General features: G+C 40.0%; 1 protein-coding gene across 1 annotated transcript; it reads left to right on the top strand.

Moving 5' to 3' along the window:
* The first annotated feature begins 43,617 nt into the window (after nt 1-43,617).
* On the top strand, nt 43,618-143,414 carry CTDSPL (CTD small phosphatase like). Its single transcript, XM_067530388.1, has 8 exons — nt 43,618-44,104; nt 102,965-103,119; nt 112,183-112,215; nt 121,336-121,437; nt 124,645-124,701; nt 134,696-134,788; nt 136,590-136,775; nt 138,830-143,414. The coding sequence occupies exons 1-8, from the start codon at nt 44,029-44,031 to the stop codon at nt 138,953-138,955; spliced, it is 828 nt and encodes a 275-aa protein (XP_067386489.1). The 5' UTR covers nt 43,618-44,028; the 3' UTR covers nt 138,956-143,414.
* The last annotated feature ends 765 nt before the right edge of the window (nt 143,415-144,179 follow it).

The raw sequence follows: 144,179 nt of genomic DNA, 5'->3' as shown, positions 1-144,179 counted from the left end.
CCTCAAATGAGCACAGGGCAGCGTCTTCCTGTCACTTGGCAGTTCAGCAGATGTAGCCACCGCTCAGAGCAAGAAATCTGACAAGGAAAGAGAATCTTGGGTTTGGTCTACATTTGAAAGTTCTGTTGGCACAGCTACATCAGTCCAGGGCGTGAATAAACCACACCCCTAAGTGACGGAGCTGGGCCCACGTAACTCCCAGTGCAGATGCAGCTATGTCCATGGAAGAAGCTAACATCGTTCCGAAAGCTGGTGTTCCTGCAATGACAAAAACCCCTTCTGTTAGCATAGGCTGCATTTACATGACGGGGCTATGCTGGCGCAGCTCTGCTGTTAAAGGCACCATAGTGTAGACATATCCTTGATTTCCGGCCTCCAGTATGGACATAGCAACCCCCAGAATTTTTGCAGTTTAACCTTTGGTTCTAAGGTTCACTCAAGAGTAGAATCTTTTTCAAATGTTGACCCAATTTTAAAACTTTTTAAAAGGGGGAAATTTTCCTCTGTTTTTCAGCCACTCATGGAGATGGTTGAAGTTATTTGACTTTTGCAATTTCACCAAAACTTGGAAGTGGGGGATTGAGAATTGGTTTTGCGGAAATCTTTGTGAAATTCCCCCCTCCCCACAGCTGGTTTTTTAAAAATCACTTCTATTCAACAGATGAAAAAGAATACAGTGCACATTTGCTTCCATACAGACAGCTGGTCATAACCATCAGTGACAGGAATGGATGTGTAAGGAGCCCTTCACTAGAGAGTGTGCCTAGACTCACTGCCTTCCAAAAGGATTCTTTGTATGTTGATCATTGCCCTTAACTAAAAAAAGGCTCATTTTGCCTAGAGTGACTCAGAAGGGCCAAGCTGATGTTGATTCATGTCCAAGCTCTTAGATCAGGGAATGGCATATCCTCCAAGGATGTGGGCCTTAGTCTTTCTGTGCCTCAGTTCTCCAGGAGTAAATTTAATCTTCACAGCACCTAAGAGTGGGAGGCACTTAGAGTGTATGGTAATGCACCTACGAGACAGATGTTCTTTCCTGATTCAGGACCTGAATTTTTAGTCTCTTCTCAGTCAAGAGAATTTTGCCTGCATAAGTTGACAATATTGAGTCCATGCCCATTTGCTTGAGTAAGGACCTCAGGATTTCATTTGTGGATTTAATTAATTCAACTATCATCATTTGGAATTCTACTTCATGTCGTCAACCATCCCTTTTGGCTGTATGCTCTAAAGCAAGGGGGTCAAACATCCGCCGGATACAGCCCACCAACCTTTTTGGTCCAGTTCCTGGCAGCAGTGCGTGCTGCCGCGAGATTTTGCGAGAGAGTACGACGCCACGAGATCTCGCCACGACGTCGCGCACGCTGCCACGAGATCTGTGTGCTCTGGCGGCAGCACGTGGAGCTGTGCACAAGACACAGTGCTCCAAAAGTGCCTAGTATTTCAATGTGTGGTATGTATGGCCCACTTGAAGTACATTTCATTTAAATCTGGCCCACCATAGCAAATGAGTTTGACACCCCTGCTCTAAAGGCCCAGGCAAGACGACTAGGAAAGCTTTCCATAGGGTATCCGGTTTTTGGTAGCTCCTGTAAATTGTAATTGCTTCCATCCATGGGGCAGCAACCACAGCACTGCTACCAATAAAACATTGCTTAATTTTGGGGCTTAATGATGTGTAGCCTGTTTGGGTTGTTTTTTCCCTCCCATAGACAATCTGTGGGAATTTATTGGCTTTTTAAAGCTTTCTAATCCTTCAATGCAAGAAACTAATGAATTATCTATGGAAACTAGGATTTGCCACAGATGTCGCTTACACAGAAATAATGGCGCTGATCCAATAAATCACTTTAAACTCCCGAGCAGACTTAGACTGGGTCTTAACTTTAAGCCCGTGTTTAGGATTGGGATCTGTGTGCTGTTCTGAAAGAGCCTCTGTGGTCAAAGACCTTGTCTTCACGCCAAAAAAAGGTGTGTTCTTCACTAGGATTTTAACTCAAGGTAAGATGAGGCAGTTGTAGTTTTAACACGAGTCAGCAGGTCAAGTTCAAAGCTGTGTCTTCACTGCCATAAAAGGTGGTGTGTTTACAGTGCGATAGCTAACGCTTCTTAGTTACATTGCTGTAAAATCCTAGAGGAAACAAGACGCAGGCAGTTTTTACCATGATATAACTAAGGGAGGGCAACTGCAGGTGGGGAGATGCACAGTGTTGACCTCAACTAGCCACACTGCAGTAAAAACTACTAGCTTCTTATCTCACTGTAAAATCCTAGTGGACCAACTACCTTGCACTAGTTAACTTTCTGTAAAAGCACACCTTTTGCAAGCAGTGACGACCTAGGGTATGTCTACACTACACAATTATGCCATCCTAAATTATATCGACATACAGCCACTGCAGTAATTAAATCGCTTTTGCATGTCCACACTACGCTCCTTGTGTCAGCGCTGTACGTCCTCACCAGGTGTGTTTGTACCCATTTAACTGTCAGTGGGGCATTGTGGGACGGCTTCTGAAAGGCAGCAGCAGTCAATGTAAGCAATGCAGTGTCTACATTAACACGGCTTCAACCTAACTACATCAGTGTTGATTCTACACCTCCCGTGGAGATGGGGTTATTAAGTCAGTGTAATGGGCGAGTTACGTCGGCAGGGTTGACGTTTTAGTGTAGACGCTTAGAGTTCGGTAGACCTAACTCTGTAGTGTAGACCAGGTGCTAGCCAAGAACTACAGGGGAGCCTAGGATTTAACTCAACTTATTAACTCGTGTTAAAACTACAACTGCCTTGTCTTCAATAGGATTTTAACTTGAGTTAAGAACACACTTTTTCTTTTTTGTAGTGAAGACAATCCCATAGAGCAAAGGTCATCAATAGGCAGACCGTGGGCCAAATCTGGACCACCAGATGCTTTTAAACGGACCGCAAAATCTTTTTATGTGCTTATTCTTGTTATTGGTTTTGCATTATTTTCCCTGGAGTCTGGACCTTGACTATACCTTGACCAAGAAATTTGGACGTTGACAAAAAATAAATGATTACCCTGCCATCGAGGCTCAGTCTGCTGCTTTTGCACTTCTGCAAATGTAGTAGCTGTGTGAGAGGAAGTTGCTATCCTGTCAAAACACGGGTATAACCTAGAAGACCTATAACATGGGTATAACCTATAACATCCTCTTAACATATGGAGAGAGTTTCACTTTTCGTTTTACTATCCATTAGTAGTCCATATAACTATGGGGATGAGTTGCCATGCAATAACAAATGAGTGATTCTTCAACTCCATATCTAGTACACCCTGTTGAGGTGGATGCGACCTCTACATACAAACCATATCTCTAATCCTCCAACCACATGGAACGTAAGTGTGGAGATATGCTCTGCTTGCTCTACATTTAGAACTCTCCATTGACTTAGATGGGAATCCTACTTACAAAGAGGCTGGAGGGTCAGAGCTGTGATTTAGTTTCAGAGCAGGGATGTGCCAAACTATCATAAAGCACAGGACTATGGGAAGTTCATCTTGTTTCAGGGTTTCATTACAGACTTTAAATTCAGCCCTGTTTCAATAGATGGTTGATAGTTCTTCACAGATCTTTCTGTGACCCATAGCTGATGTAAGATTTCAAGCAGAGATGGTGGAAGATCTTTTCACGAAAAAAGATTGTTAAATGTTTGATGAAAAAAAGTCAACGTTTCTAATTTTTGAAAAAATTTGACCAGCTTCAGAGAGATTTGGTTGGGAAACACATGGGAATAAGGAAAAAAAAATAGTAACTTTTTTTGGTGAAAGACTGAAGGTACATCAGCCATCTCAAGCTTTCAGGTAAATCTACGTGAAACTTGGTGGTTTATAAAGCTTCAGGTTTACAGCAAAATCAGAGGCAATGCGTGGGGGTTGGGGGGTATGTGGGGGTCTCATGCCTCCCCTCCAGTTTGCTGCTTGTCTTGTACTGAGCATGCTCACAGACTGAGCATGCTCAGTAGCACTGCTGTAGCCAGCTGCCCTCACTCTGCCTCCCCACAGGGTGGTGAATCCACTCAAGCTGAAATTAAATGTGAAAATTCATGTGGATCCTGTGAATCAAAACTACCCAGTTTTGACCTGAGCCTGAAGGTGCTGAATGAATTAATCAGGACCATGTTAACCAGGGAAAGTTTCTAGAGGACACCACAGTCAGAAAGAAGCAGGAGTTTCCAGAAGAATGTTGAAAAGCACAATTAGCGTTAGGGCTCTGATCACACTTCGCACTTCTAGGGCACAATTACAAGACAAGAGTTGTCAGCCAAGGAATGGCAATCCCAGTATTTACGTGTGAACAGGGAAACAGTCATTGCAGGAGACTGACAAGTTACAGAGAAGAGGACCAAACCCTGCGCTCAGTTACACCAGGAGGCCATTTTGACTTCAAAGGGGTGAACCGGTGTAGCTGAGAGCAGACTACGGCTCAACACTCATAATGGACAGGGCACCGAACTGACGCCTAGGGTCCCTGGGGTCTATTCCCAGCTCTGCCCCTGGCCTGATGGGTGTCCTTGGGCAAGTCACTTCTCCACCCTGTGCCTCATTTTCTCCAGCTGTCAAATGGGGATAATGATACTGACCTCTTTGGTAAAATGCTTTGCGACCTGGGGGTGACAAGCCCTATGTAAGGGCTGGATGTTATCATTGTGCTGGATGTTATCATTTTCATATCTGCACTCTTTAAGCGAAGAGGCTGTGTCTAGAAGTGGCCCTGAACCAAAACTTCAGACCCAGACACTCCCAAACATTGGGGAAAGAAGATCAGGAAATTTGAACGTGGCTCTGGATTCAAAATTTGCAGCTGGGCCCAGTGGCTATAACAGACTGGTTCAAACCCTTGCATCGGAATGCGGGAAAGTTCCAAATCCAGATCTAACCTATCTCTACGTGTGTCACATGAGACTGTGGCTGTCCCTAAAATAAAGAGATTTCCTATTGAAACTTGCACACTGGAACATCACATGAATGTGTTTAGTTTTTTCCAGTATTATCGGGGGAAAATATCATCTTGGAGGCATAATTATATCTCAGGTTCTCCTTTTTTGGGGGGGGTTAAGCAATTGTTTTGTTTCATTCTTCTCCTTTTCTATTTTCAGATTACGGCGTTTGCAGAAACAGGAGGCAGGTGACAGTTAACACAAGAGAAAAGCTGTGGGTGTTTGAGCTCCTCTGACATGAACAACACTCCAGAAGAAAGCAGCCCGGATCCAGCTTCAGGATGTTCGTATCAGTGCAGGCTTTCAAGGTGTTTCATAATCTCTGATTACATTACGCACAAGGATATAGGATTCCTTAAGATGGATCGGCCACTGGTCCTGTCATGGGACTTTCAGATGTGTCAGGAGCATGAGATGGGGCTTTAAAGCCCAAACTCTCCAACAGGATCTCCTAAATTGGGAGCCTCCATGTTTTGGGTGCCCAATTCGAGCCCTCTACCTGGACCTGGTGCTTCACAGCAGCAATTCCAGTCAAATCAATGGAACCTGTGGGGGCTCAGCATTTCTGAAAACTGGACCCGCGGGGTGTCAGGTTTGGCACCCAGCACCCAAATTAGATTTATTGATCTATGACGGTTCCCTCACACCCCATCACAGTAGCTTCTGAGTACACCCACCCCGCCTGTGACAGAGTGCTGGGCAGCAACCCCTTAGCCATCCCTCTGTCACGCCAGCCCCAATTGAATGAGGTAAATTGGAGCTGGCTAGGGACACCTGCACCTGAATGGTGAAGGGGCAGCAGCTGTCTGCCTAATTAGCCAGGGCTATATACAGGCCCAAGGGACAGACAAGATGGGGAATGGAAGGGGAGTCTAGCTAGTTAGCTGAGCTATTAGAAGGTGCTGGCACTGCACACTGTAAGTAAGATACACTGGACTGCTAAACCAGAGGGTCTTGGAGTGATTTGTGACCAGGGCCCCAGCATAATTTTTTCAGGCCCAGTACAAACTTCTAACATGGGCCCCCTCCCACACACATACCACAATCCTTCATCCCATACATACAATCTCATGAGCTATCAAAAATGTTTTCCTCATGGTAATGGGGGTTGCAGCCTGGGCCTGGTAAAGTGAACTCTTTTCGCCCTCCATGTGGGGGTCCTGTTTGTGGCCATGAGGGTGGCTGAAGCAGGGGGGCTGTGGTGGAGGACCCTTACACCTCCCAACAGGAAGAGGTTATTAGTTGATTTATTTGTGGCTTTAGACTATTATTCGACAGCAGAGGCCAATACCTGATGCTTTTGAGGAAAGTTAAAGCCTTACAAAGCACACCTGACCGATTGTGCCATGCTGTCTGAGGAGAATGGATTGCTTCCCAATGTTTAAAATATGTGATCTGATTACCCTTTGAGTGCTTGGCTGTAAATCCTATTGTTGGTCATCAAATCATTCAGGCTTTTTTTTTTTTTTTTTTTAAATCCCAGCTAGAATAGTTTGACTCCTGGGCCACAGGGTGACTAGATATGCAAGGCAGTTTTTCCCTTTATTCTCAATACACCTGTGGTATCTTCTTGACAATGTGATTAACAATGCAAAAGAAGAGTAGTCTCTGCCTGTGGAACAGGCACTCAAATAGCCTGAGAGAACCTGCTTCAATACAGAAAACAATACCCAAACCTGCACACTCCTAATTGTCACCTACCACCCCACACTGGAATCCAGAGGGGGTATCATTAAATAATTACAACCCATATGTGATGGGGACCATATCTTGATGGAAATCTTTCTGAACCCCCACTTCTGGCCACCAAACAAGCTCCCTAACTCACCAAGCCCATCAACAGATGTAAACTTCCCATGACTCATGACACACCGACTCAAAGCGGCACCAGACTCTGCCAGAACAACAGATACAAAACCTGCAGACCTGTCTGCACTGCTGCAGCGATCAACAAGCCCCACAATGTCCAGTCAGATTAGCTCCCAAATTTATGATGCGTCCAAAAAAATGTTGCGAAATATATTACTATTTGAAAAGGGCCCGATCCTAATTCCAGTGAAGTAAGCGTGTCAACTTCCATCACACAGCCTCGGCTTGGGCTAGATCGTCATGACTCCATTGCCGTCAATAGAGTTATGACAATTTACCTCAGCTGGAATTCTGTCCCAAAGTTTTGCAGGCACGTAGGATGCCAGATGAAACATTGATTAGATTTTTAAATATCTTTTGGTGGTAATAATCTATGGCAGTGGTAATAGCATTGCCAACCTCAGGCCTTCAAAAATCATGGGTCAAGCCCCTGAAAGTCATCAGACTAAGACAAAAATCAGGAGATTTTAAAATATAACAAATTCGGGTTCTTATTCTTTGCCTTCTGGTTTCTGAGCCTTTAGGATGCACATTGGTGATGTTTTCAAGCTTTTCTCTAAAACTCTGAGGGCTAGAAACGTACTTTTTTTTAAAAAAAGAAAAAGCTGAGAATCTCATGCAACCTGCTCTTGATTCTAGCAGCAGAGGAGTTTAAGAAAAAAACACTAAATTTTGCAAATCTCATGGTAAAATCATAAGAAGTGGCAAAAAGAAATTGGGTGTTACTGGGGGTTACTATTCTTAATCTAACAGTGTCTCTGATGCACATCTCCTCTCACAAGACTTCATCCGACTGAAGCGAATAGACAGGCCCCCGTGATTTCAATGGGCTTTGGTTCACATCCATGCAGAATATATTTCCATTCATAAAATCCGTTGTCAAATTCATGTGCAAAAAAAAATGTAGTAAAGATCAGTGTAGCTGCCCGGGAAGATTTTTTTTTTTAACTCTAGGGACCATCCTTATAGTGATACCATAAATACTGAACTATTGCATATGGGCAAATGCCACCTGTCAAACACTCCTGATCTGGCTTGGTAACACTTGTGATTAATGTAGCGATTCCTTTCCTCCTGTTTTCTCTACAAATGGCCCATTAGGATCCAAGCAGCAGTTGAAGTAATGAACGTGAGACAGTTATGAGCTGGAATTTAAACAAACCATTAATTACCGTGATATTCCAACAGATGACGGTGCTAACAATGCTTATCATCAGAAGCTTCATCAAGGCATCTGCTCTTCCATGGAAGAAGGGATAATGATCTCAGCGAAACTGCTATGGGAAAATAATTAAAAGCCATATAACAAGATGTTTTATTAATGACACAGATTACGACATTACCCTAAGAAAAATTGGACAATCTGCTCATACGCCACAGCTTTCCACTGGGGGATTATATTTGCCTTTGTTTTTATAATAATTTATTAAGCAGCTGTCTATACCCCTGGTTTCAGCTAGTATAGGCGGAAAAATGAATAAATCTCTACCCAAAGTCATATACAGATGATCTTTTATTTATCAAAGCCAACCCGTTGAGAGCCATTTCCATGGAACAACGAGGAATATTAAAAGAACAAAGTAGGACAGGGTTGCAAAGAGCATTATCCTGGAATGTTCAGTGCATTTGACTGCATCTGACCCATAGATCTAGGGTGCTTTCCTTCCTCCTGCCCCTCCCTCCGCCCCCCAGCAAAGCAACAATAAATAAATATACCTGGAAGGGATTTACTTGTAGAAGAAACAGCAAGAAGAATTTCTCTTCACAGACAGTCGTGCAGCTTTCATTATGGGCCCGATTCTGCTCTCAATGGAGTCATTGAAGAAACTCGCAGTGATTTCAATGGGAGCAAGATCAGCCCTAAATGGAACACGTGAGGCCCAGAACATCTGTGGTGTAATCCTGTTTACATAGGTTACTGTTTACCATAATAATTATGGATTTCAGAGAATCATAGAAGATGAGGGCTGGAAGGGACCTCAGGAGGTCACCTAGTCCAACCCCCTGCTCAAAGCAGGACCAACCCCAACTAAATCATCCCAGCCAGGGCTTTGTCAAGCCACAGCTTAAAAACCTTTAAAGATGGAGATTCCACCACCTCCCTAGGTAACCCATTCCAGTGCTTCACCACCCTCCTAGTGAAAGGGTTTTTCCTAATATCCAACCTAAACCTCCCCCACTGCAACTTGAGACCATTGCTCCTAGTTCTGTCATCTACCATCACTGAGAACAGCCTAGCTCCATTCTCCCTGGAACCCCCTTTCAGGTAGTTAAAGGCTGCTATCAAATCCCCCCTCATTCTTCTCTTTTGCAGACTGAACAAGCCTAGTTCCCTTAGCCTCTCCTCATAAGTCTTGTGCTCCAGCCCCCTAATCATTTTTGTTGCCCTCCATTGGACTATCTCCAATTTGTCCACATCCTTTTTGTAGTGGGGGGCCCAAAACTGGACACAATACTCCAAATGTGGCCTCATCAGTGCCAAATAGAGGGGAATAATCACTTCCCTTGATCTGCTGACAATTAATGCAGGCCAACATGCCATTAGTCTTCTTGGCAATAAGGACACACTGTTGATTCATACCCAGCTTCTGGCCCATTGTAACCACCAGGTTCTTTTCTGCAGAACTGCTGCTTAGCCAGTTGTTCCTCAGTCTGTAGCAATCCATGGGCTTCTTCCATCCTAAATGCAGGACTCTGCACTTGTCCTTGTTGAACCTTCTCAGATTTCTTTTGGCCCAATCCTCCAATTTCTCTAGGTCACTCTGTATCCTATCCCTGCCCTCCAGTGTATCTACCACTCTGCCCAGCTTAGTGTCATCTGCAAACTTGCTGAGGATGCAATCTACCCCATCCTCCAGATCATCAATGAAGATGTTGAACAAAACCAGCCCCAGGACTGACTCTTGGGGCACTCCGCTTATTACCAGCTGCCAACTAGACATTGAGCCATTGGTCACTACCCGTTAAGCCCGATGATCTAGCCAGCTCTCTATCCAACTTCTAGTCTATGCATCCAACCCATACTTCTTTAACTTGCTGATAAGAATACTGTGGGAGACCGTATCAAAAGCTTTGCTAAATTCAAGGTATATCACATCCACTGTTTTCCCCACATCCACATAGTCAATCATCTCATCATAGAAGGCAAGGGGTTAAACCAGTGGAACTGAGAGCAGGATTTGGCTCTATGTGTCTGGTGTTTAGCTGGGGACTCGGGACTCTTGGGTCCTTGTCCTAGATCTGCATTCACCCATTGGGAGACTCTGGGTGAGTTACTCAGACTCAGTTTATCCAATTCAAAATTTTAGGCTGCAAACCCAAACCTTTCTGGCTGTGATTTTTTCAGCAAAAACTCAACATTTTCCATGGAAAGCAGACACTTCTCGGGGAACATTGTGTGTAGTCAATAACCCAGTTTTCTGTTCAAAAACAGTTTTGATGGAAATGTTTTGACTGGCCCTAATAATATTTACCTGCTATGTGAAGATTTGCTACCTGGTGTTTCTGAATGTGCTAGACAAGTGGAAAATAGTAAGAAAAATAATAAGTGGTGGTTAGTCACATATATCCTCACTGCTCTGCATTATAGTCGCTCTGCACATACCTCAAGTGTGATACAAGATCCTTGTTTTGGTCGTAGTGCTGTGCACCTCTAACATAAAGAAGAATTGCTCTGTCTTTAGAGCACTGGCTTACGGCTCAGGGAATCTGTGTTTAAGTCCCTGCTCTGCTACAAACTTCTTTCGTGACCGTGGGCAAGTCATTTAGGCCTAGATCCTCAAAGATATTTCAATGGAAGTTAGGAGCCTAAATATCTTTGATGGTCTGGGCCTCAGATCCTCATTTTACAGGTGGGGAATGTAAAATGTTTCCATTCCCTCATCATTTGTCTGTTTCAACTATAAGCACTTCAGGGCATGATCTGTCTCTTACTAAGTGTTTGTACAGCACCTAGCACAATAATAATACCTAGCTCTTATACAGTGCTTTTCATGAGTTAATCTGAAAGTGTTTTACAAAGGGAGGTAAGTATCATTATCCCTGTTTTACAATGAGGCCCTTGATTAGGGCCTCTAGGTGGACCGTAATATACGTAATATAGTGCCTTCCATCTGAAGAGGGCACTGCAATTTACAAGCAGCAATTAACAAGTCTCACAGCATACCAGTGAGTTGGGTGAGTAGGACTCTACCGTTATTAGATCGCTATCAATGGGCTTGTACCCCTGATTCAAAGCACTTAAGCCCTTGCTTCACGTTGACTCCAATGGGATTCAAGCACATGTTTAAAATCCGGGAACACTGCAAACAATATTGGTTTGATCAGGGTTTTGGAACAGGCTGAAGGTTATGTTTCCCATAACGATGAAAAGGTGGAAAGGGGTCTTAGGTGTCACCTCGCTGAGTTCCTGTGAAGTGATTATTTAATGCTGCTGGGTTTTATTGTTATTTTTATTGTTGTTATTATTTATTTATTTTGTTGTAAATTACATTAGCTCCTTACACGGGTATTTTTTTTAATATTTTGAAATTAAATAAAGTAAAGCACATGCTTAAATGCTTTGCTGAATCGGGGCCCATGTGAAGCTGAGTGCAACATGGCGCCCCCCCATTGGCATCAGCCAATCCAGCAGCTAGAGAAGGTCTTTATGCAAACTTGCCTGAAGTGCAAGAACCAGGGCCTGAGTCACCCAGCATTGAGATTAGCTCATTGTGTTCAGAGTCCAACCAATACCACAGCCCTTCTGAGATGAGACAGAAACAGCCGGATCTATGCATCTGGATCCAGCCCGGAGACACAAACTAAATACTTTGAAAGTGACACTTGCTCTCCTGGGGAGGTTGAAAGCAGTGGTTTTATAGTCAGCAAAACTCCACCGGGAAAGGAATGTTATGTTCTTTGCTTTTATCCCCTGTGACCACACTCTTGAGAAGTTACTAATAATTTAAGGCTGGATCCTGCTCCTAATGAAGACAATGAACTTTGCCATTTGGTTCTGTGGGAACAGGAGTAGGCCCATATTGTGCAGTATTCTGTGAACCTCAAACTGTTTTACAAACTCTGGGCAGATCCTCAGCTCATGTAAATCGATAGAGTGAGACCAGTTTACCCCAGCTGTGGGTCTGGTCTATTGAGAGTTAAGCTTCTGAAATGAACTCCCTTGTAAGGCAGATAACGCTTATTAGCATTTGTGATGTGCTATACAAATCCCAGGCTTCCCAAGCAGAGGGTAACGACAGCTTGTGGGCTCAATCAGCCCCATCCCATTACACCTGTGAAAGGGATCAAGCGTGGAGGGAGGTGTTAAAAAGGGGGAAACCCCAGTTCAATAAAGGCTGGGTGAGGGTGTCTCAAGCTGGTGCCTTGAAAGATGGCCTGGCTGGTGCAGAGTGTGAAGTGTTGCTGGAGTTTCCCTGGTTTGTTTCCTATAGCTAATGTATTTGCTTTCTGAACCTGGGAGACTGAGTTTGTTGATAAAGGGCTCAACAGAACAAAGGGCCCAATGTTCACATGGGGCCAGAGCCTGCTGTCAGTTACACAGTACAGAATCCATATCCCCTGGGATGTTTAGGCCCCCTTAAGACACACAGGTTGTGCTGAAGGTTGACCTGTGTGAAATGCAGGGAGGAATTTGTGGTGCTGATTTAATGACACTCTACTCACACCTGGGATTTTTAATTTAATATTAATTTTTTAATTTAACTTTTCCAGTGTTACAATAAGCATCCTCATTCTAAATCATTGGTACTTTTAAAGTGTGAAAGTCACCTGTGTCTGGGCACACCCTTTTTCAGAGCTTTCCAGTGGTGCAGATGCCTTTGGGTTAGTCCTCTGTGCAGGTCTGAATTGGACTTGTTGTGCTCTTACTGGAGCATGTCAAAACATCTTGCGAATGCTCATCAGCGAAGCTTCACAGCATCCCTGTAACACTTCCACACATTAAGAACTTCAGTGCAATTATTGCAGATTCACATTCTGCACTGTTCCCATTCAGAAACCAGTTCAAAGAATAGAAAAGCACTCCTGAAGTTTTGCCCAGAACTAAATTCATCCCCAGCATTATTGGGGGGGGGACTGAGGGGTCGAAGTTGTTCTCCTATCTGCACTTGCGAGACCTTTCCCAAGTTCGGTGATGTAGATTCTAACTTAAACCAGAAAGGATCTTCAGCATAGGGGTTCCCTCTACTCTGTATTTGTACAGGGTCTAGCATGATGGGATCTCGATCCTGTCTGGAGACAGTAGGGACTACTGTAATATAATTAATATTTAGGTAGGGGCCAGGTTTGGAGTGAATGGGATCTCTTGGGTGAATAACTGCTCACCATTGAGAGTAAAGGGGGTCATAATCTGACTCAAAGTAGCTGCTTTCATGATCATTTGAGCCAATGCTGCAGACATAGAGGTGAAATCCTGGCCCTAGCAAAGTCAGTGGGAGTTTTGCAATTGACCTCAATAAAGCCAGGATTTTGCCCAGAGATGTCCAGCGAAACTGAAGCACCCGCTCCAGAAATGCTGGGAGAAGGTTACACACCCCACCCCTTTATTCAAGCCCTTGTACAGTTCTGCAGACCGAGAGAGAAGCTAGGGCTCTGGGGCTCTCATTCTGGTACCTCTCACCCACGCTAAATCCCATATGAAGCTGGAAGAAGTGGACCTGCTTCTTCTAGATAGGTGTGGCGCATTCATCCCTGCTGTGGACAAACTGTTCACTGGTCCCTCCGCTGAAACGGCCGCAGGCAGGATTCTCAGGAACAGCCTCAACGTGACAGGCAGGATCTAAAAGAACTGGCGGGGGAAAGAGAATGGGCACATAAGGAAGTGCAGAAAATGACAGTCCAAGCTGCTGATAGCCACAGCCTGCCCTGGAGTGTCAGCTATTGGGGCAACATAGCGTCAGCCCCCATGGGAGAGTGCTCAGCAATTCCGTGTGTGTTTTTGTGACGGGGGTCGTTAGGAAACACAGCACCTCTGGATGAGTTGGCAGTAGCCGAGCTGAACTGGGGATCCCTGGATCTAAAGGCATATGCTTTTTGAACCCAGTTTCTGTAGCTTGAAGGCTGTAGCTAATTCATTAAATCACTAGAGGGAACAGCGAGCCAACTACAGGGTAAGCGTGAGTTATGGCTGGAGCAGTGATGTGTGGGGATGAAGCATCTCCAAAGGCAACAACAGATTAAGGGCTCGATTGCAACCGAACAACCTGCCCTGAGTAAGAAGTGGGGTGGAGCTGTGCTGCCCCAGAAGAAGAACAGGGAATGAGCTGAGACAATACCCACTGTGCTTTTGGTTTCCCTCTTGCTCCAGCGGGGGAAGTAATTTGCCGCTGGATTATCCCAATAGTAGGTTACTTCCCAGTCTGCATTAGCTCAGCTCTTCTGGCTGGTGTGTTGGGAGGGGTGGGTGTGAAACAAAGGATCCACCCATCCCCTGACCCCACATGCTTCCCACTCACACCGCTTGGAAGGTGGAGAGAGAAGGTCTGTGGAGGCAGCTCTGCTCCCCTTGCTGTGAGGGACCCTGGGGGCAGATACCTTCTCACTCCCCTGGATGAGCTCTCTTACCAGGGGTGCTGGGTTGTGGCAGCGCTCCCTGGTTTGAAGTGGTTTCCATCATAGACAGGGTTTATAGTTTTGTTCAATGGCTGTCAGCTCCCCCACTATAAAAACTATTCCAGCACCCCTGTCTCTTGCTCAGGCACATACAGCACAAGACAATCATGCCCTAAATTCTCCATGGACTTTGTTCTTCCGGCACAAGGAGCTCGTATTTAAACCTTACATAACACAGCAGCAAGAGACGGCTCTAAGATCCACCCTACAGCTCATTCTTGACCTCTGCAATCTGGAGCCCCCCTTCCAACATGGTGGGTGACCCCTTTAACCCAGGCAGCTGACACCCCCACGTTCTTCCTCCACAACAGCTGCCCCATGAAAAACCACAAGGACCATATCCTCGGCCGTTGCAAACTGGTCGAGCTCTATGGATCTGACCCCATCACTGTTAATAGTATACAACAGATTCATTGTTTTCTAGCAATGTCTGTGATACAAAAAGGTCTCTGCATGTCTCTGCCCATCCAGGCATCAATGCATAACATTTGAGTGGATTGTCTCAATGGATTGTTTTGCTCAAGTGCCAGTATCTGGTAGAAGCCAAACAAAATTGTAATAAATTAATCAAATTATATAGAATAAGAACAAATTCTCTATCAATTGACATAGCATATCTAGGGGTTAGAGAGAATCAGGACTCCTGGGTCCCATTCTCAGATCTGCCACTAATTCGCTGCCTGACCTGGGGCAAATCAATTAATCTGTGATTGGGATGGGGCACGACCCTCATCCCAATCAGGAGAAGGCTAACGAGCTCCTCTGGGCTCACTCTCTAGTCCCTACCAAATAGAAACACCTCCAGAGCCTGTGCCAGCAGGGGGAAGCAAGCTTTAAAAGGCAAGATGATGCTTGTTACAGAGTAATGGAGAAGGAAACAGCTGACAGGCCTCTGCTGCTCTTAAAACCTAACTGAAATCCAGACAGACCTTTGAAAGGGGGAAAGCTTTTCAAACGGCCTGAGTGTGATCACTGAGGAAGGCCTAGCCTATCACAATGTCTCATTTTCAATTGTCTGAAAAAAGAGAGAATTCTTCCCTAACTCACAGGGGTGTTGTGAGACTTGATAGTAAAGTGCTTGTGCTCTTCAGATGAAAGGTGTTCTACTTGAAAAGTCTAGTTACTGTGTGACATCCAGGGGAAGAGTGAAACCCAGTGTCATGGTGGTTGGACTGGGAGGGGGCATTTATTATATTATTTAACATCAATATGTCAAAATCATAATATTCATATGAGATGCTGTGTCAGGTACTGTTAGAAAGGCTATAATGTGCTAAGTAAGATGACGATGTTTATGTTCATGGGTTACATGTGTAATGGAAGTTATGGATATGGTTGATATATCTGTATTTCAAATTGTGCTGTGTCTGGGCTACACCCCAGACAGGATGGCTGCAGCACTAGCCTGCTTAATGGCCCATTAAGGAAATTCACAGGTGCCAGGGGCCCAGGGGGAGAAGCCAGGGATATACCTGATGAGTCACGAGGACTTACTCATGTGACTCTGGACTCCATCTTATTCCTGTAAAATTCCACAAGCAGCATGGCAAAGGCCAAAGGATATAAAAGGCAGCTGCCTGACCTCCATTTAGTCTTTGTCTTCAGTCTTCACCTACCTCTGGATCAACTCATCCACAACTAAACTGAAGCTGTGAAACAAAGGACTGAGACCCATCCAGGTACTGGATGTACACCAGAGGGACTGTACAAGCCTGAAAACTCCACTATTCTACTAGAAACCTGATATATATGGACTTTCAAATCATTTGTATGTATCTGCTTTAATCCTTTAACATTTCTCTTATTGTTAGTTCCTTTCTTTTTTTAATAAACCTTTAGTTTTAGTTACTAAAGGATTGGCTGGCAGCGTGGTATTTTGGGTAAGATCTAAACTTATGTTGATCTGGTACTGTGGCTGACCCTTTGGGGTCACGAGAAACCTTTTTGGTAAAGAGCACAGAGTTTTAAATAACTGATCTCTTTACTGGACCTAGTGGCCAACTGGGAGCCGGAGACTGAAATGCAGTAAAGGGGACTGTGTATATGTTTATTTTAGCCTCTTGATAACCAGTGTGGGGAATCAGAAGCACTGTTTGCGGCTGGTTGGGAAGTCTGACTTCAGTGTCACCCACCAGTGTTGGGAGAATCTGCTCTCCTTTTACAGGCTGCCCTGACCTTAGCATTTTCAGGTGGCTACCCTAGGCATGGAGGGGTCACACCCAGTACAAAAGGAATTTAAAGCAAAAAATGCCTTACTACCCCAGTAGTATTCTACTGAAATGAACAGGTTAAGGGGCACGCATATCACTGCCCTCTCCTAATTAGAATCAGAACTGTTCAACTGTGTGGCATACAGCCTATACAGATGTCTATTGAAGGAGATTCTCTTTATGTTCCAGTGGCAGGGCCTGTGACTTTGAAGCAGTCAGATCTCTTGTCACCACAATGTTCTAACAGGCTATGGTGTGACAATTCTGAAATTCCTCTGCAGGCTCAGGTTTGTCAAAGTATGGTATATATGCGCACATAGAGCTGATCTGCAGCTGGGGTAAGTTAGTGTAGTTCTATAGAAGTAAGTGGAGCTGTGTTGATTTACGTCAGCTGAGGCTGTGGTTTTTGTAATGTAAATTACTCTCACATGAATGAATCTTCTGGTTTACATATTTATAAATTTACCAGCTGTGAAGGGCCTTCATAAAAGCGGATTACTTCCTTTTGTGTGTAACTGATTTTACTCCTTTCCTGTCACCCAGGGAGCTAACGTGAGGTGATAGGGAGAAAGAGGATCTCTCATCAGCGACCCACTTCCAGATTCAGCTGTCTATCAGCCAATTCTCCACATCTGCACTGAAAGAGCAGCAGCAACCTCTGTGTACCACTTCTGCTATTTGTTTGCTTGAGGCCATTTCTGCCTGAGAAATAGCTAGAGCTGAGCAAGACCTCTAACTTCCATCCCACAGGGAATTCTGGTATTTCAACATCTGGTTTTGGCCCATACTGTCAGTTCAACAAAATGAAATATTCTGATATGGGTCAAACTGACTGGAAACACAATATTTCATTTTGATTTTTCCCAACCAAAAAAAAAATCAAATTGGGCAAAACAGTTGTTGTTGTTGTTTTTTTTTCCCCCCCCCCCCCCCCCCAATGGAAAAATTTGCCTTTTGTAAAACCTGCATTTTCCATTGGGAAATACCCAAGCTTGTAGCATTAGCACTAGGATGATCAATTTCATCTTCAATTTATAGCCAGCTTCACTGTCTGGGCCTCATGAAGTAGCTCACTGGGCTGCTAGTTGCAAACATGGCAGGGGAATATCTATCTCAGAGAGATGGTGGGAGCTAGGCTTCCAGGAGCCCCCTATCATAATTCTGCCACCAACTGAAAGGAAGGTTGGGGTGATTTCCTTGTCTCTTCCAGATTCCTCACTCTCTGCGGGGTCACCCAAGACTTATCACAGGTTGAGACTGAAAGTATCCCAGGAGCCCCTTACTAACACAGATGCAGTATGTCACCAGCTTAAATCATAGCACAAGATTCCTCATTAAAACTTATTTTTAAACCAGTCCTGAAACATTACTGTTAATATTAGTCTGGATCTGTCTGCCAGAATCGACACTTCTGGCATAAACTATGTAACCGTGGGTCTGATTCGCCTCTCACCTACATGGCCCTAAATCAGGAATAAATCCATTTAAGCTGACTGAGGTTTTGCTGCTGTCAAACACATGTAAATGAGAGGAGAGTCAAACCTCGTGCACCCATAATAAAGAATTTTAATGGCGCCAAGGACCAGATTTACAACCGCCCAGTACCCACAAGCGGGACCAGATTTTCATAAGCACTACAAGCAGCTTCCAGCGTGACTCTCCTGCTCAGGTTTTCAACCCAGTATGATGAGCCCTATTGAAAATCTGGACACAGTGATCCCCAGAGAGGTCTCCTGCGACTACACAACACATACACTGGCAAGAGGAGGAATTGCTGGTGTATACAATAGATCACTCTATCTGTCGGAAGGGATCTTTATCCTCCTGTCACCTCCCCTCTAATCACTGTGGATTTTATGGTGGTGATCACTCTTCTTGCATTGAGGAAATGCATCATTCCAGATTGCCAAGATGGTTTGCATCAGGCTAGGAAGTGAGTGCTTTGCACCAGGTATGTTATACAATCTGCCCAGGCGAGCGGAACACCTCATGTGTTCTTTATTTTTATGGGAAAGACTCGCATGGGCTTGCAGATCTCCTTATGGGATGACTGAAAAGTCCTTGTCACAGACTGCCTGAACATGTGTTATGGAGAGTGGGTGACACGGGTCACCTCTGGAGGCATCACTCAGGTATGCTATTGACCTGATATTACAGGAGTGTGGACATTGTTTTCCTATTATACATATCCCCGCGACAGCAGCTGTGCCTACCAGCCTATTTGTAACTGATACTGATAGATTATTATATTATATTATATATATATATAGATATATATATATATATATAGCGCCTTTCTTCCTCAAGGATCCCACAGCACTTTAAAAATTATGGACTGAATGCATCATTCCTCTTCCATGAACGGTATGGGACCAAAAAGAAGCAGGCCTCGATAGAGGAAAATGCGTGAAAAGAGGCAGACCAAGTTCCTCTGACTTCATGGAGGCTCCTTCCTGGGTCCTCTGTGCAGTCAAGGTTCTGTGACAGGGATGGGTGCAGGGGCAGAGGCAGGGCCAGCAAAGGACATCTGCTTTTCATGGAGTTCTCCTCTCAACACCATTGGGATTCCTGGACGGCTTGAGTCAGGGATGCATCCCAGTGTAGGGAGCTCAAGAGGGCACATCTGTGCAAAGCCAGGCTCTCGCAAGAGCTGGCAGAAGAGAGGAACCTGGGGTACTGCAGGGCTCTGGGCTCTGGCAGATCTCCCAAGATCTGTGTGTTTTGAGATTCAAATTCACACCACAGCGGGGAGGGAGGGGAACGCCAGCTTCCCAAGGGAAGGAGCTGTCAAACTCCACAGCCACCTCTCCGCTCAGGGGGAACAGCCTGGGTAGAGCACTTGGGTGGAAGGCAGAATGCAGAACCAAACCCCTTGTTCTACAAAATGTGCTCTGGGAGCCTTGGTGTTGAGCCCGTGGAGCCGGACATGGCCTGACATCCCCACCTCCACCCACACCACACCCCCTAATGAGAATGGTAGTCCTGTTATTTCCCACAGCGGTCAGCATGGAAGCTCTCGGGAGTGCAGCTGGATGTTCTGAGGTGTCTAGGCATTTCAAACCTGAATGAAAGAGGGAGAGGTTGGGACCGGGATGAACTTCAACCTTTTCCCAGGCACTCTTTTCATCCGGTTTTGGGGATTCTAACAAGAACCTTAGAATTACTTGCTGGCTGTAAACGGCCTCTTTAACAAATTAGAGAGACATTTATAGGCTTCCAGAATAGTAAAGTCAGTCTCACTGCGGGGAGGATTTCACATAACCATCAGCTATAGGAATAGATCGAAGAACATGCTCTTCTTCTTCTTCGGATGGCAGTGGTTCGGTTTGCAACAATCAGTTCAGAGGTCAATGTCCAGGTTTGAAATCCAGTTCATTGCATCGGGGTAAGTCGGTGAATGTCAGTGAAGCTGCCCTTAAACAAATGCTCTCACAGGACGTGATTCAGAATCAGCGACTTTCCATCAGGCCGTTAGGTCTTTGGACAAAAAAGTGGTGGTTTTTTCGGATTAGATGTGGCCAGTCTTAGACCCAGGCCCACAACGGCAATGGAGGCTGGACAGTTTTGTTTGTCTTATGCATTCCAGAGCTCATGGACATTCCACACAAGGCAGGGACTTTACCACACCTCGGATGAGTAAGGTCGCCTGCCCTTTGCTCTTTTGTCTTGTAACGCTATCTGAGGAATGCTGGATAATTACTTAGAAATGCATTTGCCTGTTACTCACACTCCTTAAGGGCAGGGTTCTTTACTCTGGTAAAGCTGGTCTCCGAAGGGCTGAAGGCCCATGTGCTTGTTCCTGAAGCTTATGAAGAGGCAGTTATTCAACACTTGTACAGTGAGCTAATGCCAGGCTGTGGTGGCACTGGCGCTCGTCGAGCAAGGGTGATGCATCGGCAGTGATCACTTGATATAATAGGAATAAGGTCACAGTAGAACGTTGTCACGTGAAGAATACTGCAGAGCACAATGCTGTCACATGGCCAATGCACCCTCCATCTTCCAACTAAATCCCTTGGCTGAAGAAGTAGATCCTTGTTCTCAGGGGTGTCATTTCAGAAAAATTCAGGGAGCGGGGGGCAAAATTGTGTCAGCATATAGAACATTCTACGTGATTATCCTGCAAAGTCAGTGGGAGCGTGGAGTGGAAGATATAACGGAGCAAATAGACCTATGCGAAGTCAGGGAAGAAAGGGTGCGCATCTGCCCCGCTTGCCCCATAGCAAATAATGCTCCTGATTATCCTGTGACACTGTATTCCATGGGCATACATTCAGTGTATATTATCCACTTAGCATGCCAAGGATTTAAGAGCACAATGCCTGTTGAAAGTGGATGGGCCTTGCGCTCCTAAATCCCTTAGGTGCTTTAGAAAATCCTTCCAAGGTTTTGCCTTTCTTTAGCGTCACATCATTATCGGGAGCAACCGTGGGAGCACTGGTGTAGAAAAGGTGCCACCAACTGCTGTCATTCCTACCACCAGGCCGTGCAGACCTGTTCTGAACAGCTGTGGGAGTGTATTATTCGTACCCTGACCTGATGGCTACCTAGTGGACACTTACAGCAGGCCTGGTGCTGGACACCGGGTCAAGTGAGGCTGCCTACAGGGAGCTGGAAGGTGGCCACTTTCACTCAGGCGCCTCACTGGCGGCGAGTTCCCGGGACTTGGCCGCCATCCACTAGATAGTAGAAAGCATTCAAGGTCGTAAACAAGATAGTTGTGTGAGCTAAGATGCTACCAGTAATATGTAAGCTGTTCCCGTGTGAAGTAGGTGAAATCATATAATAGCCAATCAGAAATTGTGTGACCATTGTATGCAAAGATGATAAAAGGGTATATAAGCTGGAGAACAAGATGGAATAAACGATTCTGCTTGCAATCATATTGGTTGTTGTGCTTTATCCGTCCCGCATCCTCTGCCATCAGCAGTGGAATCCTCCCTCGTCCTCTGCTATCAGCATTGGAACCCAACAAGCAGCTTGACGTTGCGATGGTGCTTAAGACAGCAGCGGCCAGCTGGAACCTTGTCGGTGCCTGGGGCTCCCGCCGTTGCAGCTGCATTAATGTAAGCACTGGTACAGAATTCTTCAGTGCAGACGAACCCTGAGTAGCTGGATAACACCAAGGAAGAGCCTAAAATATTTGAGCTTCAGTTTGGTTTCTAATGTATTTAGTTTACAGGAAAGGACACAACAATAGATTCCATTCATACTGTCCCTCGGCTGTAATACGCTAAATTCAGCCCTGAGGTCCTGCTGGAGTTTGGTCCAATGTGTGGTTAGAGCCCATGGTCCATTTCAAGCCCATTAAGGTGGCAAGATTGTCCGAGGGAAATCCGTCTCTTCAGAGAGGTGGCTTTCACTTCCACCCCCCCAGTGTGTCTGCTCTAAAGAGAGGCAGCAACAAATGGACATCAAAACAAAAACATTTCTTTGAAACTCTCAATGCTTCTGGGCCTGATTTTAGTCTCATACCAGAAGCTCCACTGACTTCAGCCAGGTTATTCCTGATTTAGGCCAGTGAGAGGAGAATCAGGCCCCATGGCTTGAATCGTGGCACGTACTGCTTTAAAACATCTAACATTTCTAAACCTTTAAAAGCTGTGACCTCTGAATAACATGGCTACGCTCTGCCCTTTCCCCTCTATTCTCACGGCTAAACTCTTGGCAGCTCTTGCCTGGAATTCTGTCACATCCCTGCCTCTTCCCTGCCTGTCCAGTAGTATGTTACCCCTAAAATAATCCTCCTCTCATTGGCTCTTTGGCTCCTTCTGCAACAAATTCAAACTCATTTTGTATTGGATTTCAAGCTGTATGTGGCCCTGGCCTCACTGAGCCCCAATTCAGAAAAGCATTTAAGTGCACGCTTAAATCCATCCTTAGGCAGGCCAGCACATAAGCAGTTAACACTTCAAATTAAGCATCTGCCTAAGCGCTGCTTTGTCTACTTTTTTTAATTGAAGCTCTGCATCTCAGCTTCCTCTGCTTCTGCCTTGATCTTGGTCCAGTCCTCTAGCTTTGTTGCTCCTTTTTGAAAGACCGTTAGGCCTTTATTTTAATGCAGCCACCAATTCTTGGAACAGCCGCCTGTTCCCGTGAACAAACTCCCTCAGCTCATCCACAGGTCCCTTCACCCTCCATGAACACTGAAGTCCCTCTTTGAGAGCCACTTCTGCCCTGGTGAACTTACATGACTTATATAAAAGATCGTTGTTGTCCCCTTCCTCTGCCCACTTGTCTCACTGTCTTCAGATTGTGAGGTTCTGGGGGCAGGGTCTGTCCCCACGCCAGGCACTTTTATCATCCCTGCTAATGGACTGCAGAGTAAGTGGCCTCGCTCCCCTATTCCAAATCCCTCCTCTTCCAGTGCACCCATCCCCTATGCTTCAGGGCCACCTGTTTTTTCTCTTGGGGCTGATCTCCTTCTCCCAAAGAGCAGAGAGGCTCACAGCTTGCAGCATCCATGCTGAAACTGACAAAACCCACGTGATCTTTCTTTATGATAAACCTTGTGCTTCCTTTCCCACCCCCAGAATTTTTGCCCATCACTCACTGTATTCCATCTCATTTAGGGGCCTGTCTTGTTCCCACTGCAGCCAGCTCACAATGACTTCCATGGGAGCCATGGACACCAAAACCAGACAGATGGATAAACTCTGGTCATCTAGGCTGGGATTTTTCAGAGGCACCTAAAGGATTTAGGTGCCCAACTCCTCCCAAATGCAAAGACTTCTCTGTGCATCCTAGCCATGCTGGTCCTGATCCAAGCAGCATCTCCCAATGGCATTGCTGTGCATTCTAGCACAGATGAAAGGCAGGGGATGTATGGTGCGCTATCTGCTCTTTTATTGCCTTGGAATGCGCTGCATTAACAACCCAGATCACACAGCGATAAGAAGGCGGTTGGAAATTCTGTGCAGTTTGTTATCCTGTGATGAAAATGAGCTTTGTCTGCTTATCTTCCTTTGCCAAACACAAAGGCCAAGATCAGCTCTTGAACCTCATCCTTCACACTTCCCATCTGATGCAGTCACCCATTGTAGATGATCATTACATACTGGAGCTAGCTTTTATTTCCCCTTCCAATTTGTCACTGCCTGATACACGGGTTCTGAGAGCTGGGGCCGGATTCACTGCTTGCTGCGCTGATTCAGTTTTATGCTATGGTAACCCCGTTGATTTCAAGCCTCCCTCTTATTGGTTACATTGGGATGAACCTAGGGATCATGCAGCAGTGAATCAGATCCATAAATAAGACGACTGAATATCCCCTCCCCCACCCTTAGAAATAGATCACTTCCCTTTGTCTCTTCCACTCACCCCTGTTTTACTCCGCATGCCCCCTTGTAACTCATACAGCCTCCCCAATGAACTTACCCCTTCTGTTTTATCTGTCTATCACATGACATCTGAATCCACCATGCACCCTTCCTGTCTTCCTTCCTAAACTCCTTGAACCCACTTATTTGGTAACATGTTCCAGCCAGAGGGCACAGCCCTCAATGGTAGGTGCAGATACTCAGTTCATCTCTAGATCCAAGCCCTCACGTCCCACCTACCACGCGGTCCTTGTTTTCCCATTGAATTCATACCGCACCAGCTTGTGTTCATATGCCCAGCTCCTGCTCCTATGGAAGGCAGTGGGATTTCTGTCATGGCAGCAGGCTTGAATTCTTAGGCTGAGATAAAGCCATCTAGGAGACACTTAACTGGGCATCCAAATTCCAGAGGGGCTTTGAAGACCTCCACCTTAGGCTGTGTTTTTTATTTTCCCTGTGGGAGAAGGGAACCTCGTATTCATTTGACCCAAATGGCCACATTCTGATCTCGTTTATACCAGTGTAAACATGGAAGTAACTCCACGGACTTCAGTAAATCCTTCGAACGAGTCCATTGAAGTCAACGGAGTTTCTCCAATGTATATGCGTGAAACTGAGATTAAAATTTGCCCTACACCTCGAGCACTGATGGCACTTAGCAAATAAATAATTATCATGTAAAATATGACAATAACAACTCCAGCAAATAGGGCATTGCCAACAGTTAAGAACCACTTAGTTAAAACGGGTGGCAAAAGTTCTAAGCAGCTGCGTGGTTAACTGTATGTCAAGTGGCTGTTGAGAGAATTATTGCATTTACACATAGGTCAATTATTTGCTCATAAACTTCTCTGTTTAATTTCTTGGTAGTCTACTTCCTCCATTACACATTCTTAATCATCTTCCTCCCATGTTCTCCTCCTACACTACTAATTATTCTCTCTCTCTTTACATTCACCACATATCCTTCTGTGCCATATACACAGTGAATATTAATTTCCATATAGCTGGGATTTTTAATTAAAAGAATGTTCTTTAGAAAGATATTTAACCAGCAATTAAATTTCACAAATAAGGAAAAGTCACTACACAAGAATGCCAATCAAGACACTGGGCTACAATTCAAGTGACATCAGTCATGCTTTCACTATTTGTAGGACTGGTACAAGCTATCCAGGGTCTGTGGGTTTTCTGTCTGGGACCCATGTACACACTTTATCCGTCATTTCTGAAGTAAATGCATTTGTCATCTTAGTAAGTGGTTCAATTGACCAGCATCTCAACCACTCTGGAAAGTAGCCGACAAGGGGTAGCTTGGTGCAATGTGATTCCACCAAGACAACAGAGAAAAGACCTCTTGTACTCTGTCTTCACTTAACTGTAGGAATAGGATGTGTCAGAGAGTGATAGCCCAGTGAACTACGCTAAGCAGTGAGTCTACACTCACTGCAAATTCACATCCAAATTCCAACACACAGAAGACTCACCTCTTCTTCCTTCTATAGTAGATCAACTGAGTGCCATTTGGTGTCCTGTGTGGAGGTTTCCTAAGAACCCTGTAATGAGGCGTACAGACCTTTTAAGACTTGTGAGGCTTCTGGGCAAGTACTTCCCCATTCCAGGTTTGCCACTTAAGGAAAATGTGAGGGGCAAGGGTCACTAAGGTGGTGGAAATAGCGTAAGGGAAGCAATCTAGAGTTTGACACAGTCCATGCTCTTGGGCCTGATGCTAGTATTTCATGAGTAGGTTGGGATGAAATTCCCTTTTCCCCTCTGCAATAATGGAAAAAGCATGCTCAGGACAGTTCCCACCTCTGAGATCCAGGAGAGCAGGATTGTTGGGAAACGTAGTTCCCAGGGCAGCGAGGATGCAGTTCTAGTCTGGGGCAATGCTGGGAAATAAAGGGGTAGGTAAACTCTGCCCTTCCACAAATGGAGAGAGAAGTAGGAGGAGTCGGGGCCTCTCCTGACATTTATAAACAAATGAACCCACTTTTCTTTGTTTCTTTGTCTTGTTTTACAGTGGTTTTGAGGCAGACCTCGCTGAGGAGGATCTTAATCAGCTTTCAAAGAGCGCCATGGATATTTTGTATTGTTTTGTTCAGCAGTTGAAATAAAGTCCTTGGCAGAGGAGTGGACTCTCTTCTTCTGTTTATGAGACAGAATGAAAACGCCTTTTTTTTTTGTTTGGCCTGCCATGAATGCTTAAGCTGAGATCCTGTCTGCTCTGCATGGATATTATTCTGGGCACATATTGCTTGCCACTCACCAACTCAGAAGGAGCTGCATTTACAGCAGCAAAAGATCCGTTGATATAACTGGTGAAACCACCTGGGCTCACTTGGCAGAGAGGCACTCTGGGCCTGACTTTTTGCAGAATTGCTACTACGCACCCAGACTGATCAATAAAGTAACTGGGAGCTCGGTGTTTCTGAACAGCAGGCCCTGTCCAGACTGCCATAGTCTTGAAGTCACTGGGCATTTGCTGAGTAAAGACCAAATAAAAACTGAGCAGAGACCTCAGGACTTAGCCCAGAGAGAAGGCAGAACACCCCTGTTAGTTCATCTGGCCCAGGAGTTCTTAGCCAGTGGGGTCCAGCCTATTCTTGGGTCGCCATAAGTTCTGGAGAAAGTAATACTGGCCTTGTTTCCACAGTGAGAGATAATGTGTAAAGATGGCTGTCCACTAGGAACCATGTAGGCAGTGGCGTGCCGTGGGTCTCCGGCACCTGAGGGCCATTGCTTGCATTTGTGCCCCCTCCTCACCCATGTGCCCCTGCACAGGGCAGGAGAGGTCCCTGGTTCCCACCAGATGGCACCGCCCCCCAGCTGCCCCGAGGAAGGGAGGGGCCTGTAACTCCGGTGCCACCCAATGGGTATAATGGTGGCAGAATCTGGCCCTGAGAAAGCCAGCATAGTATGAAGATAAAAAATCAGTTGATATGACGGGGTGTACCACCCCACACTGGACAGGGAAGGGTTAACTAACTGCTCTGGGCCCAAGAGGCCACACCCCCCGGCCCCTGTTGGGCATGCTCCAGGAGAGAGAAGCATTCAAAAGGGAACGGCTCAACTCAGTCTGGGCTGACTGAGGAGGAAAAGGGTTGGGTGCACCAATCTCCTGCCTGGAAGCTGCCGGCACACCAAGCTGCCGGGGTCGAGCCTCCTGGCCGTGCCGCAGGAAGCCAGCCGACTAAGTGAGCCAAAGGGATGACTTGCTGTTGCCAGTGGAGGAGCTTCTGGAGGAGAATCAGAGGGAACACAAGAGGGACCATATGTCCAACCCTGAGACAATGCTGGAGGGACTGGAATGTGAGTAGGAAGTGACCCAGGAAACACACTTGGGGATATCAGGGCCTGAACCCTGTGTCAAGGTCTACTGTTTCAAAGGGCCCGGGGTCAGAACTTGATGGAGTGGGGTGGGTCCGGGTTTCTCTAACCTTCCCTCTCTTGCTACTAGGCAACGCTACTCCTGAACTGTAGCCGCTAGGCAGAGTGGCCTTGGGACTCTTGCTAGTGGGAGACTCTACTCTGGATATTGCCACTAGACAAAGTGGCTTTTGGACGTTCACCCTGAAGCAGTATATCCCCGAGTATCACCATTAGGCAGTGCTGCCAGTCCGGAGCACTCAACCAGCCCTCGACAGCTGAATAGTTCCAGAAGAACATCCCTTGCCCTCCTTCCAAAAATATCAGTTTTGGAAAGACCCTGTCTACACTTACCTCCAAGATTCGGCAGCAAAAATCTTGCGTAACTCCCGTTGACTTCTCTGCTCCTCTTCTGCGTGCCATCTTCACTGCACTGTGCCGACGGGAACCGTGTTCCCATCGACGCAGCGCTATGTCACTTGTGAAGGTGGTCTTAATACGTCAATTTCTGAATCGACTGATCGGGTCTTCACTGACCGCTCAGTGGATCCAGAGAAATTGATCTGACGGCGGCGACTTTGCCACCGTCAGTGTAGGCATAGCCAAAGAAAAGCAAGGTCTAACGTCATCCATTTCTGCTTTTGGAAACACAATATCAGCTTTTTATTTGACACCGTACAGAATGGCAAAAGGTAAGCCTCCAACGACTGGGGGACAAGTTGGTGCTACCAGCTGCTATAATCACTTGTAGAGAAATACTTGGGGATCCTATTGCAAATAATTGACGTATGTTCCACTTTCCAGTGAATTGCGGAAGCGTTTTTCATAGTACACAGAAAAACTGATGAGGTTGGGTAAAACAGAACATAAGCCTTGCAATGTCGTGCTATTTTATTGGTGTACATCTCAGGATAGTTAATGTGCATTGATTAACCGATAGCAATATGCCTTTTTTCAGCAGTAAACAGAAAGCCACAGACCACCAAGTATATATTGTAATAATCAATGTCATGGGGTTGCCACTTTTTGTAGTGGAAAGCACTAGCTTGTACACTGTACACATGGTGTCCTGAAGACAGCAGGTAAAGTTATAAACCAAAATCCATGCTGGTGTAATAACAGTATTTGTCAAACCAAAAATCCAACAAAACCAGTGGGACAATTTGTGGAGAAAGGTACCACGCAATGGAAGTGTGGGTGCCACAATCTGATTCCAAAGAATTTCAATGAATATTTCAGACTGGATTGTTAGAGAACTATTCCTGAGCGGCTCATTTAGTTTATGGCCTGTGATTGTCATTGTCAATGTCACATGTCATTTGCAGCTCCCTGATTGGATGACTGAAACTCTACCAGGAGAACGATGAATGCCAAATTGCAAATAATGCGTTTCCCGTGCAAACTCACAAAAATTCCAGGATTTGCAAACTGGAAGCCAGTGGGCCGAGTTGTTACCAGTGAACCAGATAGCCTCCCAAGAGCAGCAGACCTTGAACTTCTGCTCTTCAGGGTGGTTGTAGTTCTCCAAATTAAAAAAGTCAGCATAACTCAAAGATAAAACAAGTTCCTTCTCTTGACCCAACGTCTTCTACAGGTGCCACTCTTTGACTGAGCTGATTGCTGCACTTTTATATTCAGGCTGTCATCTGATCCATCACATGGGAGACAGCTCGTTAGCTACAGGTGGGGGGTCTAAGCCCCACTCCCTTAAAGGGCCATTGTCCCTCCCAGAGATGCAAACACATTCACAAATAGCACTGGCCACACAAATATTTCCAAATAATGACTAACACAACCACATAAACAGCAGCAAATTGAAGCAGAGTCATTTATCTGTCAATTTATTGGCCAGTATGTTCTCTTCATTATTAACCAACTCTAGTAAAAGCTAATGCACTTAAATGGTGTACAGGTCTTGGGGTGGCCCTCTGGCCAGGGTGAATTTCACCCATAATGCTAGACAGTTAAAGTCTTTTGTGCGTAGAAATGGGAACCGAGTACATTACCCTTCTGCTATGCACTGAAGTAGGATGAATAGCAAGTGGCAAAACATTGCAAACCTTAATTGAACCAGGCCCTTGCAACACAGTCCTCCAGTTTAATTATGTGCTTTGAAGACAAGTTCCACTTGTACCTAGGGGTATACTTTCTCCTCCAGATAAGCTTAATGCAAGCAGGCAAGGAAAAATGTTTCTCTGTCGCTGACCACGGTGGAAAATATATATATATATAAATGTATATTGGCTGTCAAGACAAACAACTTGTCTTGTGTGGGGATAAAAAGTAAGCTGAAAATGTCAGGCTGCACATGTTTCCTATCACAATAGAGTGTTTCAAAGAAAATAATTTGTGGAGTGCTTTACAGATGACAGACAGGCAGGATCTGATTGGGTTGAGACACCTATATTTCATGTGTTGATCTTCCCACAGAGCTAAAGACCCAATTAATTGAATTAACATGTGATACCAACCTCACAAGCCAGCTCAACACTATCCCATTGTTTGAATGTTGGAGTTCTGACAGGACTGCATACCCATCTCTAGCTAATAAGGCCGTGATCTACTTACTTCCATTCGCAACCATATGTCTTTGTGAGCTGGAAATCTCAGCAATGACAGCCATTAAGCTGGAGGCTTGGAACAGGCTTTTGGTTGGAAAAGGCTTGTGTGTGCCTCAGATCAATGACGCCTTGCTGGGATGCGAGCTTCAAAATAAACAAGCACAGATTTCTCACTGATTGAATGCACCAGTTACTTTTGACAATTGGTACTTTGTTAAGTGCTGAGTTTATTATTTCATTACACCGCACTCGCCTGATAATAGAATACACACCAATCCTATTTTGTGTATGTTCATAATACTGGGTGAGTTCCAGTATGTTTTATCATCCCAGTGCTTATATTTGTGACCGATTAGTCATAAAATTGGAAATCATGGATCTAGTCTATCCTCTGGCTGGCAGGGCAGGATTTTCCTTACAGGACTTTTTCTGGTGCTTTGACCAGGCTAATTTCAATTGCTGCCAATGGATCGTTTCATCCCATCTGAGGAGAAGAAAGATGGAACCAGACTGGGATTCAGGAACAATGAATTTAGTTCCCATCTATGACACAAACTCCTTGTGTGACCGAGGGCAAGTCACTTAATCTCTCTGTGCCTCAAGTCACCATCTGTAAAATGGGGATATTTCCTTTCTCCCACCCTTTACCTAGTTTGCCTTTCAGGATATGGATTGCTTCCTACTATATGTTTTGTACCGCACCTAGCACAGTGGGGCCTTGATCTTAGCTGAGACCCCTAGATGCTGCTGTCATCATAATAATTAATAATAATTACACAAAGTGTTTCTTGTTATTTAATCTAAATTTTCCGAATATTTAATCTAAACTCTCCTTTTCTTAATTTCATCCCACTCCTATTTATAGGCTCCTTTGTATAGCCCTATATAATACATTTCTTTGACGTTTAGGCCCTCCAGATATTTATAGATACATATGATGGTCTTTGTTTCATAGTCAGTAAGCCAAGATCTAGCTATCTGTAATGTATAGGAAGAGAGTGTAATCCCTTTAGATAGTTGGTGAGCACAATAGTGCCAGACATTGCCAGAAACCAACCACAGGGGCAGTGGATATGTAGCCAGGCCAGGCAAGTTTGATTACATTTTGCAAATGCGGTTATATGGGAAGCCATTGTGTGACCGTATCTTACTGCTTATGTTGTGTACTGAGCAAAAGAAATAGGAGGATGGCCCTCTTCCTATCACTAGATTATCAAATTCATTGAGTTTTCCCTCAGAGTCCCAGCCCCTTCAGTCATTTTGTTGCTCCACTCAGAACTCCGCCGAATATGTCTGCATTTTTCCAGCAATCTGGTGCTGAGGAGTGTCTCTCCTATGGAAACGGATGCTACCTTGACAGTGAACCCTTCTCAGTGTGAGTGACTGAAATGCTGATGTTGTCAGGTGCCATCTTTAATGGGGTTGCTATTCTGCACCTCCCTCCCATTCCTGGTCTTCCTCTACTCTGCCTCATCACTTTTCTCTCCCCTCCCCCTTACACTCTTTTTCACCCTCCGTGCCACATCATCTAATTCACATCCACTCAGGCTGTCTCCCTTTCTTCTCACCCCCTTCCCTTCCATCCACCAGGCCTGAGTCCTCTTTTTCTACATTCTGCCCTATAAGCCCTCCCAACGTGGATACTCATGAAGCATTCATGACACTTTCCTATTCCACAAACATCCTTGCGCACAAAAGCTCCCTCACACAAATGCTCACAAAAAGGCAAATAAAAGTGGGTTACAAATACAGTCAAAGGGAATTCATTTCTTTTCATTCAAATATTTTCTTCAGTATTCATCCATCTCTAGTTGTTAGACATAGCATCATCCTTAGCCAATCAAATCACTTTATTTTTCAAAAGTCATCACATAATTAAGCAATAAGGCCTGATAGGCTGTGAATTATGCTGTAGTAATGTGCTCTCGGGTTTTGGCTTCGTGCCTAGAAAGGCACCTAAGTGCTATCTACACAATTTGAAATGAATTGCTATAGAATAATGCACTGGCTAGGATTCTCACTGCAAATCTTAATTGTTTTGATTTTATTTTTCTGATACTCAGCATGATTTTCTTCTGAGAACCACTCTTTTTAATTAGATACCTATCTACCCTGAATAATAGTTCACTCAAAAGATAGGACAAAATAATACATTAAAGAGATCTTCCATATGGTGTTTTTCTAACTCTTTTAAACGTAAAGACCAAACTTACATGAAATTATATCATCCTTGTTTGCACTGAGTTTTCCTCTATTTCACAAGTCACTTTGCTGATTTCAGTGGAATAATGCCCAAAGTAAGGTATTATGTAATGTGTGCAGAATCCACGTGAAGCCTTTATTCAGGGCCCAACCAGACTTCTACGATCCCTCTGAATGCAGATATCCTCCTTGCCACAGATTTCCCTATGCAATGTAGCAAGGGGGTTTATCCATGTGCCCTTCCCCTAGATCTCATGTGGCGTGATCCATTAGGATTGCGCATGTTTAACTTAAAAACAAAACCTTGTCATTAACAAGCCACGTGCCTGTCATCACTCTGGTTATTCTACCTCTGATCTGGTATGCAACCTCAAACTGTGCCTGCCTTTAATAACCACATGAGTAGCCCTACTTCCATGGGGCAACTCACATATGTACTTTAAGTTAGGAGGGATGTGCTTAGGTATGTTGCTGAATCCAGGCAGTGCTTAATTTGTAATGAAAGAAGTGCCGGGCCTCAAGCAATTTTTTACTTTCATAACTGACACGGCAAGCCTAGAGGTGCTGGGGCTATGAACTGCCAAGCCTAAAGGTGCTGGGGCTCAGCTCTGACAAGCCCTGGCACAAATTAAGTACTGAATCTAGATCTCTGTTTGTATTTTACATCCACTTTCCCACCCTGCATCTGTCTTTTAGATTGTAAGCACTCCTGGGCAGGGACTGCCATCCTGTATGTTTGGAAAGCACTTTGCACATTTTGGGTGCTCACCAATCTAAATCAATTACATATAAAAAAAACCTATGTTAAAAGAACATTAAGGTTGTAAAATCACACACTCAAAAGTTAGGATATGCCAGAATTAAGTTTCCTTGTGCATATGCATTATGAGATATAAGAACAGCCATATTGGGTCAGAGCAATGGTCCATCTAACCCAGTATCCTGTCTTCCAACAATGATCCATGCCAGGTGCTTCAGAGGGAATGAACAGAACATGCAGAGTTCAACTGGTCCATCCCATCATCCACTCCCAGCTTCTAGCAGCCAGAGGCTAGAGGCACCTGGAGCATGGGATTGCATCTCTGCCCATCCTGGCTAACAGCCATTGATGGACTTATCTTCCATGAACATATCTAGTTCTTTTTTTAACTCTGTTATAGTTTTGGCCTTCACAACATCCCCTGGCAAAGAGTTCCACAGCTTGACTGTGTGTTGTGTGAAGAAATACTTCCTTTTGCTTGTTTTAAACTTGCTGCCTATTCATTTCATTGGGTGACCCCTAGTTCTTGTGTTATGTGAATGAGTAAATAACATTTCCTTATTCACTTTCTCCCCACCAGTCAAAATCTTATAGACCTCTATCATATCCCCCCTTAGTCATCTATTTTCCAAGCTGAAAAGTCCCAGTCTTTTTAATCTCTCCTCATACAGAAGCTGTTCCATACCCCTGATCATTTTTGTTGCCATTCTCTGTACCTTTTCCAATTCTAATATATCTTTTTTGACATGGGGTGACCAAATCTACAAACAATATTCAAGATGTGGGCATATTATGGATTTATACAGCGGCGCTATGATATTTTCTGTGTTGTTATCTATCCCTTTGCTAATGGTTCCCAGCATTCGGTTAGCTTTTTTGACTATCACTGCACATTGAGCGGATGTTTTCAGAGAACTATCCACAATGATTCCAAGATCTTTCTTTAGTGGTAACAGCTAATTTAGAGCCCATCATACCTTTATTTAGATTATCACAAATAATTTGGGAGATAGACACTCCTATGCACAATATTATATAGCCTAGTGGAACGTGCACTAAAGTGCTGTCTTAGTACCCCTAAGTTCTAGTCTCAGTTCTTCCACTGATTGCTGTTAATATTTCTGTGCTCTTTTTATATCCCCTATGATGAGTCCAAGATCCATAACTTCAGGATAGCTATTCACAAATTTCACAGACCAATTAAAAAGAGCATGCACAGAGCGTCTTCAATTAGAGCTGGAAATACAACGCAGGTCTCCAAAGACATGCCTGCCATAGGAGCACTATACTGGTAAAGTCCTCCTAGTTTGGATCCAGTTATAATGGCAATGCTGATGCTTTTACTAGCATAGCTTTCCCATGCCCCAACCCTCCCAAGAGAAACAAACTATACAGGTAAAAGTGCAGTTTTGACCGTATAACGTGCCTACGCTGGGGGCTTTTGTCAGCATAGGTAAGTTGGTCAAGGATCAAGCTTAGTCACATCTACTGACTGACATAGCTATGCTGGCAGAAGTCTGTAGTGTAGACTTACCCTAATATAACAGAGCCACTTCTCATTCACTTTGCCACACAGTCGTTCGAAAGGAACATGTTAAATTAGGAGTTTGTGTGAAGCTATGTCTACACTACAAGTGGTACAGAGGCAGCACTGCAGCTATGCTGTTGTAGCGCTATAGTGTAGATGCTTCCTCCATTGATGGCAGGGGTTTTTCCATTGATGTAATTAATCCACCACTCCAAGAGGCTATAGTTAGGTCAACAGAAGAATTCTTCCGTCAGCTTCACTGTGTTTCCAGTAAGGGTTAGGTAGACCTAACCATGAAGTTTAGGGGTGAGATTTTTCACAGCCCTGGGCAACACTGCTAGGTCAATCTAATGTTTAAATGTAGAACAGGCCCTCATCTAGCTTCTAGAGAGTGACACAGAGCCAACCTGCCGTACAGCTAGTCTACACTTAAAACTTACAGTGGCACAGCTGTATCGGTACAACTGTGCTGCTGTAAGAGTGTTTGTGTATCCGTGTTATGTCGGCGGGAGAGAGCTCTACCACCCACATAATAAAATCACCTAAACGAGTGGCAGTAGCTATGTCAGCGGGGGGCATCTCCAGCTGACATAGCGCTGTCCACACAAGAACTTATGCTGGCAAAACTTATGTTGCTCAGTGGGGTGTTTTGTTTTTTTTCACAACCCTGAGCAACCAAACATTTTGCCAGCATAAGTGCTATTGTAGACAAGGCCTTAGTGTGAGGCCTGGTCTACACTTAAAAATCAGATTGACCTAGCAATGTCTGCCCAGGGCTGTGAAAAGTTTCACCCCCTGAGCATTTTAGTTAGGTCAACCTAAAGCCCAGGGCAGGTGTAGCTAGGTTGATGGTAGAAGTTTTCCAATGATTTAGCTACTGTCTCTCCTAGAGGTGGATTAACTACATCAATGGAAAAACCCATTCCCCATCCAAACCCATCCAAACCCATCCATTGGTGTCGGAAACCTTTACAGTGCTGTAGCTGTGTCATTGTAGAAACTGTAGTATAGCCATGGCCTTCATATAGAGACTTATGACTTTGCTATTACATTAATGATACCTAGCTCTTATATAGTGCTTTTCAGAGATCTTTTGTAGTTGAATTGGTAGATGCTCATACTCTCACATCCAGGGTCCCATTTCAGGTCCCACAAATGACCCAAAGGGGTGTTTTTACATTGCTCTGCGGTCTGTAATCACAAGATCACAAATCTGCTCTCAGAGCTGGGAATAGAAACCAAGAATCCTGATGCCCAGTATTCTTCTGCTATCCTGAAAATAGTCTTGTAATCCACTGGCAATGTGTGTGTTGGGTCTCCCTAATCCCCAGAAGGTAGCAGCACGCTTTCACCTATCAGTTACTCCTACAGCTGAAGCGGAAAAGATCTGTGCTGAAGATTGTAAGTTCACACCCTGCTGATGAACCATGGTGTGTGTGTGAAAACACATAGGTATGAAAGTTACTGTAACAATCCTAGAGTAACTGTTGGAATTATTTTATATTGCTAAATATTGTATTTGGATGTTTGTGCTAACATTTGATTTACTGTTGCATTTTTATTATTCATATTGAGTTTCTGGGAGCTGTTCGTTTAAGAATAAGGTGTTGCAGACTTAATATGTGTTTGAACACCACAGCACTGTGCAGGAGATTTTGCCTGGGTGGCAAAAAAGTAGGAGACCCTGCCTATGTAGGCACCAAAAGGGTCAGAACTTGATTTAGTAATCTAATATTTCCGCAAAGCAGCCTCATTTTCTAAGGTGTAACATTAGTACTTACGAGGGACTAGATGCCTTAGACTAATAAGCTATAGAGCCTTTCACCTGTAAATAACCAATCTGAATCCACCCTAACTCAGCAAGCATTAAAAATTGTTCTCATGTAATATATATATGAGATGAATCTGAGTCCCAGATCACAAACTCCTTGACAAACTTTATACTACTTAGTCCCTGCCCTGAGGAGCTTACAATCTCTTATTATGTGTTTGTACAGTGCCTGACACAATGGGACCCCAATCTTGGTTAGGTCCTCTAGTGAGACCTCCTACAGCAGAGGCTAAAGTTGCCTTACTCACTTAAAAAAAAAATTGAGAACCATAAAATGTAGTCACATGACAAATAGGGGGGCTAAATCTCAGGAACCCCTTGCTCAAATGACCCTCAAATTTGGACCACTAACCTTACACTAGACTTCCATGAGGCACAGTGATTTTCAAGAGAATCCAAGTAAATGTGTGGTTTTCAGAGAACATAGACAAATCTGCTGTTAAACAGTAAGCTAGTCTCAATCTTAACTATAATGGTGCTACTGCTCCACTACAATAAATTAGGAAGAGTTGGTAACACTGTAATTGTCACATAAAGATTGGGAGTGAGCAGGGAGAGCTCAAAAGTCAGAGGCCTGACCAAAAACATGATGTAATCTCCTTTTAAAAAAATAAATAGCACGTTATTTGGGCCAATTTCATGATTTTGGGAGGTCAAACTAACAATTTTTTAATTTGGGGGGTCAGCATTACTGTGAAAACTTTCAAAATAACTCAGCCTGAGGCAGACAACAGGCATGGAAAATTTCAAATGGTTGAAGTTTGATCAAGTTATAAGCAACTGAAAACAGGGTCTTCGAATGGAAAGCGTTAAGCAGTCTAGCTGCCTGCTCTGCCTTTAATAGTAAGTAAAGATGCCCATAATTTTTATGCTTTTAGGTACCTTTTTAAGCTTTCAGAAGTATAACAATCTGAGACCCTTAGAGGGATTGTATTCTTTTTGTTTTGTTGTTTTGTTCTGTTTTTTTGGTTGGGTCCCCTCCTCGCCTCATTTCCCATTTTCCTCTGACTATGACATAGAAGCAAAGGACTGGTCTACACTACAGAGTTTTGTCAACCAACGTCAGCTTTTGTCAACAAAATGGTGGTGGTGTACACACAGCAATTCCCCCCTCCGCCAGCCCAACTCCCCTGTTTTTTTGTTAAAATAAAAGCACCTTGACAAGAGACATAGAGTTTTTTTCGTCGAACTTTTATCGGCAAAGCGTCAGTGTAGACACCACGCTTGGTTATGTCGCAGTAAACAGCCTCCAGGAAGTGTCCCACAATGCCCATCCTGATGGCTCTGGCCATCAGTTTGAACTCTGCTGTCCTGTGGCCATCCATCCCTCCCCTTTTAAAGTCCTGGGAATTTTTGAGATTCGACTTCCTGCTTGGTCAGCGTAGAGAGCTCCAATCGCATCTTTCCAGCGGACCATGGCAGCTAGAACACCAAATGTGAACGTGCTTCCGTGACACGAGTGCTGTGTAGACATGCACAAGCGCTGTAACTACAGCACTTTTTGATCACCACTGTAACTTGCATTGACAACACTTTATAGTGTGGACAAGCCTAAGATAGTGTAGTCAAAGCACAGAATGTTTGGAACTCACTTCCACTCAGTAAAATTGGAAGTGATAAAATACAGCCTGGTTTAAAATGTCCTGATTCTTGTATGTACATATATTTCAAAGGAGAATTATACTCTGTTTTGCTTTGGTGAGAACAGGGCCCCAATAGACTTCCATTAAGATGTTTTCTTGTCATAATCTCTTGTATGGTATCAGAATGAGGTTTTCAAGCAGTTGCATTGAAATGACAAATTCATCTCACCAAGATCACATTAACACTATGGAAGCATCATAAAATAAGGACTCTGTATCTGTATTGACGCTGTTTCACTACTATAATCTGCCATTGTAATGGCACTATTTAGGAAACAATGAATGAATTGCAACAAGATAATTAAGGGATAATCTCTGTTGCTTTGAAGTATACAAAGCAATAAACAGCTGCTGTAACTGATTAATAGCTGAAGTGAAGTTGAGACATTTAATCAATCTATCAAGCCATTTACTGTAAGAATATAGTAGTTTACATAAACTTTACAGTATTTATCTTAATGTGATAAGCTTCTGTATTTTCCTTTCCTTACAATATAGTACCATGGGAACTTAATCCTTCTCTCCTGGAAGTCAAGTGTAAAATTTCCCTAGTGGGTGCAGGATGGGGCCCTCATTCAGCTGATATCAGCAAAAGTAAATGCTTCCTTTTAAATATAGAACACTTTGCCACAAAACAAGTTTTTTCCCACTAGAAAACATCCCATGGAATTGAAAGGGGACATGACTGAGAGTTAGAAATAAGAGCTGCTTGTGCCAGTGACTTGATCTATGATCTTGAGCAAATTACCTTGCTTCTCTGTGCCTCAGTCTTCCTATCTGTAAAATCGAGATAGTACTATCCACCTACCATAACAGGCTGTCTTGAGACTTAATGATTGTAAAGCTCAGGAGATCCTTGGGTAAAAGGTGCTATGTACATTTAAAAGTATTTTAAAAGTAAAGTTGGAAACCCAAATGTATTGCCCCCGATTCTGTTACACAGTCCTGAACTAAGCACAGGAATGGGGAAGGGACTGGAGGATGTGAGGGCAGTGGGCAAAGGCAACTTTAAATGCTTCCCTAATTGTGAGGCTGTCTGCCCTGCCTCCAGTGTAATGAAGAGCAGCTTTAAGGCTGCTCAAAGTCACATTCTACTTCCCATGGGCCCCTAAAAATAGCCAAAGCACATGTACTTTCTCCATCTCTCTGTCTGCCACTCACACATCTCCTCTCCACATGTTATCCCAAAGGCAGGCAGCATAGGGTGACTCAAGCAGATCTGTGATGATAGGGGAACCCTGTTACATTGAGGGTATTCTTCCAGGGCCATTTCTGCCCCCTTTACCTCATTCCAGTAAGAGATTCCAGCATTTCATCCATGATGCTGTGGAAGTTCCTTTCCTGATCCCAGATACAATTACTTCAAGGACTGGTATCAAATAAAGATAAATAAGTAAACAAATTAGCTTTGGTTTGGAGCTTTCCAGCACCAACACCACGCCCTCCTTCCCCAACACCCTATAAATGGATCCAGGTGAATCTCTGATTTACTTGCCAAATTTCAGCACATCACCTTAAATGGACAAGATCTTTATTTCTCCATAGATTTGCCTATGGGAGAAATATTTCTCCAGCTGAAATGTATAGGTGATATCCTCCTGGTGTCTATTGTAATTGCTCTCTGGATGTATAGGAATGGATTTGTTTTAGGATTAGTTTACACATAAACTTTCACTGGAAGTCTGTGTATAGACACTTTTATTTCAAAACAAGAGTCCACACCCAAACTAGCACCAAAATAACAGAAGGCATGAATTAATTAGCTATTTCAGGGAAAGTATGTGCGTAGACCAGTCTTAGATAATTAAAAATGCCTTCCTTGCATGGGAGGGTGAAAGATGAAATTCTCAAGGATTGCAACATAACCAGCACTGTGATAAAGCTGAATAATGCTTAGAGCAGTGGTTACTAACTTTGCTGAGCACTTGTATGATTTATAACAGCAAGCACACATTTATTAACCACACCAGTTTATCTGTGCCCGCCCTGACCTGCAATGAGCTTTTTGCAATTGTTAGATGCATGTTTGGGGATGCCAAAGATGTATTGCAGGTTGAAACCTGCACAATTGAATGTGAGACAAGCAGTAGCGTAGCACTAGCTCCTGGTGCAAAGGCTCCTCATTAAAATAGGATGGGAGAGCCCCAAATACAAGTCATAAAAGCATGCAGTATTGGTACCTTTATATGTAGTATTGCTTGGGAAAAGCTGGCTTTATGAGAGAAGACAAATCTCTCTTTTGAAGGACTTTGTGAATTAAGATGTACGCAGTAACTCATGGACATGAAGTGAAATGTTTTAAACATGCACTGACTCTATAGGAATATGCTCACTGTGTATTAAATAAAGCTCTGAAGTTGTAAGTACATCTGCCTAGGAAACAGAAGTGGCTCTGTTGTAGATTTCACGCTCCTTAAAACAGGGCCTGTCCTCTTAATTTTCTACAAGAGGCCATAATAAGAATGGCCACAAACCTCACTGCATCTAGGACTAAATGTAATACTCATTTCTTCTAACTGCTTTTCCCACAGCAAGTGTTTCTCTCTCTCTCACACACACACACCAAGAAATTGTCTATATTAGCCTTATTTCCCACCATTGCTGCAACTCCACTGGCACCGTCTCTGTGAAGTCTAGTGTGAAGTCTGATTGCTGACATTTTAACCACTGTTAACCATATAACACTGTTCAGGGCAAGTCTAGATAACAAGGGCTGTTTCTTCCCTAGGGAAAAAGGTATATTTTTAATCAGTATTAAGCAAATCCATATTAAGTAACTCATGTTCATTAAAATAGGAATTTCCTCAACCAGCTAAAGTAAAATTACGTCTGCCTTGTCTTCAGTAGGAGTGTAACATGGGTTCATAAATGTATTTTTTCCCCCTAGTGAAGACAAGGCCACAGTGATTAACAGTCTGGGGATTCCCAGAGCTGTGTCTACAGTAAAGTTATGTCTTCACTGCAAAAAAGGTCTGTTTTTCACATCGAGGCTATCTCCATAAAAAGTACTAACAGAATCAAGGCACTTTAGTTATTACATCCAGGTAGCTAATTGAAAACCTGGAAAACCTCAGGTGGAGAGTATACTGTCGTCTTTGACTAGCTATATTGACATAAAAATGACAGTGCCTTGTTTCCACTACAATTTTACTTTGAGACAGCTACCTGGATGTGAAAAAACACTTTTTTTGACAGGGAAGACATAGCTTAGAGCCCCTTCTACTACTACCATTAAAGGAGATGCCCCAGTGTGTCAGAGGAATTAAATCTAGGAACTTGCTAACCTGAATCACACCCAAGATCCACCTAGGCCAGACTCTTGTCTCTGAAACTGGCTTCAAATGCATCAAAGGAACATGTAAGAACCCTGCAGCAGATAGATGTAAGATAGCCTTTCCCCAAATTAGGCCTCATCCTGGTCTCTAATGATTAGAGATTGGGTTAAACCCTGAAGATTGAGGCTTAACATCCCTTTCAAAATTTTGTTATTAATTATAGCTCTGGATATTCTTGATCAAGTGTAAAAAAGGACACACACAAACAAACCTTAATTCAAAGCAACGTTTTCTCCTCCCTGCAGAGAAGGGAGAGAGATGTTTTATCTTTTTTTAAACAATGGTGATAGAAAGCAATACGAGAATCTAGATGGACAGATACAGATGCTCTAGAAATAATAAAATATCTTCTCTAGTAGAGGCTGTAAGAATCTATGAAAACTACTGTGTAGACACAGCCAACAGCTGTCATAATTTTTCCTGTCCATCTGAGCCACAGCCCCTCACTCTGCCAGGCTACTCCTCCAGGATAGTCTCTGTCACTCACTTCTGTAGGTGTCACCTGGCCCTTTTGTGTCAGCCCCATCTTCTTATGTGGGTTAACCCCACCCTGTCTCTCTTTTTGATGAATTCACCCTATGAGCTGTGTTAGTGCTGCCCATGCAACCCACCCACACTTCTAGCCTCACTTGTTTTAGCTTGTACCTCTACAACTTTGGTGTTCGCCTCAACCCCTTTGTTAGCCCCTCCCACTCATGAGCATTACACTAGCCCTCTGGCTGTTGGCTCCTCCCACTCCTATCCTACCCTATGGATGTCAAGGCATCCCACCCCTGTGGATTAACTGGGTGTCTCTGGAATAAGGTAGCCCCCTCCCATTTGTAGCACTGCCCCATTGGATAGCCCCCTCCCATTAATATTTATTAGCTGTGCCCTTATCACATAAACCCCCTTCCTCTATTTGTTAGCCCCTCCCAACATCAGTGTCAACTTCACCCCCATGGCACAACCATGCCCGCTTTTGAATGTTACTCCTCCCTTTGTCTGACAGTGTTGGTCCTGCCCCTATGAAATGACCATGTCCACTTTTGGAGTTGACCCAGTTTAGGCTACTGCCTATGGGACAGCCCCTCTCCCCCATGTGTTAGCCCTGCCCCCTAAGGAATAACCACGCCCACTTTTGAAGTCGACCCCGCCCATTCTGGGATAGCCCCACCCTTGTGTGTTAGCCACGCCTCTAAGGAATAACCTGGCTTTATTTTGGATGTTGACCCTCACCCACACTCCTTTGCCAGCCCCACCCCTCTGGTTTGGCCCGGTCCACCCTTGTTGTGTGTTGCCCTGCCCCCTAAGGAATAACCACGCCCACTTTTGAAGTTGACCCCGCCCATTCTGGGATAGCCCCACCCTTGTGTGTTAGCCACGCCTCTAAGGAATAATCTGGTTTTATCTTGGATTTGACCCTCACCCACTCCCCTCTGGTTTGGCCCTCCACCATTGCGTGTTGCCCTGCCCCCTAAGGAATAACCACGCCCACTTTTGAAGTTGACCCTGCCCCTGGTGGGATTGCCCCCGCCCCCCTGGCGCGTTAGCCCCGCCCCTCGTGAATAACCACGCCTTCTTTTGGACCTCACCCGTCCCTCACCCACGCTCCCCTCTTCCAGCCCCGCCCCTCGGAGTTGGCCCCGCCGCCGGAGCGGGGCGGTTCCCGCTTCCCGCCGTCAGCGGAGGCCCCGCCCCGTTGTTTACCGCTGCCGGCCGGGCTGCCGCCGCCGCCTCCATCTCCATGTTGGAGCGTCCCGCTGCTGCTCGCGGCGCGGCGGGGAGCCAGGCAGCGAGAAGGGGCGGGAGGGAGGCGCCCGCGGCCCGCTGGTGAGGGGACGGGCGAGGAGGCGGGGCGCGCTGCGAGCGCCCTGACAGGCTCCGAGCGCGGCGGCGGCGGCTGTGGCGCAGCGCGGAGACCCGGACTGGAGCCCGGTCCGGCCCCCCCTCCCCCCCGCCTCCCCAATCCTGCTGGTTCTTCCTCTTCCTCCTCCTCCTCCTCACGGGCGGCGGCGGCGGCGGCGGCGGCGGCTGCCCCTGGGGCTGGTGTCTCGGCGGAGCCCGCAGCGCTGCCGCGCGGGGGGGCGGGGGCCTGGGCTGGGGGAGCGCTGGGTCAGGCTCGGGGCGGTGGGGGGCATGTAGCGATTGCGTGGGAGGGGATCCTCGGGTTTCTTAGGGAGGGTGGCGGGGTGCCTTTTGGGGGGTGATCTAGGTCAGGGGAGAGGGTGTTTAGGGTGTGGGTAGGATCAGCTAGTCATTGGGGGCTGGGCTGGTTTGGGGTGATACAGGTTTTGGGGGCGATACAGGTTAGGGAGTGGGAGAGTTATTTGGGGGGGGTGGAAAGGATCAGATAGTCATTGGGGGCTGGGCTGATTTGGGGGCGATACAGATTTTGGGGGCTGGGCTGATTTGGGGGCGATACAGGTTCGGGCGGGTTGGTACACATTTCTGGGTGGTAGAGAGTTTAGGGGGGTATAGAGGTCTCCCAGGCAGGGTGTTTTTGGGGGGTGATATAGTATTTTGGGCTATTAGGGGTGGTGATTCTGGGAGTGGTACTGGATTTTTGTTCCTGTTTTTTTCTTTTTTTTTCCCCGTGGGGGTGATATTTCCCTGCATTCCCCCTTTACTGGGAATTAATGCTGGAGGAGGAGGACGAGGCAACACTATAGGAGGGGTCCCTTGTGCACGCGGGTTTTTCTTGGTGGTGGTTTTGTTTTTTGCTGGCTGGCTTCATTCCTGAAGGAGTTTTTTTAGAGATAAATCCGCCTACTGAGCCCTAAAAAACAAACGCTTGCAAACCTGCCTCTGGGAGAGAAATAGCCAGGTGAAATCGTACTCTGTTTCCATGGACAACCCATCCATTATCACCCAGGTGACTAACCCCAAAGAGGAGGAAATACTGTCCTGCACTCAGGATAAAGGTAAGCATTCATTTGCAATTATACTAAAGTGATGGGTGCTTTAAAGATGCATGCAATAATAATATACACTCCACAACTATAATATAAATATCCTGCCAGGGTACTGAGAGTAAAGAATTGTTTGGTTGTTTGCAGGGTGTAGGTTGAAGATGTTTGTGTGATGGCCTCTGACTCTGCTTCTCTGAGAGGTTTATAGGTAATTTATAACATTTTATCTAAATAAAATATATTGGGTCTCCAGAGGGTCTTTAATGAAACTTCTTTAATGTAGCCTTGTAGTCACTCTGGAGGCTCTCTAGGAAGAAACACCTCTATTTGGCTTATTCCAATGTTCTAAAACCTCATTATTGAGCAGTGAGAGGTTTTTTGGGGAAAGAGGGATGTGACTCTCCCAAACTAAATTTAAAACACAAAATTTATCTTCTGATCTTGTTGAAGGGTTATGCTTTGAACCTGCAAAAGAAACAGAGGCTTCTTAGCATCTGAAAGTGGGCAGGCAAAACTGATCTGTAAATATACAATCGTACCCTGCTTACAGCATCTGGAAAAGATAATATTGTACCTGACCCAAAACAGGGTAGGCAAAGCTGCTCTGAGAAGCCTCCACTGCTCAAAAGTTAAGACACTGACAGTTGCCCTCAACCTCACTATCCTTCGGGGATGTTGCAGTGGTCTTGAACTATGGATGGCTGAGTGTCTCTTGCGATACGTAGGTAGGAACTACAGGATGAATAAAAGACTATCTTTAATGACAGAGTCCAGGGTCCCTAGAATTTCTTGAGAGCGTTACAGATCTTGGAAGTTATTGCACTTATAAAAGTGTGCGTTTGTTTTGGGTAGTGTAGGTAAAAACAAGGCAAAAGGAACAGAAAAGTGCATATAGGAAAGTAACATCTGTTAAAGATTCAGCAGTATTCCTTATTTTTGAATAACTCAGTATTCCCTTTCCCTGTGATCAACATCCATCATTTTCCAGTGTCCTGAAGCACTCTTCCTTTTTTGTTAAGTTTGGCGGCCCTGGTAATGGGAAGGAATTCTGAATCATTAGAGAAGTTAGTCCTTACTTCATTATAACCGTATTTTAGAACAGAACACTCCACACCCAACCATTGACTTTCATCCCATCCCATCCCATGAAGGCTATTTGTAGCACAGTACAGTAATATATAAGAATCTAATCTTTGCCGTTAGCAGTTATTGTAAAGGATCATTTTCTCCTTTGAAATATGAATGCTACAACCACTCTTCTCTCATCCAAACCAACTATGAAATGACACATGACATCTACTATGAGGCCTTGTCTATGGAGACTTCTAATATTTCTCACTGGTGGTAGCAGTGATATGTTTGTGCTACTGTATACAAGGCACTTGTCACTGACATTTTATAGTGTCTCGCAGACCTCTTTGGAGTAGGGTTAGGTGACACAGTAGTTAAAACATCAGTGACACCCAGAGGCCTACCTTGGAGCTCCCATTATTGCTGCTCTTAGTGGTGGAGCTGTACTAGTGTTATCAGCAGTGGGAATTTTAGAGTAGACAGAATAGAGTAGACAGAATAGTTGAGTACAACTTGACAGCTTGTATTAAATATATGCATTTGCAGTAAACATAAGTGTCTTCAGATTCTTTACTCTGTACTGATTACATATTATCTGTGATATGTATTTGTATGTTATATTCTTATTATTACTCATTCTAGTATATCTTAAAGTAAAAATCATTATGAAAAATTACCCAGTATGCACCTCCATAGTAGTGATTTTTTTAAACCTGGGTATTTTTACAGCTTTAAAAAAATAAAACTCAGAATGACCTAACTTGCCATACAGGTTATTGGTCTTTAAAACTTAATTTTTAATGGAGTTTTGTTAGGTAAACATGTAGAGAAGCATTTTAAATAAGTGAACTTTAGATTCAGTTTGTTTTAAAATTTGTAACAAAATAGCATAAACTATGAGGTTTTGTCAGGTGTCATTCCTATGCAGATTGTTAGGGGAGAGAGAGTGGTAAATTGTCTGTTTGCTGGGCTTTGTAATAGAAATACTGACCATCCTTAAAATCTGGTTATGGTTACAGGATTTCCTATTTTTCAGGGTTTGTAGGTTGTCTCAAGGTTATTTGCGTAGCTCACTTTAGTGACTTCACATTATGGTAAGGCTTCTTTGTAACTTGCCGATTCCTTAGAGTTCAAGCAAAGCTTTTAAGATGGTGTATGCTAAAGCAGATCCTAAGCCTAAGATGCAGCATACATGTGGCTGAGGGAACTTGAACTTTTAATGTTGAGGCCATCCTGCTGTATAAATCAGGGGTTCAGAGTTAATCTTAAATAACTTTTCTGTGTTAAATTGACATGTATACAATGGTTCTCTAACGTATGTTTTTTAATACATGCTAATTTATCTCTTGAAGCAATCAGTTCCAGAATTTGTTGTTTTTAGTACTTAACGTCTTCTGAAATTGTTTTTTAATTGTAATAGCATTGTTTGTACTGCTTCAGATTATTTTGTCCACTTTCTGTATGATTTTAGGATTTGGCTGTGAAAAATGTAATCTAGGATATAACTTGGCATATAAGGTTTTCAGGAGTAATTTTTAGCTATTTAGTATGCAATATATGCTCAAATTCTGAAAATGTTTAATATCTATATATTTTACCATTGCAAGGGGCCATGATATCGGCAAGCAAGATAACTACCTACTTAGTAGTCACTAGGGGCAATTGTTTTAATGTAATCATTGTGCATTAAAAAAAATATATATATTTTCCTGCTAGTCCAAAATGCTTAAAATAATTCCTAAAAAAAAAAGATTTCAGTGATAACTGAATTTCCCATTAGTTTTTTAACTGTATGAATATTACAGTTGCACAGTTAACAAATATTTAATTTTAATAATTGGATCAAAACCATGGAAAAAGTTGACAGATTTTTATATGAATTAATCAATGACTGATGGCCTTCATTTTAACAAGCAGAACTAAATGTGGCAAACCAGTGAAAGTTGTAACAACTACAATTTTCATTATTTCATTTAATATTTGTCCTGAAATACAGTTGTTTTTCTGGAAGATGTTACACTTTCAGCTGATTTTGATATTTGCTGATGTAACTGAATAAATCAGTGCTTGGAAATATAAATCCCTTGTGCAGTTAAAAGATTGGATGGCTATTTAAAAATATTTTTAAGCAACAAGCGAACAAGTGCTTTAACTCTTTGATAGTGTCATAGTAAGCTAAAATGTTCCCCTTTTCTGAAATCTCTGAAGCTTATGGCATTTCTGCCATTTGTAAACTCAGAACAGCAAGAAAAGCTGTAGCTGGCAATTAAAATGGAAATACATATAAGAATGAAAAGAGTAAAATTTCTTTGTGTGGATGACAGAAATGGGGACACTTTTTTTCTTAATTTTCAAATTCTAGATCTTGGTGTAATCCATGTTACAGATGGAAAGTAAACACAAATATTTATTTTAACTGAATTATTTACATTTATCTATTGATCAGTTGAACATTTACTTCTGGATATACTAGTTAAATGCTTTGTGTCTTGAAAAGAGAGCAGTGATGATAGATTTTAGCATTAAATATTGTATGGGCAGACAAGCTAATTGGTATGTATTGTGTAACTAGGCCAAAGAAGTGGATATCCTTTATTTTGCATCTCTGAATCTCATTTTAATCTTCATAATCAATGCAGAGATTTAGGCTGCTTAAAAGGTCATAAATTAACTTGTATATAGTAGTGGCGTGAAATTCTGGTCCAGTTATTACATTTGAACATTCTAATATTTTAAAATAAAGTGTCAGTGTAACAAATATTTTTATTATATTCACCAAATAACATTAAGTAGAAAGTGACATTAAGGAGCAAATGTAGAAGTCACCTCTAGCTCTGCTTTGGAATGTGGTTCATTACAGAGGGTAAAATTCTAAAACGTTAGCTAGTGACGTAATTGTTACATGAAACCAGAGCAACCATACCGTAAGTTTTACTTTCTAGAGACACTGTAATAACCCGTAGTAACCCAGGATTTGGTTTACAGTTGCAGTTAAAACTCAAAAAAACTGGGATGTATCTTTATTTTTTAGTGATATGAATGATAGTTTACACAAATATCTGGTATTCACACCATATCTGAGGGCTGTGAAGCTGTCATATTTTATTTGATGGTGTTCTCTTGAATTCATCGTTGTCTTAATCTGGTGATTTAACTTAAGCTTTGAGAAATTAGTGTACCTTAAAAACAGCAAGTTGGACCATATTTTGTCAATCTGGCATTTAGAAATGCAAAATGAAACACATTTCTACCCAGTCGATAAGACGCAGAGTGTGATCTGCCATACACTGTATTTTAGCCTCCTCAATTTAATCTGTGCTGAGATTCACACTAATAAACATCATAAATATGTTTCCAAGTAATTTGTGTGTGTGTGTGTAGAAATTGCTCAGCACTTCAGTGCTAACAGTAATCAGAATGATAAAGATATGATATGAAATATAGAGCCATAAATTCTCATTGAGGAATGTGTGGTTTATTTGGTTTATGGGTGGAGTGAGAGTTAACTGAACAATCAATTTTGAGTTTGCTCGATAGGCATCTAAGTGTTTTTTTTTTTTTTTAGTGGAATCTGATGAAGCTGTCCCTGTTTAATGATACTGTATACTTTCTCCTTACCTGGCACAGACTGACCAGGAGGCTTAAACAGTTAAGTGATGCTGCTGGGACAATCTGGATGAGGGAACTTCTAAAAGTCTCATTGAACCTCCAAAACTTCTTAAAAGGGAAAATAAATATGCCCTTTTTGTATTGTATAAAGAACCCCGAGATACTTTTAAGAAAACCATAAACTTGTTTTAGCTTATATATATATGTGTGTGTGTATATGTGTATATATATATATATATATACATGTGTGTATATATATATATATATATTCATTCTTTGGAGGATCAGAGAACGGTAGTGGTGAGTGATTTCTCAGTTTTCAGATGGAGAGGTTGGGCTGTACTAATATTCACAAAAATGCTTTCTGCCACTTATTTGTCAGGAGTTAGAGTTAAATAGTTATTTAAAAAAAATAGTCAACCTCTTTTCTGTGTTGCTTACTTTTCAGTCTCTTATACATTTCTCGATGACCTAAGATTTTTATCTGTGCAATCTTAACATGGCATTCCAGTAGTCTTTGCATGTACTAAAATCTATTTGTTACAAGACAAACCAAAATATTTGCATATCAGAACAAATGCTAAATAATCTATGTCTTTCAGTACCAGTTAGTATAGGGTAATATAATATTAATGTTTACAGTGAAATTCACTAGTTAAAAAATAAAAACCAACCCTCTCCCACCCTTGATAACTTGATAATACATAGTACTTTTTTTCCTTGAAACCAGTGGCAAGTCCGTGTGCTCCATACTTACAGGATCAGGTACAAACTAAAAGGAGGAAAAAAGACTAAAACTCACTTCCAACATCCAGGAGAGGAGAGCCGAACTACTGGGGGAAGGAGATAATTTTGTCAAGGGCATTGGATTAAATCCCTAATCTTACTGAAAGTGCCATCTTTATTGTGCTGAGAAGATGGATTTCACTTTAATGTCTCATAGTTGTTAAAGTGGAATGTCTCTGCCATGTCATCTACTGTAGTAAAAGACCTGGGATAGACAAACATGATTTCTGTGAAAGCAAATTGTGAAGAATTTTCAGAAGCATGTAAATTCTCCATGAATCCATGGAATGCATTAAGTGTGCATAGGATTTGTAGACACACAGAGCAGACTTGCATATGCATATCAGAGTATCTGCATACCTACGCTGGGTATGCAGAAATGCGCACACATGAGTGTTTGGAATCCTGTCTTTCTAACCAGTTAAAATACTTTGGAAGAATAAATGTAATGGAAAAAGGAATAGTGAAGGATATATTTTCAGTTTTTGAACAGCACGTTTTGAGGATGAGCGATAATGACCATCCTGGGTTTTAAAACTGGCCAAGTGATAGGAAATATTTAGGGCCAATTTTTCTAGTGGAAAGTGGTTAATAGAGTGGTGTCGCATGTATAAGTGCTGTGTCCAGAGGTGATCAGCATGGGCTTGGCCCTGGAAGGTACTGAGCATTTTAATAACTGATCCTGCAGGATGCTTTGCTGGATCAGGACAATCACTTGGAGGGATGGGTGAATGGGGAGGTAGCAAAACTTGCTAACACCTACCTAAATTAAAGGCTAATGGAAGGAACCAACAAAACTGAGGAAGTGGTAGAGAGCATGTAACAATGGTAGATAATTCAACGTAGATAAGTGTACAGTAATGCATATTGGAAGGAACAGTTTAAATCACTCATTACATACCAGTTTTTTCCTCAATCAGTTGGGGCATCTTTGTGGACAGATTAGTGAAGACATCTTCTAAAGGTATAGCAGCAGTCCAAAATGCAGATTGTACATTAGATTAAACTAGGAAGTGAATAATACAGAAAATAAGGTAATACTATCATATAGTCCAATGATGAGTCCACTCCTCAAACAATGTGGGAAGTTTTGGTCCTTTCATCTTAGGAAACACATGATATAATGGAAATAGAAGAGGTTTAAAAAACAACAAGGTGATTAATCTAACATAGAATTATTTCTAGGTTTTTAAAGACTTGTAAAGGAAAAGAGAAAAATAAGAGGAGATATTTTAGATGCACAAAATAACAGTTGGGATAAAGTGGTCAAGCAGGGCTTCTTGCCAGTTTTCCCTGTAATACAAGACATTTAGATTTAAAAGGAATAGGTAAAAGAAAGTACAATTTTATGCAGCATACAATTAACCTGTGTAAATCAGTGCCAGAGGATATAATTACAAAAAATAGCTAGTAGAATTGTTTAAAAGAATTAATGTTTATAAATGTCTGCAGTCACACTAAGTAGGATGAAATGACCAGATTATATCAATCATGCTTCAAGGAATAAATCAATGATCTGGAGTCAGGCAAAAATGTTTCTCTTTGGTATAGTGCACAGTTGGGTGTATTATATCTTCCCCTGAAGCCTCTGCAGTGGCCTACCGTTATATCAGAAAAATGGTTGGTTGGATCTATTACAGTTTCTGTGTTCCTAGAAGTTCATTCTCTATGCTAAATCAGTTAGTGGCTTCTGCTAAAATTGCCTGCAAGGTGGGGTGTTTGTGTTGATGATTGTTGTGATGGGGACACTGGTTTTCTGAGAACTGAACCCCAGGGCTATTTGATGTAAGACACTAATAGTCATTAGCTGAAATTGACTGTTCATTTTTGACGTGGGTAGGGAATGAAAAGTTCTGTTTCCAGTCACCAATCTCTTGTGCCATTCATTTCACTCATGCTAGTTAAATTTGTCAGTCTATGTTGTAAAGCCCCAGAAGGGGGTTTACAAAATACTATACAGAAGCAATTGTTTTACCGTTAAGTTGTAAACAGCTTCCCAGCATAGGGCTAAGAGTATTTTAGTTTCCATTTAAATTAAGATTTAACCTGAGTGCAAGGTTGTGGGAATGCTGCATTTTCTCAGCACTTCTCAATCTCCTCCATTTTTCAAAGGTACTCTACTTTTGCATTGAATTTAAAGATGGTATAGGGAGCCTGTATAGATGGATGTCATAAAGAGCATGAGAGAGAGAGAGACATAGGAAAAGAATGACTTGCTTAATTGTAGGATGGAGATTATACTTAACTGTGTGTTTTTTGTTTTCAGTTATTGGTGATAACTAAATTGATAGTTAAATGGAACCAATGCCCTGAAATTGTAGAGCCTTCTGTTTCACTTTAAAAGTGTGTCAAAATTTAAACACTTAAGTTACCCTATATTTAAAACATTTTCCTTTAAAAGTACAGTAATAATTTAAAAATCAAATGTATATCTGAACATTTTTCCTACTGTTAAAAATAACGTCAGATTAAGTCTTGTCTACACTTAAAAGTTTTGCTACCATAGCTATGTTGGTTAAGAGTGTGCAAAAATCACACCCATAACCAACATAGGTATGCCAGCAAAAGCCCCATTTTAGATGCAGTTAAGGATGTTTTTGTGTGAGGAATCCGCATAACCTACATGAGCAAAGAACTCTTTTGCTACTATATGCTGTGTTCCCATTAAAAGAGTTTACCAATATAGCTTTACTGGCAAACCCTTCATAGTGTAGACAAGGCCTTGGTGTTTAGTGGGTTTCACGGTTTCCCTTGAATCACTATTCAGTTTTCCTCTTTTGCTTGTGCGTGTCTTTCATATGGCAATAGGATAGAGAATAAACATTAAAACAAAATAGAAAATTGTGATGATAAAACTGCAAAAATCTACAGGGCAGCTGTAATTTTTTCTAACTCCCTTAAATAAATGAGTTTGAATGTGTCACTTTGAGCATCATCCTGGTGGGTATAGGTACTTAGGAGTTTCACCTCCTAAAGAGGAGTCACATTTAGTAGTATAGTACTATCCATAGTTAGAATATTAAAACTGTATGATCAGAAAAGGAAAATTCAGTAGTTAAAAAATAAAAACCAACCCTCTCCCACCCTTGATAACTTGATAATACATAGTACTTTTTTTCCTTGAAACCAGTGGCAGGTCCGTGTGCTCCATACTTACAGGATCAGGTACAAACTAACAGGAGGAAAAAAGACTAAAATGAAGCTTGGATAGATAGCTTTGAGTTCCAATCCCACAAAAGAAAATTAAATACACAAACTTCATAACAGAATGATAAAGAAGGATGCTATAGTATAAGGAACCATGTTCATACCATTGGGCAATGTCCCAAATTAAAAGGCGTTAGGTATGATTTATATTTCATTTTGAAAATTTCGTGACTTGGTTCTATGGCCTCACAATGGCAGAAAATATGGGTCATAATATAATTATATAATATAATTATGCTGGATATGCTGGATCATGGCCAAATACATTAAGACACAAACTTTGAACAGTAATATAAAACCTTAGAAACAGATGTTTGGGTTGGTCTCTTGTATTTAACACAGCAAAATACTGATTTTTATTTAATTTGGTCTCTGTTTATTTTTTCAAAATCTTTAAGCATGAGTGCTTTACATCTTCCAAGTATTTTACAAACAAGATATGTAAAACATGCTAATTATCTAGTTATCATTAGTGGTAAACACCTACTGGTTAGTGGCAGACTACTTTTTTCTTTTCTTTTCTCTTCAGTGTTGCAGAGTTGTAATAAAATAAAATATTTTTGGCATCATCTTGCCCCTAAAGTCAGATGGGAATCAGATAATTCACCATGGATGGTTCTAGTTTGTTTCCTAAAACTACTTGTAAAATTAGGTTTTGAGAGCTAAAGTATCTCTCATTTTGTACACAAATTTCACAGGTGATCATGGCAATTACACACCAGTAAGATTAACTTTAGTACCAGGCAAATTGGTTGAAACTATAGTTAAGAAAAAGAATTATCAGAGACATAGATAAACATGATTTGTTGAGGAAAAGTCAGCATAGCTTTTGTAAATGGAAACCATGTCTCACCAATCTATTAGAATTCTTTGAGGGCGTATACAAACGTGGATGGGGGTAATGTAGTAGATATAGTGTACTTGGACTTTCAGAAAGCTTTTGAGAAGGTCCCTCACCACAGATTCTTAAACAGAGTAAACAGTCAGAGGGTAAGAGGGAAGGTTCTTTCATGGATCAGTAACTGATAGAAAAGACAGATTAGGATAGGAATAAATGGTCAGTTTTCAGAATGGAGAGAGGTAAATTGTGGTGTTCTCCAAGGATCTATATTGGGACCGTGCTGTTCAACATACTCAAAGGATCTAGATTAAAGGGTAAACAGTGAGGTGGCAAAATTTGCAGATGACACAAAAGTACTCAATCTAGTTAATTCCAAAGCTGACTGTGAAGAGTTACAAAGGGATCTCACGAAACTAACAATAACAAAAATGGGCAACAAAATGGCAGGTGAAATTCAGTGTTGATAAATACAAAGTAATGTACGTTGGAAAACATAATCCCAAATATATGCACAAAATGGAGGGCTTTAACTTAGCTTTTGCCACTCAAGTGAGAGATCTTGGAGTCGTTGTGGGTAGTTGTCTGAAAACATCTGCTCAGTATGCAGTGACAGTCAAAAAAGCTAACAATGTTATGAACTATCAGGGAAGGGATATATAAGAAGACAGAAAATATCATAATGCCACTATATAAATCCATGGTACACCCACCCCTGGAATACTGTGTGCAGTTCTGGTCATCCCATCTCAAAAAAGATATGCTGCAGGTCAGAGCTGGGGAAGCAATTTCTGGAAAGGACATAGACTCACACTTGTTAGAACCAACTATGTTCCTAAGTGTCTTTCGGTAAATGTTCAGGAAGAGGCCTCTGCCACATACCTGGATGGAAGATGCCGGTTGTACCCTCCTATAACATGTCTTAGTCCTGCTTTGACCAGGGGGTTGGACTAGATGACTTCCTGAGGTCCCTTCCAACCCTAATATTCTATGATTCTATATTAGAATTGGAAAAGGTACAGAGAAGGGCAACAAAAATGAAGCTTCCATATGACTGCCAGTGGACTACAGGATGGATCATTCGATAAGTGCCCTGTTCTGTTCATTCCCTCTGAAGCACTTGTCATTGGCTACTATTGGAAGACAGGCTATTGGACTAGATGAACCACTGGTCTGACCCAGTGTGACTTGTCTTCTGTTCATAAACTGAGGCAGCATGGACAGGGCAGGCAAACTTAAATCTCCAAAAGTCTCTTTATGAAACCAGTTTATTAGCCCCCGTAATGAGTTTTCTTAGTTTGGTAGCCTCTCATTCCATGTACACATGCATACAGTACTTCACTGTCATTCTCTGGGATCCTAGATTTTAAATTCTCAATTGAACAGCTAAGACCACTTTATGGACTCCATGTTTCTCTTTCCATGTATAGAGTGGGTGACTTTGAAAAGCAGCTTGTTGTTTCCATTTCATCATATAAGGCAACCTAAAATTTATTTAATACGTTTTTCTAGGCCTGACAAAATGACTTACTGATAACTATACACTTGCAATGTTCAGATCCTGTGTTTGGGGAAAAAAAAGACACAGCTCTATTATAGGTGCCAAGAGATCCATAAACACATATATTGTCTTTATAAAATCTGCCTGTGAATACTTCTCTGCAAAACCTTTGGTGTGAAACCCCATAGTAAAAACAATTATTGGACCAGAGTTTTAAATATGGCATATACTGCACTATATGCTGCTACCCAGTGCATGTCATAAACTTTAGTTTGGGGTGGCTCAACCAATAAATCCTGAATCTTTCAGTTTATAATTATTTGGGAGAAGATTTAAAATGGAAAATGCTTGTCAAAGTTTGATGTTTTTACAAATAAGAAACTGCATTCTAAGCATGAGTGATCATAAGAACTAACCTGGAGGCAACTTACGAGGATGGGATTTAACTTTGACAAATGTCCATTAACACCTTCCCCTGTATTAGTCATATTACTTCCAACAGGTTAAATGCAGTCATCTTAACTGGTTGCAAGTAAAAAGGTTAGCTTGTTTGTACTGTATCTTTTTATTCTCCATCAGAACTATGTATATGCATCAGTACTAACCATGCTAGTGTAGCCACGTTTGTATCAATGCACCCTGGGAAAGCATGGACAGCTATTCCATAGTGTTTCAGTAGAGGATAGTATGCCTGGAGAATATGCACGAAGTGACATCAGCCATGGACAGTATATTCTGGAATGTCCTAATGTACAGAGAGTCGTACAAACATACTTAGGGAGTCTGTCAACACTGTAGGAAAAAAAATGTGCTGAACCAGTTGCAAGTTGGCAGCTATGTTAACTAGTGAAGGCCTCTGGAAGTGACAGAACACAGCTTCCCGAGTTGCTGATAGAGTTTTAGGCCTATGGTGTTGAACGCTAACAAAGTTTAGAGCCAGCTATATTAGTAACGTGATATCTACAATAGGATTATTTTGTCCAAAATTTCCCATAGTTGCTACCCCTAGTGCATCTCCACTGGGGCTAGCAACAGGGGGAATGCTAGCATAGACAATGCTCTGGCCAGCCACTAGCATTTTAAGTACTGTCATCTATCCCTGCTTAGAGGAAGTTTAAAAACCCGGCAGATTCCAGTCCTTTGTGCATACTAGTGTTCACACTGCTGGAACTGAATTGATGGTAGCAACAAGAAGAAACGTATTAAAAGTCAGTGCTAACTTGTGTGGACAGGGCCATAATGAATATTGGGAACAAAAGTCTGTGTCAAGTGAGTGCCAATGAAAATTTTACTCTGTAATTCTTTCATCTGCAGTGATTGCCAAAAACTATAGAAATCAGAATATTTCTGTCTATTTACTTGTTAATCTCATAGGCTGAAGAATCCAGAATTTCACTAGCTATAGTTCTTGAATATGTGGTCCATTTCCCATTACACTTTCATATTGAGCCATGGGAAGAGACTATTTTTGAGGGGGTAAAAAGCAATTTTGCCAAAAGTATGCAAAAGGCCACAAGACAAAAAGTGACACTGAGGCTCTTAAAACTAAGATTAATAAAATAATCTTAGCTCTCCAGAGTCTTACTGTCTTTACAAAGTACTAGTTTAAAAATCTGTCATCAGTAAAGATTTTTTCCCATGGATTCTACATATCATACATGTAACTTTTATTTTCAGTCATGCTGAATTGCTGCTTGAGAATATAAAGTCACTGAGTTCAAAATTGCTCCTTAGCCTGATCTAGAGTGGGGGAAATTTGGCAAAATGTCCCACAATTGTTGGCACTGATTCAGCGCAACCTGGTTAAGCAGCGGTGGGGGGCCGAGTGCCAGTGTGCTGCTGCTGCTTTAAGCACTGTGTTAATTAGATCTGCTCTGAGCAGGATTAGATGACATAGTACTTGAAATACTGACACTAAGGGTATGCCTACAGTGCAATTAGATACCCGCAGCTGGTGCCGGGGCTTTTTAATTGTGGTGTAGACATTTGGGCTCTGGTTGTAGCCCGAGCTCTTGGACCCTCCCACCTTGCAGGGCTCCAGTCCGAATCCAAACATTTACATTGCAGTTAAACAGCCCCTTAGTCCGAGCTGCACAGGCCAGCTACAGGTTTGTAACTGTAGTGTAGTCACACCCTAGGACTCCCAAGGTTGCTGGGCCAATAGTTAGCAAGAAACCTGCCATAGAAAAGACCGTAATGGTCAGTTTTATCATGGAAGTTTCTTGCTGCACTGGACCTGTGGGTGATGATGTGACTAGAAGTCCCAAAACCTAAATTACTAGTGCTGCAAACATCATCTGGTATTTCAGTCCTAACCTCATTTTAGCCCAGAGAAGTAAACTTTGTCCATGTACCAGAGAGGGCACCTTGTTTTGCCATTTTTGAGAAGTTTCCCAATAAGAGTGCATAGAAAGGACAACAATATAGAGCATTATGGAAGGGCTACATTTTATTAGTGCCCTTTTCAAAAGTTTTCACAGAGCCTGTGGAATGGAAACAGACTTTTTTGTGTGTGTGTTTTAACTGAAGTTTATAAAACTCACCTCTTCTAATCTCCTTTCACGATGGATTTTGGGCAACCCTTTTCCTGAGTGAGTAGAGCCCATCTTTTTTAATATGACACACTTTCAGTGTTCCAACAGAAGCCTGAATATTTTGTTTTTTATTCCTGGTCTCCAAGCCCCCCAGATTGTGTTCTGTTAATATTCTAATACATTAATTGCCTCTTCTCAAAATAGCTGTTTTTTGTAAAACTGTATGAAGAGGGGTTTTTTGTTTGGTTGGTTGTGTTTTTGCAAAAAAAATATTTTTGTGCCCTGCTTTTCTGAATTCTACAGTGGTGAAGGGAATGGGTATTTCCTTAAGGAAAGGGAATAAGTCTCAGCGGGGACCATGGCTGAGGCTTGCTAATTTGAGGAAGGAAATGATGTTAGATTGTGAAGGGATCATGGGTATGGAGGTAGTTTAACTAGGATTTTATTGGGATTATACTAAATGTAGAAAAGTAATCATCCATCCATGGACAAGGGGTGTGCCCATAATGAAACTTAGAAAATATCCAAGTGGTTGGCTAGAATTTCTCCCTTTCTAATAGGGATAGGATAGCTAAAATGAAAGAGAGAAAGCATATATACTATTGTTAAACTGCCATAGCCAACTTGAGTAACTATATGACCTTTATTATTGTAACATGTCTTTCTGCCCCCAGTATCCCACTTGTTTGCTTGTTCTCTCTGATTGCATCTTTTCTTATATTTAGATTGTGTGCTTTTTGAGAGTAGGGAATCTGTGTCTGTATTTGTGAGACACCTAGCATGCGCTTGTGCACTATTATATAATTATCTTTATATGATATGCTATTTTACTGCTTGTCTATGAATGCAACAATTTAAAATCTTTAATGTGATATAGTTAGTAACTGAAATGATACTTTACATATTTAACTGAGCCTGATAGTTAGAGCTAACAAATGTTAGAGACACCTCTCCTTTCATCTTAATTGTTACACTTTGAAGTTGTGAATTACTTTACCTGTGGGAATAAGAATAGCTGTATCATTTCCTGTAAAATAGCTATTTAGCTGCTGTTGGTATATTTTTAATGGGTATGTTTAGGTACATCTTAAGTGGTTGTTCTTGACTTTAAACTTCAGCCACGAAGGTTCTGTCCTCTCATTTGCTAACATTATTTTTGGATGCACTGGTGACAGTAACACTAAGATCTCTAGTGTAGATGGGCCACCAGCTACTGTCAAAATCTTTGATATAGTGTCAAAGCAGGTGGTCTGGATGATACTGTAGTTAAAATTTTGGTGCTCTTCTGTGTTAGAGCTTCCATTGTTGTTAACTGATGGAGCTGAAATTGCAGTGATAGCAATATTATAATTTTAGGAGAGAAATCTGAATACCTCTTCTTTGAAAAAAGCTTTTCATGCCTGCTTCATAAAGAAGTGAGCAAGGTACAACCCATTTCTTTTTTTCTTTGAAGGTCACTTTAAGGTTTAGTAGCAAGTACAACTACAAAAATTGTTTACACTTGTAAACTTCAACAATGTTGGCTCTATATTTCTATGAAAACTTCTTTAGTAAGATTAAGGACTGAAGTAACTGTTCAGGTTGTAATGTTTTGGAATATTGGCTCATTTTTTGATAGTATATATGATTTGATAGCTGCTAGTTTAGGATTTAGTGCCTGTATATAAGCTTAAAAAACTTAAAACTCAAGATAATAAAATATTTAATAGGTACTTGCTCCTACACAATTGAATTTATAGCTAACTTAAATTTCACTGTCTACACTTTCAAAATGTATTTCAGAGTGCTGTAAGTAAAATAGATGACTGCAGGATGAAAACCTAACCATAAACATTATCATTTACTAACCTTTGTCTATTATTTAGTAAACATATCCTATATACTGTAATACTTGGATACATCTTTGCCTTCTGTCAGATTGACACACAATGGTTGAGGTCTGCAGCTAGCTTAGTAGATAGTTACAGAGCATTTAGCAAATTTCTAATGTTAATGTACCCTTCCCCTTTTTTCTGTGATGAAGACATGCCCCTTTATTAACCATTGATTCCTGTTTGGTATGGCACTTTGCTGTTGATGATGTACCCAGAAGGTGATTGAAGGAGCTGTGGGTTCTGAACATCAAAGGCATGGAAAAAGGAGACATGCTGATACTATTGTGGTAAGCACAAATTTAAAACAGGGGAGTAAAATAACTAACCTAAAATTTGGAGGAAAAACTCGTTTAAACTTGAAATCTAGTCAATTTTTAAAAAAGGTTTCAGGTGCTACACCTGCCCCTGAATCCACTTGCTGGTTTTTGTCGTTTGGCAACCACACTGTCCTAGTTTAAAATAACTTTTAACAAAAAGTGTCTCTCCTCTGATGCTGTGTGAAGGAACATAAAGGGAGAATGACAGTACAGAAGATGGTGTCAAATGAATATTAAAAAAAAATGTTTTTGCTCTGCTTTAATAATGGATTACATTTCAGATGTGGGAGTTTGTTAAAAGTTGCTTTTCTTTAACCTGTTAAGAGTATTTCAGCACTTAAAAATGACCTGCAAGTATTTACAAAATTAACAATGTGTTTGTGGCGTTAATACAGTATGTGTTCCCATATACTGTATGTAATAAAATGTATGTAAACATTTGCTCAACATATTTACATAGTTGCATTTTAGCTAATATATTAGGTATTCTTTGGCAACATCTTTCTGCTTTGTAGTATATATGTTAAGATTTGAGTGTGATATTTTAAACAAATGAGAGCAGAATGGATCTACTTAAAACAATTACCAAAAATTGGTTCTAGTTGAGAATTCACGTGAACATTTTTCTCTTTGAAACCTCCTTTCCTTTTTTAAGCGTGTGTGTTAATCTGCACCTTTGTTTTTTCCCCACAAGGTCATATTTGTTTCCTAAACTGCCTTTAAAAATCAGTAGCTATAGACATAATGCAGTGTGATGAAAAGAGATTTTTGTTAGAGATTTAAACATGGTACGTTCATTTGGATTTCCATAAAGTGGTGTAATGGTGGCCAGATTTGGCCTGGTAGGTTTATTTGGGTGTTAATGTGTATACAGAGCTCAGGTGACGTTTTCAAAACCACCTAGGTATTGTTTTCAAGAGAGTCTTAAAAACCAAAGTCTAATTAGAGATCAGTGAAATGGTAGTCTAAGTTTGTAAATCTCTTCTACAAATGTGTTCATCATTGTTTTGTTAGTGGAATTTGACGTTTTAGCCCTGAGACAATGTAAGCTAAGTAATCTGATCAGGTTTTTCATTAGGATGTAGTGTTGGTATGCTATTTTAGATTTGGTTTTTTCCTAATGACTGATTTGGAAAACAGCTTGAAAAAATAGATAAGGGTAAAGACAAGGGCAGAAGCGTGAATTTACGAGACTGCCGTTGTACCAGTTCATGATGGTTTAAGCCCAGACAATATGAAAACATGCTCTTTCAGGAAAGCCTGGAGGAAGTAAATTTAAAGTTAAAGAGAACTGTCTTTGACTTACTGTAGTTCTTAAGTGAACTGTATGTTGGATTTTGAACACTTTTATCACTTACTTTGCTTACTTGATAGGAAGCAGTACTACAGCATAGTTGGTGTTGCTTAATACCTATAGTTGGAGTTCAGGTTCTATTTAAAAAAAAAAAAAAAGAATATAAATGAAAATAGTCATGAAATTTCCCAAGTCCATCTATTAAAGGTGACATGCATAGGGAGAGCAACTGAGTCTTTGAGTCCTTTCCCTTACGCGCACGCACACACACACACACTCCCCCCCCCCCCCCCTCCCCTCACTTTATAGTCTATGTTAATGTATTCTTTTTCAGTCCTGGTTGACAAACTTAGGATAGACACTGCATTTTCAGGACTTTCTTTCCACATGGCAGCGCTATCAATTAAAAAATAATCTGTTTATATATCATATTCCATCTTAAAAGATTCCAGAGTGCACAATTTGAAATATAAGCACTACCTAAAAATTGATTCCTCCACTGCTGTTAACACAGCTCTCTCTCAAGTGAAATATAGTAGCTTTTTTTGACAGCAGTTTTTCACAGTAGTTTAAAACATGGAGTGAAAAACATCCTGTTGAAACTACAGAATTTAAATAGACAGCAATTACAATGATGTAATTAGATGATCTAGTTAAAATTGGCCAGGATGTCGGAGTTAATGCCACTGCCCTTGAAAAAATTCCCTTGGGATCTTTAATGACAAATAGTCATCATGACCTCAGTTTAAACTTCTCCAAAAGATAGTAGCACAGTGACCCCTTAACACTACGCTGAAGCATTGGTTCAGCTCTGATTCAGATTAATGAATTGTTGTCATACCGCTTGGTGCATTATCTAAATGTTTAAGGTCATCCATGTACGGCTCGTGACCTAGCCTTACTTAATATGAGACATTTGACAAGATCACAGTATAAAGTGGTATTGTTGCGGGCTTGAAATTTGTCCCTTTGCCTATTTTTCTACATGTTCCTTTTTTTTTGGTAACTAATGTTAAAAAGCTCTTTATGGTATAACATCTCAGGACTAAGGTCATTTGGGGTATTTTAATGTAAGGTTTTCTTGAACCCCATGTTCTCTTTACCATTTTCACATTTAGTCTCCCCGTTTTACATTGTCCAAGAGTCGTGTGCTCTCTCTCAAAAAGGCATGGAGCAGCATCTTTCAACATTGATTTTAATTTCATTTCTTGGACTAACAGCATGGGGATATTGGTTATTGAAATAATAATGACTATTCTAACAACACTTTGCTTCCCTTCCCTTTCCTCACCCAAAAAAGTTAATTACCAATGTCATCTTAATTGAATCTGGTAGTGAAGACTAGAGCTTAAAAGTAAATGTTTTTCTCCTGCCTCTGTCCATTAGTTGCAAGTTGCCATCCAGAGGTTGCAGAAACAATTGTTCAAATAAAATCTTGTTATGGATATGGATTTTAAACCTTATTGTTGGTATAAGAGCTAGTGCTTTAAAGGTGTTGAGGTTGTGATAGTAGAGTCAGCATCTTTGCTATTGTAAATCTTTTCTTACAAGTTTGTCAACTCCTAAACCAGTTACAGCCTTTAGTTTTGCCCTAATTTATTATAGCTCTGAAGCTACAATAAGAGTGAGAAGGAAAATGTGTGTTATACAATTTCAGAAGATTTATTTTTGAAGAATAAACACTAACTTTGGCTGGCCAGAAACCTCAGCAAGTATACAGTTCCTCTACATTTTTATTTCTCTTATGCTCAGCATTTCAACAGTGATTTTCAAAGTAGAAGTTTCCAAGTGCTACAGGTATGTTCTCTTCCAAACAACCGTGACAAAATTTTAACCTTAGTTATAAGTATTAATAGATTCCGAGGCCAGGAGGACCATTATGATAATTTAATCTGACTTTCTGCATAACACAGGGCATAGAACTTCCCCAAAATAATTCCTAGAGCATGTCTTTTAGAAAAATATTCAAACTTTGATTATGATCATCCCTACAACTGGTGTATCCAACCTAAGGAGAAGATGTTTCTCCAAAGGTGAAATAGTCACTTAACTAGCACCATAGGCAGAATAAAGTTGGCAATTGATCAATCAATCAGTTGGCAGAGTCAAGACTCTGTTTAGTAGCATCTCTGATAAAACTATATTATTTCATATGTATACACACCAGATACATACAAGTTTCTTTTCTGTCTTCAAAGCATTTTATAAAACTTTAATGTGTGTGGTACTCCATAAATAGGGCCCTACCATATTCATGGTCTGTTTCGGTCAATTTCATGGCCAGAGGGTTATAAAATTGGTCAGTTTCACGATTTCAGATGTGTACATCTGAAATTTCATAATGTTGTATCCTACCCAAAAGGAGATCATGGAGGGGTTGCTCCTAACTGCTAGTCCCAGCTAGTGCACAGGGATACCAGCCAATTTGCGGGCCCCTGGGGCTCCCCAAGACCTGCCAGAAGCCACAGGGAGCAGAAGCCCTGGCAGAAGCCACAGGGTAGGAGCTCCCGCCGCTGGGACTCGGGGGCTTTTGCCCCCCCAGCTTCTGCTGCTGAAGCTCCCAGGATGGAGGAGATGAATTTCATGGTGAGGGTGGATTTTATGGTCCCTGACACATTTTTCATGGCTGTGAAATTGATAGGGCCCTATCTATAAGTCAGCCATGTGTAGTTGTTGCAAAATGTTTGTAGGGAGGATTTTCTGATTTTCTCAGGAATTTTTAGTGCACTTCTGCATTATGTTATGCTTGGTCACCCACGTATAATTAAAATTACTTATCCAAATCATGTTGTTGTGTTCATCTTTTTTTTTTTTTTTTTTTAATTTTTTTTTTATTGTTTTAGTAGGCAAGAAGAAGCTCAGCAAACTAGCATCTAAGAGTGTCTGTTGTCACATCAGGAAGCTATATCTAACCAGAAAGTACTTTTTCTCATATGGTAACAAAGACAGTCAGTGCTGCTACTAAAACAGTTTTCAGTGCTGATTCCGGGGAACTTCTTCGCTGGAGAACCATTGTCAGTAACAGATCTGTTATGTCAAAAATGATGATTACAATTCCTGTTGATAAATTATTGAGAAGTGCTCAATGTAAATAGAGAGAGACCTTTCAAAAGAACTTTACAGTATATGAATCGAGTTGACTGCTGCAGGAACATCTAGTCTGTTTCCTAGTATATACATGACTCTGCTATAGACACAATTTAAACCAGGGATCAAGTTGGAATGGGGAGAAAATAATGGTATTTTGTCAAGCTTCCTCAACAAACCCACCTCCACCCACTTGAGGCTCTAAAGTGAGATGCTACTCACCTTAAAATTATGGATCTCCCAGGTCCTTGTGTGCTTTGATCATCAGTGAAAGTGGTTAATGTCTTTTCAGACCAGTGCTCTAGGCGGGGGAAAATAAGACACTGGGCCAAATTCTGACAAGCACTGCATAAACCCACCTAGCATCAGGATAATGGTGTAGAAGTGTTCTACTCTAATTGTCTTCAAAATCCAAGGAGTAGCTGTTCCACAAGGTTCTTCAAGAGTTTGCACACAGGCATTTTGGCATGGAGCTTTGATGTCAGAAGGTAGTCCATATATATATGCTCCTTGACCTGCCAATGGGCTGTAACGAATGGCTGCTCAGTGTAGATATTTTGCTCCTGGAAGGAGTAATTTGCTTGGGGTTTGGGTGGGGCTGGTACCAGTGAATACCAATACACCTAAAGGTGCTTTTTTCCGTTTACAAGTGTATCCATTTTAGGAATGTTTGTGGTTCCAGCAACATTCTTGTTAAATTTTCTTTGTAATGTGTAGGCTACAGACTCCACTGAGCACTACATTTTTGTCCTTGCGCAAGCTTACACTTTCCCAGGACAAAATGGGGGATGGAAGTTGTGGGGGGGAGAGTGTATCCAGAGGCGATTTTTTCTTTCCCACACACAAGTTGTGGGTGGTTAGGGGTGGGTGGATGGATGTGTGTATGTGCAGGTTGAGGGATGTGTAGGGAGTGTCCAAGGGCTGCTGCCACCTTCTGACTGGGCTGAGCGTGTCCCCGAAATGAGGAGCATTTCCACTCCTGCAGTGAGGAGGCATGCGCCATGTCATGAAGGGTGGTAGGCGAATAGGACACATCAGGTTCTTAACCACCCCCCCCTCCCCCCATGTCTCTGCTGAGGCTCGACAGAGGAGGCTAAGTGGCACAGTTTCTGACCTGGGCTTTATAAATAAGATTGCTGTGTAACCATCCAGTTTATGGGAAACATTAGGTTCTGGTATCAGCCCTAAAATTTTACACTGTTAAAAAGGGTCTGAATTGCAACTGAGTGTATTTCTTACACAAAGGGATTTTTAAAATTCATTTCCTAGAAAAATGAGGAATATGGCTGTTAGTGATTTTCTCCACAAATAGAGAAGAAACTCAGATCTTTCAAAGACAAGGCAATAGATTTTTTTCTTATCTGGAGAATGTCACTGGAGATCCTTCCGAATCCTCCAAATAACAGTATTTTGTGATTCATGCTCATGTTTCTTCCTTGTCTTCGTCCTTTCATTCTTTTTTGGCTTACTGAGCTACTTGTGGAAGGGAGTGCACAAGACAGGTGATGTATTGGTTGACACCACCAATTTCAAGGGGATCTACCTTGAGAAATATTGGGATGAACAATGGTGGTGTATGTATCAAGAGCCTATCAAATGAAACACAATACCTGGCATGCAGCACATTCATGATGCTTGAGCTCAGAGAAGGCCACAAACATATGTCAATCAGTCTATTAGTTCATATGGCATATGTACAAGTGTAGTCCAGCCAATGTGGCTATGCATATTTATATGTTCCAAAAGGGTAGCCGTGTTAGTCTGTATACAGCAAAAACAACGAGCGTTCTGTAGCACTTTAAAGACTAAAAAAATTAATTTCAGCAGGCATATGCTTTCATGGGCTTCATCCCACTTCCTCAGATGCACTTGGTAGAAATAATATACAGCAAATATTGGCAACATATATAGGAGGCAACATATACATATCATGTTGCCAATATTTGCTGTATATTATTTCTACCAAGTGCATCTGAGGAAGTGGGCTCAAGCCCACGAATGCTTATGCCTGCTGAAATTAAATTTTTTAGTCTTTAAAGTGCTACAGAACTCTAGTTGTGTTTGCCATATTTATATGAGCGCACACAAGTCAATGAATAGCCTATATACAACAGTTTGGCCGAACTATTTCAGTAGCTGAGGGATCAAGATTTACTGATATCTGAAAAGTTTCCCAGCAGGTACTGAGGGCTCCTGAGACACTTTGGCTTTGTCTACCCTGTATTTCTTGCATTACAGCTTTCCACAGTTGTGAACAGATGTGCATCTTTGCTGATGGTAATAATGTAAGGGAATGCTAATGTAGAAAGTGCTGAATAGTATCATCTAGAGGTGTTCTGAGTAAGTTTATGTAACATTGGTTAAAGTGCTGGTGGCAGACTAATGGTCTACCCACATTTGCATTACCGCTGACTAAATTGCAACAATGGGAAAATTTTAGAGAAACATGTGCAGAGAAGGCCACTGAATTATGAACTATCCCATCTTATGGGCCTCAATTTTGTTTTGAGTAAGGTTCCAGTTTTACTTCAGAGATGCATTGAGCAACACAATTGCATTATAGTTTTCTGGACCCTGGAGTCTCAAGTGTCCTGCCCAGAAAACACTGAAATTAATGTGCTACTGAGAGTCCTTTGTGGTTGGACACGTGGAAATATTTGGCCCCAGTGACATTGACTCCCTGAAAAATATTGCTCTGCTTTGCCTCTTCAGGAATTTCGAATTGAGGCCTCTGTGGAACCAGTGTAGTCAGATAGAGGGGAAGTGTCAGGGGAAGCAAGCCTTTTCTTGAGGCAATCATGTCAGGATGCGACAACTAAAGAGACAACTTAAATCAGATTCCTCTTTCAGCAGAACCATGGTTCTTCCTCGGTGAATAGATAGCATGTTTGTGTTTGTTTCTGATTACTTCAGTCTTCACTTCAGGAAATATTTATAGTTGCAGAGTTGCTTATTTTTCTATTCTGAAATAAAACCTAAGACAATCCTGATAGAAAATGGAAAATAAGTGACAAGAAGGTAAACATCTTCCAAAAGAACAACGAACAGCCATAGAGAATGTGATGTGTCTAAATCTCAAAACAATTGATCTGTATTATTACTTATAAACATATAGTTTGTTCAAAAGTCTGCAGTTTCTCTTGTTTTTATAAAAAATCTGAGGTCAGAGTTACAGTTGTGCATTTTGGTCTGGATGCGTATGTTGGAAGTTACAGGAGGTGAAGGAGAGGAGTCGGGTTACAATACTTGGGTGAACTGAGTTTCGTCTGGGTGTTCATGTTCCCTTCACTGGGGATTTCTTTGGTTTTTAGTGACTATAAAAGGCAAAATATTTGAGCTTTTAACATAGAGCTTTTTGTATGAAAGTAGATATTGCCACTATAGGTAATATGTAATCACACAATCACAACATTTACAGGTTATGGAGCAAAATATGTTTGATATGATCAGTATCCATTTAATGGGACATTAACGTAGTCATACTTACCTGAAAAGAACTCATGCTGTAAGCTGTCCATAATTACTTAATTACATATTTCCTAATAGTTTTGTGGAATTATTTTGTTACCTGTTACAGTAGTTGAAACATGTAAGGTAGTTTCCAAGCCCCCTCTTTATGCCACCAAGCAGTGCACCATCATGATGGTTGGTAGTTATGCAGCATCTAAAGAACATAACTAAATATTGAACTTACTATATGGAGATACACACAAAGCACAGTTAAAACCAAATGTTGTAAATACTAAAATGACTGAACAGCAATCCCACCTGGGCAAGAAAAAATGTTCACTGTTTTCATCAAAATATGCAGTTTTTATATTTCTGTGTTAATACTGCCAGTGATGACAGTTTCCATTGCCTCTTTGTCTACTTCTACAAGCACCTTGGTGTTTTCTATGATGATACCCCTTGTGCATAGAATGCCACCTTGGATCAAGTCAGTAGAACTAGTGGTACCCTATCCTCTTTCATAGTCCTATGGTGCCAGTGGTAAATTACCAACTGAAAATGGCTAGGCTGGTCACCAGCAAGAATTATTCATATCATTAATATCTTTCTTATTTATACCTTAAAAAAGAGCCATCTGTAAATGATGTATATGGTCTCTGCAAGCACATGTTCTTCTCACTACCCTTGTCCTGCAGCCTCCACTTATCTGGAGTTTATTTTTTTAGATACAACAATAACAAATGCAAATACAAAAAGCTAGAGACACTAACAATTAAACTTATAACAACATGATGGCCATCCAGAAACCTTAAAGGTAGTATGTTTACTCAGCCAGCCAACAGGATCAAATAATCATACACATATAACAAATTAACTTAGCCAACCAATAAAAGCAGCTTCTTCCTCTGCCCCCCAAACCCACGTCAAATAAATGGCCTTTGTGGCATACCTTCAAGGTGATCAAGTTCAGGCTATTTCAGACCAAGTTATGAGGAGTAGGGGTAGTAACTTCATAGAATCATAGAAGCGTATGATCCACTATGACCCTCAGATCCCTTTCTGCAGTATTTCTTCCTAGGCAGTCATTTCCCATTTTGTATATGTGCAGTTGATTGTTCTTTCCTAAGCAGAGTACTTTGCACTTGTCCTTATTGAATTTCATTCTATTTACTTCTCTCTTTGACTGTCCATCGCAAACAATGATGACTATAGAGACTGACTAGCACTTTCCCACACGCTGATGACATGCAAGTCTGGCTCTTGAACAGAAACATCGGCCACATCGAGGGCAGGCGATATCTCTGTTGGTTTTGAGCCATGCTGTGTCTTAGCTGATGTTGATTCTGATAAGTTGCTAATCATTTTTCTTCTACCATTTCAACGGTCTCAGATACAGCATTTCTTCACTGTACACAGTTTTCTGCCAGTCTCCCATGTGTCCAGATTGATGTCCACTGTCTTGAGATGTCTCTTAAGGACATCTTTGTAGCGTAGCTTCTGACCACCCCAGCTCGATTATGGTGAACTGAAGGAAGGTAAAAGAGAATTTTTGGAAGCAGGTGTCCTGACCACTTCTGCTGTGAGGAAGTAACTATTGTTTCTACACTGGGCATTTCAGCTCTTGCTAATACTTCAGAGTTAGGAATTTGGTCTTGCCAGTTGATGTTCATAATTTGCCACAAGTGTCTCAGTTGGAGGCTCGTCAGCTTTTTCAGATGTCTTTTATGTAGTGTCAGTGTCTCCATAGAGTAGAGCATAGGAGGTATCACCATTGCTCTGTAGACTTTGACCTTAGTAGCCAGTTTCATCCCATGCTGAGACCAGAGTCGCTTTTTGATGCCGTCAGAATCCTGCATGCAGCTTAAAGATGTGAAGTTATGTCGGCATCTACAGAGTTGTCATTTGTCACCGTGCTACACAGGTAAGTCAAGGAGTTAACACACTCGAGAGCTTCACCATTGATGATAATATCTGGGTCTAACATTGTTACCAGTTTGTCTGTTGGCTGGTTGGAATGGTAATTAGGTCTTACTTGTGTTGATCATCAACCCAAACTTGCGTGCTGCTTGAGCAAAACACGGTGTGATTTCCTGCATATCTTTTTTTGGTGTGAGCAACCAAGGCTGAGTCATCTGCAAAGAGAAGCCCCTGACACACTCGTCTCTGACCCTGGTGTTAGTACCTAATCTGGCCAGATTGAATAGCTTGCCATCACTTCTAGTACATAAGTAGTTGCCAGTGCTGAGATTTGCATTCATGCTTGAGAACATTGCTGCAGGGAATAAGGTGAAGAAGGTTGAAGCAAACACACACCCCTGCTTCACCCCGTGGCCTGTGGGGAAGGCTTCGGTCACAATTCCTGCCACTGATACTCTGCCGGTCATGTTGTCGTGAACGTGCCTGATGAGATTAACAAAGTGCTCAGGACATCCATAGGCTATAGAACTTTCCAGAGAGTGTTCCTATCAACCGTGTTGAAAGCTTTTGAGAAATCAACAAAAACCACATAGAGGTCTTTGTGCTACTCTACACATTTCTCTTGTAGTTGTCTAAGAGAATATCAGTAAAATAAAGCCTTACTAAAGTCAAGATAGATGACATCTTCTGCTTCCCCTGTCTACAAAGCTTGTTACACTGTCAAAGAAAGATATTGGATTGGTTTGACATGATTTTTTTTCTTGATAAGTCCATGCTGACTGTTACTGATCTCCTTATTATCTTTTTAGTGTTTTCAAATTTATTGCTTAATTATTTGCTCCATTATCTTTCCAGGTACTGAAGTTAAGATGACAGGTCTGTAATTCTCTGCCTTGTCTTTATTCGCCTTTTTATAGATTAGCACTATAGTTGCCATTTTCCAGCCCTCTAGAATCTCTTCAGTCTTGAGTTTTCGAAGATAATCATTAATGGCTCAGATATCTCTTCAGTCAGCTCCTTGAGTATTCTTGGATGCATTTCATCAAGCTCTGGTGACTTGAAGACATCTAATTTGTCTAAGTAATTTTTAACTTGTTCTTTAACCTCAGATCCTACCTCATCTTCATTGGTGTTTACTATGTTAGACGTCCAATCGCTACTAAACTTTTTTGTGAAAACTGAAAGTCTTTTAGCATTCTGCCATTTCCACATTTTCTATTATTGTTTTTACCTCTTCATTGAGTAACTGGCCTACCCTGACCTTGGTCTTCCTCTTGCTTCTAATGTAAGTTCCAGTCTTGGGCCTTTCATAGACTATACTGTGCCAGCCACCCACTCTCTTTTAAAGTTAGGTTAATCCAGCTAGAGTGCCTGATCTGACCCCATGGCAGTATTTTGCAACCTTTTCTTTTGGATGTGGATTGTTACTATAATTCATGCCTCTGTCATCTTAGTGTTAAATATTTTAACATTCAGATTGGTTTGGTTGTGGTGGGGTGGGTGCTGAGAAAGCAAATACGTTGGTAAAAATACGTGTCTAAGAGCAGATGCAAAAGAAGGTTAGGACCTACTTAGTTAGTAGACTGGTGCCTCTGTTATTATGGTGTTGTGTTTTACTTACAGAATAGAAAGCAATTCACTTTGAGCAATGTTTGTCTCTTCATGCTTGATAAATGATTGTTTAGTGATTTTTGTTAAACATTTTCATCTTTCTTCCCCCTGTTTTATTCCCTTCCTCAGGGAGAAAAGTGTTTTTTTTTGCTGGGGAGGAGTTAGGTAGGTGGGGAAAACTTGCTACTTCCCTGTTTATTAGCCACATGATAATTCCATTGGGATTCTGTAATACTGTTTGAACTGCATAACCACAAACATTTTTTTCCTCCTCCTAAAGTCAATACTGAAATTTGTAAGTGTTGCAGTACCAGCAGAAGCAAAAACTAGCTTATTTGCTGTGAGAATGCTTTTTGTAGTGATAGCTGTAATAGAGCAGAATTGAATGTGCTGGATTAAATTTGAGGCCCTGACTTCCTGTGTACGGGGGAAGCAGAGCATTTATGAACAGTGTAGACTAGTCAAAAGGAAAAAAGGGATAACTGGACAAACATAGAATATTCAGTTTACTCTGGCATCTGCCAGCAACTGCTGAGTGGACTTCCTGCCTTGGGATAAAGCTGACATTTTGGGCAGTCTCTGTCTGTTGGAAGTTTCACTTTAGCTACACTGAAAACAGCTGTTGTTTAGATGACAGAGGCCAGTTAATAAGATTGTTTGGCAGTTTATCATGATTTTAACAGTTATAAAAACAATCTGCTTTTACATTTTTCAAAAGGGGTTGGTCAAGAGAGCTGCCCATATGATTGTTTATTAAAAAGTTCTGTTCATTCTTTGTATAAAAATCATTCTAATTAGGAGAGTATTGAAATATAGGCAAATGGAAGCTATTGAAGATATGACACAAGCAATGGGTGGCTTTTAGTTTGACAACTGTGAACTTTCTTACCAATTTCCCCCTGAATTGGTGAATCATGTTTTAATGACTTAAATTTGCTGTTATAAATGCACAATTTAAAGGATTTATTTCCAAAGACAGCTGTTAAGCATTTGTACCACCTCTCTGCATTACAGATCCATGTCACTATCTCTGTTAGTGAGTGCAGTGCTCTCCCTCTTACTCTCTGGGCACCTTTATTTCCTGCTTTTGACTAACCTTTCCTGCTATGAAGAAACTTTCAGACAGATAAGGAGGAGCATCAAGGAATCCTTCAGTCCTTGGATTTTAGTAGCCTTGGGACCCTTCCTAAGCGTAGAATTCCTCCAGATCTAATAGCAGCATTAGATACTAGCTCCAAAAAAGCCCACTTCATCACCACTGCTCCAGCCAGCCTTTTACACAGTACTTCTGTATGGCCTGTGAGCCACCTCAGTTCTCCCCAGTTGGCTTTAGTCAGAAACAGCTGTGTGGCTTACTAGAATAACTTTAACAGAAGCCTCCGCAGACAATGCGAGGAAAGTAGGTGGAAGTGTCCTAACTGTGGGGCTACCAAGTTCTATACTCAGCGTACATCTCTCAACTGCCCACCCAAATGGAAGTCCAGGATTGTCTGCTTGCTTACTTTCCCCAGCCCTTTCCTGACCCTTTAGCATCTCCCTCTTCCCCAAATGTTCCTCTTCTCTCTCATTGTCAGAGATACTTCAAATAAAGGCACAACTCCTTTCCTGAGGGGCAGGTTTTCTCTTCCACCCTCATGAGAGCCAAAATTAAGCAACTCGGGCTGATAGATATTAATGATCTAGATCATTTAGTCAAAGTAATTAATGCCACACCTGACAATGAAGAATTTCATCTCTCCAGGCAAAACAGGAGCCTCTCACACTAAAAGATGTATTGGTTTTTCCTGTTGCCAAATCTTTTGAAAACTGTAGACCAAGGATAGAATTTTCCTGAAGTGCAAACATCATTATGAACAAGGCCTTAGTGATAAATTAGTTAAGAATGAAAGGTTCCCCTCTGTTCCCCCCAGACTTCCTCATCCTCAGGCAGGACCACCAACAAGAATAGAATATCCTAATTTTTGTGGGTGGAACAGGTAAAGAAATAGGATGAAGAGAGAATCTCCCTTGAGTGATATTTCACTCAATTGGCTGTTGAGCTGAGAGCAGGTCCTTTAGTTACAAATCATGTTATTTTGTTGACAGCACATTCTCGTCATCACCCCAAAAAGAACAGTTCCAGACTCAAGACCCAAATAAAATTAAACAGCTACTCAAAAACATAGAAACAGTTGTCTCCTTTGTCTAAACCACAGTGTCTGATAAGTCGAGTTTTCTGTGCAATACCTGGCTCATACCTCTTCTTGTGTAGGGGCATTCTCATTCCAGCATCATTCCTTCAATGATGTTAACTTCCTGGTGAGTCTCTGGAAATGGCATTCAATGGCTCTTCAGAATTGAACAGTTACACTACTCTTAGATTCCTAATGCAGTCTTGACAATCAAGAGTTAAAAAATAATGAGTCTGGCTTAACAGTCGTGGGATCTTAAAAACTATGTTTAGGGTTCATTTTATTAGTAGTTCATTTTATTTGCCGTCTGGTTTTTTAACCTTATGGGCTCACGTTTTCAAGTTTATCTCCACAACCATAAGGGCTAGAAAACTTTTTTTAAATGACAGCTGAGATTCTGGTGTAGTTACATGACTGCAGGATTTTGTAAGGGGAAAAAAAAAAGGCTATTTCAAGATGAAAATCACAAGACGCTTCTTATGAGGACTCTTTCCTCCCGTAGGACTCTTCATTGCCCTACAGATTTCCAACCCATTTCCAGTCATATGATCTATTGCCCCATATAATCTAGCAAGTGATTGCTCAGAAAGAGTACTTCTATTTGTTTTGCTTTATTTCTGAGGCCCTATCATTTTATTTGGTGTTGCTTGTATTTTAATTTTATGAAGGTGCTGAGCAAATGTTATAGTTCAAAATGCAGCATAGTGTAGTGTAAACTTTTAATATGTAATACAGTGATTGAAATGGAATTCATGTCTTTGGAAATGGGGAGGTCATATATTTTTATAATGTTAACACTGGTATGTTAAATGGGGAAATGTATCACCTGTGATTAGGGCCCTACCAAATTCATGGCCATGAAAAATGCATGACAGACCCTGAAATATGGTCTCCCCCAAGAAATCTGATCTTTTGTATATTTTTACCCTCACTATACCGGTTTCATGGAGGAGACCAGCATTCTTCAAACAGGGGGTCCCAACCCATAATGGAGTTATGGGGGGCACAGGGCTATTGTAGTGGAGTTGTGCTATTGCCACCCTTACTTCTGCATTGGCAAAACTTAAGCAGGCAAAACTTGTCGCTCATGGGGTGTGTTTTCCATACCTCTGAGTGGCAGAAGGTCTACACTAGCACTTATGCTGGCAAAACAAGGCCAGAGTGTCATGTACTATGGAAAGTAAAATTCATTCTTAAAATCTGTTCAGTTACGCTTTGCATGCTGAGTTCATCTGTCACCTCACTTAGATTACATTTGATTTAGTTGCTTGAGGTTACTCAAGAAAAAAATGCCTTTTCTATTCTTGTCACCTCCTTCTTGAGATCTCTGTTGGCTCATATGGTGCTGGCTAGGTAGATGAACTGTTCTACTTTCTTGATTTTTTTTTTTTTTTAAAAAAGGCATGTGGTATGCATAGACAAGTGGACTTCCGGTACCTGACTGAAAAATATTGTCAGAGCTGAGTTTCTTAATGGGAGAAAACAGGTAACTAGTAATGCACAAGTATCTTTAAAATGTCAATAGCTTATGGAAACAGTACCTACACTCTTTTTTTTTTTATAGTAGCTCATCACAGCAATAGCTCCTATACTCTTAGTTCAGTGAGGGAACTGCGATACATTGGAGAAAACAGGAGAAAACAGTGCATGTTAAATCCCCATAGTGAATTTGGTGGTACAAAATGGTCACTGTTAAGGATTTAAAAAAAAAAAGAAGCATATTCTATTTTACACCTCACTGTTTTCAGTGTATTTGTCCTCAACACTTCTGTGAGATAGGGGAGTTGAACTGAGGCATAGAGAGTCTGTTACTTCCCACAGGAAGTCTGTAGTGGAGTAGGGACTTGAACCCAGGTCTCTCAAGTCCCAGCGTAACACTTTAAGCACTGAACTGTCTTTTCTCTTTGTTCCACTATATATTTAAAGTCTTGAAAAGAACAATGCATCGTATCTTGGTTGCCATCAGCTCAAAGCAGTGAATTTCATCTGGCATTATCTGTCAAAGAGTTTTGTATTTCTGCTGATTGCTGTAATATTTGAACACCTTCTGCATCAAATAGATTGGCAATAGGTAAGGCCTAGATCTTCAAAGGTATTTAGGCTCTGTTGGAAGTTAGGAGCCTAAATATCTTCTGAGGATCTGGGCCCAAGTGCTTAATGGATTTTATGGAGTCTCTGGCTCTTAGTATTGTTCATTTCAAAATGCATGCCTTGAAAATGATGCATCACCCAATTATATGGGTAATATCGAAACATTCAAATGACATTATAAACAAACAGCAGTCATTTTGGCTGCTATACGTAATACAAAAGGCAGAATTTCGGTGTGAGTTTATAGAATTGACCCCTGGCATTGCTTGGCATTAATTTATGAAAAGCTGTTATTAGATGAACACAGCATTCTGGGCATGTGGGGGTCAGACAATTTCATCAGTGCTCTGTGCTTTCCATTATATAGACATTAGAATAGTTCATTATTTCTCAGTTAAGAATCAAACAGCCTCTAGGATCTCAGGTAGCAAATTAGCTTAAACATCACGACTTCCAAGTGTTTGTCTAAAGCCTTGTCTACGCAGGAATGTGTATTTTAGAATATTTTTCCAAAAAAATTAATGCAGAATAATGTAACAAAAGAGGGCATCCACATGTGTTTGTGTATTTTGGCTTAAACTACTTCCCTGTTAAATCACTGAAATGTCACAGCCCTGTGCTTTTTCAAACTAGCTGCGCAGCATTGTAGGCCGATATCCCATGGTACAGTGATCCTCTGCTAGGATGCATGAACTTTTTGATTCTTCTTGTGGTGGATTGTGGAATTATGGAATTTTAGGTTAAACTAAATTGTGATTCCTCTCCTGGCATCCCATAATTAATTTGGTCTTTTGCGAACTAGCACCATTTTGGAATGGCTGTCAGGTAGCTTGGAGAAAACAGTGTTGAGCACCTTGTTCTTGGCTCTTGATCCTCATATGGAGGCTGTTCCACATGTATTTGCAGTCATGCCTGGCGTTATGACCACTCAGGTCTTGAGCTTGGGTCCACAGGGTTCCCAGTCAACTGATGCTGAGAATGTGATTAAAAATAGACACACAAACCTTATCTCCATGCATTTTGAAATGTCTGTGCAGCCTAACTTAGGCAATTTATCTCATAAAATGTAAAGGTAGCTAAAAGCTGGGGGCACTCAAGCTGGGAGCCAGAGTACTCTTTCTGTTCCTCTCCTCCTTTATCTTCTTGCCTTACAGCAAACATGCCTATATTGCAATGTGTTTAATTTTTAACCCCCATGATGCCACCATCTTGAGCAGGAGGCAGCAGTCAATGGCAGGGAGAGGGAGAATCATGACACGTGGTGTGGTAATGGCAGGGGCACATGTTTAGCTAATGATTGTGGGATGAGATACTTCAGGGAAGTAAACTGTTTAGAGCTTAATGTTTCCAACATGAATGCTATTTGGCAAATTCTGAGGTGGGGAGTTTAACAAGCATCGAGAGGCTCCACCCCAAATGGTGGTGCTCAGCCAGTATCCAGAACAAAGTTGGTTAAATACATCTGTATTGTAATACAGCACATAATACTTCCAAGTAATGCTCTCTTTGACAGGAGTCTCAGGCTGAGAGGGCTTTTCAAATCTATAAGGATAGAAAATAATTACAGCTGTGGAGGATGGGTAAAAGCTACTGATCTGTAATTTTTGTTTCTCAGTGAAGGTTTTGTGATATATACTCATTACTCCTGACACTACAGTACTATTTTTAGTTCAGAATAAATGCTACATCTCACTTGGATCTTGTTTACCAATTCGATTTTATGTGACCTACATTGCAGGTTAAGTCTTTGTGGTATGAACACCTGCTAAAAAATTGAGGCAGAATCTTAACTGGAAAGTTTGATTCTGTCATCAAAATGCAATGCTGCAGACATTAAATAATTTAAGGGGTTATTGTAATCAGATGGGGACTGCTGTACTATAAAGCCATAGAGCAAACTTTTCAAAATAAGAATCTAAAGTTAGGATTGTAAGTGTTTCAATATGGGCTTCAAATTGGTGGACTAATTTATAAAAGTGCTCCTTCTCTGCTCAGAAATTCACTAGGAACTGCTGTGGGTGCTCCAGGCAAAGTGCCCTGGTTCAGACTTATATGTGACCGGATTCTCAGCTTCATGGGGTGATGGAAACCTTGTCTCTATCGAGCATGGTCAGGGTCTTTGCTACCAGAGATGGTGGTGGTAAGACATGCAGTCTCCCTCCGCAGTGAATGAAGCTATGCTGTTTCTGTGCTAGAGCTGACTTTTTTTTGGTGCCATGAACAGAAGGCTAGTAGCAGATTCCTCATGAATAGTAGAAATCCAGTTCTGTTTTCTGTGACAGCTCAATCTAGCATTCATTGTTACAGAGTCCATTTGTGGACTGGTATTAAGTCTGCAATTCTCTGCTGCATTAGTGGTGAGTAGGAATATTTTGTGCGGCAGAACCCATTCCCACATCACCAGGGCTTCCCAACATAGGAGATGTGTTCTGGTGGCTCTTTACTTGGGGCTTGTCCACACTGGCACTTATGCCAACAAAATGTTTGTCACTTGGGGGTGTGAAAAAAAATCCTCCTGAGCAACATACATTTTGCCAGCATAAGCACTAGTATGGACAGCGCTATGTCAGCAGAAGACGCTCTCCGCCGACATAGCTACCGCTGCTCGTTTAGATGGTTTAATTATGTTAGCAGAAGAGCTCTCTCCCACTGACATAATGTGGCTACACAAAAGTGTGTTTTTTCACACTGCTGAGCAACAAAAGTTTTGCTGGCATAAGTGCCGGTGTACACAAGCCCTTATTAATTCAGATGGTGGATTTATAGAAAGCTTGAAACCTACTATTGGGAATTCTCCAAGGATGTTAACTTGAAGGCAAATATAGTTTGTTTCATATAGTCTTTTCAGTATTTCATGCACTCCATTAGTCTTATTTGGTACATTCATGAATTAGAGATCTTGCCCCATCCTTAGTAGTACAAATTTCAGATAAATGATGAATTTAAAAAAACCACTTGCTTTTACAGTGACCTCCAGGCTTGATCGATAAGTGTTATGACATTAGATTTTAAGGAACATTAATGTAATGCTCACACACTGCAGAGGTCACGTGGTGATGATTTGAGTTTCATCCTTTAGATCAGATGGCATTTTTTGCTTCATTTACTTTACTTTTGGTGACTGATATATTTGTAATCAAATATGTTTTCCTTTTTCTGCAATAAGATAAATTAATGCATAGGCATTTTTTATTTAAATGGTGTCATTTTTAAGTTCAAATGCTGTATCTTTTATATACTACTGAGTGTCTTCCTGAACAGCATTAAACAAAATAGGATGTTTTCATTCAGAGCTACAGTGCTGGTGGCAACAATTATTATTTACTATTTTAATTAACAAGAAAAGCAAGCAATGATATTATACATAGTTGTGGATAAAATAGTATTTTCTTACTAAGTGGCTAACCTCCTGCATTTCTTGTCACCCAGTAGATGCTTGAGTGCTGGTATTAAATCTTCTGCAGTCCTATGAGGCCAAAGCTGAGGATATTTCTAACAGGTCAAAAGAGCTTGATGTGCTGGGTGGCTTGGAGAAATACAATTAGACATATTTTGCACCTGTTCTAGCCTGCAACTGAATTATCAGTGTGACAAAAACAGCTGTGTACTTAAGCAAGCATTTTTGCCTTGAACGGCTTCACTGAAGACCGTTTTTTCCCTCCCCTATTTAAATTGCCTTGTTACCATATGATGAAAATTAATTTTTCTCCCTCTTAAGTGGTTGTCTCTGAATGCATCAAGAATTATTAAAACATGTATACTCCTTACAGTTTGGAAAATAATTCCTAAAAGTTATGTAAATCTTGTTATTCTTTCATACCAGTGCAACCTCCTGTCCTGCACGTTGCTTCAATTTTGACAGTATCCTCTTGAATATTCTCTGTACAGCCCATTCTGTATTGAGAAAACCCTCATACTATAAGTCCAAGGATGTTTGGAGGATGCTTGGAATTAAAATACCCATCCCCTTTCGAGTCAGAAGATCTGGGAATTTACATTCTGGAAGTTTCTTCTTGGGTATCAGCTGAAAAAGTTTGACAGTTGCTGAAAAAAGTACTCAATATTAAGCAAATTTTACTTTCTATTATATTTAGGTTGGAAGTATTGCTGTCACTGACTGTAGATAAAGTTCATGTAGGTAAATTAAAGGTGTGAGGTTATGTATTTTGATATAAAACAATACCACATAGAATGATTTACTGTAAAGAGTTCTTGCCATTCATGGAACAAGCAAGTCAACTGAGCAATTTATCTGAGCATGTTTTGGTATTTTACACTTATTCTGTGCTTTTGTGTTGCCTACACAACTGACCTGGGAGGAAAGAAAATCCTCTAAATCAAAATATTAATCACAATTCTGAACTGGCAGACACATATTATCTCTGTTTGCTCTTCCTCCATGAACAGTTAGTTGAGCAGTGATTTCAAGAGACAATAAGCAACTTCTAGGTGCGTTTAAACTTTAAAAGGGCATATTACATTTGTCAGTCAAAACTGACATAACATATCCTATTAGGCCTTTTAAATCACACCTGGGGAAATGGAATTTTGAAAGCATGAGGAGAAGTCTCCTGCTTCAACAGCATAATTGCTATGTATATTAGCAGATCACTAAAACATGCGCTGCTGTGCTATAGTGCTGTTTTGACTTAGGCCAGGTCTATACTATAAACATACATCGATATAACTTATGTCACTCAGAAGTGTGAAAACTCTGAGCGACGCAGTTATGCTGACCTAACCTCCCCAGTGTAGACAGCACTATATTGATGGGAGGGCTTCTCCTGTCGAGACAGCTACAAACTCTGACAGAGGTGAATTAACTACACCAGTGGGAGAAGCTATCCTGTCAGTGTAGATGCATCTTCACTGAAGTGCTGCTGAAGTGTAGCCCTGCCCCCAGTTTATTTTGAGTACAACAATAAGGAGGGCTTGGTGTATCCTGCTACAATATACCGCCTAAAATCCTCATCAGAGCCTTGTGACCTCTGCTGCACAGTAATGCTAAATTTTGCACTAAACTGAAAAATCTGAGCAGCAGTAGTAGGAGCATTGGTTGTGAACTAATTACAGAATATAAGATTTTAATTTAAAAATGCATCAGATAGTATACAGGTTTTATTGGGGTAGATGAAAATCATGTAAAATATTTTAAAAATTCAATTATTTAAATCAGACTTATTTAATTTACATTAGTTTTTTTTTATTTAAATTAAATCATTTTGAAAATATATTTAAAATTAAATTTGAAATTATGACCTAAACGAAGGCCTAAACTTACCATAATCTATTAAAATCATTTAAATTAAATTAAATATTAAAGCAGTACATGTTTAGTGCCAAAGTTTTAAAGAGAATGAAACCACTATAAACTGGTAGAAGTTGCTGACTAGGCTCCTGGAACCAGTTTGTTGAGGTACTAAATTAGTTTTTGCCAGCAGTTGCTTTTTCTGCAGGTGCAGAAATAGTATTTTCTTTATTCAACTACATCAATTCAGTAGCTAGTTCATTCAAAGTTGAAAAACTGGTTGGGAGTTTGGAAGAGGATAATATGCTTTCCTGCTTTCTCATCTATGAATAAAACAGGGTGTGACAGGATGAGATCTGCTAGTTCTGAAATCTTGATGGACATGCTGACCAGAAACAATTAATTCAGTTCACTAATTACAGGTAATACTACTTTTGTTTAATAAATCTGTCAGTTTTAAATACAAAACATTTTAATACTACTTTTCATGTCCAGCGCATTCAAGATCGTTTCATTTAACAAATAACATTTTTAAGGTGCTCTTTTTTGTGCATTTTAATTGAATGCTGATCTCCATCCAAATGCATCTTGACATAAATCATGAGTAAAAAATTAATCTAGTAAATAAAAATGCTATTAGTTTTCTAATTTAATAATAAATGTAAAAATTAAGAATCTGAATAAATGAATGTTCAGCTATATAATGGCTTAAATATATACAAATGTAGTGCATTCTTCTGCAGAAGGCAAAAAGTAGTACCAAATTTAGTGAAAAGACTATATCTAGTTACAAATTAACATGTTTTATTAGTTATCAACCAATGAGAAACTTCCTTTAGGAAAATAACTAAAGGGTACAAATAAAAAACACATTAAAATCTATTATTTAAATCATTCCACCCTGAATTTAATACTTACTGTTTAGACAGGATTGTCAACTCTTGTGACATTTTTGAGTGCCATGATTTTGTGGCATTAAACTTGACTCGTGATCTTATGAGAATTTCCTGACACTGTAGGATTTCTGCCTGAACTGCAAAGGACAGAGGCTGCTATTGGGAGACTGGGTTTCCAGCTTTGATCCCCAATTGCAACTGCCACCAGCAGAGGCCACTGCTTCACTAGCTGTGTCTTGCTGTGCCACTGTACACTCCCTTACCTATGCTGTCAATGGGAACATTAGCCTGGGCCTCAAATGGAGAAGTATGGAGCTGGATCAAGGTCAGCTTCTACCCATCCTTTCTCTTTGTGCAGCAATAACGAGAGAAACAAAAGTGAGCAGGAAGATGGGGGTGAAGACAAACGCAGATCAAAAGGCAGTGTGAGTTAGGCTTAAAAATAAGTTTTATTTTTTAAACCTATGATATTTTTGTCACATGATTTTTTTTTTTTTTTTTTTTTTTTTTTGAATTCATGAATGTGGAAGTACTGTATAAGAAGCATACCAAGTGATTTCACTGTCAGAGTGCTCTGACTTGTGCTGTAGCAGAGGAATCCCACCTGTTGTGTAGACGGGCTGAAAAAAGTTCCATTTTGATTGCTCATTTGTGAAATATGAAGTGTTAATGGCAGTGTTTTGCAGCCTACGGTTTGAGGCAAGCCTAGGGAAAACATGGTGTGTTTGTATCCCACTAAAAGAGAGCAACCGCATGAAAAAATGAACATTTTTAGCTAGGGAAGCTCTTGGGGGAAATATATAAAGCAGTAATGTTGTACAAAGGAAGTTAAGAAATATGTTAATTTCATGCTGTTGCATGGGAAAAGCCATGAGCACTAACAAAAGCAATCACTGAGGCATGATGACCAAAAAAAGAGAGGTTGAGGGAGAGATTAAGGTAGGGACAAATTCAGGACAAATAAATGAAAGCTCATGTGTTTGTAAGGTGGAATAAGTGTTTGGTGGGGTGGGAGGTTTGGAGGGTATATCCCTGAGATCAGGTGGTCTCGACCTCTGGTGTGGAATTTAAGCTGAGCAATGCTGTTACGTACTGATGGGTAAACTTCTTGTATATTTGCTATGTGGGATGGAAAGAACTCAGCTTGACTTTCAGAGTCTAATCCGGGTTTGAAAACAGTTAAGAAAACATATTTTCTGATAAACTGAACAAATTGGATATGAAAATCGGCAAGATCTGGTGAATGTGGAACCCCATGCTGCCATTTTGACAATCATTTTTGAAGATAGAACTGCACTTCCAGCATGTAGTTTCAGCAGCTGAGTAAAAATATTTGACAGTTGGCTAGTGTAATGGTTTAAACATTGCACAATGTTTATGGTATGTAGGGAAGAGAGATTTTTACAGTATTTTGACATATTTGTATCAGTTTCACAGCATAGCTAATTAAGGCCAATGTGGTAGATTTGTATTGTGGAAGAAATATGTATGTAGGTATTAAGGTGTAGACAAATATAAAATGTGACTAAATATTTTATACATGAGTGCTGATGGTTCTAGTTCGTCTTTCACTCTTGTATATAGTCAGAATTGTATTAAAGGCTTCTCAGTCTAAAAACAAAACAAAAACTAATTAAATTTCAAAAGAGGTGTGTGGGAGAAAAGTTCTGACTGGCCTGGTTGTGCAACTACTTCAAAGTCACCTTTCTATTGAATAGTATATTTATACCACGTTAGGGTTTTGAGCTAGGAGTTAGCTCTCATTTCCTTTTTTTTCCCACAGTCTTTCATTTAAATCAGATGTAAAGCAGTGCAAATCAGATTTATATTTTTGTTTTATAAATACATGTTTGTTTAAACATTTGTTTCACTGCCATTCTGAATATGCTCCGACTGTCTCTAATCCTATTCCAGCTGTGCAGGGTGAAAGTCCAAACTAAAAGTACTTTGAGGTATTGGAATCATGATCCTGTGTACTTACTCATTCCCATTTATTTGTTTTTCCTTCGTCTTTCCTCTCAAGTAATTGACAAATTATTATTTAATATTTTCCAGAAGTTAAGAAACTAATTTAGAGGCAATTTGAAAGAGAAAGCAACTTGAACATTTGGTCCACATATCTCATTCTAGTCTTTACTGAGTACTTAAGAAACAGACAAAATCCAGAACTTGTATGTTTTTCCTTCTTGAGTACCGCACAAAATCTGAGTAAATCTCAATGTTCATAGAAAATGTTTTCATTTTTCTTACTATTTTTGCACTGCCAAGTTTTCCTCACAAACTGTATTTGATTGTGGCAGTCTCTACTAGTATTTGACAAATCATTATAAAAGGCTCTGTCTGTAAAGACACCTTTATTATTAGTGTATGGGAGAAGGCGCTGAGGACACCTATAAATGAGGTTTTTGCATCATGAAAAAAACTAGTCTTTACTGACTTGGCATCCCAAAATGGTGATGCTTCCTTAACACTGCAAATACATTGAATTTTTTTCTCAACAGAAAAGGATGTTTGGATTCATAGACCATATCTGCTGTCGAACTTTGTGCAGTCTGTCTTTTTTACTAGAAGAAAGGTTTGTTTGTTTGGCCACTCTCTCAGGGCAGGAAAGGAATGTAATGCATGCACAGACTGCACAGTATTTCCTGTTAGACTCCCATTCCAAACCACTGTGCTGGGAAGAATTCCAAACAGGGCAACTAAATCCTTGTTCTAAAATGAAGGAATGATTCATTTATATAAATATTTAGATTTTTATGGAAAACGCAAAAGAAAAAAATTCTTTCCTTCCTGGAGCCTATGGTTGTATATAATGAAGTATCCTACATACCATCTGATCCTTTACAGATTACAGATTGATTCCACAATGAATGATACTAAAATATTACTAGCTTGTGACTACTTATCTTAATATTATTTAGTACTCAATTGTTAACATTTAACAACAGTATAATGATGGAGATGTTATATTAGTTCTGTGGAAAAAAAATACACCTAAATAATATTCCCTGTTCATATAGTTAGTTCTCGCATAGCTCCCTTATCCATCATTTAGCAGCATGGAGATTTGAATGGGACAGAGAACCAATAAATTGCCATTTTGGTGAAAAAATCTGGCATTTGACACAAAGGAGCTTACTTTGTTTTGCTAGAATTATCTTGCATTATTTACTTCTCATTTTATTTATTAAGCCCTCAATTGTGTTTTTAAAGTGTCAATTTTATATTGCAAATATTTCACTTAATTTACATCTCAGTTTTAAATCAGTGTATTGTGTCTTGTATAGCAAAATTTAAAAGACTAGTAGATCCTGGAGTAGCTTCCAAAAGGGTCCTAATTTCCAAAGTTGAAATTTCTAGTTCATGTGCCCTGTGAAATTGAGATAATGAAGGAACTTTCACCCACAATATTATTCTGTGATATTATCTTCAACCCTATGTGCATGTGACAACTATGCCCTTGATTTTTCCATCTGATTGTCTCTTGCATTGGCATGAGGGATGGAGTAAGTTGACCATGGTCTTTTCTATGTCTAATTTCTATGAGCGAGAGCCTGTTTTCACAGGCTGCTTGCGAGTAATGTTTTGTAATAATGGCAGCTGTATCTTGTAGAAAGAAAAGATTGAGATAATTTCACTGCTTTGATAAAGACTAAAAGGGTATTTGTATAGTTGCATCTTATTCATGGATGGGTGCATACTTGTGAGTTCTAAGAAATGGTCTGTTTAGCTTTCTTCCTGAGGCATTTCTGTTCCACTGTTGCAGCTCACCTCCCACGTTGAGGCACGTTTAAATCCCCAAAAAATTAGGAACAGAAAATGATTTTTGTCTACTTCCCTTTTTCAGGAGTGGGTTGATTATGACCAGCAGATGAACAAGTCTTGGACTGCCCATTATTTAGAGAATTAGCAGATTTGTTTAAAACTTTATTTTTTAATTTTTAATTTTGGCACTTATAAATCTAGTCCTGTGGTTGGCCAAGTAGTAAGTTAGGATACCAAGGGACTTTTTATAGTTAGTGAAGTTTAACTATACCTGACCATTTACTGGAGGAAGTAGGAAAATGGATTACTCCAAAGAGAAGCAGGATTTTGCTCCAGTGTTTCTAAAATACTGCAAGAGTAATGAAGTGATTCTCCAAGAGCTGATAAAGCCTGGAGCATTTTTCTACAGAAGAGCTCTTTTCAGGGGAAATGGAGGTGCATACTGCCAATGGGAAGATTAAAGAATGTTTCCCTACACTAAAGCCAGCTAATGCTTCAGGCACTTACACTTAGTTAAATTCAAAAGCACCTGAAGCTAAAAGAAGCAGTACTGCTGCAGGTCTGTCTGCACAGGAGAGGGGAATACCTGAAATGAAGGCTGTTGTGAAGTGTATGTAAATTTCCAAATATTTAAGGTTTTAAAGGAGAACATGCCCGAGATCCTTTCTTCAGTGATGTGTAAGCGGGATGTGCACATATAAGGGCTGTCCCTGAATTCCAGAATATCTAGTTCTAGGACTCATCTCCCAAGTCTACGGCATTGTCTTCAGAACTCCATTCCAGTTCTGTAGAGAGACAGCTTATAAGCTTTATGTCTGAGGTGGAAAGAAAGCTGGAATATAATAAGATGTTTAAAGCAGGCTCAGCTGTCTCACTTTTGGTATATTCCTGAATGCCCATTTTTCTTAGTGCATCACAAGTTTTAACACTTCATTATTATAGGTTAAATACTGTAACTCCACCACTGGTGACTTTATTCGTTTTACAGACAACTCTTTTGTTGAGCTGCCTTCAGAGTTCAGTCAACATGAATTGGATTGTAAGCCCCTAGAATTCAAATGAGGTAAGCTTACATGTTAACAGTGGCGGTACCCTGTGAATTAGCCTCCCAATTTTTCAGTGAGCCCTACACAAAATCCATGGTGAAGAATAGAGTAAACATGAGATTGGCAGGACAGGCTGCTTGCAGAAATCTTAAAGATTTTGTTTGACATCCTAATTTATAGTGTCAAGGTTATATGATCCTTAGCCTAAGGCTTTTAGCCTTCCTTCTTTATCTCTGTTCTGGGAGACAGACATCAGTGCCACCCATAACAAGCTATGGTTCAGAGTCTTCTATAGTTTGGCAGGAACTGAACCTGTTCAATCAGTGGTTCATCTACAGGTACTTTTCCAAGTGCTCAGCCAACAGAAGAGGGTACAGTTGATCCCTCAGACAATCAGTGCTATGCTGGAGTGCCTCTAGACCCAGATCTGAGAGACTCGGTGTCCTCTCATTCTTTTTTTTTTTTTTTTTTTTAAATATCGTGGACCTCTTCTCTTCCCAGTATTTCACTTCTACACCTTCCCTGTGGCAACTAATATTTAGCATAAGGTGTGGTGATTGCTAGTTCCCTTCTGGATCAGAAATGGAATAACAGTCAATCCACTGGTGATGGAGGTCTGTTATACACCTTGTTCTTTGACTTTGAAAATGATATTCAAAGATACAAGCCCATTAGAGTGAATTGTAACCATGTAGCCTTCATGTAGGGTGATCAGATATCCCGATTTTATAGGGACAGTCCTGATATTCAGGGCTTTTTCTTATGTAGGCGCCTCTGACCCCCACCATCTGTCCAGATCTTTCACACTTGCTATCTGGTCACTCTACCTTCATGGTTTGTGAAACGGCAAAAAGCTATAAGGAACAAGCAAAGTTGTATGCCAGTTAACATGGGCATAATGATGGACTTAAAGTCCATTTCTTGGAATAGCTGAACCCAAGGGCTGGTTTGATTCAGTCATTGACACCAGATTAATCAAGTTGTAGGAACTGAATTTCAGTGTTTCAGCAACTTTGTCAAATGGTGACCCCACACCACCAAAATAGATTGATCTGTCATGTTGAAGAACCACAAGTTGAGTGGATACAGAGCAAGTTGGACCTATTGCCTTATAAGATTGGTATTTAATATATGCATTTCCATCATAATTACAAATAGCGACATGTGGTCGAGGATGGCATTGATGCTTTCAGGTGGCCAAGAAAAAGTTGGTATCTGAGCTGAAAAACAATATATGTGCTGTGTGTGGCTGGTATATGTATGCAGTGTTACCATCCTCTTCTCCTTCACTTTTCTACTTTAAGCTCACCTTTTTCCACAATTCTTCAAATGAATTATATAAGGAAAATGTTGTTTTAAAAATAAAATAAAGGAGTTAACCATTTATGTACCAACTGTCGTAGCAAACGCAAAGCCTTATTTTATGAATACCTTCCCATTCATGATGTTTTCCTCAACTTCCTGTTTTTGCCATTCACTGTGTATACTATAAGCACCTCTGGCCAGGGACCATACAACTAAAAATCTGTTGGAAGTGCCATGCACACACACTGCTCTTTACAAATGTTTAATAACTAATATTTCTGGTAGGTGTTGTGACATTAATTAATAAGGAAAATTCAGGAAACGGTGGTAATTTCTCTGTTCTGTAATTCAGACTTCTTCCTCTGTTCAACATATCATAGAATATGAGGGTTGGAAGGGACCTCAGCAGGTCATCTAGTCCAACCTCCTGCTCAAAGCAGGACCAACCCCAACTAAATCATCCCAGCCATAGCTTTCTCAAGCCAGGCCTTAAAGACCTCTAAGGATGGAGATTCCACCGCCTCCCCAGATAAACCATTCCAATGCTTCCCCACCCTCCTAGTGAAAAAGATTTTCCTAACATCCAACCTAGACCTCCCCCACTGCAACTTGAGACCATTGCTCCTAGTTCTGTCATCTGCCACCACTGAGAACAGCCTAGCTCCATCCTCCCTGGAACCCCCCTCAGGTACTTGAAGGCTGCTATCAAATCCCCCCTCACTCTTCTCTCCGGTAGACTAAACAAGTCTAGTTCCCTCAGCCTCTCCTCATAAGTCATGTACTCCAGCCCCCTAATCATTTTCGTTCCCCTCCACTGAACTCTCTCCAATTTGTCCACATCCTTCCTGTAGTGGGGGGCCCAAAACTGGACACAATGCTCCAAATGTGGCCTCACTGATGCCAAATAGAGGGAATAATCACTTCCCTTTATCTGCTGGCAGAGCTCCTATTAATGCAGCCCAATATGCCATTAGCTTTCTTGATAATAAGGGCACACTGTTGTTTCATATCCAGCTTCTTGTCCACTTTAACTCTCAGGTCCTTTTTTGCAGAACTGCTGCCTAGTCAGTCAGTCCCCAGTCTGTAGCAGTGTATGGGATTCTTCCATCCTAAGTACAGGACTCTGCACTTGTCCTTGTTGAACCTGATCAGATTTCTTTTGGCCCAGTCCTCCAATTTGTCTAGGTCACTCTGTATCCTATCCCTACCTTCCAGAATATCTACCACTCTGCCCAGTTTTGTGTTCACTGGAAACTTATTGAGGGTGCAGTACACCCCATCCTCCAGATCTTTAATGAAGATGTTGAACAAAACTGACCCCAGCACCAACCCCTGGGGCACACTGCTTGTTACCGGCTGCCAACTAGACATTGAGCTGTTGATCACTACCTGTTGAGCCCAATGATCTAGCCAGCTTTCTATCCACCTTCTAGTCCATTCATCCAACCATACTTCTTTAACTTGCTGGCAAGAATACTGTGTGGGACTGTATCAAAAGCTTTGCTAAAGTCAAGATATATCACCTCCACCGCTTGCACACATCAATAGAGCCAGTCATCTCTTCATAGAAGGCAATCATGTTTCTACAGGTATGTTAGTAACAAGAAGAAAGTCAGGGAAAGTGTGGGCCCTTCTCTCTGAATGGGGGAGGCAGCCTATTGACAGATGATCTGGGAAAAGCTGAAGTACTCAACTCTGCTTCTTTCGCATCTGTCTTCACAGACAAGGTCAACTCCCAGACTACTGCACTGGGCAGCACATAGTGGGGAGGAGGTGAGCAGCCCTCAGTGGTGAAAGAACAGGTTCAGGACTATTTAGAAAAGATGGACATACAAAAGTCCAGAGGCCAGATGAAATGCATCCGAGAGTGCTGAGGGAGTTGATTGAAGTGATTGCAGAGCCATTGGCCTTTATCTTTGAAAACTCGTGGTGATTAGGGGAGGTCCCAGATGATTTGAAAAAGTCAAATAGAGTTCCTATCTTCAAAAAAAGGGAAGAAGGAGTATCCAGGGAATTACAGACCGGTCAGCCTCACCTCAGTCCCTGGAAAAGTCATGGGGCAGGTCCTTAAGGAATCCATTTTGAGGCACTTGGAAGAGAGGAAGGTGATCAGGAACAGTCAGCATGAATTCACCAACATATTCTGATTTGAAATTTCATTTTCTGTTGAAAGCTGCAGCCCGACCGGTGTAAGACAACTCAAGTGCTATGATTCTTATAAGGTGGCCTATATAATGTGCTGGGAAGTGACTCTTTGATTTCATGCTTTTACTGTGAGATCCGTTTGAAGGATTAAGAGAGTTTCATTAGGATCCCATGTTTACACTTGCCGCTTTCTACAGATGTTAAGTTTAGCCAACTAACCATTCTTCTTCTTCCTTTGAGGTTAAGTAACATCTTCATGGTCTTGTGTGAACTGCCTTTTGAGACTTTCCACAATGCCTCTGTTCCACCTTTTCAATTAAGAAGCCTTTCTGGACAGCTGCTCTACTTGAAGAGTTAATACTTTACAGGTACTCTGAGCCATTTTACAATTTCTTAGGGACAAAGTGGTGTTGAGGACACCTCCATTTTTTACATCAAAAATGAATTTAGAATTTCACTGCTCTTAGATTATTCTCCTAGGCTTAAGTATTTATAATAAATGATAGAGTTGCATTTTTGCATAATGTTGAAGGCTCTAATTATTTAGGTAAGGACAGGACACTTTATTTAGTTTGGCACAACAAAAAGAGGCAGCTTGACTTTTGACGCATCTTTGGCTAGATGGATAAATTCAGCTATCTAGGAGATAGGAAATAAGTAGGGAATGTTCCTCTGTCTTCACTTAATATCCATTCTACCTAAGTTACCCCTCCATCCTGGAAGCTGATTGGAAATGAATCAATAGAGGACAGTTGTAAGGCAGCAAACTAGAGTTCTGTGTACTCCTTTGTTAAACTGTACCAGCTAGATCAGTGATCCCCAAAATTTTGGGGCCACGCCTCCCCCTTACCTGGTCTGTGCCCCGGGAGCTGCTGTCGGGAGCCTGGGCCAGGAATGGGGCCAGAGCCTTGGTCAGGATCTGCAGGTTGGGGCTGGGGACTGCGATTAGGACTGGGGGCTGGAGTCAGGAACCACGGTTGGGGCCGGAAGCCGCTCTTGGGGAGGATGGGGGGCTGTTATCGGGACCAGTGGCTGGCAGCCAGAGATGAGAGCTGGGGATGCGGCTGAAGAAGACAAGAAAAGCTCTGTGTAAGATCGAAAGCTTGTCTCTCTTGCCAACAGAAGTTGGTCCAATAAAAAAACATGACCTCATCCACTTTGTCTCTGTAATAAACAATATTGTTCATATTTTCTGTTTACCAAGCTGCTAATAGTATGATAAACATCCCATAAGGCAGGTCCACTGAAGAACTCACAATCTGAATGAAGGATAGAGAAAAGTGATATAAAATACAAGTGATTGAGGTGAACTTGGTATGAATTTTGCAATTTCCCAATATCCCTGTACACAATCTGCTCCATCTTGATCCAGCCCCAAACCTCAAAATGAGTATCTTCCTTTCCCATATCCCATTACCAGGGATGGACTGTGAAGAAAATACGATATGAGGGAATTAAAGCACAAAGTAACTAGCTAATGAGAAGATGCCCTCATGACTTTTTCTAGAGTTTCTGGATAACTCCATCTGCTTCCCATCTGCTCTAGTATGGGATTTGGTAGATTTTAGGGCATGGATGACATGTAAGTGGGGATTTTCCCTCCTAGAAATCAGCCTGTGAACATTCCCATTAGACATTTTTATTGAATTTTGTTTTCTTTATTCTGAAAGTTCATTTAGTTAGGATTTGTTGTTCTCTTACTAATATTTGTTCCAGAGTTGAAAATAATGCTCTGGAATGCATCAAACTGTGAGCGTAAGCAGGTGAGTATGTGGCTTGTTAGTTTGGCCTCCACCTGCTGCTTGGAGGGTTTAACTTAATAGCTCCAGACTTGAGGAACTGAGAGGTCTATTTTATGGGCAAAGGAAATTGCTTTTTATTTTTTAAGCACTGCAGTCTGAAAGGCTGCCATGATGAGATCCACTTAGCAATTATAAACTGTAACTTGTATTAAAAATTCCATTATTTTAAGTGGTAATTGTGCAGGAGTTTAGTATTTGATATTGTAAACCAGTTTCTGCCTTCTTAATATTAGAATAGTAATCGCAATCAAATGAAAGGCCACAGTGTCCAATTTTCTTCAGTATACCTATTTCTAGTTTGAATCCTGTCATGTTTAAAATATTTTGCTGGTAAGATCACACACTGCTGTCGACAGGATTAATTTAGAAATTGTACATCTCTAATGGTGTAGCATCAAAACTGAAAAGCTGTGTTTACCTTTGAAGGAACATTTTGACAGTAATTTTGGAGTAATTTTTAAGGTTTAAAAGGAGAACATACCCGAGATCCTTTCCATTTTTTCCATTTGCATCCTTCTATTTGTGTTATGAAGCATTCATTTTAAAATATTATTTCTTAAATAGAAATCTGAGTAATCTGATACTTTTAAATTTTGCGAATATCGAAGTACATTTTCAGTTTCTTTCATTGCCCAAGTTACCTGATTCAGGGTATTTAGGAAGATTGGCTATTGGAACAGCGAGGCTGTTCTCAGTGGTGGCAGACGACAGAACACGGAGCAATGATCTCAAGTTGCAGTGGGGGAGGTCTAGGTTGGATGTTAGGAAAAGCTTTTTCACTAGGAGGGTGGTGAAGCACTGGAATGGGTTACCTAGGGAGGTGTGGAATCTCCATCCTTGGAGGTCTTTAAGGCCTGGCTTGAGAGAGCTCTGGCTGGGATGATTTAGTTGGGGTTGGTCCTGCTTTGAGCAGGGGATTGGACTAGATGATATTCTGAGGTCCCTTCTAATCCTAATATTCTGTGGTTCTGCGGCGTAATTTATTGGGAATGTCTAGATGTAATTTGTTCACATCTCAAATAATACAGAGAGATGGACTAGATTTACTAGAGATCCTTTTCAAACCGCATAAGTCTATGCATTATTTGCAGCTTGTACTATACTATCTATCTGTGTTCTGGGAAGTGCGCCCGCCCACTGCCAAAGGCTTCTCCCCCCGCCTTAGGGGATAGGACACAACTGATTCCGTGGGACAACTAATGAAAAAACAGGAATGGGCGTGGGAGTCAGAGGGTCAAACAAAGGGAACCGGAAAGGGACGCTGAGCAGAGAACTCTGGACAACACCTGCTATAGGTATTGCCTAACTTGTTCTGCTTTTAGAAACAAATATTTTATTTGCGTAGACTCATTTAAAAGCAGAAAGCTTACCACCTTTCCTTCTCTGAGTTATAAGTGGTTTGAAGGGAGATGATAGGTTGCCTAAGTGTGGATATCCCATTATAGAAAGTAGCTTTAGGAATATATAGTAAAACAATTGTCTGTGTGCTTATTTGCTTGTTTTCTTTCTATTCATTTTTTAACAATCACCATTGCTGTGTCTCTTCTGTTAGCTGTGATGGGCATACAATCCCTTCACTAGACAACAAAGGGTGGAGGGGTTAAGGAAGTGCTCCGAACTCAGTCAGCCCCACCCAACCACACCTGAATCTCTTCCCTCTCCTAGAGAGAAGAGAGGACCTGATACAGAGAGAGCCTGAGAGGGAAGCGTTCCCCTTTCCCTCTCATATGGATTCTTGGGCAGTGCAGTATCCCCACTTTGAGCTCCAACAAAAGAGGCTGTACAGGCTGGAAAAAGACCGTTGGATGGGGGGAGATTTGGTCGCAACTCCTCGTCTTCACCCATGGAAAGTCATGCGACTGTCCCATGCCATCTCCTCAATGGGTCACCTTGGACAGGAGAAAACTCTGTCTCGAATCTTGGATCACTTCTTTTGGCCAAGAAGTTAAAAACTTCTACAACTCTTGCCCAGAATGCCAACTAGTAGGGCCAAATGGGGGCATGAAAGCCCCTTTCATCCCTCTCTTGGTCATTGAGTCCCCTTTGAACAGAGTGGGATAGACGTTGTCAACCCACTGGAAAAAAGTGCAGCCAGATACAAACACCTATTTGTGATAGTTGATTATGCTGCTCACTATCTTGAGGCAATCTCCTACATAGCACCAATGCAAAGACTATTGCCACAGAACTGCTGAAAGTCTTTGCTCGAGTGGGGGTTTCTAAGAAGATCTTCACCGATCAAGGAACGAACTTCACATCTCACCTACTTAAACAAGTCTGTGATCTCCTAAAAATAAACACCCTATGCACCTTGGTCCATCACTCACAGATGAATGGCCTGGTTGAACACTTCAGCCACGTCCTAAAGCAGATGAAGAAATTTTGTGACGGAGGACCTGTGCCATTGGGATCAGCTGATTCCTACCCTTCACCCCCAATTTGCCATTTAGGAAATTCCATAATCATCTAATTGGTTCTCCTTGTTTGAACTGTTGTGTGGGAGACGACCCCGGGGAATCCTTGACCTGGTCCAGGAGTTGTGGGAAGAACAAATTCATAGAACTGAGACTGTCCTACAGTATCTGTTGAAGGTCTGAGACTTGAGACTGTGGGGATCTTGGCTAAAGAAAACCTCCTCATCACTCAACAGACCCAGGAGCGTGCTTACAACAAGGGAGCACAGGTACACATATTTAGGCTAGGAGATCATGTACTCCTTCTACTCCTGTACATAGTCTAAGCTACTGGCCAGGTGGGTAGGGACCCTATGAAGTTGTGCGCCAAGTCGGACCAGTTAATTATGAAATTAGACAGCCCTACAAGAGGAGGCCAACCCAGATCTATCACGTCAACCTTCTGAAGTTGTGGTAAGAGCAAGAAAGCTTTTTAATCACCCCATAACATTCTGAACTGGAACTGGGACCCCAGGTGCCTTATGTCCTGTCCCCAGACTCTGTACAGGTGGGCGATCACCTTCGCCCTGAGCAAAGGGCCCAGGTGAGGACTCTGTGAAAGCATTTCCCACAGTGTTCTTCTCCCGCCAGGAAGGACTCATCTCACACACTGCCACATCCAGACAAAACCCAGACAGCTTGTCCAGGAGAACCCCGACCACTTCCCAGGAAAATGAGCTAGGGGTCATTGAAGAATCCCACAGCGAGTAGCAGAGCCCCACCATATTAATCCCAAAGCCAGACAGCACTGTCTTGTTTTGTATCTACTTCAGAAAGGTCAGTGCAATCTCCAGATTTGACACCTAGCCCATTTCCCCAAGTAGACAAACTACTAGACAAGTGAGTGAAGCCCAATATATCACAGCATTAGGCTTAACAAAAGGGTATTGGGAAATTCCACTTACACTGGACTCAGGAGAAAACTGCTTCTGCCACTCTGTTCAGTATCTCTGTTTTCTTTGGCTTCCCGCAGACACCCATGACATTTCAGCATCTCATGAACCAGGTTTTACAGCCACGACTTGAATGCAGCAGCCTGTTTTAGATGATGTGGTCATCTACAACCAAACCTGGGAGGAACATCTGGCACAAGTTGCGGCCATGCTTTGGTTCTTAGGGCAGACTGGACTAACTGCAAACCCCAAAAAGTGTAAGATGGGGAAAGAAGAAACCATCTACCTGGGATATACTTTGGGGAAAGCCCAATTTTGGCTACTCATAGATAAAGTCTAGGCCCTCAATGTGGCTCCACACCCAGCCAAAAAGAAACAGGTCAGGAGCTTTTTGGGACTTGCTGACTACTACCTCCCGTTAGTATCACAGTTTTGACTATAGCAGCATCTCTCACGGGCCTAGTCAAAAACAGTCCCAAAAGAGTACTGTGGTCCAAGGCCTGTGAAAAGGCCTTTCAAAAGTTGAAAGAGGTCCTATGTGAAGACCTATCCTGTTCATTCCCGACTTTTCCAGAGAATGCATCTTATAGACAGATGTATTGGATGTGGGACTGGGTGCAGTCCTGTCTCAGGAAATAAATGGAGAGGAACACCTAGTACTGTATTTGAGCCGCAAACTGTTCCTATGGGAACAGTCCTGTTCTGTCATAGAGAAGGAAGGACTTGTGGTAAAATGGGCCATGAACTCCTCCAGTATTATCTCCTGGGAAACCTGTTCAAGCTCATCACCAACCATGCCCCTTTTAGATGGTTAAATGCCATGAAGGACATGAACCCCCAGCTTATGCACAGCTACCTGTCTCTCCAGCCCTATGCTTTCCAAATTCAGCATCGGACACACACAGCTCACCAAAACACTGATTTTTTTTCTCCAGGGGTCAGAGGGAGCAATCTGATGGCCCCAGCTCCCCTTGCTCCACCTTGAGGAGGAGAGTGTGTGATGGGATGTACAAATCCCACACTGAGCAACAAGGGGTTAAGAAACTGCTCTGGATTCAGCCAGCCCCACCCCACCACACCTGTAGGAAATACTCCAACTGGAGGAGGAGATGAAGGGCAGGGGATCAGCTCATTTGCTGGCAGTCCTGGGAGGAGAGCAGACCTGCAACCTGAAGCTGCAGTGGAGGAGAGTTGAGGGAAAGGCAGAATCTCTCCCCAGGACAACTACCCAAAGGTCCTCCCTGAGGGAAGGGAGGATCTACTACAGTGACAGGCTGAGAGAAGCATTCCCCTCTCCCTCTCAGACAAACTCCAAGTTTTGTTAATTCCCTCTTTCTGCCTTGCTACAAAAAGCGTGGCAATAATTACATTATTCTCTAAGAAGGATAAGTTGTTGTTATGGTAGTCGTAGTTATTGGGTTTTTCAAAATTCACATTTAGTTCTTTGCTTTCTTCGGATGCCATCTGTGCTAACTATTTTGTTTTAATACCAGTTGAAAAGAATAATGAACATGGGTGGCTTTTAACAAGCTAATATGTCATTGAGAGTTATAATTAACTTACTTCATGTACAAGTAGAACACAGGCTCTGTGCGCTTTTCTTAATTATTCTTCCAGTTCTCTCCTCCACAGTCTGGATTTGCATTATGAAATATTAACTTTATTCTTTTTGAGCAATCTTTCTCTTTCCTTTCTTTGGTATTTTTTCATATATCCAAACAAATCTAATCTCAAGATAACTCTGAATGTTTTAGGCAGGTGGGTCTTCCACACCCTCACTGATTTATATTTAATTATATATGTTTATCTGTATGCTCTCATTTTAAAATAACTTTTCATATCCATGCCAAAGAAAATCTTACAAAACTTTTTAAAATGTTGTTGCATGACTACATAGGTTGCTTTTATGCTTCAACAGATAAATTGATCACCAGCATAGTTCTACAAGGGCATCATATGGAGCACCATCTAGAAATCCATAATAATTATACCTAGTTTTGATCTCCAACAATGAAAAGTGCTACATAGGAACACTTTAAAAAGTCAGTATCAGTATCCCCATTTTACAGATGGGAAAAGTAAGGCTGACAGAAGTCAAGTGACTTGCCCAAGGTCACCCGGCAGGCCACTAGCAGAGCCAGGAATAGAATCCAGGTCTCCCAAGTCCGTCTTTTGCATGGCCAACTCATGGTTTTCTGAAAATTGGGAAAGTATTTTTTCTGAAGTCAGTATGCTGAGAACTGCTTTTAACTTTGCTATTTAGAATTCTAATCTGTTTTTTTTGCTGATCTAATCTATTTGCTTTAAAAGAAGGTAAATTTCAGGGCCGAAAAAAGTTGTCCTCCTTCCTTCTTTAAAATAAGAGCCAGCACCCATAATAAACAAATTATAAGTCTTGGGGAAATGTTTACATTGAATCAGTCCCAAAGTTTTATATCAGTTCCACAAATGTAACCTAAGCACTTTACACAAAAACAAATGAAGCAGACAGCTGGAATACTGTGCCATGTGAATTGGATCAAAAGACTGCCATTGGGGTCTCAAGCAAACTATCCCCTCTAATGAAACCAGGTATGACCATAATGTGCAAGACTAGTACAGGAACTATAGACTTATGTATCTATGTATAGAATTACTGTCCTTTTTTATGTGTAAGACACCCAAAAGATATAGTTTTCACCCACTGAAAATCCCATTTAAAAACAAATGACATAAGATCCCTATGAATAGCAAATAAATTAATGAAAGTATCTGTTAGGAGAACAGTTACATTATGAATGGCCAAATTATGACACATAGGCATAACTGTAATCAGCCTCTCATGTGCATCTGAGGGAAACTGACCTTTAAAGGACTAACCATTCTGCTTCTAACAACCTATGAGGGGCAGTGTTGTCAACTCTGGTGATTTTCACATATGTGGTATTTTTCTTTAAAGTCCAACTTCAGGAGTCAAGAGATTACATGAGCTCTCCACTTTCACTTTTTAAAGAAAAAGCAATTTTCTAGCCCTCATGGTTACAGAAAAAAGTTTGCAAATGTGAAGTGAGTGTACCCTGACAGCTTAGAAACCAGGAGATAAATAAAATGAACCCAATGTTTTTTGTTTTTTTTTTTTTTAAAACCTCAGTATTTTTAGGTCAACCTCATTTTTGGGACCTAACTTGATTTTTTGAATGTTTGGGGCTGGCAATACTTAGTTTTGTACCCTGTCGTGTATTTAGAATGAGCACAAATCATGTGGTTTTCTTGGTTGAGAACATTGTACTTGAGGTGACGTCTGGGATTTCAATACTATCTCCTATTTACTATAACTTTGAAAATATATATATGAACTTTGAAAATATTCACCCTTTTGGTTGAAAACACCATGTTTGTTTTCAGTCAAAAGATTACTTTTTTGGTATTGTAGAACAAAATCTGTTTACCCCTATTTTGCGTGAAATGTAAAAAGTAATTTTCTTCTTGTAAAGTGAACACTCTTGGTAATTGTAACTCAAAGGGCAGAACTCAAATCTCAGACTTTTGTTAAACACTTTCCTCTTGAGGGTTGCTCTCCAGAACAGTGTTTGGGTGCATTTGACGGTAGAATTGGGGGCTTGCTGTGTCCAGTGTGGGTGAGGTTAGGGTTACTGTGAAAAAGCTGTCTTTTTCACTTTGTGACTCCTGAATGTGTTAAATGTAAAAACTGACAGTGCTGCCATTAAATAGGATAAAGTGGTAAACATTATTATCTGCAATAGAAAACTATTAATAACATTAGTCTCCATATAGAGCCCAAATCTATATGCAAGAGTAAGTCACATGTCTCCTGGGATGTTAAAAGCAAATACTATCAGAGGCCACTAATAGTTAAAATATATGCCTACTCTAGAAACTTAAGGCTTAAATTTTCAAAAGTGATTTTGAGAGCCTCAAATTTTGGATACCTCAGAGGAATTTTTGATTTTTCAGAGGAATGATGCTCAGTGCTTTCTGAACACCTAAAGTTACTAGTCTCACTTGAAAATGTGGGTCGTAAATATTCACTGCCACTCCAGTCCGTTTGCTGTCAATCAGTCTATATTACTAATTTGAGAGAAATTTCTTGTGTCATACTTCTCTATTCAAAGGCTAGCAATTACCTAGAAGGAACTCTGGGATAAACAAGACACTCTGAGAAACTAATGTCTCAACATTTAAACTGCATGTGAACAACCTGCCGATCTACCTGTCTCCTTCCTGTCCAAAAATCTCTCTCGCTCTCTCTCTCTGACAGCTCCTCATGGAAGTCTAGCTGTCAGTTAAAGTTCAGCATGGCTAAAACAGAGCTCTTGATCCCCCCCATTCCCTCCCCCCAAGCCCAAGGTGCCACAATAACACAAATAATAACTAATAATAATTATAAGAACCATGACGGAATGCACAGTTTTTGGTGTTGACACTCAAGGACTAAAGAGCCGTAGTGCGTTCTGTAGATGATGAAAATTTTGGCACATTATGAGTTTCCTGAATGCAAAGGAGATATTAAAGAGTAAGCTCAGTGACAGTATAACTTTTTTAAATAGCCAGAGAAGCTAATTAACAAAAACGTATATAACACCTTAAATTTGTATGATGCTTTATGGAGATGATCCCTCCCCTGAGGAGTTTACCTCAAAAGTCCCATTCTTGCAAACATTTATGCATAGGTATAACTTTGTGTACAGATCCAATGACTTCAAATGGGAGTATTCACGTACGTAATTGTTTGCAGGATCATGGTCTACATGAAGTAACCATGGAACGCACAGAATGTTGTAAGAAAAGGAGTGTTAAAACGAATAAGTGTGTCACTTTACATAGCAAGCTAATCATGTAATTTTTCAGATTTTTAACTAGAGTCTGCGATGGACGGGCAGTGTGAGAACAGATAGCATAGGAGTGCAAGTAAACAGTGGAAAACTAAGTTGAAGAAGTGGGCTTTTAGGAAGGATTTGGAGGAAAATGAAGAACTAAGTAGATGTTTCAGATCTACAACTGTGTAGCTAAGATCAGCATTTGACCCCCCACAGGTCCAGATTTAAGAATTCAGAGATGAGAAAGCACAATGTACAAAATGCAAGGTGGATAAATGTTTGTGACACTGACTGTGAGAGAGTAGAATGTAAGGGATTGTAAACTACCTGAAGTCCCCATCCTGATTTGATACTTGTGTGGTATTTAAATATATGAAAAGTGAATTTTGTATTAAGCCAAATAAGAGTTCTTAAGATTGATAAATTAATAGAAAAACATGATTCAGTGTTTTTCATTTGCTTACGCTGTTTTCCAGGCTTCTACTTTGGGGAAAAAAAATCACTTCAGAAATGTCCATTTTAATAAACTTTAGCGCAAACGTTTCAGAAGTAGTCATGTGGAAATCCTTCAAGTATTCGTGTGTCTGCATGCAAATTCATGACATTTATGCGGCATGAGGCATTGTGTATGTGCAAATTGGGTGCAACTGAAAGTGTTTACACAAGATTGATAATGTGGGCATTCATTTATAGTTGTGGTTTTTATATGTCAAACATGTTTAGAGCTTTCAGTAGCTGCTTTTTGTTGATGTATAAATCAAAGTAAATAAATACAATGGATTTTATATAAAGAGAAATGTTTCACTGAGTGAACTTTTCGAGCACTGCCCTAAGCAACATAGGTTCATCTTCTTTTAATGTAAAATTTACCATGTTAGCTAAACATAACGTGGGTTTAATAGGGTACACATGTACAAATCCATTTGTTTTGAGATACTGTGTGTGTTTCCACTTCCTGGCAGTAAACCAAAAGTAACCATGTTGAGTTTTGTTGCTAATTTTTTTTAAAGAGAGAAAAAATATTTACCAAATGTAGAAGCATGAAATATTGGGGAAAGAAATATTGTTAGACCTGTACTAGAATTTTGCAAATGATAAGGAGGAGAAAATGCTATGAAAGCATAATTTATACAATGACTCTTCAAAATTAAAAGATTTGTTTTATTTTCACACAGTAATTAAATTATTTAAAAGACCACTCAATTCTACGACACTATTACGTGTTGATGCCTTATGTGTTAGATAGTTATATTGCTCATTTTTATTGTGGATTAATTTAATTTTTATTTTAACTTTCTGAAGGATTTTCATTTTTTTTCTATGTAAATCTGTTGCTTTGATTTGATTTAAGACTTTGAAGTATGAGGAGAAAAATACTACTTGCCCACACTTGATCATTAGGATAATGAAATAAACTGGATATTTTATTTGTTACAATTATGATTTTGCAAGGCTGAGCTATTGTGCTTAGAAAAGAGACACTGTAAAAATTGAAATCTAAGATGTTGATTTTTGCTCTGGATCTGGATAATGGTTCTGTATACATTGCCTTCAGTAGTCCTGCACCTGTGAAAGGGCAGAGGAAATAGAGAAAAATAGCTTAATGACTTTTTTCATTCCATCTGTCACAGCAAAATGTTTTGAAGCCAATTAAATCCTTAAGTCAGCAGTTTCTGATTGCAGTGGTTCTCTCTTAGTGCCTTTAATTTGTATCGGTATTTATAAAAGAAAAGAGGCTAGGTATAAAATGGTTGCTTGCTCAGACTTTGTTTAAAAGATTATTTTTATGAAATTATAACAGGATCAAAAAGTGAGAATAATTAGTCCTTTGCTCATTGGGACCACTTCTGCTCCATATAATAGGAAGACCCCACAGGTTGCATAGGATTTACTCTTCTCAAGTGATGTTAAGGAAATATAGCCTTAGTTTGGATCTCATGCCTCACAACAGCATCCAAAACATGCAAGTGTCTAGTAGTAATCTCATGCCATGTTTTTGTTCATATGCGCTGTATAAATCTGACATTAATAGTTGTTTTAGAGCCTTGTTTTTACTTCTAAAAATGCACAGAATTAATTTAGATTTACATTATATTACCCTATTGTGTTATAAATTCAGAGTCACTAACAATTGTGCAGTGAAATAGATAAACATCAAAGAAATAAGATTGTGTGAGGGTCATATAGCATGAAGTAATACACCATTATTAGTTAATCTTCCAGGAGAGGTAATGTAGATTGTATTGACCAGTATCTCAAGTCGTAATAAAATAAAACATTTCTAAATTGTTATTGTCAGCAGGATTAGTCCTGAGGAAATTCAGAATATTGCTTTTCTAACATGTATCTAAGGTGGTAGTGGATATTTGGATAATCATTGCCCTACTCCTTGAAAAGGATTAATAGTAGAACTTAATTGCTAATGCTATAGCTGAGAGCATTTGGGCCTGTCCTTCGTGTTCCTAATGAGTGATAGATAGCTCATAGACTGTATTTTATTATCTTTCAAAAATGTTTCTCTGCCTCCCTTTGCTGCAGCTTCATTTACCCTGTTTTAGCTCACATGGCCATGTAAACCTGTTCCACTATAAGAATGTCAGTCTTCCTTTCCTTCTAACACTTCATTTAATTCAGTGTGTTACAAGACTTGTTTCAGTTCACAGTGCTTTTTCATGTTCTATAACATAGCTGTCAAGGCATAAGCAGCAGTAGAATTAAATATGTTCTGAATGTGGAATGAGTTTGTCTCTCAAACATTGAAGTGTTTTGCCCAAAATATATGCCAGGTATCAGTTGACTTCTGATGACATTCTCTTTTAGAGCGGAGTCCCATTTGAGTCATATTTTAGCAGCAAACTATTGGCTGTAGGTTACAGTATCTATTTTACATAATTCTAGAGCATCTATCAAAGTAATATCTCAGTACGGTATTAAAAGAGCTTGGATTCTGTGGCGAACCAAACCTGATATGTATATGCAGACCTCTGTGTGTAAGTTTGACAGTGAAGGTTCAACATTGAGAATTACTTATTATCAAAGTTTAAGATACCTTAAAAGTGCTTTTTGAAATATTGGGTTTTTTAAAAATAACCATTTTATATCTGGAAAACATAAAGCATGATTTCTTTTTTCCCCATTTTATAGTGTCCCAATGTAATATCAGCTTGAAGAAGCAAAGGAGTCGAAGTATCTTTAGCACCTTATTCTGCTGTTTTCGTGGCTACAATGTCGAACCACCATCTACCAATAGCACTAGCACTCTTCCTCCATTGGTGGAGGAGAATGGGGGACTTCAGAAGGTCAGTAACTTGTACCATTTTTTTTTTTTGGTCTTCAGATCCTTGTAAACAAGTTAGCAGTCACAAATGTACATGGTATGTTTCCCATATGAAAGGCACAACTTTACTGTAACTCACATAATGTGAATATTCTGGAAAAGTAGCACATTGCATCTGTTGAGCCATCAATTTAAAATATTTTCATTTTTATTTAAAAAGTTAGTCCTAATTTAAGACACTAATACTAGTACTGCAGCTCTGAAGAAAATAACTGAAGTATGCAAACAATAGGAGTGTCTACACTACAGTTGCAATGGTGCTGCAGCTGCACTGCTGTAGCACTGCAACATATATTCTTTGTATGTTGATGGTAGGAGTTTTTCCAGTGATGTAGTTAAGCCACCTCTCTGAGAGGCAGTAGCTAGGTCAACAGAAGAATTCTTTTGTCATACTGAATCTACACTAGCAGTTAGGTCAACCTAACTGTGGCACTCCAGAATGTGAATTTTTTCACAGCCCTCAGCTACGTAGCTAGATTGATCTAATTTTTAAGTGTGGACCAAGCCTATGTAAAACCTCAAGAAACCCAAAAATCTAGACTTTTGTTGTCATAGGAAAAGAACTCACTTCTTCTCCCAATCCACTTCCTTCACCCCCATCATTAATCTCCAACTAAAGAGGGTTAGGTATTGTGCCCTCTGAAGCCGATTAGCACTACTTTGAGCTTCAGTTGAAGGAGCTTTTTGACTGATATGAGGCATTCCCAGCATGGAGTAGGGCAAGGGAGAGATCCACATTCTGATTCTTTTTTAATCCCACCTCCCCTATATGTAGTGTGCTGCCATTAGACCACCCAGAGATGTCAATTTAGAGTGATGATTTTCTCAGGCTGCGTTGTGCTTGCTTATTTTTAGGTTTGACGTAGTCATTGAACAGTAGGTAATTTAAACTGAATAAACCCTTAAAATTTATAATCCTTAAATTTAAAGCAATGACTATGAAATCCAGGAGGTTATTTTGTGCAGGTTTTAGAACTGGAACCTGTACAACATATCCATATAACTTTTTAGCATATCATCATAACTTTGTTCATATTTTAAACTGATAACATGGAGTCAACTTGCCTTGCATGACCAAAGATTTCGTTTGGCACGAGGATCATAGGAATCCAATCTTTTTCCCAGAGCCATGCTATATTTTCAGAACTCCCCATTGCAGAATTGTACTATGCTGTTATCCAGAGCAACTTTCCATCTGTTCCTTTAGGTATGGGAGCCTCAGAAGAATAAGGGGGAGCCTTTGCTGTTGGTGTGGCCAGAGCAGTAGAAATAAAGGAATTTCTTTCCCCTTCCACTTCTCTCACAACTCCAATTCAGAATCTTGCATTTTTCTCTACAGCTCTGGAACATAACTTTTCGTAGTAGGAGCAGCAGTTTTCATATTTGACACAGTTCATGTCAGTTTCATGTCACTTTTCTGCTTTTGCCTCCTAGACTCTGAAATGCAGGAGGAGTGGCACAGGAGCTATCCAGGGGAAGAAAGAAAGGATAAGCAGATCAGGATGGCAGGGAAACTAAATGGAGAGTTGGAGAGTTGAATCGGAATAGTGCACACTAGTCGAAGACTAAACTTGGTCCATTACCCATGGGCCAGGTGAACTGCAGTGTTTATGCTGTACCTGGAGAGGAGGCAGATTGTATCTCACTGTCTAGTACACCACTTAGCCTAGCTGCAGGTGCATTATTGACTAGCTGTGGAGTGAGCAAAATCTAGTCTTCTGCAGATGAAGGGAGCATCTCAGTCTTCTAGTCCACTGCACGGAGTATATGGAAAACATAGTAATATGGGAGGAATGGAGAATCAACAAAGCTCTGTCCCATCTAAAATAATAGATGTGGGAAGGATGCAAAGATTATTATTGGCAAAATAAAGGGTGGAAAAAAATGCATGCATTCCAGAGGAAGAAAAAGATCCAGAGAAAAGAGAGAAATGTTAAATACTTAGTTTTAGCAGTGGAATTGTATTGGGAGACCAAACTAATAAAATGATGCAAGTTCTTTGGATTGACAGCCAAAAGCTTTTAAATGTAAACTGCCCCAAACATTTTGTAATTCTCTGACTTTTTAATGTATGTGGTAGTCTCAAATCTCTAGAAAATATCTTGTAATTCAATTTCTATAGGAGAGAATAATTACTCTTCATTTAATGATCCGAAATAGAAATGTTCATAGGGCATAATATTATACCAATAACTCTGACAAGTGTACATTATGCCTTGAGGGACCCACCACCACATGTGCTATGTAAATACTAGGTACAGTCCTCATGTTAAACTATATTAATATAATATTAAACAGTTGGCTCCAATTTGTAAAATTCAGAAATGAATGTTCATTCAAATTCAGATAGAAACAAGTGTCACAAGGTTCACATTTTAAAATTAAAGAACAAATTTCACTGAGGTCAGTAGAAGTTTTCAGTGAATAATTAATCAAAAGAATGCTTAGGAAGGATTAAATTTTTCAAACTATGAATAGACTAAAGAGTGAGACAAACATATTTTAATTTGTAAAAAGGCCAATTTCAACAATATGTGGTGGAAGAAAGTGTCAAATCCTTAAACCACTTAATTAAGTCTGCAATGTTACTGAAAGGAGATGGAAGTCTTGAACTTTGAAGTGAAAGCTGTATATGTATCATAGATACATCACCACTGCAACTAAGCATGTATGTGCTGCCTTTATTTTAAATTTGAAATAATGCTGTTCGAGAATTTAAAATTGATAACTGCATCAATGATTTGGAATTATAAATAATTCAACATTCAGTGTCAGATTTTAGGGGTTAGTGCAGTTTTTGAGAAGATGCTTTGAATTTGTAGCTCTCAAGTCATGTTTCATCAGGCAAGGGTTTTTGTGATACGACTATTTCCTTGAAAAACACAGCAAGGGCATTAAGCAATTATGAAGTTAGTCCCTGTCCGGAGCTATAGTATAAAATGATCTATGTATTTCACCTTCTATCTTTTTGTGGCGTTGCTTTATGGATGCTAATGATAAAGAGGATAAAAACAAATGGAGAAAAGGAAGTAGGCATGGGGAAATCGTGAATTTATAGCAATTGATTGTAAGCAATTCTAAAACTGTTAAAGAATATTCTTGAAAGTGACCTAATAAGTTTAGTTTTAATTGATTTTTAGTTTTTAATCCCTTTCAGCATTAACAGCTTGTTGTTAAGCAAAATAAGTAACAACTAAAGTAACAACTAAATTTTTGTAAAATACATGACCCTAAAACTAAGCAAAATATGGCAGGTGGTCTAGTATTCTTTGTTAAGTAGTTCTGTTACTATTTAATATTTTGGCTTAATCTGAAAAATATTTTTCAGAACATACACGAAATGTGTTGTTTGTATTTTACCAAGGATTGCAGTCTGGCATTGTTCAGCTGTGATTGGCTACCTGAGTGACATTTTGCTGGTTCCTAGGGTTGGAAGAAATGCAGAGCTGAGAATATTTAATCACCAAAATTTTATAGCAGTGATTATTATTCACTTAAAAAAGAAACTTTAAAAATCTTTAAAAAGTATAAAGCTATTGTAAAAAGTTCTACTCAGAGTATTCTCTTTACCACATGTGCCTTATATACTGAATACGAATCAGTGCATTCTGTAAAATAGTTAATTTTCAGTACAGCTGAAATTACTGAAACTATACTACAGACTTTTTTCTGTTATTTTTCCATATAGCAACGGTGCCTCCTTGAAGTAGAGCAAATCTTTGTGCTATGGCCCACAGATCTGTTATAATGGGTACATCATTCTGCTTGCAGCTTGTGTGTAGACCAGACCTATCAGTCTGGCAGTAAGGGAATGTCCTTCTTGGAGTTCCCTCCAGACTTTTTCTGCCTCCCCACTGGCAAACAAAGTCAACCAGTCCTCCCGGCTTTAGAGACAAAAGGAAGAGTATTTTGAATGCTCCCCCCTTATCAATTATGTTGTTGGGGAGGTCAGCCTACTTTGTGGCTTGAGTGCAGTTTCTCTCACAATGAAATATCCCATTTGCCTTGACCTCTTCCCTCAGGCAAGGTAGGAGAAAGCCAGCTGTGCTGGGCAAGATGAAGTCCAGGCAGGGCAATATTGCCTCAGTCCGCTTCCCCTGGCAGGAAAGGAGTGTGCAGGATTGGAGAAGAAGAGGCTCTGGGACAAGCAGGCCCTTACCCCAATCTTCATGAATGGAGGTGAAGCCAGAAGGGCAGCATACCAGATGGAAGATTGCTCTGGAGTCCCTGTAGCCTGCTCCAGCAGTCATGCCCCTGACTGCGGAACTCCCTCTCCTCTTCCCCACGAATTATGGTTGGAGGGCAATTGACACAGCACAGATGCTGCCAATGCCAGAGAGTACAGTAGTGGGAGAGCACGCCCTTCTCCTTCCTCCTATATAACAGCCCCCCTTTCCCAGAACTACTCATTTCACAAGCTGAGACCTCCAGGGGAAACACAGACCAATCTGGCCCATGTGGATTCCATGCATTAGAGAGGGGAGAGCTTCTGGTGAGCACATCCTTGAGCCCCAAGCCAGTACCTTCCTTGAGAGACCCAGATGCGGTCCATGTGAGGGAGGGGATTAAAACATACCCAGCCTCTTGTAGGACAGGGAGTACACTAGCCATGTGAATTATTTTCAGCTCAATCTCGAAACACAATTTCACTCCCTCATCTGAAGCAGGATTAAGGGGGCAAATTCCCAAAGGGGAAATAAATGAATAATCAGTTCTGTTTCCCCTCCTCTCCTTCACAAAGTGTAGCAGGGCGGACGATCCTCAGTGTTTGATTCCCCTGGATACCTTCATGAAGTGCATCATAAGGATTAATCATCAGTGTTGGGTTCCCCTGCTCACCCTTACAGAGTGCAGCATTGCAGATCAATGCAGAAAAGATCAGGCCATAGATTCCTAGATACCCGGGCCAGAAGGGACAATTGTGATAGTCCAGTCTGATTTTCTGTTGAACATAGCGCATGGAACTTCCTCAGATAATTCCCTAGAGCATATCACATGGGGATCGAGCAGAGAGTCCAATCTTGATTTAAAAATGTCCACCACGACTCTTTGTAAATTGTTCCAATGGTTAATTACTCTCGCTGTTAAAAATGTACGTCTTATTTCCAGTCTGAATTTGTCTAGCTTCAGCTTCCAGCCATTGGCTCATGGTATCCTTTCTCTGCTAGATTGAAGAGCCCATTATTAATTATTTGCTCCCCATGGAGATGCTTAAACTGTAATCAAGTCACCCGTGACCTTTTTGTTGAGCTAAAGAGATTGATCTCCTTGAATATCGCTATAAGACATGTCTTCTAATCCTTTAATCATTCCCCTAGCTCTTCTCTGAACTCTCTCCAATTTATCAACATTCTTCTGGAATTATGGACCCCAGAACTGGACACACTATTCCAGCAACTGTGCTAAATATAGAGAGAAAATAACTCCTATTCGAGTTTTCTTGTTTATGCATCCAAGGATCACATTAGTCCTAGCCACTGCATTGTACTAGGAGCTCATGTTCAGCTGACTTATCCACCATTACCCCCAAAACTTTTTTAGAGTCACTGTTTTCCATGATAGTCACTCATCCTGCATTCTATGGCCTACGTTCTTTGTTCCTAGATATATATATATTTACATTTAGCCATATTAAAACACACATTGTTTGCTTACACCCAATTTATCAAGCAATCCATATTTCTCTGAATTAGTGACTCCTTTTCATTATTTACCACACCCCCAATTTTTGTGTCATCTGTAAACTTTTATCCGTGGTGATTTGATGTTTTCTTCCAGGTCATAGATAAAAATGTTAGATAGATGTATGTTCATTCCTTTAGGTGTATGTATACACATACACCCACAAAGGGAATTCTTCTTCCTTAGTGGATGAAGGCTAGCAGTCTGAATCAGAGTTAAAAAATCAAGTAGTAAAATATATATTAAAAAAAAACAAAATTCAGACAAAGTACTGCGAAATTACACTTAAGAGGTCTGCAGTTGCCGTAGACAAGCTGTGGCTGTATATCTGTTCTCATGCATCCTTGGAAAGTGTAATAGAAAGATATAGGGATTTCATGCCACACCTGAAAGATCAGGAAAGTGTTGCTGTTTTGATCCCAGCTGCCAATGCAGATCTCCATGAGCTAATGACTAGGTCAGTGTTTCTCAATTGGTGTTCCGTGGAACCCTGGGGTTCCACGGGAACACTGTTAGGGTTCCGCGAGCAGCTGTTCTCCGCGCCGCCGAAAAAGGGAAGATGTCCCGGATTTTTCGGCGGAAGGTATCGAGTGTAAGTGTAATTTAATTTATATTTAATAGAGAAACGCTGACCTAGTTGTTTGTATATAATTTGCTTATTTCAACACTTTTTTTGGCCCCATATTTAAAAATACTGTTAAGAGTTTGCGGGGTTCCGCAGTTATTTATCGAGTTCAAATGGGTTCCGTGGCCAAATTTAATTGAGAAACACTGGACTAGGTTATTGATCCTAGCTTCTATTACAGGATGCCATGCCAGGCTTTGCCTCTGCCTCCTCTGTCCAGAAGCTGGCTATAGAGTGCTGAGGAATAACCTGAAGCGCACACACAGTGATACATAGGCTTCCTGGAGTATCTTGAATTCAGGGCAAACCCAGACACATGGTTCCAGGGGAATCAGTCACAGCCCTAGGCTGAGGATGAATACCATCAGATACAAGGTCTCAGGTCAGAGGAACATTAACAGAAGATGAAGATGGTCATAATGGAAAACAAGTGGTGTCATAAACAAAAATCCAATTCTTATTGGAGCCTATTAGGAATTCTGATCTAATACACAGGCAGGCTTAAGTGATGCAGAGTTCATATAATACTCGGAATTACTGGATTACATCTCACCCTACTCTCATTAGTTGGCAGAGATCTAGCTCCAGTTGTGCATTCTATGTTTCCATGGCTGGTGAATGCAGTGAATCAGATTTGTTTTAAGGGTTCAGAGAATGGATATGAGCTGGAACAAAATAATTCACTGAGGTCCCAGAGCACTGCTTACTCAATGGAAAATAGACCTGTTCTGGTTGTGACAGTCAACATGTCTGATGGAGTTTTCGGAATAACTATGAAGAACATGATCAGTCCCATACCCAAGAGAAAATCTCCTGTACTCAGCAAAGCAAAGTTCCTTAACTCTGTGTGCACTGCTCACCGAGGAAAGGGAACCCCAATTTTGCATGGCAGAAGTCAGATTAGCAGAGTGGTGATTACACCAGAAATACCTTAGTCAGCGTAAATCAATTTGTCAGTCTGACGATTGACCTCTTTGCATCTGGAACCAGCAAATAAAGTGCCCTACAGTTTGGACCCGGGATGTGAAATCCTCATGCAAAGCTGGGCAAAGTCCGTGCTATAGGTCTTCCCACGCTTTTCACTTCTACCCAGGATTATAGAAAAGATAGGAGCCAGAGTGTGGTGGTGGTTTGGTTTTTGTACTTCTGGCTGAAGAGGCTATGGCTCTCAGGATTGATTAACCTAGCATTGGCTTTGGGATGTCTCTCTCAGAGGGGATCTGCTGTTGCAAGACCAATCCTCCATCTTGGCACAGACAGATTTAAAAATGAATATTTAGATGAAGTAATTACTGCTCTCAAGGATCCCAAAACAGAAGTCAACAAATAGAACTTATTCTACTGGCTGATGCAAAGTCCACAGTTTAACTACCATGTTCAACCAGTGAAACATAGCCTTGAGTTCCTGTAATATGGTTTTGTGACATAAGAGCGTCCAAGCGAAAAGGTCAAGTATGTGTAGTGTAATGTTCTCAGCATGTGAAGGACAGGGAAGTTTTGTACACAGCTTCCAATATTAAATGTGTCTTTGGGGATCAGCCTTATTCCAACCCTGCAAGTCACAGTGGACAACCTTGGAACCTCATTCTGCTCTTTACAGCACTGCCCAGATTGAATCCTGACAGGAGGTGGTGGTATATTTCTTGCCAACTAGAGTAGGCCTCCTAATGGCTTCTATATTCAGTCAGATGAGTTTATTTGAAGTTGGGAGCTTTCTCTGAGATCTGGTATTGTAATTTTAATTAAGACAGGTAGTCTTCAAAACTGTCATGGCATTCAAGAAATATTCCTCCTTCAGTTAAGCATCATAGTCCAATCTGTAGGAGCACTGACAAACTGAAGGCAAAGCAGTCACATCTCCTGTAATTGAGATCTGCTAGAAGGCCTAGTTCACCAAATTCTGTATATTGGTCATAATACCACTTCCTTCTTTTAGCAGAAGTATTCTCCATGTCTTAGTGCCCAAGGAAAAGTAGAGGAAATATTTATATATAATCTACCTAATTTTGGATGTCCATATTTAAAAGATGATCCTGCTTCCCACCCTTGATGAACATTGCTGCGGAAATCTTATTGTAATCAGTCTGTGGATCTTAGGACAAAAAAGAATAGCAAAATGTATTTATGCTTACCTGAAAATTTCCTTTCTTCAAGCAATTAGGTTCACGCATCAGGACCATCCTGGAGACAGATGGCTCATCTAGATAGAGATTGAAATTAACATCCAAGGTTGTAGGTTTGTTATGGGGTGGAATTTACCAAGCTCTGCAATAGGAGAAATTCTTTTTCCTCAAACTATATTTAACACAATCTGTAATTTAAGAAAGTAGGTTTGAATGATCTTGCTAGTAACTGACAAGTCTGGATCTGACCCAATCTTCAGTGAGGCTGAAGCACCAATTGTAACTGACATGTGGACCCTATTACTTGAAGAAAGGAAGTCTTGACATGAACACTGATACATTTTCCTATTTCCTCTTATTAAGTAAAGCAAGGAATTTATCAGTTTATGGTCTTCTAAAATCATGAATATTGTGTTATACTAACCAATCATTTTAGCAGCTAAAATGCAAGAACCTATTTTGTCATTTTTTGTTGAGTTCTTGAATACTTTGAGTGTTTTTGTTAAAATGTTTGAGTGCCAAAATTTAACGCTTCAGATATTTCTGTTTCACCCTTTCAAAAGTCTTTACAATGATATTTTTTCTTTCCCCCCAGGGTGACCAGATGCAGGTCATTCCCATACCAAGTGTATGTATTTTTATTCCTTTTAATAATTTTCATAGTTTTTGCTTTGATTCATTTTATATTATGTTGGATTTGACTGGATCTGTTCTGTGTTGCATATTATAAGACATTTGTTTTCTAATCTGCAAGGTTGTATAAAATTGTGAGGTAAATTACTTTAACTGTGCATGTGAGGTATACAGACAAAACTAATTAATAGGAACAAAGGAACAGTCCAGCTTTGTAAAGCTATCATCTGCATCTGTCCATCATGTAACTTAACTCTGAATTTTATCACTGAAAATATATATAGAGAGTTACTCAAAAGCCAATAAATTAAATTATTTAACAGTCATATTGGGGACAAAAAGCAACTCGCTAGTACTAAATGGTGTGGGTTATGACTCAACACACCTTGCATCTTGGCAGGAGGTTAGACTAGATGACACTTTCAATCCCTCCTAACCCTATGATTCTGTGAACTGTGCTCCTTCTATTTCTACTTGCCCCAATTATTTTAACTGATCTTTTGGAGATATTATAGAACCTGTGAAATGAGGCTTTAGTTTTCTTGGTGCAAGCTACTCAAGTATAACAGCAACCTCAGTCATGTTACTGTAGTTGATTAAGATGGTGGTTTTGTTATGAATCATAGTTTTTTGGTCTTAATAGGTCTGTTTATGTTACCTGGTTTAAATTTGGAATACAAGTTGTTAGGTTGGAATTATTTTTCAAAAACAAATAAAAACATTTTATGGTCTTTGATCTAGAGATTTTAAAAGTTGTTTGGACTTAAGCTTTTTTGCCAAAGAGTTGATAAGTCTTAGGCTGCTTTTAATGTGGACTCTGGATTTTTTGTTTTGTTTTTTAAATCGCAAATATACTTTTTAGCACTGTGTCCCATTACTCCTTCACCATTTACAGTACCTTATTGAGATTTAGTGCTATAGCAAAGTTCTTAAGGCATTGTCAGTGAAAGTCTATGGGGACATTGCTATATTCCCTCTCCTGCAGGTGTCCGGTATCTCTAAAGATCTGAATATTTCCCTGACGGCTCCCTATTTTTCTTTTATACCCCAGCTTCTTAAGGCCCATCATTGGGCCCCATTAGTGCAGCAGTTTAATTGTACTGAGATTCGTATTCAGCCACACAGATCACTTCTCTCAGTCATCATCTTTTCTTGGAGCTGAAAAACTGTTGGAAATTATACTTGTTCCAGGATCATTGCTTCCTTTGGTAGTCCCGGATCAATGCCAAAAAAGCATTGCACTGAAGGACCAGTGACAGTTTTAAAGCTTTATTTCTCAGATCATCAGGGCTAGAAGCAAAAAGCGTATATCACTAGAAACCTGGGAATATCAACTTTTAGTGGTGTACAACATCCACTGCTAGATTATTATATTGCTTTCCTATCGCTTCCAACTTCAGTTCTCATCATTTTAGCAGCACTGACAACCATTAGAGCTATAAACCAGTGCTGTAACTGTCTTACTATATCAAAGCATGGCACCCAGCTTTAAAATGAAATAAAGCATTAACAATGTAAGATGAGATTTTACTATTAGTAAAATATAACAACACTGCACATGACAGAGGAATGCAATAAAGCATGGTTCTTAACTATTGCTATGAACTCATTCAGTACACTCATTGCAAATTTTGTTTTTTAACTTTTATGTGCTTCACTTTGCATATTTAAAAATTTAATGTATTCAATGATAATTTTTAAATTCCCTACATTTCTGAAAAGAGCCCCACTCCTTCCATATGCTTCTTCTTAAACCAGCTTGCACAAGTCCTTCCCTATATATTAAAATTGAAAATCCATTCTATTTTATTGTGCACGTATGTGCAAATCTAGTGACCTACTGAGAGATCATCTGTTCTGTGGAAATTTCCAATCACCGTATGCATGTGTGTGTAATACCAGTGGAATGTTGACAGATAATTAGTTTTATTATGTTAAAAACAACTTACCTCCATGAGTTATGTTTTATTTCAACACACACAATGTGGCAAATTTACAGATTTTTCTCCTGACCTCGGAAAGGCATATCTGCCAATCAAAGATCACATCCCTGTCAGATTTCAAGTTTCCATCAGCACCTGCAGAAGAGCCTCCTGCTGCTTTAAAAAAAAAATTAAAATAAAAAAGTGTTACTGAAAAAGCAATTGTTCTGCCTTCTGTGTAATACAGAATATTACATTTGTATTTGCGGGGAAGGTGTATATTAAGCAGCAATATAAAGTAATTCATTTTTTTCTAATATTGTATACCAGATTGTAGTCATTATTTTTGACAGTGCTATGAATAGACAGCTTTTTTTTTCCCTGAAGATCAGTTTCAGATATGTAAAATTTCCTGGTGAAATTAAATCCTGAGAAGTCCTTGTATCATAGCTGAATTAAAGGTGCCATTTTAACTGTAGTTCAGAATATTCTTGCTTTCTTGGGTTTCTTTCAACTTGATTCTTCTAGTGTCTTTCTTTCTAAGTAATAAAGCAGAATCCTAGTGATTTCAGCAATTGGCTATAATCTCCTTAGAGTGAGAGCATGGATGAATATACAGCACTGGTTATGTGGTTGTTTAAGACTTAAAATTGCTGTATCCATTTCTTCCATTCACTGAGAATCCCAGTATTTAGAAAGTGAGTGGCACAGAAAATCATATTCACAATCCTCCTGAAAGTGAAATCTTATGCACAGATCATCTTTTACTCATTTTTCTTTACTTTTGGCTAATTTAATGCTTTCTAACTTCCTAGAAAAAATATTTTGGTTTGTTTACAGGTTTGTTTGAACTGACTTCATAAATTTCAGCAGAAATTTGTTTCATGGGCAGTAAGCTAACTACAAATTTGAAGTCACTTTTAGAATCTCATGTATTGTTTGTATCCTGTGTTCACATGTGGTGTGTAACTGCACTAAAAAAGGCTGTTCACCATGCTGCTGCTGTGCATGACAAAGCAGTAAACAGCAGAGAGAACGAACAGGAAAGAAATACCTTACCATGGAGCAGATAGTATCGAAGTGTAGGATTGGAAGGGACCTCAAGAGTTCATCTAGTCCAGTCCCTTGCACTCAAGGCAGGACTACATAATAACTAGACCATTCCTGACAGATGTTTTTCTAACCTGTTCTTAAAAACCTCCAATGATGAACCTCCAACCCACCCTAGGCAGTTGGCTTCAGTGCTTAACTACCCTGACAATTAGGAAAGTTTTTCTAATGTCCAACTTTAAGCCTGTTGCTTCTTGTCCTAGCCTCAGAGGTTAATGAGAACAGTTTTTCACCCTCCTTCTTGTAACAGACTTGAAAACTATTATAAGAACATAAGAATGGTCGTACTGAGTCAAACCAATGGTCCATCTAGTCCAGCATCCTGTCTTCCACCAGTGTGGCCAAAGCCAGATGCTTCAGAGGGGATGAAAAGAACAGGGCAATTATTGAGCGATCCATCCCCTGTTGTTCACTACCAGCTTCTGGCAAATAAAGGCCAGGGACACCGAGCATGGGCTTGCATCCCTGTGCGTTGTAGCTAATAGTAATTGATGGTCCTATCCTCCATGAATTTACCTAGTTCTTTTTTTGAACCCTGTTATGGTTTTGGCTTTCACAACATCCCTGGGCAAAAGAGTTCCACAGGTTAACTGTGCATTGTGTGAAGAAGTACTTTATTTTGTTTGTTTTAAACCTGCTACCTATTCATTGGTTGATCCGTAGTTCCTGTGTTATGTGAAGGAGTAAATAATATTTCCTTATTCACTTTCTCCACACCAGTGAAAATTTTATAGACCTCTATCATATCTGCCCATAGTCATTTCTTTTCCAAGCTGAAAAGTCTGTCATCTTAATCTCTCTTATTATGGAAGCTGTTCCATGCCCCTGATCATTTTTGTTGCCATTCTCTGTACCTTTTCCAATTCTAATATATCTTTTTTGTCATGGGGCAACCAGATCTGCACGTGGTATTCAAGATGTGGACGTACCAGGTATTTATATAGAGGCATTATGATACTTTATGTCTTATTTATCCCTTTTCTAATGGTTCCTGACATTCTGTTAGCTTTTTTGACTGCCACTACACATTGAGCAGATGTTTTTCAGAGAACTATCCACAATAACTCCAGGATCTATCTTATCACATTCCCCCCAGTCTTCTTTTCTCCAGACTAAACAAAACCCATTTTTTTATTCTTTCCTCATAGGTCAGGTTTTCTAGATCTTTAATCCTTTTTGTTGCTCTCCTCTGGACTTTCTCCAATTTGTCCACATCTTTCCTGAAATGTGAAGCTCAGAACTAAACACAGTACTTCAACTGAGGCCTTATCAGTGCAGAGTAGAGTGAAATAATTACTTCTTGTCTTTCTTACAGCACTTAGCATTAGCAAGATGTGAATTGCATTGAATTTCACTTTTAACCTTGTCATTTTGTGAAGGCTGAGTGTTTGCTTTATATAGTGAATTCTTGAAAAATGGCTCTGCCATTTGTTTACACTTCAAACAGAAAACAAGAATTCCTGCTTACTCTGTCAGAGAATGTAGTATTTCTTCAACTTTCTTGAGACACTTCTGATCAGTCATTGCTTTTTGAAGGCTATTATGCCAATTAACAGCATGGAAACCTGAGATGAATGCATAAGCCCTGAACAGTGACTAGTTTAATAACATCTAATGACACAATATCTGTTGTAGTATACATAAAGTTTTCATCGTGGTGGAACAAAAGACTCAGCAAGTACTTTATGGTGCTTGTAATTTAAAGTCAACATTTGATCCACAGTGTCTACACAATGTCTGAGACCCATAGTTATTTTTCTACTCAGTTATGGGGAAATACTGCAGTATTTCAGATACCACTGTGTAGTAAGTATGAGTTACTGTTGACCACTGTTAGTTACACTTAAATTACTAAAAAGCTTGATTTTTTTAAAAAAAGAAAACAGGTAAAGAGCTTGAAATCTCATTTTAATCATCATAAATATTATATCTTCATTGACTATGATTTATGTCTGCTAATCGTTACTTTCCTAGGACATTTCTCCAGCTGTCTTCATTTAGGCATATGTGAATTGATTTAAAAATTGATACTACAGAAATTCATTGGCACTATTCCTTTCCTTGGTATAAGCTTTGCTACAATTGTGTAGAAAAGGCTCTAGTTAGAAGGCTTGGATGTCAGCGTAAATTAGTTACTGTCAGATATACACACTCCTTACGTTCTTTAAACCACCTGGGTGTCATCCTTACTCTAAATTCCTACTCAAGATCTTCAGTTTCTACATGAATTTTGAAACCTTTTGCTTCATAATTCATATTTTCCACGCCCCTTCAGATCTGCAGGAGAGAAGAGCCTTCACATGCTAATGTCAGCACAGAAATGGCATTGCATGTGAAGAACAAATTAACTGGGAACCAAAAACCAGTTGCTTGTTTCCTCTGATCTTCAGACATGTTAACTATTGAGAAAGTTTAGAGTTTAGCCTGGCATCCCTTCAGGCATTCTGCTTTTCAGGCAGGATCAGATTAAATCAAGCCTTGTGGCTGGGACCTGAATAACATGTCCTAGGACCCTGTGTGCAAATGTAACTCTTTGTTGAGTCAATGTACATTCAGGTGTTGGAACTGGGTATGAAGATGTAGTATATCTAGTGCTGTATCAAACTAGCAAGTTAGTTCCAGTTAATACCACCCAGGGAACAAGAGAGGCTGGAGTCTCTCTCTGAAGAGGAAACTAGTGGCTGAGACAAGAAAACCCTAGATGGAGGCAGGCTTTGGGAAAGCTTAGGCTCAGATTTGTATGGAGTATTTCTTAAGCTAAGGCAAAACTCCAGGTAGCAGGAGAATTCTGGATGTTAACCAGGTATGTGAGTACATAGAATGGAGAGAGAAGGATGGAAATACATTTGTTCTCCTCATCACTGCTGCTTAGAGAAAGCAGAGCTTCAAATGGAAAGAGAGAGGAATACAATACTACTTGGCTCAGAGTCAAAGACAGTTTCAGCCTCTTTCATTATAAGGCCCTTGAGTCTTGTAATGTTCTCTGAGATGTTCATTCCCTTCCTGGATTTGGTTTGATCAGCTGCCAGGGAACAGTTATTGGTTCTACGCAATAATACATATTGTACAGTTAGTCTTGTCCTTGATTTTTTTGTCATGCCATTAATGCACCATACATAGAGATGTTAGTCTTTGTAATAATCCCTGGTTTATTTTTAATTTGCAATAGTTACCTCAGCTGTTCTAAATTCCACCTGAATAATATATTCATTCAGTACTACTCATTACTAAGAGTCAGGGAATGCTATTTGCATATATTTTTCCTAAGATATTTAATTTTGAAAAAAAAAAACGGACACGCAGTGCATTCCTTTCATGACTTTTTTCCTGGTCGACCTTTTAAAGTGAGTGTGTGTGGGAGAGTATAAAAATCAGAAACTAGATCCTGTTTCATGTATAATGGAACACTTGATGGTGCTATCATATCATTTATGTCTTAATGGTGCTTTTGGATCCTTTACAGTGTTAGTAAAAACACTCTTCATGTAGCAGAAGAAATTGTTGTGTAGTTAATGTTACCATTATGTACTTTGAACTGTTTATACAAATTGTGCTACTATTAAATGAAAAATATACTAACGTTCCTTAAAATGAACAAATGTACTACCTTGAGAGGTAGGATGGTTTTGTGGCTAAGATACTGAATCTTTGTGTCTCAGTTTCTCATTTGTAAAATGTAGATAATACTTTCTCCCTCACTGTCTTGTCTATTTAGATTGTAAGATTTGGGGTAAGGACTGTCATTCTGTGTTTGTACAATGCCTGGCAAACTTAGTCTGTAGGTGTTTCCATAATATAAATAATAAATATATTCACAGAAGTAAAACAACTTTTTACTATACTATTAGCTGACCTCATTCTGTTTGGGTATTGAGTCAAATCTGATGTGTAATTAACATCTAATCTGATGCCAGCCCCACACACTGTGCAGACCTTATCAATGACAATACAGTGGTTTATCTCTTATAGATCAGTGTGATCTCGGTTTCACTGAGCCCTAATCTAAGAATCAAATACAACTAGAAAGAAAATAAGAGATTTAGATGATTAAGATGATTAATTTTGATATATCAAGAAACTGCCATTGACTTCTATGGAATCTGAGTTAGATCAACGCTGAGTACTTCTGAAAATCCTTCCCAGGATACATAATGTTGCTGAAGATTGTCATATTATTTAAATCCTGAATCTTAACAGTATTTGTTTTAAGAACACTTAGTTAGTTAATTAAAATTTTCTCAGGAGAATTTGCACAAATTTAGCCAATTTCGGCTTCTTACAGAGGTTGTTGCACTTAAGTGTTTGACTTCATGACTTAAAATTGCATAACCCAGCTTGGGAGTTATTTTTCATTTGTTCATTGGCAAAGACCATATGAGCTCTGTGAGCTTGGGAACCTTTTTCCTACATATCTGAGAAAAGATCTGATAGAAATAAAATGTGGTACAGAAATAGAGTTTTAGTTTTCATATTTCTTACTAGTGGTTATAAACAACATTATTTTTAAAATAATGGAAAATATTTTGCCACTATCTGAAGAACAGCAGAAATAAAGCAATGGTTGATACAGAATACTCTACTCTTATTATCATAGTGTGCACAGATGTAATCTCATTCAGATAACCAGCCTACTCTAGTGTGCAGTATGGTGACCTCACAAGTCTCTGAGACTACCTCCATAAAAGACTATTTTACCAAGATTGACCTAATGATCCATTATTTACTTATTTAATTTGTATTAGCATAGCACCTTGGAGCCCTAGTAATAGACCAGGATCTCACTGTGCTAGGTGCTGTATCAACATGAACAAAAAGACTGTCCTTGTCTCATAAACTTACACTCTAGATAGATAAAGTATATGTAAAAGGAGAGGAAAGATAAACACTAGGGATGCGAGGGGGAGAGGTCCCCCCATCCTATTGTGATCTCAGTATTGTTTTTAACCCCTATCCATGGACTTTAAGCCATTAACATATTTAATTTCCTCTCCATATTGAACATCTCCTCACTTTATATCCAACCTCAATTTTCCCTTCTTTCAGAACTGACCCATTTATTTAAACATTAAAGACCCCCTTAAGAGTGTGACAGTATCTCAGCTTCTTTAAGCAGCCAAAAGATGCATCCTCCCCTTCCAGTTCCTTCTTATGCTCCTGTGGTACATGACATCTGGTAGCAAAGTCAGGGAAGAATACAATCAGTGTTGCAACTCAGGATGCTAGGTCAGGCAGTGGCCCACAAAACTGTAACCACTCTACCTTCTGCCCCAGGTGCAGTCTGTGTCCCCTGAGATATTGTACCAGTTATAGACTGCTGCAGGAGGATGTTTGTGGAGCTTCCTAATATATTTTGAGTCCCACCTTTGTAATGGGTACTGGCTCTAACAGCCAAGTTTGATGGAACTTTCATTCACTGTATTTTTATGCTTGTGATTCTGAACATGTAATTTGTGCAAAAGCATTAATTCATCTACAGTGATGGTCATTTGCAGAATGGGGCTCTGAACTGTTTCCAACCACTTATTAAAGTGTAATCTCATTTAACTTCAGAATTGGGGCTTGCCTTTCTGTTACTTCATCTCAGCGTACATTGTGGCGAATGGAAGCATTGATTTATGTGAATTTCACAGTCACCCATGCATGCTGTGGCCAGAAGTTTATGCTTCCAGTTGCTGCTTCGGACTCTGAGATGTAGAGCAAGATAAGGCTCCAGCTGTGTAGCCCATACTGAGGCATAAGAAAGCAGGCTAGTGGAGGAGGTGAGTCCTACTAATTGTGTCCCATTTCCACCAGACTTTAGCTACTACAATTATTTTGCTATGTTCATATATATTGCTTAAATGAATCTCCAAAGCGTTTGATATTCATTCAAGAAATAAAAATACAGAAAGCAGTTTGTGTATTGCATGAGAGCTTTCATTTCCAACTGTGTATTGTAAACGGGTACAAAAAACCTGTTCAACCTTATGACTTATATCTGTGACTTCCCGTTGCTAATTGCAAGTGTGCAGTGCTCAGAATGCACACCTCTGGTTAATGTGCAAAATACTTACATTTTTTATTGCACTTTTTTTTTTCTTCAGCCATCAGCTAAATACCTCCTACCAGAACTGACAATATCGGACTATGGGAAGAAATGTGTGGTCATTGATTTAGATGAAACATTAGTGCACAGTTCATTTAAGGTAAATATACTCTCAAGTGTTCTTTGCTACTTGATCATAAAAATATTAGTGAACATGATAGACATAGTAATCTTCTTAAGACAGTATGTTAACTAGTCTGACAAGCCATCCATTAATGTTCTGGTGATTGGATCATTTTCTTGATTCAATATACACATCTCTTCAGAGAAAAAAAGGTGCCCTATTAGATCATTTCCTTATTAGGTTTTTTCTAACTGATAGAGAGTAAACAGGTTTATCAGGAATGAAAAAGTACAGTAACTATGAAAACTTTCATGCAACAATGCATAGTGATGAAGATGACTGAAAAGGATCCTTCAAGGTCTGTTTCCAGAGACAGTAAATACACTGCCTCCTTTGGGAGCAGTTCCATTGTCCAGTTCCTACAGTTATTTTCCTGTTCTTTTTGGTTGTGGGGTGGGATAGAATGAACATTGATAAAGTAATGACTGCTTCTGATTGCAAGAGAAAGCTGTGTTTTAGGGAAATGACTTTAACTGAATGATCACTCAGTCCTGCCACAGTAGCTGAAATATTCCAGCAGGGGTCAGTATTTAACACCTGTAGAACTTGCTGTCCTAAAGAACTGACTTTCATTTTCTGAAGTGTGAATTCTGCTGCAGTCAAGTCTAGTATTCACAGCTGTGGAAGATGGAATTTCAGGACCTCTGTATGCTAAGTGGATGTATAATTCTGCTAGAAGAGATTGTGAATGTTACACTAATACATTCTTGGTGCCAGTAATACCTGTGTCCTATTTCAAGAAAAGATTGCTTCCAATGTCGTGGGGTTAAGTAAATGACAGTTCTTTTCTGCTCAGCACATTAAGTATTCAGCCTCCATTACAGGAAGGCGGAGTGATGTATAGCTGTTGCTGGTGAGTCAGTCATTTTGAAGCAAAATTTTGAAGAGCTTAAATTTCTGTCATGGAGTGTGTTTTTATTGTTTAGATAGGATGTAACGTTAAGGCAAGAGTAGTAGTCACTGCTTCAAATTGACTCAAAAATGTGACTGTCTTTCATGTTCAGCAAATCTGAGGCATCATCTTGCTTTATATGTTGGTCTTTAAGATCTTTAAGCACCATTAGTATGTTGCCTTACCAGGAGCAATTGCCAGTAACTTCATAGTGCTTCTAATTTTGGTTATACTATATTTTTCATTGCAAACATAAATCTCTTGTTTTAATCCTAGTAAAGATTCAGTTGCCAGGCACTTGAAGTTATAAACCATAGTTAATTAGCGGTCTGAATCTGGAAGCAATATTTCTTGGTTGACTTTTTAAAAAAACCTTATATGGATATATGGTGATACAAAGTTAGGCTCAAATTGTAGGATTGTATAGACTTGTAAGCTGTTATAGACTTCAGTGCCAAATCCCTGACTTTTATAGTCACTCCTGAAGTTATAGTTGGGAATTTTCTTAGTGTTCTATCATGGTAGAAGCTCATTTGGACTCGTGGGGGGAAAAACACTAACTTTTTGTAAAGCTATTCAATTATTTAGAGAGAGAGGGGCCAAAATAGCTGGGAGGGAAGTGAAGCATATTCAAGAAAAGATGCACGGCATCCACTAAAGTAACAGGGAATCAGTATCAATCCTCAATGTGAAAAATGAATGTTAATTGAGTGCTTCTTAAATTTTTAGTTTTGTGGTTGCTTAATGAAAATAAAATGTATTTCTCTTGAGATTATTCTATCCAATTACTTTAAAATAGTTTGAAAGAGTATATCATCTCCTCAACAAGCATCATCAAAACTCTCGTCTAGAGCAGAGGTTTGCACATACTGCAAAGGATTCGTGCTCCCTTGCATTAATTTTCAAAGTTGACAATTGTCTCTTTATTGTATATAGTCAGGCACAGCTTTATATCAATATTTACAAAAAATTTCCAAACAAAAATTCCTCCCTTTTAAAAAAAAAAAAAAAAATTGAGCATTCTGAAAAACATTAGGCTTGTAATAGGAATTTAATTGCACACATTCTTATTTCTTTGCAAGTTGACAATCTGTAATATTTTGTAATAAGTTGAAACCATCTTACTCGTATCTCATGGCATCAAATCTTAGCTAAGCTTGCTAAGTACTGGGATGGGAGTCTGTGAAGAGAAAACCAAATGCTAAAGTAAATGGCTTTAGTTATTCTGCAGGTGGCACTCTTTCCAGTGCATCTCAGTGGTGCTGGTGAACTTTGTGTTGTTGAACGCGCTGTCTTTGAGCTGAGATGAGGCCCTTGCCTGCTTGTGTCATTAAAGAGCTCATAATTTTCACAAGGGTAGAGTTATTAACACCTGGGTTTCCAGGCCAACTACCTGTTTGAATAGTTGGATTCCAATTATCTAAATTTCTCCTGCAGTTTCCTTTAGTTGTGGAATTCTTCACTAAAATGCTCTATGGCAGCATGTGCTGTTTCACAATTATTGCATTCTACCCAAGGGTTGACCACTTTTAAGTGGGGAGAGTTGTGTGCGAGATCATAAAAATATGTTGGGGTCCTTCAATATGAAAAACATTACATAAAAGGCATTAATATACTTTAAAAATACATAACAGTAGTTTTGTAATGAAATAGTTTCAAATTTCAACTACAGATCCTTGTGTTTTTAGCAGCAACCTGAGATAAACCTTTTTTTTTGGTGCTCCTTTTTGATGACAGTATTTATCATTCTCCCTGTTTACTTCCCCAGCATATTTGAGCAGCCTTCGGGTTTGCTGATTTATTGTGTTAAATACACACCTGAAGGATAAAAGGGAGGGGAAAGGTGTTTTGGAATGTGGTGGGGAGAAGGACATCGGAAATGGTAGTTCAGTAGTGTAATGACAAATCCCCATCATGAGACAATAATAGAAACAAATATTAAACTCAGACTATTAAATCAGGGAGATACTTGCATTTTCTCATCATCCTTACATAAAATAATCCCAGACCCTATGCAAAATCTGAGTTTAGTCATATTGAAAAATTGCTGTGAAGTGTATTATTCAATCTATGCTCTATGAAGTTTTTACTTTTAAATATCAGAGCAGGCAATTTTTCAAGCTTTTTTTATACTAACTGAGGGGGAGAGATTTCCAAAGGCACATATTAGGACTCTTGCTGGAAGTTAGGAGCCTGACTGCCTTTTGGTGCCTTTGAAAAGCACCCCTTCTAATAGTAGTTACGCTTGTTTTTTTTAAAACATTATCTTACTTTGTTGTCATTCTTTCTAGCCAATTAATAATGCTGACTTCATTGTTCCTGTTGAAATTGATGGAACCATACATCAGGTAAGCATTGCTGTTAAATTGGGTTCTGATTTGGTTATAGATTCATAGAGTTTAAGGCCAGAAGTGACTTGTTTGTCACAGGCAAATATCTTGTGCGCTATGATCCCTTGATTTTTTTGAGTCATTCTTTTCCAGGATCTAATTCCCCATTCTGTAGGAAAGGCCTCATTCTTTGTTCCTAGATGTATAACTTTGCATTTGGCTGAATTAATGCGCAAATCCAGATTGCTTGATGACTGTGTGTCCTCATCATTATTTAATACTCTGCCAATCTTTGTCATCTGCAGATTTTATTAGATTTTATATTTACTTTGTACTGCATACAGTTGCTCTAGAGGTTTTGAGTCATCTGAATAGCCATTTTAGCGGCTTTATTAACTGTCATTAAAAGATGACAAACAGGAATTTACACATCAAAAGTTAGTTAAATATAACTCTTCTGTTTTGCTAAAAGCTAAGAATAATCTGAAATTAAGCACATTATTCAGTAACCAATAATATCCTTAAATTGAAATTTAGTAAGTATTTTGGAATGATTAAGCCCAGAGGGAACTGATACTGCCAGACTTTGGCTACAATAAAAACTGAATTGCTGTGTGCAAAAGATATGTTCTCACTTCTACATAGAATAAAGCAGCTGTCTAGTTTGTCAGTTCCTCATAGCACATGTAAAGCTTGTAAGAAGCAGGATTGCTACTCAAATTCTTGTTTTATGTGGCATTGCTTTGAGTAAACGTGTGTTTTATTCTATAATTCCACTAATTCAGTTCAGTTATAACTCCAGAAAGAGAGTCGTTATAATAAGTTTTTAGGTGACACACTGCATTATGTTGTCGTCCTGGCGTTTTAGACTTTGGTTTCTGCATATTGGAATATTTCCTCATATCTTAGTCTTTTATTTGCCATTTATTACTGTCAGTTCTTGATTTCAAAGGATTGCCATACATATGGGAATATTTTAATACAAAAATAAATAATAATTTTCAGTTACTGGACATAGATTGACAGTTGCCAAAATGGAGGTTTTCTACTTCTCAGGCCAGTTAATGGCCTACCTGATGAGTGGTGTCTGTCTACCAATTTCCCTTTAACTGCTTCAAAACTCTTTCTAGAATCTTCTCCCTAGGACTTTGATATCGATTTTTTACTCCTTGTGGATTCTAAGCTTCTCCAAACATGAAGTGATCTAACACCATATTTACAAACATTATCTGTCCAGGTAACACCTATTTCTAAGACATTTGTCATTCCCTAAAAGCACAGACCAATAGAGACAGATTTTAAATTGAAATGCCCTAAAAACAAACCTTTCTAAAAACAATCAACTATGCAAAATGGAATTAAAGTTGTGTGCCAAGCATCCAGGCTTTTATATTCCATCTTTTTCCCACTTCACCCTTTGTCTGCATTTAGATTTTAAGCTCTTCAGGTCAGGGTTTCTTTTGTCTTCTGTGTCTTTCAAGAACCTAGTCTTTTTCGGATAATATGGACAAGATTTTCAGAAGTGACTAGTTATTTTGAGCACCTCAGTTTTTGGGACTTCTACTTGAGACCCCTTAAATGAGCTTGATTTTCAGAACATGCTGAACATGTACTATCTGAAAATCAGTCCCTTTTAAAGGTGTCTCAGATTGGGCATCCAAAAATGGAGGCACTCGGAATCACTAATCACTTGTAAAATCTTGGCCCACGTAAATAATACTCATAAGTTTCTCCCCCCAGACAAGTTCAAACATGAGTTTAACCTGCAAATTGGTTAAAATATATTTTGTTGGTTAGAATAGGTTATATGCTAGATTATTAAAAATAAATAAATAAATAAATAAAAACTGATTACATTTCTTAGCCGTATATAATTCAATAATATATATAAATATAAGTCAACCTGAAGAAGAGCTCTGTGTGGCTCAAAAGCTGTGTGTAGCTCATCTCTTTCAGCAGCAGAATTTGGTCCAATAAAAGATACTACCTCACCCACCTTGGTCCCAGGATATTAGAAACAACATGGCTACAACAACACTGCAAACAATCTCAAGTAATCAGTTTACTTATTGCCTGCACAAATATTGTCATGTCACTACTTATCTGAAGACTGTTCAGTAGCCTGTGAAATAAGTTAGTAGTCTTAGTCTGATTCCTAAAATGGAAGTGTATACATTGCAAAAACTATCCACACAATTGTCACTACTTGACATGCTTGTTAAACATCTTAGAGGCAAAAGATTAAATAGGCAATGGGCTGAAATATTGTTTGGAGTGGTGGTCCCTCTGCCGGTATTGATTGTATGCCTGTTCTGTGGGTGGAGAGCTTCAGTGCTTAGGCCTGTTAATCTTTTATCAGCACTGAGTTAACTTACAAGAGACGGGAGTGTGTATATTTATTATTTTATGATTTTTTTGTGTTGTGGTTAGGTCCAAAGGACCACATAAAGCTTAGGACTTCATTGTGCTAGGAGCTGTACAAACACATAGGTAGACACAATGTCTGCCTCAAGAGTATACAGTCTAATTTTGAAACAAGATGTCAGGAGTGAATGTGGCAAACAGTAGGAGGAAACATAGTAGGTTAACAATAAGATCAGAGTCACATACATTAGTTATTGCACAACTTGATGGCACTATAAATGAATGTATCCATCATATAAATTAATATCACATACCAAAACACAAACGACATTAAAAAAATTTTAAATTTGCAAAATCAAGCACTCAGAAATTAAGTAGTACCAGAATTAAGGTTGCCTGTTCGGTACCCTTCTTCATTCACTGCAAACCTTCCAATTTCTGCAGCAAACTTGATAAAGTTAAGCACTAAGATTTGGTGATTGCATATGCAAATAATGAGCACGTGCAGTTCTGAAAAACTGGGTCCATGGGGTGGGGTTTTTTCGTGTGTATGATAAATAATATGAAGGGGAGGAAGGCACAAGACTAGAGACGGGTTCTGTAATTGGCCCTTCCAGAGACTTCCTGTGTATATTGGGCAAGTAATTTAATCTCTTTGAATTTCTGTTTCTTCATCTGTAAAATGGGGATAATACTTCCTATTTTACCAGGCTGTTAAAAAAATTGATAGCAAAGCATTTGAGATCTTTGTGGGGGGAGAAGCCACCTACTTGCCTCAACGGGAGGGTGAACTTGATGGGGCTGGCGGTGGAAGGGGACAGCCCTGGTAGTGAAGGAGGGAGACAGTCAGTGAGGAACACCAAGTAGCTCTCCCCCTCCCCAATGTCTCTAACACCCATTGGCCAATATAGGAGTAAGATTGCTGATTGGCCAGCATCCCTAGCTCCTGGAACTTAATCTCGAGCAGGGGCCACATAAAGCCTCTTTCAACTCCATTGCAGCCCCTTTCCTTGATGAAAAGATTAGCAACATGGTACTCAGTATAGGGGAATTCTGTGCAGTTCATATGATATGAAGTAATCACCTCTGTGGGAAAAGTAATATAGAGCTGTTGTCTATCTAGAAATATTTTTTGAGGGAAATCAGATTAATACACGTTGAGACCATTGTGATCTAGTGTGACCTCCTGCATAATACCGGCCATGTAATTTCTCCAGGTGGTTCCTGCATCAAGCCTCTAACATCTGGTTGAGCTAGAGCATAAAATAAACTAAATTTCAAACATCCTTAGTTATTTGTCTGAATCTGCCATTCTTATATTATGTAAACTCCTTAAGACAAAAACAAAAAGATCATTGAGCAATTGGCAAGTATTTTACGTCCATTTTAAATGATAGAAGCTCTGAAAGGTTATGAAGCTATACCCACAATAGTTAACATCTGCTGTGTCAGAAAACAGTAGAACCCTGTCAAGCAGCAGGTTGTTTGAAAGAGGATTACCTTGCCTGAGCTTACACTAAAGGGCTCTGTCTTAGATGGTGTCTACACTGCAAAGCAAAATCCACAGTGCCAAGACCCAAAGGCTGGGCTTAGGCTGCAGGGCTAAAAATAGCAGTGTAGACGTTCCCGCTTGGCCTGGGAGAGTCTTAGAGCCTGAGCTCCAGCCCGAGTGGGAACATCTACACTGCTGTTTTCAGCCTCACAGCCTGAGCCCACACATCCAAGTCAGTTGACCTGGGCTCTGAGACTCCATGCTGCTGCTTTTTTCTTTGCAGTGTAAACATACCCATAGAAAACAAGCAGAGTATGTATCTACAGCCTGTAAATACCCACAGCTGGCTCGGGCTCCTGGGGTTCTGGCTGCAGAGCTATAAAATTATTATGTAGACATTCGGGCTTGGTCTGGAGCCTGAGCTATGATGAGAGAGGGTATATCTACATTGCAATTAAAAACCCATGGCTGGCCTGTACCAACCGGCTTGGGCTGCGGGGCAATTTCATTGCAGCGTATAGTTCTGGGCTCAGGCAGCAGTCTCAGTGTGGAAGTCTGCACTGGAATGAAACCGCCTCTTAGCCCAAGCCCCAGGCGTTGGCATGGACCAGCAGTGAATTATTAATTACAGTTTAAACATTTTACACAGTTTAATTGCAGTGTAGACATCCCCAAAGTGAGCATTTTGTGCTGCTCTGTAATTTTCTGAAGTGCCCAATCTGAAACACATTGCATGTCTTTCAAATACAACTCATCTCTGATTTTCTTTAAATATCTCTGTACAAAATGTATTAATGTGCATTTGGCTATGAAAGACCTTGAATTCTCTAGGAAAATACAGTAATATAATACATCTAGCAAGCTGTTGTTCTCTTTACATTGTAATCTCCAAGTGACATACAGAGAGCTTAATTATCCTGTCTGTTATGGCACAGCATATTTATGGGAACAAATACCTAGGAGGACCACTCCAATCCATGCAGATACTGTACTGGCCAGATAATAGCATGGTCCTCTTCTCTATTTTCTATCACCAAAATTTCTGGCCCTTAATTTGAGAGAGCAAATCATGGTAATGCTGTGCCCTAACAAATTATGTATCAGAAATCAAGGTCAATGAAACACATTTGTTTGAATTCATTGTCTGTTTTGAGGAAGTTTATCAAGGATGAAATGAAGACTTGAGTTGGGCCCAACAATACAATAAATCAGTGTTTCTCAACCTTTTCCATGCTGCAACTTTGACATTTTCCATAGCAGCATCACCTCTCCCTGAAACTCCTTTCCCATTTAATAGCATGGGAAGGGCAAGATGGTTGTGACCCCCAGACTGAGAAGTCATGCACTGAAAAGTTTTAATTCTAGCACCCAAGAGCATTACTATGGTATGCTTATTTGGCTAGTGAAAGGTAGATAACATTTTAAATGACGTGACTCAAAAGTTTGGAGTTTCTCTTTGGAATGTTTTGTGCCCTCAACAGTGCTATATGGTAGCTTTTGGTAACTCGCTTTACAGTCTCCATAGAAGAAACTGTTGACACTGACACAGCCCCATTACCCCCATATGATGATTAAGGATCCTTAGTATAGGTAGATCTTTGTCCATTATCCAGGTTGCCTTACCTAACTTCATTCATGTCTTACACTTGAATGATTAGGAGCAGAAAAGGCAGCCAACAACAGTTCGATTTTTTTCATGGGTTTGGACTGAGTTCTTGTTCCTTATTAGGACTTTGGTCTAAAGTTGCCATATTTTGTAGTGAACAAGACTGTTGGTTGTCCAGTGTTTTAACAGTATATTAATAAGGAAAAAATTATTTTTGCCAATGAAAATAAGAGAAATGTTTAGGAAATTTATTTAGAATATTGTATGTGATTATTTTTTTCAGTGGGGAATAGCTTTAAATACAGACTTTCTCTTCATAAAGGACACAGTTCCTCAATTATTCTTCTGGAAAAGGCTGTGACCTGGTTCAAGTAATCCAGGATAGGCTGTGTGCAATCTAATTGGCCTATTCTTGATTACTTGCACTAGGAGGCAACCACGACAAAGTGAACCAGATATGTGAAGACTCAAGAACCTACATTATTTTCCCCCCTTTCTATTAATAGGAAGTGCAGACCCGATGAAATGAAGATTACAGGTGCTTGAGTTGTCTTGGTCAGACTTTTCTGGTATTGCATGAAGATTCCAAAATTCTACAACTAATATTTTATAAACCAACTATATGAGTCCTATTTCTAATATTAAAATAAAGCTTACTGTTCGGTTTACAAATATTTTAGTCAAAATTGAGACTTTCAGATGACACAGAAAACTTATCTGTAAATATACTCTAAAGCAGTTAAACTTAATTTGGGTTATGCCACCTATAACAGTTCTAAACTAAAAACTGGCAAATATATACAGTATTGCAAGACCCTGCCTAAAGCCAGGAAGTAAATTTCAAATGTTAATGTCCAAGAGAAGGTTAATAAAAAGCAATGATATTCCTTTAAATTGTTACCAGACTAGAGACGTAATTAGCAAGGCATTGCATCCCAAGAAGTACAGATATGAAAAAAATTGATTTTTTTTCCTGCCCTGAAGACAGCATGGAAGAGAAGAGAAAATCCAGGAGTCAGTTAGTCTAGTGACTTGAACTGAAAATGTTTATATAACAGAGAAAAAGCCAAGCCACAAATAACCATGCAGCATTGAGATTCAAGTTCAGTAACTAATGAAGCGAAGAAAATAATACACTAAATGAGAATGTAGGGAGGCATAGGAGAAAAGAACTGCACTGTGAGTTGGAGAAAAGGTTCATGTGAAATAGATCAAGGCATTTTGGAGTTCAGGATTACCGACAAACTTGCAGGTGCTACCAACACCTGGTAATAACTTTTCAGAAAGCAACTTCTGTAGGGGAACCGCCCCCCCCCCCAACGCACCAAGAAACCTTGTTTTGGAAAACAACTTGCACTGTTTGGAAGAAGATTTTTTGTGTATGCAAGCAGGAAATGGTTAGGCCTTATCCAGAAATTGGAAGTGGTTCTGTAGCATGTACTAAGAACTCACACACATAACAGGGCATCTGAATTAGTAATGAGGAGAAAATCTATTGGTAAGTGCCCAACTGGCATAAAAAAGGAAAAAATAGAAGAAAGAAGAGAAGAAACTGAACTAGGAAGCATGGGAAGAACTGGACTACCATGTCATAACGTGAGGCTGCTTCACTTAGAGTGACACTGCGTAGTTCCAGTTGAGCTCAACTACCTGTTTGCTGGCTCCCACAGAAACCCTGCAAAGGACACATAAAAGAACTGATTTCAAACTGTATTTCTATTTCAACCAACTTTTATCAGCGAGTTTGGGATCAAGAAACTCAATTTTACTGTAGGCTAGCTATGGCTGCCCTGGCATATGGGAAAACAACATTTTATATTTCAGTTCAAATGACTGGATTGGATTTTTTAATCATAGTTCAAAGGAGGAAAACGCTTTTGTAATAGAGAGAGTGCAGCTGGGGGATTCTTTGTTTCGGTGTGACTGAATGCACTGTTAAAAAGAAAAGGGACTAAGAAGGCATAGAACCTCTCATCTGTGGATAGATAGTTTCAGTACATTGGAAAGGGAATTCTCACATATTTGGGGCTATTGTGTACGTAAGTATGGTGGGAGGAGGATATAAAGCTAAGGAATTTAGAACTTGACTGATTCTGTTCACAAAGAGTTAATGTGTAATATGCCTTGCTATTTTCTATTTCTTTTGTTTTGCCTTAACTGATATTACAATAAAGTTTGCTGTTCTGTTTACAAATATTTTATTAGTCAAAATTGAGACTTTCGGATGACATAAAAAACTTACCTGTAAATATATTTTAACTGATTTGCTGTCCTGAAGACCAGAAGCAGAGGAATAAACTTAAATTGATGCAGTGCTTCTCCCACTATTGCCACACTTGGTTGTTTATGCTCTCTTAGGTCAACAGAAGGGAAGCAAATTGTTAAAAGGCGCATTATAGCAAATGAATGATTGAGTTTGTGAAACTTCACTTCTTACCTATGTGTTGTAAAAGTTGCATTTGGGAAGTAAATGGTAGTCAACAAAGAACCACTCAGTGAGGCTAGATTTTAATGGAAAACTAATGGTTATCTTAAAAGGGGGGAGAGAATTATTTGCTGCACTCCTATTGAAATCCAAGGAACTACACAATAGTTACCTGAAGAAAGAGCGCATCAATTAAATATACCTGTTTCAATATAATCTATTGTAAACTTAATTCCTGATGTTAAATAGTTATTTGATTAAGTGGGGTCAAGTACTTGCTGAGGTAATATTTTAAAAATAGGGAATCAAAGTGAGAACCAGGCTACGAATTGTCCTCCGATTCCAAAGTGTGAATGTACCAAGAGTTGACTCAGGTGGCAAAGGTAAAGTTTAGTTACAATTTAGTAAGAGTAATAACCTAATCTAGCAAACTTGTTTGCGCTGCATGTAGTAGGGCACATTACCACCCCAAGTGGAAAGTACATGGTTTTTTCATCTGACCAGTTAGGACTTTAGACTACATATGCATATACATTCTTTTAATATAAAGCCGGCAGTGTTTAAGCCCTTATGATGCAATGTCCCTTCTCTTCCCTTACTTATTGCTTTAATTGTTGCATTATGAAGTTCAAACGGATGTTTCCGTAACTTCCTCTTTCACTGTGTGTATGTACAGGCCTGCTGCATTTTTGCCTTTTAACATCACTGTTACACTGGCTAACGTATTCTTTTCATTAGGTTAACTCCCTTAAATAGCACACCAGGCATTAAACCAGATTAGTTTTGTATCTTTTATCTTATGATAGCTGGCTTATTCCCTTTTTAAGGGAGAAACCCATTTATTTTATCAGGCTTTTGCATTTAAGAAAATTTCAGCATTGTGGATTACTTGCTAAAGTAGGAAGGGACAACATTGCTAATTTAGTTTTCTCAAGAACCTTTATCTAACGCTAGCGAGAAAGATAAATAACATTTTTTTTTTAAAGGAAACATTTATCCCCCCCCTTGTCCTCCCAGTTTGCATTATTGTTTTTAATTGATTGTAAACTTCCTGAATAAGGACAGTCTTTATCTCAGTATTCTCTGTGAACACTAAGCACATTGCTGGTGCTTAACAAATAATATAAATAGCCGTATCAATTGCAATAAGCAACTGGTTCTTGCTGCAAAACGGCAGCAAGGCTCTTTTGCTCGAGGTACTGCTGCCTGAAAGGAGGAAAACCCAGAAGATTTACTGTATTTATGACAAGGCCTCAGCAGAAGACTTTTTGCATTCCCAATACAGCTCAAAATATACACTGTAAACTAATTTCTCCATTGAAGAGGTGAAAGCCTGTATTTTATTAATGGGTTTGGAAAATCAATAAAAAGCAGCCATAGGGTATGTTACCTGACATCCAGAAACAAAAATTGAAGAAATTATTTTATTTACAGAAGAAAAGGAAGAAATCAATATGTGAGTTGTGGTCCCATTGCAGAACTCCTCACAACACAAGATAAAACTTTCCCTCAGATGTTTTCTTTCCTCTCAAAACTGTTAAGAATTGAAGAAACATGAGCATCAAGACTCATGCTGCTTAAAGGGCTCTCCAGTCCAGATTTTTAAAGGTATTTTGGAGTTGCTATGATCCGTGTTGCAATGCCTAACTGATTTAGGAGACTAGATCTCATTTTTTAAAGGGATTTGGGTACATGGGAACCTAAATCTTATCAGCAATGGGATTTTGGCTCCTAAGTGCCTAAATCCCTTTGGAAAATGAAATTTAAGCTCCTAAATTACTTAGGCATTGCAACACTGAGCATAGCAAGTCTAATACCTTTAAAAATGTGGGCCACAATCCTTATTGCTTTGGTGCCCTATTTTATATCTGTCTTTTCAATTTTGAGAACGTATATTTCCAGCATGACCCAGTATTACTAGTTGTGCAATCAGCATGGGGCTATCAAGTACATAGGTTCAAATATTTTGTTATTGAATATTATGCTTTGTTTTATATCATCCTTTTCCTTCATCTGTTTAACTGATCCTCCTGTGTCACATGTTAGCCTAAAATTGGTAGGTAGAACTAACTCCAGTCTTTTTGGTTTAAGCATCATTTGATCTAAACAGTTATTGTCATTCCAGGTCTATGTCTTGAAACGACCACATGTGGATGAGTTTCTCCAGAGGATGGGAGAGCTCTTTGAGTGTGTACTCTTCACAGCCAGTCTAGCCAAGGTTTGTCGTAGTCGCTTCCTTCGCCTTAGTATTTTTAATGCTGGTTAGTGGACATTTTGGTTGAGTTTTCTGTGGATGATAGTTTACCTCACTCGGTACAATCTTAATTTTTCCCCTTCTTTTCTGCTTCTTTGTCTGACAGTGTGTACTTTGTCTGCTAGTGTGTGGGTAAGTGTTTCCATGGTAACAATATCACATATGGGCTTGTCTCATAATGTAGCCTCCATGCATTGCTCTTGATGCCAATATGAAAGGCTTACAAGTTACCATGGTGATAATGGGAAATTAGAACAAATAGAGCACTACATGAAGCAGTATATTAAAGCTGGGCATGAAATAAAGTATGCCATATCTAAACTGTGTAACTAGCCAATAGTTCAGAAAGTACTTTTGGCGCAAAAACGTAGCGCACACAAATATCTGAGATGTGGATGTGCATTTATAATTGTGTTTAGACTTATAAATGTTTTGTAAAGCTTGATATATTTAGCATCTGAAAAACAATATTTTGTGCCCTTCTAGCTTTTGGTAGAAATAGTATCTCATGTAGGTAGTTTTGTAGTGGGCAATGCAGTTTTACTTTTGCAATATTTTCAGTGTATTGCATTTATGGTTTTGGTTTTGAAGTGAAATCAGTTGATTGGTAATTTTTTTTAATTTACCTTATTTAAATATCTTTGGTTTAATAAGGCAGGTTAATTCTGATTTTTTTTTGTGGCTTTCCATAGACTCTAGAGATGGAAAAGACCTGTTAAATAATCTAGTTCATCTCCTTGTGAGTGCAAGATTGTGTGTTTACCAATATTGTGTCCATTCTACTTCTAAAAGTCTCAGTGGGACTTGCACTAATTCTCTTGAAACAACTTTAATAGAAGGGGAAAGGTTTATTGACAGCAAGATCTATTTTGCTTTTTGTTCATTTTAGAAAAGTCCAATAAAATGCTCCATCATAGCTTTCAAAGAATTTATGCTAACTATGATTGTCGGGGATATGGGCACTTACAATCTGGTTTCCTATCTAGGTGTCTCCCATCTTCTCCCCCACTTCCCTTGGGCCATTAGTATCAATTCTTGAGTCAAAATTCACAGCCTCATGTGCTATGGTACTTACGATATCTTTGAGGTGTGCTATGTAGCACTCCTTTCCTTTGAATATTGCCAACACAGAATGTTACAAATGGGTATTTTCACTAATGATGTTTTTGCCTGTCCTCTCATGGCTGGAGTGTGCATGTTTTTGGGATCTTCAGATCCCCTGCTGACATCACAAGTCAACATGCATCCTTGAAAAAGGCACATAATGAATTAGGCCAAGTCAGATGCCTCCTCCATTACTCTTGATTTCACAGGTACATGGAATTGGACTTGGTACGAATAGCTGCAGAAAAGTGGTACCATGTGCTCTAGGTTTTCCGTTACTTTTTCATGCATTTTTACAATAGTGTCAAGTGAGAACTCTGGACTCATCAACTTCTAGGAATTAAAGGACAAATGCAAAGGGCCCATTCTGAGATGTGTTAAGATAATGAGTAAATCATAGCAAGCTTTACAGTGCAAGTTATTTTCTTTCTGGAAGATAACTGTACTGCAGTCCTGTTACCGATGTATCCATAATTTTAGCGTTGCTAGCACATAAATTAATATTAAGGAGAAAAAGCTGACGCAAAGCAGATTGTAGTTCTATTTATAATTGTGATTTTTATTTGTCCTTAACCTTTAGTTCTAGGAAACATTGTTATACCTGAATACATTCCATTTCAGTTTTTTTAACTTCTGAATCATATTAACTTCTGTCTTTAAGTATGCAGATCCAGTGGCAGACTTGTTGGATCGCTGGGGTGTGTTCAGGGCAAGACTCTTCAGAGAATCCTGTGTTTTCCATAGGGGAAATTATGTGAAGGATCTGAGTCGACTGGGACGAGAGCTGAATAAAGTTATTATAGTGGATAACTCTCCTGCATCTTACATCTTCCATCCTGAAAATGCAGTAAGTAGTCCCAAGGAATAACTTTTTCTCATTGGTCTTCAGTAGTCAGGTTTCCACACTCAAACAATATTAAGTACTTAAGTTACTTTCAGAGTGTTAACTAGTGTCAATAGTGTCATCATTCTCTGAAACTTTAAATAGAAGATTAGGTTCTAGTGCTAGATATTATGTGGTCAGATATAGGCCAAACGTTTTCATGCTACTCTGCCAGTTCATCTTTCTCATGTCTAGCTCTCCTTCTAGTCTAGCTTTGGGCATCTTCTAAAGAGACTGTCTAATTGTGCAGAAAAACACACAGTGTGATGTCTTTGTCACCACTCCGGTTTCAGGCTGTTAGAAGAGAGGACATTCACACAAAAACCTTGGAAGGATTTTTATTTGTTTAATGGTGATTACAGTAAGAGGGGCTTATTTGAACTGGCCTGGGTACTCTGATTTTCTGTTTCATATGAGTGAAGTTTTTTAATAGAGAAACTAATAACTATTTTTACTGGCACAAATTAAGTACCTGTCTTTGTATTTTGTATGTATGTATTTTCTATTATTGTGAATTAAGACTGTATCTGGGGACAACTGGCAGACCTGGTGCTGATTTCTTCCTTCCTTTCTTTAACTGATAATTAGTACTTGTGCTATGGTCATTCTATGGTTCAAAATACTAGTCAACCAGCTTATCCAGTTTTAGAAATAAAGCAAATGAAAGAGGATGGGTTTTGGTAGTAGTATAAATGCTGGCAATACTGGTATTTCTCACTCAAGGTATTTCTGCATATTTCTCTTTGGAGATTGAGAGTAGAGCTCCCTGCTCTTGGTATGTGCCCGTGCAATCCACATGAAGCCTGGAACCCATTGGAAAGCTTTTGCAGTTGGGAACTGCACGACAGAGACCTTTCCATCGGCCAACACTGTCAATATACATGCCACACCTCTCTTGCTAGCCACCAGAACAGCAAGCGGGGACTCCCTCTAGTTCCCTTGACCAGGAAGTTGTTCATCAGGCATTTTCTTTGGTTTTTGAGGATGATTTGATTGTCCGTTGTTAGATTTAGTGTAGCTTTTAGCTGATACGGTAAAAAGTGAAGGTTTAAGACAAGCTTGTCTTAAAACATCAAATTTTTCAACTCAGACCCTCAAATTTTAATGCCTTGGGTGCTTGAGTGAAAGACCCTTACCTGGTTAGTGCCACATATAGCTTCAGTATACCAGCTCTGCCTGCAAGGATCAGGAGCCTCAACTCTAATCCATGCTGATGGTTAAGATTCAGAGCCCTTTCCAGACCAATTTTTATGGCCTAAAATCCAGTGCTAAGAAGTTATCTGAGTAACTAAATCCTGTGTGGAAAAACACTATAAACTAGTGGCTATTCCAGTCCCTGGAGGCACCAGAGAATGTAACTAGATCCAAGACAGCCTCTACTGCATTCCTTCAATGAGGTCCCATCATGGTAATACACAAAACTCTTCCCTAGAGACCAGCCTAGACCTTAATGAAGCATTATTCTCTGAACCTGGCCTCAAAATCTGATTTATAGTTCAGAGCAGCAGGATACTCATTGTTCATATATCTCCTCCTCAACCACGCTTCCGAAAGGGTTTCTTGCTCCTTGCATAGGCATCTGTATTGACAGTACTCTAGGGAGAAAGAAAAGAGACTACCTGTAACTGGAGTTTTTCCAAGTAGACTATCAGTGTCTTAACCCTTCTTCAGGCTATTTTGGACTGTCAGGAGGCAGAAGAAATGGAAGGGGATGTGCCATGTCTCATGTAACTTTGCTTGGAACATTCCACATCTGGGAAGAAGGCCTGCAGTTAGCTTTCCAGAGGTTTCAGTCTTGATGTGGGTGTGCAAGTATATCTTAAGGAATGTGGGACTGAACTGGCAATGTACTTGAACCCCAGTTACAGGGGAGTAACTTTTCTTTATCATGGTCATTAGCTGCAGGTAGGATGCCTGCCACTAGGTGCTGTAAGCTAAGATTCTGAGGTAAATGGAAATTGTGCACCTGTTCTTGATGTAGCAAAACCTCCTCTATTCTGTATCTTTCTCTGCTTCAGGTGCCTGTGCAGTCCTGGTTTGATGACATGACGGACACAGAGCTGCTAGATCTTATTCCTTTCTTTGAAGGACTAAGCAGAGAGGAAGAAGTTTACAGTATGCTTCACAAACTTTGCAACAGGTAGCCCTTAAATCAGACTGCTGCTGGTTGACTGCAGTTGCTATAGACTCTCTCTTCATCTCTCACAGCTCTTTCAAACAGGCTTTGAGAAGGCCGCTCCTGTCAGAAGTGCTGTTCTTGATCTTCCTGTTACATTGTACACGAAGGACAATCATGAGTGATGCTGTTAAGTCTTCAGAAGCCTGACGTCTAAGATCACGTATTGAGACTACTTTTTTAAAAAAGAAAAAGAAGCTATTTTAAATGGGACTCTTTTAATGACTTTCATAAGTGGACACATTTTACTGGATCAGCTTTTCTTAAAACATGCCAAAAAAAAGAAACTTGTATTTCAGCAGTCAAATTTTTCCCCTTTCCCCCTCCCACTATGCAGACTCTTTCACCCCCTGCTTAGAGCAGTTGACCTGACTCTGAATTTTTTTCTTACAGAATGAAGTGCCTTTTTGAATGTTATTTTAAGATAAAAGTTCATTTTTGTATAAGGTGTATTTCCAGACATCTTTTAGTCTTGTATTGTCTAAATGCTTTAAAAAGGAAAATTTTTATAGAGCACTGTAATATATGGTAACAAAGGAAAAAGCTGAAACAAATATGCTGGGTTCCTGTCTCCATGGTGATGTTAAGTTGTATTCATTACATTTTGTCATGCTCAAAAGGTTTAGGAGTTTGGGGGAGTGACTTTGGTTACATGCTTGTGCTACTATGGTCTTACTCATTTTGGACACAGTTCGAACATATCTGCAGTTGTTTAATTATTAGGGAATGATAGAATTGGAAAAATATGGTGGCAAATAGACCTTAAGCACCTTTTATGCTAGATGGATCAAGTTCTATTATCTCTGCTTACGCACAACTGCCATCTCTCTCTAATTTTTTAAAACACCATAATGAGAAACCCCCATTATATTGGGAGGAAGGGAGAGAGAATCTATTTATTGATCTAAATTCTTTTCTTACAAAAGTCCATCTGGGTAACCTGAATCTGTACTGAGCTGTTAAGAGTATTTCTTCTCTTAATTGCTGCTACTGTATACCTACCAAATGGAGTTGACTATCGGCTATTCTACTGTTCTTTGCCACTGTGCCTGCGCTACAAAAACATTTGCTGTAAGCTGCAAATTTGGGCAATAAATGAAATGCAGGTGATATGCCCCACCCTTGTGTAGTAAATGTGATATCTGACATACCAGATAACTCAGTTCAAGGTGACCTTCAAAAGACTTTGAAAAATACCTTTTGCTCCTTTATGCACCATAAAGAAGCAAAATGGAGGCATGACCATAATTTGTTTTTAAAGCGGGGGCCTTTTTTCCCTGTTTTTGTTTTTCCTTAGAAATATCAGGAATCTCAACTGATCTTTCCTGTTTTTTGCTGAATACTTGTGGAGAGTCTCAGATGCAGATATCACCCCTGCTGGAGAATTAGAATTCCTTTAACACAGAATTCCTTTCTCTAAAGTACTCTTTAGACTTTGGAATTAAATAGGTGTTAACTTAGATTTTTATATTGTTTTTAACATTCTGACTAAAAATCCTGTCTTCTCAGTTGACTTGGCTTTCATTTATTTGTGATGTCATAATTACACTAGTTCTTCATTCATCCCGGGTAGACAAGACTGAATTTCTGATGTTAAAAACATGTGTATCTTTTTTAACCCTTTCAGGCCTTTTGAAGAAAAAAGGCACAGCCCTTCCCCCCACCTCTCTTTCCAGGGTCACCTTTTAACCATTTTTGCACCAGTAGAAGTCTAGTCATACAAATTAGCCATATTTGGCAAACAAAGTGAAACTAAATATTTGGTGCTTTAATTACCCTACTGTCAAATGCCACAAGGTAGATATAAATTGCCTTTTTACAGGTGTGACCAACAGGAATTACAAGAAGCTGACCTGTATAGTTTTGGCTTAAACATTTACTAAGAAGCTTAATAAATTCGTTCATAAAAGGGTGGGCCAGCCTACACTGGCATGGAATAGATTATCACAGGTGCAGTATAAGACTGAGAGAGGACTTATCTCCTTGTAGTGCAGCTTCACACTGTGCTTGCAGTGTTTCTCAGTGAGCGTGTTCTGAGCAGTATCATGACATTTGAGTCTGTACAGCATCACTTTTTTTGTTCTCTCATCAGTTTTCATTGCCATAGTACTGTATGATTCTGTGCCAGAACTAAGTTCTGACCATTTTTTAAAAAAAAATCTAGATGGATTAAAAGGACGTGTGGATTCTGGTTAGTCCATTGAGTTTATGTTCAGTCTAAGATCTTTAATTTTGTTTTTTAATACAGAGTAATGAAACCATAAACTGCCAAAAAGTTGTTCTCTGAGCAGTATTTTAACTGTATTTGTGACCTCTGTGCCTCAGATACAGTCTGCAGGGAAGTATTCAGGTTGTAGTTTATTGTGCAGGTATGATGAGAATGGCTGAAAAAAAAATTCAAAGATTTTCTCACGAGTATTAGACCAAACAGTCTTACCAATTAGACAGTGAATAACCCCTTCATGAGACATTACCATTTAAACAGTTGTGATCTGTTGTACATAAGGCAAACCATGTCATTAGCTATTCGCATTTATAAAAGCAGTGATTTCATGAACCAGTTGCCTTAAATGTCTGTGAATGAATGTTGATATTAAAGTGACTTGTATTGTTTCGAAATCAACATTTAATGGACAACTGAACTTCTGTTCCCGCATCTAAAACCATTTTAATGACTAATACTATACAATCACTGTCTTTGTGTTGTTTTTGTATAGTTTTGATACTCTTTGGGCCATTATAATTCATAAAGTTCCAGAATAAATTGGCTTTATAATTTCAACTAATGAAGCATACAAAATAACACGCAGCACTCAAAAATGACAAAATCAGGGGTATATATCGTAGTAACATTTCTGATCCATGCTAATATTTTAAGTGCATTTTATATGTGATTTTTGTTTTAGAGTTCTAATCATGGTAAGCTTCACTCTAGAATATGAGACTATTTTTGGATACCCGATTCCTTCTGACATCAAATGGGATGATTGTTTAAAATCAAGTTTTGGGTTTCTTAAGTGTTTGGAATTTTACAGCACATGAGCAACTATCATATATACATTTTTTGCACTTTATTTTGCCACACTTAAAAAATCCAGATTTTTATAAACTTTTTTGATTTATATATAACTCTATATTTGATGCACCAAGATTTTAACAAAGCAATATAGTTCTAAGAATAATGCCAGGAAAACGAGCCGAATATTTGTAAAAAAAATTGCAATATGGTTATTTTTGTGTTATTTTAATTAAATCAGATTTTGAAAATCAAAACAGAAAATCAAATTAATCCCCAAAGCTCTTCCATATTTACAAGTGCAATAGTGCATGTTGCACATAGGTCACCGACTGTTATAAGCCTTGTCTTTCAAATATAATTCCCAGATATTATCATAACACTATTAAAAAGTCTTTCCCAGTGGATCATTCAGTTCAACTAAAGAAATGCTGCCTGACCCGAAGTTCCGTTGTCCTTTCTATGTTGGGGGTTCAAAAGAGGTTAGTTATTTGCCTACATGGGGATATATATATTTTTTAAATTTAAAATGTAAGGCAGAGTGCCATAAATTCTTGAAATTCAACTAAAATGTTAAGATTAAATTGCAATCTGTAAACTAGGGCTGTGCGCAGAATATTTGTTAAACACCAGGAAGTTTTGAATGGAAGATTTTAGCAAATGTACCAATACTACTATGTTCATTTAGGTAGCTTTGGAGAAAAAAAAATAACTGTCTCTTGTTTTTCCCTTTAATTTCTTTTTTAAAAAACAGTGACGTTATACATGGAAGAAACCCGTCACCTGAAGAGCTTGGTTATCAATGTGTTCAATCACTTTATCACGGCATGATTTTAATTAGAGTGGTTGGGGGACAATAAAATATCTAAATTATACTGGCTTGTACTGGGGTTGCAGCTTTGAAATTTCAATGTAAAAAGTCTGTAGCGATATAATTTACAAACACACATAATCCTATGTTTTACAGAATTTTTTTTACTAATAAAACACACAACCGCACAGCCCTATTGTAAAAGAAAAAAATGTTTGTGCCTCTGATTTCAAAGGTGCTGTCATGTATGCCTTTGTGTGGTGAGGAGGGCAGGTAAGACTTGGGTTGGGGAATTGCTTGAAATTCTATAGGCTAACTATGCAAAATGAGCTGTTAGTTTCTGTTCATATTTTATTGTAAAAATCCAGCTGTCTGGCTTTTTGTTAAAACTCTTCTGGGAAGTTAACAGAGGAGTAAGCAATGGACATATTGCTTGTTTGTCTAATAATGGAGTTGTTTACACTTTAATGCAATGAACAATCCAGCAATACTTGAGAAACACTACATATATAGTGTGAGTGTTTTGAGGAGAGAGAAGTGTTGTCAATCAGGTATTGAATGGTTTCTTTACTGTCACAAATAAAAGTTTTTAACAATTTAGACACTTGTTCATGTAATACTTCTCTGAGAAATATCCTGTCCTTTCCTTTTTGCCACTTTCCCCTTCAATTTTGATCATTTTCCTCTTCTACCAGGTTCTTTACTCCCTCTGTGTGTGGTTCCTCTATAGATTGGTTGAATCATTCAGCACCACCCTTTTTTTTAAATAAAAGCATGGATAGTAGTTCTTATTGAATACCCTGGCACCTGCTTGTGCAGACAAGAGCTGATGAACTGCTGATGAACTCTGTTAAATAAATTGCTGGTGACTCCAGCAGATGTTCCTGCTATTTAGATCTCTTGGATGAGATCATACTATAACTTGTGCAGGTCTTAAAGCTGACTGACTTTTGGAGGATTCTCAGTTCGGCTGCCTGAATAATGGTTTTTACAATCATTGCCATATCTTAAGAAAAGTCTGATTAAATTATGTATTGTATCTGGTTGAACGATCTACTCTGCGATTCATTAGAAATAATAACTTTCTATAGAACCTTTCCTCCAAGGAAAATGTTGTGTACAAATAGGGTACATATTATTAACATTTTAAAATTGTAGGCATACACAGATTGATTAATTTACCCATGGTCATACAGCAAGCAACTGCAATTAGGAATAGAATCCTGTTTTCCTGACTCCTGGTTTCTTTCTGTAGCCATTCAACATCCCTGTCTCTGTGTGGTAAGTTTAAATTTTATAAGTTGATTTTATTTTTTCCTCCGACTTTTTCACTTTACTGTGAACAAAATGACCTGTGTTTAAGAT

This window comes from Emydura macquarii, unplaced genomic scaffold, assembly GCF_026122565.2.
Source record: "Emydura macquarii macquarii isolate MOO-44397 ecotype Brisbane River unplaced genomic scaffold, CSIRO-AGI_Emac_v2 contig_3080, whole genome shotgun sequence".
Classification (NCBI taxonomy): Eukaryota; Metazoa; Chordata; order Testudines; family Chelidae; genus Emydura; species Emydura macquarii.
This window is presented reverse-complemented; position numbering and strand designations above follow the sequence as displayed.

Excerpts from the sequence above, each read along its gene's own strand:
- CTDSPL (XM_067530388.1), top strand. The coding sequence starts at position 44,029 with ATGGACAACCCATCCATTATCACCCAGGTGACTAACCCCAAAGAGGAG. Across the intron at positions 121,438-124,644 it reads TAGTGCACAGTTCATTTAAG|CCAATTAATAATGCTGACTT; the intron begins GTAAATATACTC and ends CATTCTTTCTAG. Across the intron at positions 134,789-136,589 it reads TCACAGCCAGTCTAGCCAAG|TATGCAGATCCAGTGGCAGA; the intron begins GTTTGTCGTAGT and ends TCTGTCTTTAAG.